At 37.9% G+C, this 144,179-nt stretch overlaps 1 protein-coding gene across 5 annotated transcripts; it reads left to right on the plus strand.

Annotated features, from left to right (window-relative positions):
- Nucleotides 1-17,249: 17,249 nt before the first annotated feature.
- On the plus strand, nt 17,250-112,600 carry ATF7IP2 (activating transcription factor 7 interacting protein 2). Of its 5 annotated transcripts, XM_037815425.1 has the most exons (13): nt 17,250-17,407; nt 18,579-18,733; nt 32,713-32,787; nt 33,686-34,533; nt 35,887-36,011; nt 39,850-39,984; nt 40,635-40,730; nt 48,983-49,143; nt 78,251-78,321; nt 79,253-79,314; nt 79,767-79,836; nt 110,337-110,422; nt 111,040-112,600. In XM_037815425.1, the coding sequence occupies exons 4-13, from the start codon at nt 33,696-33,698 to the stop codon at nt 111,448-111,450; spliced, it is 2,055 nt and encodes a 684-aa protein (XP_037671353.1). In that variant the 5' UTR covers nt 17,250-17,407; nt 18,579-18,733; nt 32,713-32,787; nt 33,686-33,695; the 3' UTR covers nt 111,451-112,600. The 5 variants fall into 5 exon arrangements, with proteins under 5 accessions (XP_037671353.1, XP_037671356.1, XP_037671354.1 ...); XM_037815428.1 differs by lacking the exon at nt 39,850-39,984; XM_037815426.1 differs by lacking the exon at nt 32,713-32,787.
- The last annotated feature ends 31,579 nt before the right edge of the window (nt 112,601-144,179 follow it).

A 144,179-nucleotide genomic window follows, 5' to 3' on the forward strand; every position in this document is an offset into this window, starting at 1 on the left:
GTTATTCATACCATCATTTTATAATCCTTTTTATTTATTTGGGGTTGTTAGTGAAGCCCCCCATTTTACTTCTCTCTTTTTTCTTTGCCAATCTAGCTAAAAGTTAGTCAATTTTATTGATCTTTTCAAAGAACCAACTTCTGGCATCATTCATTCTCTCTATTGCTTTTTATTTTTCTATTTTATTTATCTCTGCTCTAATATCTGTTATTTCTCTCCTTCTTCTTGCTTTGGGTTCAGTTTGCTCTTGTTTGTTTTCCTAGATTGTCTGCTTGTTGGATTAGTGCTCTGGTTTGAGATCTTTCTTCTTTTTTAATGTATATGCATTTAGAGCTCCAAATTTTCCCCCTCAGCACTGCCTTTGCTGTTTCCCATAAATTTTGGTATGCTGTTTTTTTGTTTTGATTTCCAAAAATATTTTTGTAATTTCCCTTGTGATTTATTCTTTAACACATTGATCGTTTAAGAGTGTGTTAATTTCCACATATTTTTACATTCCAGTTCTTCCTGTTATTGATTTCTAGCTTCATTTCTTTGTAGTCAGAAAAGATAAATTGTATGGTTTCAATATTTTTGAATATTTTTTAATTTATTGAGACTTGTTTTATGACCTAACATATGGTCTATCCCACGGAGTCTGAGTAGACATTAGCCAGGTGAAGAGTGTGAGAAAGGTTCTTCCAAGCAGTGGAGCAAATGTGCAAAATCCCCAAGTCTTGAAAGCATATGGTACCTTCTGGAGAGGCTGGAGATTAAGGGGTTAGAGTTGAAAATGGTGAGTTAGGCAGGGGTTACTATTCCAGAAGTTTATCACAAACATGTTTTTGCTCTCCACAATGGTATTCCCAGACTTCTCATATATGCTGTAAAAGAGATCCAATAAAGACTGGTATAAAATAAATGGTCTAAACCCAGGGTTAGTTTACAGTGCTGAGAACCATAATTGACAGTGCTGAGAATGAAATATAATCCTGACTTCTTTTGTTATCAAGTAGTTTGTGGCTGCTAAAGCTCCCCAGGAGTAAAGCAGTGACAATTTCTAGGTAGAAATGTTGATGATAGGTTAGGAAAAGGTGGAATAAACTGACTTTGGATAGTGACAATCAAGTAATCACATCAATAGCCCTTTAGACCAAAAAACAAACCAACAAACCAATAATATATATTAAGCACTTACTATGTTTAAATACTCTACTTACATGAATTATCTAATCCATTCAATAAAGGGTTACTTTTTATTATGTGCAATGCATTGTTAGTAATTTCACTTTAAAGACGAGGAAACTGAGGTATGGAAAATTCTATCAGTTAGGGTTCATTCAAGCAAACAGCAACCCCTCTGGATATTTCAAGCATAATGGTATTTAAAACAGAGAATTATATGCTTATAAACCTTTGGAAGGGTGGGAGGAGCTACTGTCACATTGGTTTTCATTGGTGCTTCTGCTGCCTTGAGGTCAGGGAACTTTGGGAAAACACTGTGGTCAATTTCACAGCTGCCTTACATCACTTAGGCAGGGATTCAGGGAAAAGAGCCAAAACCTTAGCAAGAATCCCAGAACATTCATTTCTGTCTTTCTTCTACCTTCTACATCTAAGGGAGTATATCCCACTTGGCAAAATGTGAACGAATCCAAAGCACTGGAGGCAAGGGTGGCTGAGATATGTAGCTCCCAGGATTCCAGCCCTGCCTTAGAGAGAACAGAGAAAGGCATGGAAATGAATGCTTTTATTAGTTTTCTATTGCTGCTGCAGTAAATTACCACAAATGTAGTGGCTTAAAACAACACCTATTTATTATCTCATAGTTCTGCAAGTTATAAATTCAGTGGCTCAGCTAGGAACTTTGCTTAGGGTCTTATAAGGCTGAACTCAATGTGTCAGCTGGCCCCAGTTGTTATCTGGAAGCCTAGGGAAGACTCTTCTTCCATGCTCATTCAGATTGCTGGCAGAATTCATTTCCTTCTCATGGTTTTCAAATGATTTCTTCCATCTTCAGGCAGCAACAGTAGGTTGAGGCCTATCGATGCTTTGAATGTCTTTGAATTCCTTTTTTGCAGCGTTTCTCTGACTTGCTCTTCTGCCTTTAAGGGCTTGGGCGATTCCAACAGGCACACCTGGAACATCTGGGTAATTCCTCATCTTAAAATCAACTGATTAGTAACCTTAATTACAGTTCCAATGTCAGTTTTGCCATGCAAGTTAACCAAAAGAACAACACTAGGGAATGAAGATCAATTATGCCTACCACATTGTTCACTGGAAGAAAACAATAAACAAAAATCTACCCAATATAAAAGGCTAAGATATTTGCTCAATATCATTCTGTTAGTTAGGGAATAACCATTATTCAGCTGTATTAATTTTAATAATAATAATAAGTGTCTATGATATATATTTATATATATAAAGATATATATATATATACACAAATCAAGTGTCTACCATGATAAACATAATAAAAAATATCTCCTGGCTGTAAGGCATTTTAGTCTGCTAGGCTGCTGAAATGCAATACAGCAGAAATGGGCTGGCTTTTAAGAATGGGGATTTGTTACAGTTCTGAGGCCATGAAAATGTCCAAGTCAAGGTATCTTCAGGTGATGTTCTCTCCCTGAAGTTGGTCTGCCAGTGATCCAGGATGACTCTCTCACGTGGCAAGGCGCATGGCAACATCTGCTGATCTCTCCCTTGTCTTCTCAGTTTTGTTGCTTTCCACTCTTCTAGGTTCCATGGCTTCCTCTCTCAGCTTCTATGTCTTTTTCTCTATTCATTGCCTTTTTAAAGGACTCCAATAAAAGGATTAAGACCAGACCCACCCTGAATGAGGTGGATCACATCTTAACCTAAGTTAAGATCCTACTCACCAAAAAATCCTTACAATGGATCGATCCCACAGGAATGGAATAACTTAAAAACATACTTTTCTGGTGTCCATAGAGCCTCCAAACCATCATACTCCACCTTCTGGAACCCAAAAAGACATGTTCTTTCCATATGCAAAATATATTCATTCTATCACAATATCCTAGAGCCTTAAGTTATTTCAGTAATAGCATTAATTACAAAGTCTCATCAAAATCAGTTCCAGGTGTGGTCTGTCCTGGCATAAAATTCCCCTCCAGCTGTGGACCTGTGAAACTTAGAATAAATCATCTGCTTCCAATATACAAAAGGAGGGATAGTCATAGGATAAACCTTCCAATTGCCATAGGGAGAAATCAGAAGGAAAGCAGGGATTGTGGGTCCCAAACAGTTCTGAAACCCTGCAGGACATACTTCATCAGATTTGAAGGTCTGAGAGTCATTGGGGCCTGAAGGAGTGCCAACCCCACCCTTTGCAAGTACTTGTGCATCTGTCAAACTCTAGGCTCCACCCTCCTCAAGCATCAGGGTGGTGGCCAGACTGCCACAGGCTTAAACCCTTCAGAACAATGGGATGGTGGCCAGACTCTCCCCAAGCCCTGGGGAATGTGCTCCACCCTCTCTGAAGCCTGGGGCAGCAGCACTCTTCCTGAACAATGGGGCAGAAAGCCCACCCTCTGCAAGCTCCGGGGCAGACTCACCCTTTCCAGATTCATGGGTGGATATGCTCTCTTCACCCCAGGTGTCCTCACTTCTGACCTCAGCTTCCATGGTTCAGTCTTCTAAGTCATTTTTTCCTTCAATCTGAACCTTTTCTGTCCCTTTTAGCCTAGACTGGCAGTTTCCGTTCATACAGACCTCATTAAAAAAACATATCAGTTTCTCATGCAGCACACAGGGGTCCCAACTGTCAGATAGTAGGACCTTCCACAGATCTTTCCTGGATAGCTGCATTTGTAATCCTGATTTGCACTGAAATGGCTTACTGGTGCCCTGTTCAGTTAAATCATCACATAGAGCACTATTCTCTGAATTTTCAAAGCCCTCAGTTTCTGGTTTCTTTGTACCAAGGAGTTCAGTTCTCAGCTTATCTCTTTCCTTTCACATTTTGTAAGAAAGGAATAAGTTTCGTTTTCACATAGAGACAGCATGGAATAAGGGAAATGGAGGCAAAACCAGTTTAAACAAGCCCCAGACAAAGAGAAGAGAGAATCTGCCTGATGTAAAGAGACATGAGGTAATATCAGAGGCGGGAACTCACAGCAAAAAATAAAATAAAATAAAATAAAAATTTGGGGGGGGATTGGCTAATCAGTTCAAAATCTCAATAATGAGCTAGTTGGCTCTCTGGGATTGGCTGTACAAATTAAAATCTCAAAAGATGAATTAGTTAGTGTTCTCAGATAGGCTGTAACCTCTGTAGTACCCAGCCAATGGGGAAACAGGGGAGGGACTTGCGAATTAGGAGTAGGAGATTTAAAGTTCGCCATTCTCTTCCTCTGGCGCGCCAGCCTTCCGCGTGTTTGGCTGGACGCCCCATCTTGCAAGATCGTAAATAAATTCTTTTCTCCTCCAGAACCGAGAGAGCGTTTATTCCCTTACAGGTACCGCTTTATTTCCAACACATTTCACCATACATTTCCAGGAGAAGCCAGGCTGTAATTTTCACTTTAGTTTGGAAATCTGCTCACTAAATATCCATGCTCATCACTTTCAGATACTGCCTTCCATCTGACACCAGGACTCAATTTTGCCAAATTCTCTGCTACTTTAAAACAAGGATTGCCTTTCTTCCAGTTGGCAACGACACAATTATCATCTGTGTGCAAGGCCTCAGGAAGTAGCTTTAGCGTCCATATTTCCAACAATGGTCTCTTCAAAGCAATTTAGGCCTTTTCTATCAAGCACCTCACAGTTCTTCCAGAGTCTTCCCTTTCTCATTTATAAAGCTGTTCCAACATTTTTGGTATTTGCAACCTCAGCCCCCCACTTCCCTGGTACCAAAATGTAAGGTAAATAGTTTCATTTGTGAAAACTGTGTCTCCTTGCTTGTCATAACATTTCCCCCTCCATTCTTGTGGAATGAAGGAATGCAAAACCGGCCATTAATCTTCCTTGAACAGGGAGGTCCCGGTACAAAGAGCATGACCACTACACTGGCCTGAGATGGAAAGAAACAGTTCTGAGGCAAAGACAACCACATGAATTAGATGTAAAAATACAGTCTTGCGACCACAAAGATAAGGGTCTTTGAGCAAAGACCATGGGAAAGAATGTAAAGAAAGGCTATGCACATTCCAAAGAATACATCCCAAGTCTTGTGATTTATTATGCCCCATAGCATTGTGCCTTCTTTGTTCTCTTCCTATATATACTGAGGCACATGCCCACTTGAATAGCAGAGCACTACTTGGGGTCTAGCTGCTGCCCTGGAACACATTTCCTGTATGTAAGCTTCCCTAAATACACTTTTGAATGATTCATCTATGTTTTTCCAAAACATTCTTTGGGCTCTTGAGCAAAGGCAGTGACACCCTGGGGCTTGGGGCTCTGTTTCTACAGCCGCACATGAGTTTTCTCAGAACCAAAATGAAATTTAAATTCCTAGACCTAGCATAAAAATTATATGACAAAGAACCTTTTTGGAAAGTCTGTACCCAGACACTGGACCCTGAAAAGCCTCTGGTTAAGCGTATCTGGCCCAATTAAAAATAAAACCCTGCTTATACTTAACCCACTCCTATAAGACTAATGGTTCACTGCTCCAACCAACTGAACCTAGCCGATTTCCTCCTTTCTGTTTATAAAAACTGCAAACTCCAGCCTTAGAGCTGCTTTCACTTTTGTAAATGATCAGCTTTAAAAGTGACCAACTTCCTTTTTGCAGCAACCCTCATTTCCTGGATAAAATGCTGTAAACCACAACTCGACTCCAATTTGTCTTTCAACAAGTGTAAGTCAGGACATGTACAAGGAGACATCTCCCTGTTATCCCCGTATTTCTTTCTTTAAAAATTGAACAGCAAATCAAGGGACTTCACAGTATCTTCCAGGCTGTTCTGTTTCAAGAATTCATGTAAATAACCCAGATAACCACTTAGTATAGAGTCTAACACAATTAAGAATTCAACAAATCATTTATTATTTTTGTCATAATTATTATTCCTAGGTTAGAGATAAGATAATTACAGCTCTGAGAGGAAATTAACTTCCCAAGATGACGTGGCTGGTAAGTCCAACTTCAAATGTGGAAGTAAATAGGAAGTAATGTATTCAACATGCGAGAAACAAGCACTGTTCCTAAAAAGGAGTAAATGCTCACCCGACTGTGGAGAAGAAAAGAATTTATTCACCATCTTGCAAGAATGAGCACACAACCAAAATGTGGGGGGTTGACCCACAGAACAACAGAACCAGCACTGTTTATTCCCTATGCCTAACTTGCAAGTCCCTCCCCTGTTTCTCCAGTGGCTGGATAGTTCAGAGGTTACAATCTATTCCACAAACCTAACTAGCCTATGCAAACTGGAAACATTTGAAAAATTCTCCAGGCAAACTTGAAACATTTGAAACAAGGAACATTTGAAACAAGTCTCCACACCCTCTTTCCTTTGTTCTTTAACTGCAGAGCCAGTCTGAGCTTGTTTGGTAACAACTTATGAAGCTATTTTTAGGAACCTCTACCCCAAAGTCTCCACTTTGCAAGGATAGTGGGTGGATAAACAGGGGGACCGGTTGCCAATTAAAGCTTGGCTTCTTAACCTTCTGCCATTCCCTCAGCTGCCCCCACCCTGTGTGAAAGCTAAACTTAATATCATTTTCACAAATGTACTTGATTATTATTATTGTTTTGTTGTTGTTATTAAAATGACACACAGGGTATTCTATTACCCTAAATAGACACAGCATTTCAAACTTACTGTCCCGACCAGCGGGACGATCAACGGAAGCTCCGAGTCCTGTGAGGGAGGAATGGTATGCGACAAGAGACACGAGGAATGACAGCAAGACAAAGATTCTGATCAAGCTGCAAAACTTTATTGAAGAGGCAGAGCATATATACTCTAGGAGAAGGGGAAGTGGCTAGCAAGGGCTCGTGGTGGTCTAGGATTGGTGGCTGCTGTTGCTAGGGCGGATGGCAGATGTAGGGTTAGCATTTTTGGCACGAACTAGCACTTTCGGCGCGAACTACTTCCTTAAAGAAGGCTGAGGGTAACTTAAGCTATTGTTGCATCAGCCCTGGCGGCCATGTTGCACATCTCCGGCATAGCTGAAGGTGGACTTCATGCATGCTACCTTAATCGCCCTCTACATCTCCTCCCTTTGTTTTTCAAAAGGATGGAGGAAGAATGCTGATCGAGCATTCTTTTGGCATTAACCTGCTGGGGGAGGTAGAGGCCTCATTCCCCAAGTTATTTGTGGCTTCTGTTTTTCTGGGGAGGGGAATTTGTGCAGAGCGAACCCCTATGCAAATGAGGCATACTTCTCAAGGAGCTTGAAAGTGGCCTTTAATTGTTTTGGCCCTCCTTTGCAGTGCTTTGCCTCGCACCCAGCGGTACCAATCATAGCATAAGCTAGAAGCATATTTTCGAGTTATATGCTGCTCCCATAGGAGGGGGCTTTCTTACCCGAAAGGGTGGGTAGCAGGTAGGTTTTCTGGATCCACACCTTGGTCAGTGAGGTGAAGCCGGTGATAATGCACTTGAATAGGCTTGTCTAGGGCAGAATCAACTTGGTCCTTAACTAGCTGTATTATTCTTCTTATGGCCCAAGGAGCAAAAGGTATTATTAGGATTAGGGTTATCAAGGGGCCTAATATAGGGAGGAGGTAAGGGAGGACTCCATTGAATCCCCAGGAGGGGCCTCCTTGGGCTTCCCGCTCACGTTTGTGGTTTGCAATTCCTTCTCTAAGTTTGGTCATGGAATCTTTAACTATGCCAGAACAGTCAGCGTAAAAGCAACATTCCTCACCTAGTGCAGCAGAAAGCCCTCCCTGCTTAAGGAAAAGCAGATCCAAACCTCTTCTGTTTTGGAGAACAACCTCCGATAGGGACGTAAGGGATTTTTCAAGATGGGTGATGGAGGTTTCAATGCAGGCTAAATCTTCATCTATAGAAGCTCTTAGGTGGGAGAAGCCTTGGTTGTGGAGGATAATAGAGGTGGTTCCAGGGCTTAGGCCAGCAATACCTAAAAGAGAAGCAATAGTGACAGCCGTGATAATTTCTCTTTTGTTTCTTAGCATGGTTGGAGGTTGCGCAGTTAAGTGGTGATAAAGGTCTTCCTCTGCATGGAAGAGGACATGGGGTAGCACAGCCACTAAGAGGCACATTTCCCCTGTTTCAGTGAGGGCTTTTGCTGATACGCAAGGAGTAAGCCCCGTGGAAGAGCACAGCCATTTTGCCTCTATTGGGGGAATATAGAATTTACCTTCTGGAAAGGACGACTGTGCACAGACCTTTTTTAAGGAGGAGGAAATGTTACCAATACAATGCCCAGAGTGAAGAACGGATTGCATAGTAAGGCCGATTTTTCTGTTTGCATTCCAAGGACATTGTGGAGGATTGTCTTCGTTAGAAATATTAAATGAGGTATTAAGGGCTATAGCATCATAAAAAGGGGGATTGACAGAGAAACATAGCCAACAACTGCGAGTAAGGTTAGGCTGGGAGGAGTTTAGGGAGAGAAAGGTGGCTTGGAGTATTGACCAAAGTGAGTTATAGATTGGCTCTATGAAAGAGCTTGAGGGTGACAATGTTGGGTTGGTAGTGGAGGAATAACTGGCAGTTTTGCAAGGAGGAGATGTTGGGGACGGGGGAGCTAGCACTACATTTGGCCCAATGGCGAATGGTTTTTGCTGTACGGCTTCTTTTTTTATTAGAATAAGGCTTCCTGGGTCGGTTCCTTTCATGTAAATTCTAAAGCCCCAAGTTCGACTGAGTAGCCAAGAGGGATCAGTAGGGAGCTGTACGGTGAGATTTAGATGTGAGCAGCTACCTGTAGGTGCAATATGGTGATGACTTCCATAGATACCCCAGGTAATGGGTTCTTCAGGTGGTTTGCAGTTCAAGGGGGCCCATTTTAGAGTTAGGTAATGATCAGTGGCGTAAGGCTTCCAATGAGTGGCTAATGTTTCACACCCCCAGTATGCACAGTAGTATTGGTTGGGAGCATTACAGTACGGTTTCCCATGGTTTAAGGATGGGCACATGTAATATTGGGCTTGATTCCAACCAGTGGGGCGTACGGAAGGAGTGGGAAATAGATCAGTTGCGTTGACGAGAAAAGAAGGTCGCCCTGCTGTAACATGGGTTTGCACAATTTTAGAATCTTCCCATCGTATTAGGATCCATCTCCATGGTTTATGTGGGTTTGAATCACGAAAAGTAGCACCCACACTTGATAGGATAAGGTATAAAGGGGCAATTGTAGATGGCAGTAGGGTTAACAAGACCATACTGATAGGGGCTATTTAAGGATAGCAAGCTAGCAGAGTGATGCACCCTACGACGCACAAATATGTTATAGCAAGCAGGATTTTTTCTAACGGGTTCCAATCTTTTGGGGCAATGGTTGCTAATCCGGCTGCAAACAGCAAGGCCAAAAAAAAAAAACAATTAGTAAAAGCCAATAGTAATTCAAGTGGTAATTCATGTGATTAGTGATGGAATAAACCTGTAAGCAGGACTTCTTTCCACTTCCGGTTGTGTGCGGGCTGGTCGTCTCCGGATGGGTTATAGCAGGAGTTATTGATGCACTAGAAGAGAGAAGAAAGATATTTTTCTCAGGGAGAGGCTTCTACCCTGGAAAGGTTATCATTAAGAGGAGGGGAGGGAAGTGTCTCAGGGGTTTGTTTTGGCAATGAGGAATTAATATGTTTTATTAGCCTTTCTGGAAGCCAGCGAGGACCTTCCCTCTTTTGGTTGTATATGCAAGCAGAGCCTCTCCCCCAAATAATCACGGGGTCAGACCCATTCCATTCTGACGTTAAGGGGTCACGCCACATAACAGTGGCTTGTTGCATCTGTGTTTTGGGATGCCAACGTCTGTCGGCTGCAGATTGCCCTTTATCATCCAGAGTTAGGAAGTTAAGAACAAAAAGAGCATGATGTAAAAGGTCTCTGGGATGTTGTTTTGTGAGGTTGAGAGTGCTTTCGGCTAGGCGACACAAAGCATTTTTTAGGGTGCGATGTGTTCGTTCTACTATTCCCTGGCCCTGGGGGTTATATGGTATTCCCGTAATATGCTTAATTTGTAATTGCTGACAAAAGGTTTGAAAATTTTTTCCAGTATATCCAGGCCCATTGTCTGTTTTAATGAGTTTAGGCTGGCCTAAAATGGTGAAACAATGCAGCAAGTGAGAAATAACATGTTTTGAAGCTTCTCCTGTTTGCAAACTAGCTTGAATAAATCCACTATATGTGTCAACGCAAACATGAATATATTTGAGTTGCCCAAAGCTGGCAAAGTGGGTGACATCCATTTGCCAGATTTCATTTGGGATAAGCCCTTTTGGGTTAACTCCCAAATGAGGGACTGGCAGTTGGGTTACACAGTTTTTGCAGGCTTTAACAATTTCCCTTGCTTGTTCCCTTGTAATATTGAATTTTAGGTGGAGGGTGTTTGCATTTAGGTGGTGTTGGGCATGGGCTTGGGAAGCTAAGGTTAGAGAATTAGAAAGATTGGGACATATTAATTGGGTGGCAGCATCTGCTAGCGCATTGCCTTCCGCAAGGGGACCTGGTAGATTTTGGTGGGCACAGAGGTGCCCCACAAAAAAGGGGTGCTGCCGTTTAAGAATTAATTTTTGTAACTTTGAAAATAAGGGGACTGCATTGGTGGACGGTTTGATAAATGGAGTTGTTTCTAATAGCGGTATGGACTGAGCTATATATGCACTATCAGTGTATAAATTAAAAGGTTGGTTTTGAAGGTGGGAAAAAACCTGCAGGACTGCATAGAGCTCGACAAGTTGAGCTGAGGTATAGGGAGAGCGCACGGAAAATGCTTGACCCTGGATGACATATGCTGCGGTCCCATTTGCTGAACCATCAGTAAAGACTAAGGTAGCAGAGTCTATGGGTTTTGCTTTAGTGACCTTTGGGAAAGTAAATTGATGGATTTTAGCGAACTGGATTAATGGGTCGTTTGGGTAATGATTATCAATATCGCCTAGGAATGAAGAGCATGCGATAGCCCATTCATCGTTGGTTTGGAAAAGCCAATGGATTTGATCTTGGGTGTATGGGACAATAAGGGAATCGGGATCTTTTCCAAACAATTGGCGGCTAGTTTGCTGGCCTTTAATTATGAGGGCAGCTATAAGAGCAACGTATGGCGAGAGCACTTTTGTTGGAGTAGCTGGGAGGTGAACCCAGAGTAGTGGGTGGCCTCGCCCGTTTGGTTGTTTTAAATTGGATTGCCAGAATACGCCTGTAGGCATGTGAATTGTATTAAGAATTATAAAAATTAAAGGCCGGTGGTAGTTTATTTGAAAGCAAGTTTGATTTTGGATAGCTTGATTTATGATGGTAAGTGCTTGCATTGCCTCTGGAGTTATGCTTCGGGGAGAGGAGGGACTTGCGTCTCCTTTCAAAATATTAAAGAGTGGTAGGAGAGTTTCAGTGGGTAGTTTTAGGTAGGGGCGAAGCCATTGAATGTCTCCCAAGAGTTTTTGGAAGTCATTCAACGTTAGCAAATGGGAGGTTCGCAATTGAATGCAGGGTGTTAAAACTTGTTGGTGCCAAAGTTCGAACCCTAGATAAGAAAAAGGGTCTGAGGTTTGTACCTTGTCGGGGGCTATTTGAAGACCTTTTGCTGTTAAATTTTTAAGAAGGTCTTGAAAGCAAAAATGTAATTTATCTACGTCCTCACCTGCTAATAGGACATCATCCATGTAATGAAGAATGTAGATTTGTGGCCATAGCTGTCTGATAGGGTTAATGGCCTCAGCAACAAATTTTTGGCACAAGGTTGGACTATTGGCCATGCCCTGTGGTAAGACTTTCCATTGAAACCGGGGCATAGGGCCCTGAAAATTGATTTGAGGGACGCTAAAGGCGAAATATTGCCTGTCTTCTGGGTGAAGAGGTATGGAGAAAAAACAATCCTTTAAATCTATAACTATTTTGTAAAAGTTGATAGGGATAGCAACTGGTGAAGGGAGACCGGGTTGCAGCGCCCCCATGGGTACCATGGCTTTGTTTACGGCGCGCAAGTCTTGTAGCAGTCTCCATTTACCTGATTTTTTTCTTATAACAAAAATAGGAGTGTTCCAAGGGGACTGAGTAGGTTCAATATGTCCGGCATTAAGTTGTTCCTGTACTAACTTTATAGCCGCTAAGGTTTTTTCCTGAGTCAGGGGCCATTGATCAACCCATACTGGTTCTATGGATTTCCACGAAATTTTTTCAGCATGGGGTACAGGGATGTCAATGGCCGTTAGGGTAAATTTTGGGAGAACCCAAGTCCTGTTCTAGCTGTATTAGGTGTTATAGAGATGGGCAGTTTTATTCCTTGATTAGCTTTGCCTAGGCCTTTGCCAGGGAGAAAATTCATTTTTAGCATTTGAGCAGTAACTGTATCACTAGGGCTGCACATAAAAACTTTCATTTGAGTTAAGATATCTCTGCCCCATAGATTAACGGGGAGATGGGGGATAACATATGGTATAACTGTACCAGCGTTCCCTTCCTCATCCTCCCATTTTAGGGCTTGTGAACTTTGTAGAGGATTTGTGGCTTCTCCTATTCCCTGTAGGTGGGTGGCAGCAGCCGTGAGAGGCCAGGATTTAGGCCAGTGATTTGAGGATATAATTGTGGCGTCAGCCCCTGTGTCTAAAATTCCTTCAAATGGTTTACCATTTAATTTCAATCGTAAGATGGGCCGATTATGTGATATTGGCTGCGCCCAAAAAATATCGGAAGATCCAGGGCCCTCTGTGGGGCGCTGGGTTTTTTTGAAGTTTGAGTTAATGTGTTGAAGGGTTGAAGGAGGAGGATTACAAGCTGTGCTATTCGGATGCCGGGAGGAATAGAGACAATGTTGCTTGAGGTGGCTGCGATTATCTTTATTTCACCCTTAAAATCACTATCCAGCACACCTGGGGTGATTTGAATCCCATGAAGGGCGGTACTGGCTCTTCCTAAGATGAGGCCAAAGGTATTTGGGGGCAGTGGTCCATAAACTCCCGTTGGTATGAGGAGAGGACTGTTTTCTGGGGTTAATATTGATTTGGAGGTGGTACAGAGGTCCATCCCTGCGCTTCCTGCTGTTGCTTTCCATAAGTCTGAGATATAGCAGCGTGGTTTATAGTTGGGAGCGCAGGTACTGCGACTGGGGATGGCTGAACAAACCGTATTGCCCCTGGGTTTGTTCTGGTTGGGGCTTGGGGCCGGCCCCATTGGAAGTTTCCCTGGGGCTTAGGCTTAAGGGGTTGGCCATTAATGTCTGCATTAGAGTGGCATTCAGATGCCCAATGGAATCCCGTTTTACAGCGGGGACAAATAGAGGGCGGCAATGGGGGTTTATTAATAATGGGTAAGGAGGAACTGGTTTGTGGCACGGGGCAATTTTTTGAAAAATGGCCAGGTTGTTTGCAGTTATAGCACGTTGGAGGCTTTGCTTGTGCCGTAAAATTTTTATGCTGCGCTGCAAAATTTTGAAGGGCGGCGCCAATGGCTATTTCAAGAGTTTGAGTGGGCCCGATGCCAGAACAGAGCTTTATGTAATTATTAAGATTGGTATTACGAAAGGGGTGGATTGCTGCTTGGCAGGCAGCGTTAGCATTTTCATAGGCCAGGTGTTTAATAAAATCACTTTCGTTTTCGCTGGCCCCAAATAGGCGCTCAGCCATGTTTTGCAGCGGCTAAGGAATTCGCTATACGGTTCATCGGGCCCCTGTCTTAATTTAGCGAGAGAGGCAGTGGCTGCACCCTTTTGTGTTAGTTTCTTCCATGCTCTAAGCGCGGCCGTTTGTATTTGTGCTAGGAGGCCTGGGGGGAATTGAGCTTGTTTGTTATTTTGATGGTAGGGGCTTTGACCTAAAAATTTGTTTAACGTCCAAGTTTTAGAGGTGGTCTTACGGGCATTACGGGTGGCATATTTTTTACAATGCTCTTCATAATCGGATTTCCATAACAGGAAATCGCCGCCGGACAGAGCAGCTCTGGCTAATTGGGACCAATCGTTAGGAGTGAGTTCTTTTTCGCTGAGGCTCTCCAATAGGGTGAGCGTGAAGGGGGCAGTAGCGCCATAATCACTCACTGCCTTTTTTAATTTTTCTAAATATTTTAAACTGAGTTTTTTATATTTAACTGTTGAGGTAGTACTAGCTTCTTCCTGCTCTTCTTCGTTAGAACTAGGGGGATTTGATTGTTCATTTTCCTCGCTTTCGCTACTAGAATCGCCATTTTGGGAGCCGGCGGCGCCATTTTGAGGGTCTTGGGTCTGACTACGCGTAACCGGAAAAGCCGAGACTTTGCAATGGGGACGTGATGAGTGGGCATTTTCTGGGAGCGCAAGGGCTGCAATGCTTTGAGTTGCCGACCGGAGGTTGGTGAGTAAATTGGCAGCTCGCAGCCACTCCTGATTAAAGGCTTCTTTAAAGTTATCGGCGTGTAGCTGGAGGTTTTCTGTGGCCTCTTCCAAAGCGCGAAACTGAGGTAAGGACGTGACTGGATAAAAATGAGAATATGGTTTGGGAAAATCGGGTGCGTAAGGGGGTGGCCGAAACGGAGGAAGGGAGTTGATCTCCAAAGAGGGAGAGATCTTAGCCTCCGGTTCCTCCAAAGAGGGAGAAATTTTAGCCTCTGGTTCGATACTGTGCTGATCGGGCGATAGACTAGCTTGACTGGTTGGGGTATTTGGCCTATCCCTGTTGGGGTTTTTGTTTAGGGGGTTTTCAGGTATGTTAATAATTACTGAGCTGCATGCTGAAGCGGGACGAGAGTGCTCTCTCAAAGCTTCCTCTCCTTTTTTGCAGAGGTTTTGAATGTCTGGAGCTAAAGAACGGACTCTTAGGATTTCATTAATTAGATTCCAATAAGAAAAGGCAGTAACCAGGACCTTTTCAGGACCAAAGGTCCGGGAATAATCTTTTAAACAGTCGCCGACTCTTAGCCAGCATTGGTGGTCTATAGTACCTTCTTGAGGGAACCAAGGGCAGGTTTTTAACAAAAAATCAAAAAAGCGCGTGAGATCTTTTTTCTTAACTCTAGTTCCTCGTGCCTTGAGCGATTGTTTGACCTGACTAATATATAATTCATGTTGGGAGATTGCTTGTCCCATGTTGGGGATGGGGGCTTACCTTTTGTTGCTTTCTTTTCTTCTTTCCGTTTCTTCCTTTCGCCGGCACTGATCGACTGGTGAACGGATCTGTCTCACGAGCGCGCTTCCTCGCGGCGATCCCGGGTGCAGTGAGTGTGAGAGGCCTCTCTCCTTGAGTGCGGCGTTCCGTCTCTCACAGAACTCCAGGCCCCACGTTGGGCGCCAGTTTGTCCCGGCCCGCGGGACGTTCAACGGAGGCTCCGAGTCCTGTGAGGGAGGAATGGTATGGGACAAGAGACACGAGGAATGACAGCAAGACAGGTTTCTGATCAAGCTGCAAATCTTTATTGAGGGGGCAGAGCATATATACTCTAGGAGAGAGGGGGAGTGGCTAGCAGGGGCGGGTGGTGGTCTAGGATTGGTGGCTGCTGTTGCTAGGGCGGATGGCAGATGTAAGGCTAGCACAGGATTGGTAGCTACTGTTGCTGGGGTAGAAGGCAGATTGTAAAGCTAGCACTCTAGGCGCGAATCTTAGGCGCGAACGGCTATCACTTCCGTAAAGAAGGCTGAGGGCAACTTAAGCTGTTATTGCATCAGCCCTAGCGGCCATGTTGCATATCTCCGGCATCGCTGAAGGTGGACTTCATGCATGCTACCTTAATCGCCCTCTACAACTTACCTTGACTGAATTAAGTCCAAATTCCTTGTCTGGTTTCAATTTACCTGTCTTACACTCCCCAGATCACTCTCAACTCCCCATATATATACACTTCACTTGTATTCAAAATGCTGTCTTCTTCAAGGCTCTACCCTCCCTATACCCACCCTAAACACACAAGTTCCACCCCAGTTCCCCACCCTCCAAAGAAGCCCTCTCTGTGCGCCTCAGGTTACACATCACTCCCTGATTGCTTAGAACATTTAGTGACAGCAGTGATTCTCAAACTCTTTGCCCTCAGTCTCCTTTATACTCTGTTGATGAAAACCACAAAGAGCTTTTTTTTTATGTGAGTTCATATATAAGTATTTACTATTATAAATTAAAACTGAGACATTTAAAAATATTTACTAATTCACTTAAGATAATAACAAATCCATTACAAGCTCACATACTTTTTGTGAAAATAACTCTATTTCCCAAAGCAAAAACTAATTTCTGCAAACATTGGCACTGTTTTACATTTTTTGCAAATTTCCTTAACATCTTAGTAGAAGACACCTGGATTCTCATATCTACTTCTGCATTAAATCTGTTGTAATTTCACATGTCAATTTTCCAGAAGTTTCTGGAAAATTCCAATCCAGACTCCTGAGAGTATGATAATGAAAAAAGGCAATACTATTTCATAATTATTATGAAAATAGTATTGACCCTGTGGACCCCAGGGCCCCCTTGTTCCACGTTTTGCAGACTCTTGCGGGGTTAGAGTATGGTTTTTCTAATAATGACCTTGCTTTTTAGATTATCTAACATTCTTTTGTAGACAGTAGCGAACAGTACAAGGCAGGTAGCTCAACCTTCTTTGGTGAGGAGTGCTTTTTCTGTGTGGTTAACCGTTATATTTCCTGCACCCGGCACACTCAGGACATGCCATAATTGTTTAATGAATGCATAATAACCAACAAGTGCGAAATCATCTAGCATCGACCTAGATCTCCGGAAATCGTATGCAGTTTGGGGTGACAGGTACCTGGGGTAAGTAAATGAAATCGAGGAAAAGTTAACAAGGCTGGAGACTAATCTCCTAGGTCGCTAAATTTAAGGGGTCATAAAAAAACTCAATAACAAGATAAATATTTTAATGCCATATTTTAAAAATTCAAATCGGTAAACTGCAGCCCATGCGGGCCAGTCGCCTGTTTTTGTAAATAAATTTTATAAGTAAAGAATGATTTTCGAATGATTTTCCAATGTTTTCACAGAAAACAAAGGCTTAGCTCGGGCGCTTAAAACCTACGAACTGACAGAACGACAGATCAGCGGCCCGCTGGGAAAAAGCGCTCGCTGAGGGACCAAACGGCGCCCCTCAGCCGACTTCCACTTCCCGCGCTCCCTTCTGCCCGCCCACCCTTACCGGTCGTCTCTGATTGGCCAGGCTGCCGCACGTTCGCGCTGCCATTGGGTGGGCGGCGAGAAATCCACGCTGAGGGCCCTCCTCGAGAGGCGTCTTTGTGCGCGGCGGTTGTGGACCGCAGAAAGTCTGGAGAGCTAGGCGGCTGCGTCCCTGGTGGCGCCGGCGGCGGCGGAGGAGGAGGCGACGCAGCGCCGCTGTAGTGGGTACGTGGGGGCCGGCGCGGGCGGCGGTTGGCCGGGCTGCAGCCTCGCGGTCGCGGCGCGTCTTCCTGAAGGCCGGCCGCGGAGGTCTGAGGAGCCCTGGGCGAGCCGGCCGGGTGCCCCGGGGCTGACTGAAAAGGCGGCCGCGGGGTCTCTCGGGCTGCGACCGAGCCGGGAAGACGCCGGCGAGGGGAGAAGGGACGCGCGGTTACGGCCGCTGTCCGAGCCGGGCGCCGGCGCAGTGGAAGCGCCGAGCGGCCCCCGGTTTAGGCGGTCGGGTCGGGGTCGGGGCTGGGGAGGGAATTTGCCTTAGTGTGGGGTTTTTTTGTTTTGTTTGTTTTTGTGTTTTTGTTTTTTTGTTTGTTTTTTCTTGAAGAGTAAGTAAAAGCGTTGGTCTTGTCCGGTATACTTTTTCAAGTTAACGGGTAAAAGTTAGACTCCAAACCCTGTCCTTTTTTTTTTTTTCAATGTGCCGAATTTCCTTGAGTTAGCTAATTATAGTTATCTAAAGAAACTAGTTGCCAGAACAGTTGCCGATTTTCACCAGGCGGTGGAGAGTCTTTCTCGATATAAATACTTGTAAAGTAGACACTAAAACATAGAAAATTCTAAGTAATAAAACACCTTTTAATGAAGGAACCTGGAGCACCTGCAAACATGTAATGTAGGAATGCTATAATTTAATGATGAAAGCTGTGCAGAGAAACACAGTTCTTTTGTTTCTGAGGTAGATCCTTTTTTTTCAAGAAGTTCATTTTTATGAATATGTAAAAACAAAAAACAAAAATCCACGTATCAAAGAAACCGTTTCCATATCGTCCCTCCACCACCTCTTTTCTCGAATTTTGGCATGCAAGTTCAAGAATGTGCCTAATGAGGAGGTGGTAATTATTTTGCTTTGTCTTTATGCTTAAGATCCTGCCCCACTTTCTTGGAAAATGGGCTGCCACCTTTCGCTGTTAGTGTGTTGAAGATGAAGTTTCTAAGATAATTGCTTTACGATGTGCTAGTTTTTTTCCTGCTCCTAAGACATCTATATGGTCAAGAAATAGGGAAAGGCTGATTGCACTGAATAAGTCACATTAGAAAAGTTATGTCGTATCCACTTAAACTGTATTTCTAGATTGGAACGAAATACTATTTTCATTATGACTTGTAATATATTTACTTGTAGCCAGTAAATGACCTGCGGCATAACAACTATTAGACTGCAAAACAAATGGGGAAGAACATTCAAGATAAAGATAATTTATGTCACAGGAAGGCTGTTGAAAAATGCAAAAATGAAGCATCTGAGTGGACTATTACACTGAAGTCAGCTTTTGTGAAGTATGTCTTTTTAGCTTGTTTATCACTCAATTCATTTTTAGAAGTGTTGAATCTGACCTTAATCGGATTAATATACTTAACTCTGAGTCTAATCTGCAGATTTGTACAGACCACACCCCCGAGATTGACTCCTGCCTCGACAGAAATGCGTAAGGAGTGTCCTATTGGAAATGATTTGCTCGTTTTAAGAACTGGTGTATCTAGGATCATCTTGAATTCTCTGCTCTACTTACTTTATTGTCTCTGTACTTAATTTCAGTCTTCAGTTCTGTATTTTCTTGCTACTTTAGTATCTGGAATTTTGGTAGGAAACTATCTCATGATCCCTGCATGTTTCCCCTGTACTTGTCATGTAGTTCTGTTTTGTTGGATGTGTACAGATGTATTTCATTCAATGTAACCAAATTTTAAGTATAATATTGGATATTTGTTAAAAATAAAAATAAAGTATAATTTTAAATGTACAATAGAGTATTAGTTCTCATTAAGTTGAGTGAGATTATACTAAATATAAAATACGAAGAATCTTATTTTATCTCGTATTCTGTCTCATGTCATTTAGATACTTATTCTGCCCTCTGAGGCTTAATTAAACCTAGACCCATATTTTGAAAATTCGTTACTAGAGACTCAGGTAACTTCTTATCCTTCTTCAGCTTTACCAGTCCGGTTAGGATAGAGAGAAAGAGTGTGGTTGGGCCATCTCTTGAGATAAATAACGACTGCTTTATGGAAAGAGGGGGGCTAATCAGGTATTTGAAATTTTGAACTCCTGATAAAACTTTTATAGATACAAGGATGTTTATGTAGATCCTACTAGATTTGACCATTATTATACATAGACACTATATATATCCACTTAATGTGATACTTTCCTTTAGTCTAGCTCTGTGCTTCTAGTGTGTGTGGTACAGTAGCTATGTAAAGGTAGCTAGGGTAAAAGTTACTGAGGTCTGTTCTGGTAATCTTTATTAAGGAGAGAATAACTCTGTGTGGCTTTCCAGAGTTTCATCTTTATAAGCGATTATTTATTTACCCAGAATTAATAAACACTTCTATATGAAAGGCATTTTACTGAGGATATAAAAATAAAATGCATCTCTGTCCTCAAAGCTTGGGATTGTAATTCTGTATTTGTAATGGGAAATTCAAATTAGGAAGTACATCTCTTGGGGAAGGCTTTCTTGAAGAGATGATCTTTAAGCAACCTTGGAGGGGTGGAAGATAGGGGAAAATATTAGTATCTGGTGGTTATGATAGATTGATTTGAAAAAAAATTGAAGGGTAGATTTATAGGAAATTTGGAGGAAAAATTTAAGGTGATTGGTAGCTCCAGGAAAAACAAAATATTGTGTAAGAAAAATAATGTAATCATGATACTCGTACCTGGCTACATAGGGAATGTTTGCTTATAACTTAGGTATTGATTTAACTAAAGATGTGATGAGCCATGCAAGACATATGGGTTATAGAAAAGTTAAATCCTCATCTGTAATTGTTGGAAACTGACAGGTGTTGACTAAAACAGGTAATTCTTACTATATTAATGTGAGTGGATTATTTTAAAATATGGATTTTTTTGAAATTATAAAGTAGTTAAAAGTGATTGTCATCAGGCATTAAGGAATGCTGGCAAGCACCTACTGTTTTTCACTCTTAAGTACTTTATACTACTTCATGTATACTATTACATTGATAAAACTTTTAAAGTTCAGGCAAAATTCAAATAGTATTCAGGTTATGCTGATGTTCCTGGTCCATGGACCACATTAAGAGTAATAAATAAGTTGGTCACTAAAAAGAGATTTTTATCATACTGCGGACTACCATAATACTAAAGCAGCCCTGTCTGTTCATAATATTTTATCCAGAGATTTTTGATTAGAGATTTCCTTATGACTCTTAAAGCCCTGGGTCCAAATACTGACTCTCAAGTATGTTACTTTGAATAAGTTATATAACCTAGCTTAGAGTAAGGTTGTTGGTTGGTTGGTTGTTTTTAAGTTGTTTAAAAATAGTAAAAAAAATTTAGGTCAGTGGGTTTTTTAAAAATATGACAAGAATTGCTCTTTATAGAGTGTTTATAATGTATTAAGATACTGTCTTAGCAAAAAAATATTACAAGAGAGACATTTCTTGATGGGGAAGACAACCAGGAATAGAAAGAGAAAAAAACTGAATTGGCATACACTTATAGTTTCAAAATATATAAAGAAAAAAACAACGGCTAAATTAAAAGAAATAGTCAAATCCACAATCAGAGTGGGCTACTCTAACACTTCTCTCTGAATTTGCCAGATCTTCACAGGCAGTTAAGAAATTTGACCTAGCTGACATGTGTATAACACTGCACCAACAGTATAATAATACATATTCTGTTCAAGCAGCTCTTACAAAAATTGACCATGTCTTGAGTTATAAAGCCACCCTCAACATATAATGGATGATTGAAAGCATTCAGAGGATTTTCTCTGATCACAATGGAATTAGACTATGTCTCATTAGCAAAAAGATAAATAGAAATATACAGTTGGCTGGAAATTAGTCAGCATATTTCTAAAGGAAATCACAGATCAAAGAAGAAATCACAATGAAAATCAGAAAATGTTTTGAACCAGATGATAATTAAGATAGGACATATCAAAATTTGTGGGACTTATCTAAATCAGGGCTTAGGGGAAATTTTAAGGCTTTAAATCCAAAGTTAGAAAAAAAAAGGTGCTAATGGGAGGAAATAACTATAATACCAGTAGAAAGTGATTGAAATAGAACACCATGTACAACAGAAAATGATCAAGGCCAAAAGTTCTCTGTAAGTATTGATAAAATTGGTAAGTCTCACAAGAATGATCAAGAAAAAAGAGAAAAGACACATCACTATTGTCACAAAATGAAACTGCACTAAAGGACCTACAGATATTACAAATGTAATTGGAGATCATAATGAACTTTATACAATTTTGAAGGTCTGGTTGAAAAGAAAAACACCGTAAACAAAAAAGATGTAGAAAATAAGAATGGCCTTTAAAAATTCAATTGTAATTGAAAACCTTTCTCACTAAGAAAACTCCAGGCCCAGATGGTTTCAGTGGTGAATTATTTCTTACGTTAAGGAAGAAATAACACCATTCATAAACAAACTCTTCAGTAAATAGAAAAACACTTTCAAGTTCATTTTATGAGGCCAGGATAACGTTTACCAAAGTCAGATTACAGGAAAAGAAAATTACAGACCTATCTCTCTTAGAACATTGATATAAAAGCCCGAATTTAATCCAGCACCATTAAAAAAAATACTATGACCAAAAAGGCTTATCCCAGGAATAAATCAGATTTAATATTGTAAAAGATTAATCAGTGGTGATGCACGTTAATAGGGAAAAAATGAGAAAGGTTTTGTGATAATAGATATGAAAAGGCATTTGGTAAAACTCAACGCACATTCACGATAAAATTCTTAGCCAGAAATAGAAGGGTAATTAATTCAATAGAGTAGCTACCAAAAAAAAAATATATATGACAAGTATGTATAATGGTGAAAGAGTGAAACTCCCTACCCTGCCCAAAATTGTCAATGAGAGAGAATGCCCTCTAAAACCACTTCTGTTCCCATAATCCTGGAGGTTCTATTCTAAGGCAATAGGCAAGATAAAGAAATGGGATCAAGAGTGAAAAGAAAAAAAAATCATGACATGACTGTCTACAAAGAAAGTCCAAAGTAATCTGCAATTCGTTAGATTTAATAAGTGAATTTAGTGAATTAGTTGGAGAGGTCTTCAATAAGAAAGCATCAGTTATATTTCTGTCTAATAGCAACAAACAGTAAAGTGAAATTTTAAAATGGCACTATAAATGTTTCAAACACCTAATACCTAGACTAGTAAAGGAATAGAGAAACTGAAGAAGATATGCGATGTTAAACAAAAAATAAAATGGCACACGTAAATAAAACTATATCCAAAAAATGTTAAATATGTATGGAGTAAACAATCCATCCAAAAGGGAGACATTCAGATTGAAGGAAAAAAACAGCAAACTATATGCTGTCTACAGAGAGACACTTGAGATTCAAAGATACTAATAGGTAGAAAAAGGATTTAGAAATAGATATTGCGTGCAAGCATCATAAAGCTGGATTGGCTATACTGATAAGAGACAAAATGGACTGAAATTAAAAAAAATATTAGAGATAAAGGGGGCATTTTAAAGTGATAAAAGGGCCAATCCATCAACAAGATAAAACAATAAAAAACATATGCAACTAATAGCATCAAAATATGTGAAGTTAAACCTGACAAATGGAGAGGCAGACAATTCAGCAGTAACAGTTGGAAACTTCAATATATCTTGTTCATAATGGATAGAACAACAAGGCAGAAGATCATCAAGAAAACAGAAGACTTGAGCAATACTATAAACCAACTAGTCCTAATAGACATCTAGAGAAGACTCCACCCAACGACAACTGGATACACATTCTCCTTAAGTGCACATGGAACATTCTCCAGGATACACTATGCCAGACCGTAAAACCTCAACAAATTTAAAAAAATTGAAGTCATACAAAGTATATTGCTTGATCGCAATGGAATGAAATTAGAAAGAAATGCCAGGAAGAAATTTAAGAATTTGACAAATTTAGAAAATTGTACACTCCTGAATAACCACTGGGTAAAAGAACATATCAAAAGGGAAATTAGAAAATATTTTGAGATGAATAAAAATGACACAACATGCTGAAACTTATGGTATGCAAATAATACGGTGCTTAGAAGGAAATTTATAGTGGCAAATGCATACATTTAAAAATAAGAAAGATTTCAAATCGATAACCTACCATTTTGCCTTGTATTAGAAAAAAGAAGAGCAAACTAAACCTAAGGCCAGCAGCAGAAAGGAAATAAAAAAGATTAGAGCAGAAATTAATTAAATAGAGAAAAGAAAAATACAGAAAATTGACAAAACCAGAAGTTGTTTCTTTGAAAAGATTGACATAATTAACATTTAGCAAGATTGACAGAAAAGAAAAAGGAAGAGTGAAATTACTACAATCAGGAATGAAAGAGGGGTCATTACTAGTGACTTTAATGAAATAAACACATTCCAAAAGACACAGACTACCAAGACTTAATAAAAAATCTGAACCAATTTATCACAAGTAAAATACTGAATTAGTGAAAAACTACACTCAAGTATAAAAGCTCAAGATCAGATTGCTTGAATAGTGAATTCTAACAAACACTTAAAGGAAAATTAATACCAGTTCTTCACAGACTCTTCTAAGAAATAGAAGAGGATGGAACACGGCCCAATTCAGAGGCCAGGATTAACCTGATACCAAAACCAGACAAAGATATCACAAGTGAAAAAAACACAAACCAGTATTTCTTATGAATATACCTGCAAAAATTCTCAACAATTCTAGCAAACCAAATCCAGCAATGTAGAGAATAGATGTGGGATTTATCCCAGGAATGCAAGAATGATTTCACATCCACAAATTTTTTAATGTAATACAATGTAGCAATAGAATAAAGGACAAAATCACATGACCACCTTAGTAAACACTGAAAAAAAAACATTTTCTGATAAAATCCAACACCCCTTCATGTTAAAAACATTGAACAAACTAGGAATAGAAGGGAAATTCCTGAATTTGAAAAAACTATAGCTATAATAAACCTAATGGTGACAAATCGGATGCTTTCCCCCTAAGAGCAGGAACAATACAAGGATGTCTACTCTCACCATTTCTATTCAATACTGTACTGGAGGTTCCTGCCAGGAAAATTAGTCAATAAAAAGGAATAAAAGGCATCAATACTGGAAAGGAAGATGAAAAACTATTTCTGTTTGAGATAACATTATTTGTATGTAGAAAATCTCAAGGAATCCACAAAGATCTATTAGACCTAAAAAAAATTCAAAGCTGCAGTGTGGAAGATCAGTATAAAATTAGTTCACTTGGAATGAACAGTACAATAAGGTAATTAAGAAAAGAACTTCATTTATAATAGCATCAAAAAAGAAGTGAGGAATTATACTCTGAAAACTGTAAAACACTGTTGAAAGAGATAAGAGATGTAAATAAGTAAAAAGGCATCCCATGTTCATGGATGAGAAGAATTGATAGTACTAAGAAAGCCTTATTCCCCGAATTCATCTACCTATCCAGTGCAATCCCTATCAAAACCCCAGCTGCCTTCTTTGTGGAAATTGACAATATGATCCTAAAATTCATAAAGAAATTCAGAGAACCCAGAATAGCGAAAACAATCTTAAAATGAATAAATATGGAACGCTCACACTTCCCAGTTTCAAAACTTAATGCACCAGTGCAGTAATCAAGAAGTGTGGTACTGGCATAAGGGTAGATCATAGATAAATGGAATAGGATAAAAAATCGAGAAATAAATCCTTATTTACGGCCATTTGATTTTTGACAAGAGTGTCAAAACAACTGAATGGGGGGTTGGGGGAGAATGGTGCTATCAGCAAATGGTGCTGGGACAATTGATGTCCACATCAAAGGAATGAAGTTGGACCCCTACCTGATACCATATACAAAATCTCAAAATGGGTCAAAGATCTAAATGTAAGAGCTGAAAATATAACTTTTAGAAGAAAACCTAAATTAGACTTCATCAAAAAGAAAAACTCTTGTTTTTAAAAGCGTTATCATAAAGAAAGTGAAATGACAGTCCACAGATTGGAAGTAAAAATCTCCAAAGCATACATCTGATAAGAGGCTTACGTGTTAAATATATAAAAAACTTGACAATTCAATAATAAAAAGGCAAGCAAGCCAGTTAAAAAGTGAGCAAAGGACCCAAATACTAATTTCTTCAAAGAAGATATATAAGTGGCCAAAGAGCACATGAAAAGCTATCAGAGATTTGCAAATCAGAACCATGGTATTGCACTTCACTTGTACTAGGATGGTTATAATCAAAAAGACATAAATGTTGGTGAGGATATGTTGAAACTGGAACCCTCCAGTGTGAATGTAAATTGGTCTAGCCACATGGAAAACAGTCTGAGAGTTCTGCAAAAGATCAAATACAAAATTACCTTATGAACAGCAATTCCACTCTTAGGCATATATATAAGAAAAATTAAAACAAAAGTCCACCCAAAAACTTGCACATAATTTTCTTAGAGCTTAAAGAGTAGAAATGATCCTGTTTTAGTTTTCTAGCTGCTGAAACAAATACCATACATATAATGGATTGGCTTAAACAATGGGAATTTTGGTTTTGAGGCTAGGAGAAGTCCAAAGTTGAGGCCTCATTAAGGCGATGCCTCCTCCCTACAGACTCGCATTCTGGAGCTGGCTGGTAATCTTTTGTCTTTGGCTTTTCTGTCACATGGCAATGCACATGATGTCTTCAGATTCGTTTGACTTTTGGCTTCTGGCAGTTCCTGTGGCTTCTGTTTGACTTTCACTCTGCTTATAAAGGACTCCAGTAATTAATATTAAAGCCCCACCTGATTCATTTGGGCCACATCTTAACTGAAGTAACATCTTGAAGAAGTCTTAATTACAGTGGGTCCACGCCCAGCAGAAAGCAGACTAGTACCTAGAACACATCCAAACTGGGGTATGCAATTCAGCCCACCCCTTGGGCCCCAAAAAGACATGTTCATCTGACATGCAAAATACATTTCATCACAATACACAAGCCTTCAGTCATTTCAGTAACAATGTTAAGTAAAAGCTTCATCAGAATTGATTATGGGTGTGTTCTGTCCTGGGACAAAATTTCCATCTGTCTCTGGACTTGTGATACCTAGAAAACAAGTAATCTGCTTCCCATATACATGGTGGGATAGGCATAGGATAGTCATTCCCAATCCAGAAAGGAAAAATCTGAAGGAAAGCAGAGGTCACAGGTCCCAAAGAAGTTGAAAACACAGCAGGGGAAACTCCATTAGATTTCAAGACCTGAAAGTTATCTGTGACTTGATTCTTTGTCCTCTGGATCTGAGGGGATGGCAGCCCCACCCTTTCCAAGCACATTTGCAGCATCCATGCTCTCCCTGAACATGGATGTGGAATCAGAATGGTAATTCTTTCCATCTGACTTTCACTCTGCCTATAAAGGAGTCCAGTAATCTGGATTAAAGCCCAGCCTGATTCAACTGGCTCACACCTCAACATCTTGAAGAGGTTTACACCCACCAGAATGCAGATCAAGACCAAGAACATGTCCTAACTGGGTTATACAATTCAAATCACCACAAATCCAACTGTCTATGAACTTATGGATGGTTAAATACAATGTGGTATATCCATACTGTGGAAAATCATTTTGGAATTAAGTAATGATACATGCTACATCATGGATGTTTGCTAAGTGAAAGAAGTCAGTCACAAAAAAATCATTTATAATAGAAGTATGTAGAGACCAAACAAAATAGTGGTTGCCTGGGTCTTGAAGGCATGAATGACTGATAAAGGGTATCACATTTGGGTGGTAGGGAGGTGATGAAAACATTCTAAAATTTATATGGTGATGGTTACGGAAGTTAAGAATATACTAGAAACCAGTGAATTGTACATGTTAAATTTGTGAGTTGTATGGTGTGCTAGTCTAAGTATATAGTTTTTTTAAAAATATGCCAGCAGGTTTAAGAAAATTATATTTATAAACTGATTCTAAAACTTATATGGAAATACAAAGGATCACAATAAGATGGTCTTGAAGAACAAGAATACAGGATACTATGAGACAGCAAGAATTTTAAATAAGTAATAGTAAATAAGGCAGTGTAATCAATGGAGCAGAAAGAAATTCCTTAAACAGACTCACATATATAGTCACCTGCTTTGTGACACAGTGATATTGTAGTACAGCGGGAGAAAGGGCAGTCTTAACAATACATGGTGCTGGATCAAATGAGCAGATGTATGGAAAAAAATAACCCCTACCTCACACCGTATCAAAGTCAACCCTAGAAAGATTGCATATTTAAATGTGAAAAGCAAAATGATAAAGTTTTTAGAGGAAAACCAGACAATATGTTCATGACTGCAGGAGGTCAAGCTATTTTAAGATGCAGAAAACACAGCCATAAAGGAATACAAATGATATTTAGGCTGTGTTAAGATTAGGAACTTCTTTTTATTAAATGGCACCTAATGTAAAGATGTTGAACTTCTTTGAATTTAAATGAGATACTTCAATACTGTACCCACCAGAATAACTAAAAACAAAAAAGATAAAAAGTACTGAGGCTTGGTGAAGATGTGGAGAAATTGGAATTTTCATATGCTACTGATGTGAGTGAAAATCTATAAACTCTTAACGTAAACACACACATATACACACACACCCACACACACACCTCCTAAACCTGGTGCTTCCACTCCTAGGTAATAGCACAAATGTGTACATATGTTTACCAAAAATTAAGTACAAGTGTAACAATATTAATAAAATAAAGTAGAAAGTATCCATGTGCTCATCAACAGTAAGATTTAATAAGTTACTGTGTACTCATGTAATAGAATATAATCAACAATGAGAATGATTGAATAATTACATACATCAGTATGAGTCTCAGAAACATAAACTTTAGCCAAAGAAATGGCAAAAGAGAAAATATGCTGTCCGATTCCTTTTTTATGAAGACCAGAGACAGTCATAACTTACCTATCAATTACAAAATCATCCCACCCATCTGAGGCCAGTTGACTTTTGACAAGGGTGCCAAATTCAGTTAATGGGGAAGAACTCTCAATTCTGTTCCATTGGTATATGTCTTTGTGCCAGCGTCACACTGTTTTGATTACTGTAGCTTTGTAATAAGTTTTAAAATTGGGACGTGTTAGTTCTCCAACTTCATTCTTTTGCATAATGGTTTTGGCTCTTCAGATCCACTTACCCCTCCATATGAATCTTTTGATTGGCTTTTCCATTTCTGCAAAGAGGACTGTTGGAGTTTTGATTGAGAGTGCATTGAATCTGTAAATCACTTTGGGTAGAATAGACATCAACAATTTATAGTCTCCCAATATCTGAGCATGGAATGTCCTTCCATTTATCTTCTCTAATTTCTTTCGGTAATGTTTTGTAGTTTTCCATGTACAAGTCCTTTACATCCTTGGTTACATTTATTCATAGATATCTGATTCTTTTAGTTGCTATTGTAACTGGAATATTTTTCTTGATTTCATTTTTCAGATTGTTCATTCATAGTGTATTCAGACACCACTGATTATTGCATGTTAAAAACACCACTGATTTTTGCATGATCTCATACCCTGTCTCTGGTTGAATTCATTTATTAGCTCTGGTAGCTTTGTAGTGGATATTTTGGAATTTCCTATATAGAGAGAGCTAGATCATGACATCAGTAAATTGAAAAAGTTTTATTTCTTTCTTTACAATTTCAATGTCTTTTATGTCTTTTTCTTCACTAATTGTCTTGTCCCTGGCTTGTGCTTGCAGGTAACTTTAGGAATTCCCCCATTTACAGGGACTTGAATGCCCCTCTACTCCCTATAAAATAGACTTTCTCCCCCTCCTGGGTGTTCTATTTTGTTAATTATTTTATGAATAACCTAATTACTTTATTATTATCTATTTAATTATTTTATTAAGGCAGGTAATACTTTGCCCCAGGCTGCTTTGATTTGTTTCTTACACTGCTGTAGCTGTCTGCAGGGCAAGTTCTGGGAGGGCAAGCCAGAGATGAGTTTCTGGTTCAGTCTTTCATCCTGCCACCCAGTATATTGGCACTGACATACAGGCACTGTGGTATGCTCATAGCAATCACTGTGCTCTCTCCTCTAGTTCACTTACTCTTTTTTCTGCCTCTACAAATCTGCTGTTGTGTGTCTGAAGTATATTTTTATTTTGATCAGCTTTATCTCTTATTTCCATAAGATCTACCGTTTTTTAATTTACACTTTCAAATTCTTCTTTATGCTCTTCTAGAGTCTTCTTGATGTCCTTTATGTCTTTAGGCAACCCACTGAAGTTGTTTTGGACATTTGTGTGTACTTTGATTAATTGTTCTGTGTCTCCTCTGGCTTTTTAATTTTGTCATTTGGCTCATCCATATCTTCTTGGGTCTCCGTGTGTTTTGTGATTTTCTGTTGACTTCGGGGCATTTGCTCATCTTGATAAAGTTATTTTGGGAAATAAACTTCTCCTCTGTGAAAGAAACTAGAGAAAAGACAGAAAAAACACCTCAGATAGTGATTCCAGGGTACAAGTGGCCAGAGAGGGACCTCTACAATAAGTGCTGGGGACTTGGATGAAAAAGCAGAGAAACTGTGCCTCAAAGGACAGCTTGTCCCTGGCTTGTGCTTGCAGGTGTCCCAAACCAGATGAAAATCCAGACAGCACACCAGTTCTCCGTGTGCACTGGGTACTGCTATTCCTGGAGGCATAGGTAGGGCCCTGTGCAATTCGCCAGGGAGTCCTCTCAAGGGCTCTGTCAGTTGTGATTCTCAGGTATCCGAGTGGATCACTCTTGGGATTTGGGGTCGTGTGTCTCACCCTCCAGCTCAGATGTGTCCTGCTCCCTGCCTGCTGTGCGCCCGTGTACCTCTGGGGTGCTGGAGGGGCTCCTGCTGTTTCCATGTGGTGCCCTTGCCTGTCCCAGCCTCTTGCCCATGCACACCATGGCGTTTGTGGAGGGAGAGTAAATGCAGTCAGTACAGTTCCCCCATTTCCTGAGTTCTCTCATGGGAGCTCTCAGCGGCTGGGCTGAGGAGGATTATCTCCCCAGCTAATTGTTGATATGGGTGCACAGGAGTTGAGAGCTGCTCCCTCCCCTGCTTGGCGGCTCTGTTGCCACTCGCAGCCCCTGGACACTGTCCAGGCTGAATAAACTTACCCTGTCCTTTGAGACACAGTTTCCCTGTTTTTTTTCATCCAAGTCCCCAGCATGTATTGTAGAGGTCCCTCTCTTGGCCACTTGCACCCTGGAATCACTATCCGAGATGTTTTTTCTGTCTTTTCTCTAGTTTCTTTCACGGAGGAGAAGTTTGCTGTACCTCACCTATTCTGCTATCTTCCTGGAACTCAAATATCACTATTTAATTCATTACCATGTGGTAGGGAAGGATTTCTCAAACAAGAGAAACAATGCTTTAACATAAGTGGGAATTGATAAATTTGACTATACTAAAATTAGCAAGAGGAAAGACAAGCTGCAAAGTGAGAGAAGATATGTGCAAGTCATATGACAAAGGATTATTATTATTCATAAAGTAAATGAGAAAAGACCACCTGCTAGAAAAAATGAACATCACAGAACCTGAAACTTTGCAGACAAGAAAACACTTATCACCAGTAAAATGAAAAGATGGCAGTAATCAGGAAAATGCAAATTAAGACTGTGAGATTATAATCTTTATCCAAGTGGATTGGTAATAATTAAGTCTAACAATTTTCAGTCCTTAGGATGTGGGTCAGTGGTAACTCACCCACATTCCCTGTGTAAGAGTATAAATTGGCACAACTACTTTGGAAAACAGTTTGGCTATCTTGGAAAGTTGAACATTTGTATTTGTGTACCTTATTGGTATCCAACAAATCCACTTGAAAAATACTTACATATTTGCACCTTGAGACAAGAACTTCACAGAATATAGGTAAGAACAGCAACAGAAAGAAATCGGAAATGCACCAAATATCATCATTCATCGGTGACTGGATAAACAAATTTTGGTTTATTTATCCAGTGGTTTGTTGTAAGGGAAATAATGATGAATGGAAAAAAAAGCAAGTATTGGTTTGCTCATAAACAAGCAAAACTAAACAATGGTTTGTTGTTTGTTTACAATTGCTATACTAAAACTATACTTTACATTAAGGAATAGAATTATAAATTTAAAAATCAGGGTACCGGTTACCTCAAGGTGTGGAAGAGGGACAGGGGCATGATATATGGAAACATATGTAGTTAAATGTAAATTATTTGTAGTATTCTACTCATTTGTTTGAGTGATGGATAGTTCAGTGAAATTCAGTATATCATTATACTATGTAATTAATACATATTAAATGTCTTGTGCATCAAATATAGAGGCAGATTGGCCCCAAAGCTTGTATTCCAAGGCTTTTCACCAGCTTGGGCCTTTTCTAAGGGCCATGAATGAATAGTAATGCATTCATGTGGTTGTATGTTTTTACTAAAATCATTTAAATCCACTGTCTGTCTTTATCTTGATTTATCCTACCTTTGTGTACCTGGTGGTACAATAGCTTCAGGCATTTTGTGATTAGGAATATGCTTAGTGTAGGTTGAAGGGATACATTTGTGGTTGACAGTCACTTCTGGGTATAGATAAGTATTGCCTTCTGGCCTTGTTGTGATGAAAATGGACTAAAATTCCTGGTACCTGAAATCTGTGAATAATGGAAAAGTCAGGATTTGAAATTTATGAAGCCAGAAAGTAGTCTGGAAAAAATGTTTCCATTTATCCAATAAAATTGTAAGTAGAAGATTTATTTCTCATGGATTTCCAGTCAAAATGGAACTTTTTTCTTGTAGGACAGACAGTAACATCACACGTTCAATTACAATTATATTCAACATACATTTGTTTTCTTTTTTGAAAGGAGTTCTACCTTCAAAATAGAATAAGAATTTCTGTGTAGGGTACAAACCTGTAGCAGTATCAACAAGTACTTCTTCAGATGCAGTTACTTGTTTTAGGTGTCCAGATTGTCAATTTAAAAAATAATCAAATATTGGCCAATCATGTTAGAGGGAGGAAGACTTTGACTTGGTTGTCCATTCTCTCTATAGAAAACGTAAGCTGTACTCATGAAAGGCAATCATCATGTGCAGTCATATATGGAAAATATAGTTATGAAGATGTGTCAGGACTCTAATCAACGTATTACGCTTTTTTTCCAGATTTTGTGATATTTAGGTAAACATGTCAGCTTTTTAAAAGTTGTAAGTTGTTGTGATTTCTTTTCTCGTTCTAAATAAGTGTTCACTTCAACCTTCAGGTCTCACAAAACCTGGAACTGTTCCTGATCAAATGATATTCTGAATAAAAAGAATATAGGAAAAGGAAACTTCAAGTAAGAAAAGCATAATGATAAATGAAAAAAATTTTCAGGTTGCTTTTGCTGGGCTTATTTGCGTCTTAAAGGGTCCTAGATTCTTGGACTTTTGAGTTTAGTGAGTGCTTTATAGTTTGTTAGATAATTGCCTACCATGTGTCAATATTATTTTTTTTCTATTTATATATGCCTGTGTCTTCTATTCTGTTAGTATTCCTTTCTTTTAAACCAATTGCCTACTTATGGTTCAAATCAAAAATGATATGGATACTGAGGAATATTAAAATATTTTATCTACTTTAATAGATATTCTTAAATTATGAAAAATAATTAAGAGTTATACATTGTGCAACTTAAATTTGCTTTTTAAATTGAACTGGTATCAAGTGGTGAATCTTATGTTTTATACTCATGACTACACAATGACTACTGGGAATTATTCTTGCAGTACTATTTTATTTTGGACACTTAAACATTAGGAAGATTTGAAAAGGTGCTATTCTGTGTAAAACACTGCAGTGCTCTATGTGGAGCATTGCCTTTTTTATAAAGAAGTGCAATTTAATCTTTAGATTATCTAAACTATGGTTTGCTTGGATGACTAAATCAAAAGCAAATGATCATAATGATAAGTTGATATAACTAAAAGTGGCCAAATAAATTCTGAAGCTTAGTATCAAGGAGAGGCTTACTGTCAGTTTGCATTTTGAATTTATATAGTTAGTTTTATAGAAAATATTTGTAATTATTTGTATGTTTTTGGTGACATAAATGAAAATGAATGTATTTTCTTTCTAATAATAACAATTATTTAAATTAGAAAAGATAGTCTCAATATTATTTTAATATTATAAATTATAAAGTTAAACTTTTTTTACTGGAGTTATGTATCCAAATGTGGTATCTTAAATTCTAGAATATGAAAGATGGCAAGTCCAGATAGAAGTATCCGGAAGATATTAAAAGCCAAAAAAACAATGCCTACGAGTTGCCGGAAGCAAGTCGAGATCCTGAATAAGACAAAGAATGTTGAAGCACTGAAAGGAACAACAATTGGGATTAATGTGCCAAGTAATAATCAGAATATAAGTACTGGTGTCATACAAAGCCAATGTATACATTCTGAAAATGATGCTCCCTCACTGGACTCTTACAAAAATTCAGTAAGCTCACAGAAAAGTAAAGTATTCCCTCAGAATTTAATAGAACCAGTAGAGGAAATTGTTGGTTCAAAAATCAGATTCGAATATGTTAATGAACAACTGATAGGCCCGTACCAAAAGCCAGGTAAATCAGTCAGTTCTCCCAGGAAACTGTTTACACAAGAAGCAAAAGTCTCTCAGAACACTTCTGAAAATCATTTGGAATGTCAGGCAAATGTAACAAGATCGTTTTTTGAGCAGCATAGAGGGGATTGTAGTCTAAAGTCCATTTACTCTCCACCCAGTGTATTGAGTGGTATAGTTCAAATGCCAAAGTATACAATAACTAGTACCTTGGATAAACAGAGAAATGACAAGATGGTTTCCTATTTAGAAACAAATTCCAATTCAGAGTCACGTGATAAAAGGCAAAATGACAGTATTTTAAGTTCAGACTCCTGTTTTGAAAAAGCACCTAATTTGGTAAATTCAGTTAGTTCCGGCAACCATGATGCTGACACTTTGAAAACTGAAGAATCTAGTAGAACTTGTCATTCCAGCATTTCAACTTGTGGAAGTACAGACTCAACGTGGCATTCATCATACAGCTCTGATAATTATAGTAAGTACATATATCTGCATCTTTTGGAGAAATTTAAGTAGTTACTTTCCTTTGTGGGATTTTATAATCTCAGATAATCCAGGGGACTTACAGACAATATTGTTATTTCAAAGGTATATGCAGAAATTGTTTTATACAGTTTGTGCAATTTGAGAGTAATTGCTGAGGTGGGGGCCAGAGAGCAACCAAGACCCATGGAACATCCTTGAGAGGAAAGAGACTGTACTTTGGGGGAGAAAGTTTAATGGGAGATGATTCTAGTAATGAAATGAGAGTATCTAGGAACTACTTTTGATGAGGAGGAGCTGGGGGACTCACTGTAAAGAATAAATAAAGCACCCAGCAGAGCCTTCTAAATTGGATAAGGAAAAAAGTAAATTGATGTTAATTATTTCAGATTTTCTTTTTATGAACCCTTTCTAGTAGGGAGAGGGGGAGGTTTTTACCATATCCAAAAGGAAGTGAATTCTGGCGATTATTTTCCCTTGAAAGTAGAAAAAATCAAAAGGTGTTTTATGGCAATTGTTTGGCTCATTTCAACTAGATCTCCTTATTTTGAAATTAGATTAACAAGGAGTCACTCTGCCTAGGGCTAACTGAAAGAGAGTGTTTTAAAAATTGTTGGTGGACCCATTTTTTCCATAGTTACTTATAAACCACATGCCAAGTATAGGCTGGTAGATAAGAATATATACATAGATGTATGTATATATGTACATGTAAATTTGTATATATGTTTATTTACGTGTGTGTGTAATATATGTATGTAGAGGAAGACATGGATGCCAAATAGTTGACAAATGAATTTTGAGGCTATAAAATCATTAAAGTAGCAAAGGCAAATTTCGTTAGAACTAGGGTATTTTTGTTGATTAATGAAATACAAGAAAAAACTGATTTCATGGGCTAAATATTATTTGTGTTCTTGGCTAGCTATAGAGTGATCATTCAACAAGATGAATTTTAAATTGCTTAAAAAAAATAATAGGACCACCTATTAAAAATAGGTAGAACTACCTAAGTAACTTCATAAAAATAAAGTAGGGCCACTTAAGTAACTGTTAATAGAGGATTAAATGCTTTAATTTATTAGGTTTTTTGTTGCTGTATATGTAATAAATAAGGTTGAAGGGAGAGAATATCTGAGACCAGAACCCTACTTAAGATATTCTTTGTTTTTTTTTAAAGAAAAAGTTCATGAGAAAGTGTGTGTACAATTACATTTTCTTAAAAATGCTGCCATTTTCAGGGTTTAGTTTTTCCATTTGCTTAGAAGTTCCCTAAATTAGAGAATTTCCCTGTTTGCTCCTTTAGAAGGGAAATTTTTATCTCTGAACTTTCTGTCTCCCCAAGGTCATAATCAAAAGAAGAGGATGTTTTTAGAAAACAAAGAAAATCTTAAGCGCATGAAAACTTCAGAGCAAATTAATGAAAATATTTGTGTAGCTCTGGAAAGGCAAAGAGCTTTGCTGGAACAGGTAAAATATTGGGGCTTAAATATTATTTCCTTCAGAAACTTTTACTTTTGATTAGTAAAAAATGGTAGAAGTTAATTTGTTAAGCGCCCAGTGACTTAAGTACAGATGACTTTCACTTCGCTTGATACAAAAGTGGTATATGAAAATCAAGCAAATGGATTAATCAGGGAAAGATTGTTATTTACATTATCAACCACATCTCGCCCATGCTGAGTCATCTAGGAAATCCTATGTAGGTAGAGTGCTGTGGTGGAAAGAAAATGGGCATTTTGGTCAGTACTGACCCCGGTTCTCCATGAGAGTCAGGCACTGCATGACCTTAAACAAGCTGCTTGACTATCCTGAGCAATCCAATCTATTTTATGCTGCTCATGAGATTCTTTGAGCTGTTACTGTAACTCTCTGAAAGCCTTATCACAATTGACTGCCATTTCATAGGCTCAGAAAACCAGGATTCCTTTGCGAAGTCCTCCTGCATTCTCGTTTATTTGCCCTAATTTTTGATCTGACACAGGCTGCATTATCTGACATGTTGCTTTATAGCATCATTAAATACACATTTTGCTTCCATTTTTGCCCCAGTTCATCTCATTGTACTACAGTCTCCACACATGTCTGATGTATAATGAGCTTTAATTCTAGTAGAATGGCTTTAATCAGGACCTGTTTGATGATCATGTTTTGCTACTTCACCACCATTAGATCTCCACCACTAAAAGTTATTATGTGGTAGTCTATCATCTGTAATGAACCAAAATTTCCCAATCCAAACTGTCCTACAAACTGTTTCAGAAACAGTTTATAGGATATAATTAATTATATAATTATATATCATATGAATGTATATTCATCTAGTGAAGGGAAACCTTTTTGAAAGTCTCGTGCAGAACCCACTTAAAAGGGGAGTCGACAGTTTTTCCTCTCCACTCCTGTTTTCCCCCAGGAAGACCAAAGGAGACAGCAAGAACTATGTAAAAGGTGTATTTTTTGTAGGAGGGAGTAGTAGAATTATGGTCATCATGGAACTAGTCCCAGGGTCATGTTATCTGAGAAAAAGGTTGGGGATTCCAGCTGTATCTTTTCCCCAGTGATCAGTAGCTGCCTTCAGAAATAAAGTTCTGATATGAACATATAAAGACAAAACTTATTTTAATCTTTAAGCATTATAATTTCACTGGCATGGAAGAATCAGGATTTTCAGTGCTATTATTACCTCACAAATGTTTGGCCTCACAGATTACTTCATAAATGTTTGATACATAGAAAATGGTCCTTCCAGTGACGTTTAGGGAATGCAGTTATCTTTGTTATCCTCTGGAAGATTCTCTTTCATTCTCCAGAGACAACTTGTGGTTTTACCTAATTCCTATCTTTTTCTCTATCTCTAAATAGCTGACTTTCCTTCACTTGTATTTCCTGTCCAAACAATTACCTCTCTTAAATCACCCCTGTGTGTTTTTCTTATTTGAATCCCAGTGGGACAGGATCTCCCATTCTGACCTTCTTTTTCTCTACTGAGGAAATCTCAAAGCTATTAACTCTTACCTTTGAGGTCTCAAAGGGATCTTGGCCTAGTTGGTACCCCAGTTAAATTACTAAAGTGGAGGAGTTCTTCCTCAAAGTCAAAGTTATTCACTTCATCCACCATCTTAGAAAGTTGAGGCAGATTGGTTAATGCAGTTGCCAGTTTTTCTCCAATCATCAGGCCATTTTGGCTGCAATGTATAAATTGAAGTTAGGACTTCTATCTAATTCCGTAATGCTGGGCATATTACGAGCGGCAGAAGACATGTATGAGATATTTGATGGAAGTGATTGTGCCTTGCCTTCTGAATGAGGAACACCACCACTGAATGAGGATTAGTGTCACCTCTCATTGGGCACTTAGTCCACAATGATAAAGTTTAAGGGTCTGTTTGAATCACCAGGAATATTTGTTTATATTGTGGATTCCTGAACTCAGGAAGAGTTGAAGCCTATTATTTTAGGCTGTTTTCTCAGACTTATCGGATAAAAATTATTGATAGTACTTACACAACTTTCCAGGCTCCTTCCCTGGAGATTCTGTTTGGTGGATCCAGGATGGGGCCTAGGAATTTGTGATTTTAACAAGGATCCCATATGATTCTTCCTCACTAGGGAAGTTTGGGAAACACTGTGTGTCCTTAGCTTGTTAGCAAAACAGCATCTTCATATTCCAATCATTTGAATATGTTTCTCCAAGATTCATCTGGGTATGAGCTTGACATGTTGACCCTGGCTAGTGAACCAGCAAGCCTGTAATGATCCATAAAAACCACACATAGGTGACAGGTAACTGCTATCAGTAAAAATTTTATGTGTATCTGAGCATTTATTTATGTAACATAAAAATGCATAGATTTTGAGCACTTATTTATTTTATCAAACATTTACAAGTTGTGAAAATATAAAAGTGACAATTAATAATTTTGAGAAACCGTTGAAATGTTAATGAAAGTAGACTACAAGACCAACATGAGACTCTGCATTAATGGACTTGCAGACAGTGTTGAAAAGAGAGAAATTGGAAACAAGAAGTTAAAACTTTGGGAATAACTGAAGAAAATTACTGAATTTGACTAATCAGCCAGGTGATATCAGTGGAAAAGAGAACGATATATTCTGACCTTGAGCACTATCAATCACGATATTGGGGGAAAGATATAAGTATTACTAATAAATAACCTAAATGAATAGTGACAGAAAGGTTTCATTGAGACTTGTCTACTCTATTATGAAAGTTGTTTACAGAAGGATACATATTAATTTGAAAACTATAGTGAATGGGTCAACAGAGCTGTTCATATCAGTGGGCATTGAGATTAATTTTCTTTACTTGAAATGGGCCAGTCTATTTTCAGGGGAAAAAAAAGCCAGATAATGAAATGCCTTAAAGTTTCTTGTGATAGTTACTACAGTCTGTTAAAATAGCATGCGTTATACCAGGTAGCATTAGTCATGACTTGCTTTTTTCCCTGTCTTCTTTTAATTTTAATAAGCTCCCCCCCCCAAAAATTATACAAGAAATGATTATCTTGCACATTTATTTCCTTTATATCAATTCATTTTTTCATTTTATGAACCTCTTTTACATATCTTTTTTTCCTTCATCCAATTTTGTTAAGATACATTCACACACCATACAATCCCTCCAAAGTTTACAATCAGTGGCTCACAGTATCATCACAGAGTTGTGTGTTTATCACCTATCTTTTTATGTTCCCATAAATATCCTGTGAGCATCACTCATTGAGCAAATATTTATCCTACCATCTACCTATTTGTGGACAAGAAAAATGAAGCTCAGAGAGGTCAGTGATTCCCCAAAGTCATATGGCTTGTTAATGGCAGGGTCAAGGCTCAAACTTGGATAATTTGCCCCACGTATACATGACTGCAGGCCATCCTACCACTTTCATTGGGCTCTAGTTTTCAGATAACTGGATATCCTTTATATGGAATACTAGGTTTCAGTTATCATTAAAAATATAAAAAAATTAAAAATATAAATGGTACTCTTGTTATTCCTATTATATGTATTATGGAGCTCAAATGGAATTGCAGGAAACTAAACTTTGCAGTATGGAAATAAATTTGGTTTCTAACATGTCCATATATTTAAATATTAGGTGTATTCTGCATTTGATATACAGGTTTTGATAAACTTAATGGTGTGGTAATATAAATATAAACATAAAAAGCATACTTTATAGATTATAGTAATCTAGAAAACAGCAAAGCTGTTTTTAAGAAGTAGAAGATAAAATTGGTTTTTAATTTGAAACATGGGTGTTTGGTTTTTATTTTAAAATTCTAGGTCAAACATTTTATTCGACAGGAGATCTGTAGTATAAATTACAAAGTATTTGATCACAAAGTAAGAGAATTGAATGAACGCATTGGGAAGACACAGTGCAGGAATAAACATGAAGCAATAGCTGATGAACTCTTTGTAAGTTTATAATTTTATTTGATTTCATTTGAATCCTTTTTAATAGTAAAATCTTGTGATGTCTTACATATTAGGAAAGGAAAACAAATAAGGGCAGACCAGAATGTGATTCCTAGCCAAAAGCTTCATGTAGGACTGTACTATAGAATTTGTTATATCTCAACAACATCGACCCTTGAGAAATAATTTTTTGGAACTATCAGCCATTCTTGTCCTTTTTTTAAAATTCAAAATATATTCTGTACTAGTATTGCTCTGGGCCCAAATGGATGAGTTTTACTTAAAAAAGTGAATGAACATTTAGAAGTTTGTGCAACATGTTTCAAGGTTGTTGTTTTTTGTAATGTTTTGTTTTTTTACTCCTCTAGGGTTACTTGCTGATTAGTGTTTCTACCAATGTGAATTTTACTGTGGACCGATTAGGAGTTGATGCTTTTATCTTTCATTCTTGAATATCATACTAGCATCAAACTTGACAAATCTTTTTGATGGGCATATATTGTGTATAAAATTTTCTCATTTATTTTGGTAGATGCCTAAATCTCACAAAACTGCTTTGGCCGATAGCTTCCCCCTCACCCTACCTCTGATGCATTTATTTACTTAGTACTCTAGTTTTGTATTTATTTGTTTTTCTCGTTTTCTTCTAGGCAAGAATATCAAAACTTCAAAGACGTATTAAAACAGTATTATCTCAGAGGAATTCTTTGGAACCAAATGTGGTATCCAGTAATATAGCCTGTAAGGTTGGTATAAACACACAGGAGTTTTAAAAACCTATTTTGATCCACATTTTAACTAGTTGGATTCTAAGAAATGAATGTATTTCTAAGCCAAGACAGAAGGCTTAGAAGATACTGATTCCTGTGACTCAGTCTCGGGTAAAAACACCCTTAGGTAGCCAAAAGTAAATGCCACTTGTATTTATTTAGTAAAGTGAGTAGACAGGGGATTAGTAGTTATTGCCTACTGCCTCGCTACCATTTTATCATGAAAAATTTGAAACACATATAGCGAAGTTGAAAGAATTTTGCAGTCAACACTCATATACTCAGCACCTAGATTATGCCATTGGTATTTTACTATACTTATTTTATCATATAGCTGTCAATTGATTCATCACTCTATTCATCCACTAATCCATCTTATTTTTGATGTTTTAAAGTACCATTATATATTTTTTTCATCTTTTTATTGTGAAATATAACATATATACAGAAAAGTGATAACTTTCGAAGTACGATTTAACAAGTAGTTAGAGAGCAAATTTCAAAGAATGTTACAAGTTACAGTTCCACAATTTCAGTTATTTCCTTATTGTGAAGTATAACATATACACAGAAATGTGATAACTTTCAAAGTATGATTTAATAAGTAGCTATAGAGCTAATTTTGAAGTATGTTATATGTTTTAGTTTTACCATGTCATTTATTTCCTTCTAGCTCTTCTAATACCCTGGAAACTAAAAAAATTAAGAAATTATGTAAAGATTCAGTATTAGTGATCCTTTGTAAATCCTATCTTGTCAAATGCAGCCCCTCTCTCTTATTTGATCACTTTCTCAATCTTGAGGGATATCTGGGCAGTGACCACCCTGACTTGTTCATATTGAACAGGGGTGTCGACATTATGGGGAAGGGGCCTGCATCTGGTTGATGTTCTCGGAGAGGCTGTCTTCCGCAGTGGCTATACCATTGCATATTCCCACCAGCATTGAATAAGAGTTCCAGTTTCTCCACATCCTCTCCAGCGTTTTTCCTTTTTGTTTAATGGCAGACATTGTTATTTGTGTGAGATGACATCTCATTGTGGTTTTGGTTTGCATTTCCATAATACCTACTGAAGATGAACATTTTTTCATGTGTTTTTTAGCCATTTGTATTTTCTCTTTGGAAAAACATCTTTTCATAACTTTTGCCCATTTTATAATTGGCTGTGTGTACTATTGTCGTTTAGTTGTAGGATTTCTTTATATATGCAGGGTATCAGTCTCATCGGATATCTGGTTTCCAGACATTTCTTCCATTGAGTTGTTTGCCTCTTCACTTTTTATATAGCCTTTTGAAGTACAGAAGTTTTTGATTTTGAGGCGTTCCCATCTGTCTATGTTTTCTGTTGTTGCTTGTGCTTTAGGTGTAAGGTCTAAGAAGCTACCTCTTATTACTAGGTCTTGAAGGTGTTTTCCTATATTATCATCTAAGAGTTTTATGGTACTCTATGTTGTATTGAGGTCTTTGATTCACTTTGAGTTAATTTTTGTATCGGGTGTAGAGGTAGGGGTCCTCTTTCTTTTTTTTGGATATGGATATCCAGTTCTCCCAGCCCCATTTGTTGGAGAGACTGTTCTGTCGCAGTTCACTGAATTTGGGGGCCTCATAAGAAATCAGTCTACCATAGATCTGCGGGTCTTTACAAACTTTCTATTTGATTCCATTGATCAGTATGTCTGTCTTTGTGCCGGTACAATGCTGTTTTGACCACTGTGGCTTTATGGTCAGGAAGTATAAGTCCTCCCACTTTGTTTGGCAATTCAAGGCCCTTTTCCCTTCCAAGAATATTTGATAACTAGCATTTCCAAGTCTCTACAAATTAGATTGTTGGAATTTTTATTGGAATTGCGTTGAATCTGTAGATCAGTTCGGGTAAGATTGACATCTTAACGAAGTTTAACCTTTCTATCCATGAACACGGAATATCTTTCCACCTATTTGGTCCTCTTTGATTTCTTTTGGTAAAGTTTTGTAATTTTCTTTGTAGAGGGCTTTTACCTCCTTGGTTAAGTTTATTCCTTGGTACTTGATTTTTTTTAGATGCTATTGTAAAGGGAATTTTTTTCTTGAGTGTCTCTTCAGTTAGGTCATTTCTAGTGTATAAAAACATTACTGACTTTCACGCATTAATCTTGTATCCTGCCACTTTGCTGAATTTATTAGCTCAAGTAGCTTTGTCATCAATTTTTCAGGAATTTCCAAATATAAGATCATATCATCTGCAAATAATGAAAGTTTTACTTCTTCCTTTCCAATTTGAATGGCTTTTATTTCTTTGTCTTGATGGATTGCTCTGGCTAGAACTTCTAGCAGAATATTGAATAATAGTGGTGACAGCGGGCATCTTTGTCTCATTCCTTATCTTAGGGGAAAGGCTTTCAGTCTCTCACCATTGCAGACTATGCTGGCTGTGTGTTTTTCATGTATGCCTTTTATCATATTGAGAAAGTTTCCTTCAGTTCCTACCTTTTGAAGTGATTTTATCAAAAAAGGATGCATGATTTTGTTGAACGCTTTTTCAGCATCTATTGAGATGATCATTTGATTTTTCCTTTCTGTTTGTTAATGTGTTGTATTACATTGATTGATTTTCTTATGTTTCATGCCTGGAATGAACCCCCCACTTGGTCATGGTGTAGAATTCTTTTAATTTGTCTTAAGTTTCTATTTGCAAGTATTTTGTTGAGAATTTCTGCATCTATGTTCATTAGGGAGATTGGCACTTAGTTTTCCTTTCTTATAGCATCTTTATCTGGTTTTGGTATTAGAGTGATGTTATTGTCATAAAATGGCTTACGTAGTGTTTCTTTTTCTTCAATTTCTTAGAAGAATTTGAGCAGGAATGGTGTCATGTCTTCTTGGAAAGTTAGTAAAATTCTCCCATGTAGCCAGCCTTATGACCCTGGTCTTTCATTTGTAAGAAGCTTTTTGATGACTGATTGGATCTCTTTTCTTGTGATCAGGTTGTTGAGATCTTCTGTTTTTTCTCAGGTCAGTCTAGGTTGTTCATGTATTTCCTGGAATTTATCCATTTCCTCTGAATTGTCTAGTTTGTTGGCGTACAGTTGTTCATAGCATCCTCTTACAATTTTTCTTAATTTCTTTGGGCTCCACAATGTCCCCCCCCCCCGCCATTTCTGATTTTATATGGTTCTTCTCTCTTTTTGACTTTGTCAGTCTAGCTAAGTGTTTGTCAATCTTGTTGGTTTCATTTATTATCTCATTTTTTTTCTTCTCCATATCATTTATTTCTGCTTTAATCCTTGTTACTTCTTTTGTCTACTTGCTTTAGGGTTAGTTTGCTGATCATTCTCTAGGCTCTTCATTTGTTCAATTAAGTCTTTGGTTTTAGGCCTTTCTTCCTTTTTAATGTATACATTTAGAACTATAAATTTCCCCCTAAGCACTGCCTTCGCCACATCCCATAGGTTTTGATATGTTGTGTTCTCATTTTCATTTGTCTCTAGATTTTACTGATTTCTCTTGCAATTTCTTCTTTGACCCACTGATTGTTTCAGAGTGTGTTGTTTAACCTCCCCAAATTTGTGAATGTTCTGGTTCTTTTGGTGGTTATTGATTTCTATTTGCGTTCCACTATGGTCAGAGAATGTGCTTCGAATAATTTCAGTCTTTCTAAATTTATTGAGGCTTGTTTTGTGCCCCAGTACCATTATATTTTGTATCAAAGTGCACTTTGAAATGTACACTTCCTAAATATTTTAGCATATATATCATTAAGTAGAGTTTAGTATCTGTTTACATTTTTATGTAATATTTAAATATAATGAAATACAAAAATCTTAAGTGTTTGTTCACTGAGTTTTTTTCTGGTACTTTGTTAGGCTTTGTGTCAGATTATGCTGGCCTTATGAAGTGAATTGGGAAGCACTCCCTTCCTCTGTTGTCTGAAAGTTTGTGTCAGCTTATTATTACTTCTTCAAATGTTTGATAGAATTCACCTCTGAAAGCTATCTGGGCAAGGAGCTTTCTCTCTGTGAAAGCTTTTACTTGCCAGTTCAATTCTTTAATGGGCATAGGGCAATTCACATTTTCTGCTTCACCTTTTATCGGTTTTGTAAGTTACTGTTAGTAAATAATTTGTCCATTTTATCTAAGATTTTGACATAAAGTTCATAAACCCTTTATTGTCCTTTTAATGTTTGTAGATCTATAGTGATATGCTCTATTTCAGTTCTGAAGTTTATAATCTGTGTTTTCTTTTATTCTTGATCAGGCTTGCCAGGGTTTTAAAATTTTTATTAATTTTCTGTCATTTGTCTCTTATTGATTTCTGCTCTTTATTATTTTCTTTCTTTTGTTTACTTGGGATAATTTGTTCTTTTTTCAGCTCCTTAAAAGATAATGATTATGTTTTAACCTTTTCTAATGCAGAACATTTAGAGCTATAAATTTTCTTTGCAGCACCACCTTAGTTATATCTCATAATCTTTGATATATTATATTTTTGTTTTCAGTCAGTTCAGAATAATTCCTGATTTTGCTTTCATTTTGTTTTTTGACCCATGGATCATATGTTTTTATCTGGTTTGGAGTTTAGTCTCCTGGGAAGGTTAAATTTTTGAAAGTTATGGGGGTCCCCTAAGGCTGAGACCCCAGGATTTTTTCTTTCTCAAGCTAGTCTATGCTTAGTCTCCAGCAATTGGTCAATTACTCTAAGTATTCCTACAGGACCCAGCAGCAGTTCTGTTGTTTAGTAGTAAGCTGCGATTGTCTATATTCACCTGTCTCTCCAGTTTTCAGGGTGACAGTTTGCCCTGTGGCCTGAATTCTCAGAGGGAGAATTCGAGAGAATTCCCACAGAGAAAGCTCCAGAAGTTGTTGATTTTTAGTTCTGCTTTTTTCTTGTTGTAAGGACAGAAGTGATGACTTCTAGGTGCTATACATGTCAGACTGGAAAACAAAACGCTTACCTATGGATCAATTATAAAGTGTGTGTTCAATTTCCAAATATTTGAGACTTTCTAATTTGATTTCATTTGGTCAAAGAACCTACTCTGTAAAATTCAGTCTTTAAAGTTATTGACACTTATTTTATGGTCTAGCATATGGTTTATCTTGGAGAATGTGCAGTGTATACTTTGAGAAGAATGTTGATTGTAGTAGTCTATAAATGTCACTTGTGGTAATTATGTCAAGGTGATTGATAATATTGTTCAAATCTTAGTCTATAGCTGTGGTTGTCTGAATAATGGTCTCCCAAATATGTTCACATCCTAGTCCCTGGAATCTGTGAATACGCTACCTGATATGGTGAAAGGGACTTTGTAGATGTGATTAAATTGAGGAATTTGAGATGGGGAAATAGTTCTGGATTATCTAGGGAGCTTATCATAATCACAAGAGTCCTGATAAGAGGGTGACAGGAGAGTTGAAGAAGGAGGAGATGGGACGATGGAAGCAGAGGTGGGAATGATGCACAGTGAAGATGAGGGAAGAGGCCATGAGCCAAGGAATGGAGGCAGCCTCTGGAAGCTGGAAAAGGAAAGGAAACATATTCTCCATGTTGGCCTTGCCGACATAATGATTTTGGCCCAGTGAAACTGATTTCAGTCTTCTGGCCTCTAGAACTGTGAGAGAATTTCATTTGTCTTAAGCCACACAGTTTGTGTGATTTATTACAGCATCATGAGGAAACTAATAACAGACTTTGATGCCAGAGTGAGTTGCTTCTGTAACTAATAACAAAAAACATGGAGGTGGCTTTAGAATGGGATAATGGGTAAAGGCTAGAAGAATTTTGAGGCACATAATTAAGAAAAAAAGCTGGATTGCCTCAAAGAGACTATTAGTAGAAATATGGATGTTGAAAACTGCCCTGAGCACTCAGAAGGTGAAGAGCACAGCAGAAGAAACTTAAATCGCTTTAGCGAATACCTAAATCTTCATAATGGACTGTTGGTAGAAATACACTGTTTCGGTTTGCTAAAGCTGTTGGAATGCGATATACCAGAAATGGATTGGCTTTTATAAGGGAGAAGTATGAGGTTACAGATTTACAATTATAAGGTCATGAAAGTGTCCAAGCTCGGGCATCAATATGAGGATACCTTCACTGAAGAGGGGCCAGTGGTGTCTGGAACACCTCTGTCAGCTGGAAAGGCACTTAGCTGGCATCTGCTTGTCCTTTGCTCTTGGGTTGCATTGCTTTTTAGCTTCTGATTCCAGTGGCTTTCTCTTTAAGCATCTGTGGGTTCTCACTTAGCTTCTCTGGGGCATACTCTGGGCTTCATCTCTTAGCTTAGCATCTCCAAACGTCTTTCTGTCTGCATCTCCAAGCATCTGGGGTTTGTTTTGGCTCTGGGCTCTCTTAAGGACTCCAGTAAACTAAATAAGACCCGCCTTGCATGGGCGGGGGTCACAGCTCCATGGAAATAATCTAATCAAAAAGTCTCACCCACAATTTGGTAGGTCACATATACATGGAAACAACCTAATCAAAAGATCCTACCCACAATAGGTCTGCCCCAAAAAGAGTGGGTTAACAGAACATAGTCTTTTGTGGGGTACATACCAGATTCCAACCAGCACATATGCCATAAAAGCAGCATTAGTGAGAGCTCAGAAGGAAATGAACATGTTATTGGAAACTCAAGGAGGATCCTTGCTGTATAGTGGGTAAAAACATAGTTCAATTATATCCTACAGTTATTTGGAAAGGATAACTAAGCAGTGAACTTGGATATTTATTTAGCTGAGATTTCCAAGCAAAGTGTTGAAGATGCAGCCTGATTTCTTCTTGCTGCTTATAAAAAAAATCAGAGACGAAAGATAAATTGAAGGAGTAACTAATAAGCAAAAAAGGAATCAGGACTTGTTATTTTGGGAAATTCTCAGCCTATCCAGATTGTAAGACACTCAAGTTAGGAGGTTAACCATCAGAAAAGCATTCAATAGAAAGCCAAGGGTGTATTTGGACAGCCTTTTGCTTGTGTCTTGAAAAGGTCAAAAGATCAACGTTCAGTCACACAGAGGGCTCTTTGAAGAAATAAGGACATGCAATTCTTTTTCAGCAGATAGCTACTGTTTTTAGGTTTAGCACATAGGCCTCCTTTTGTGAACTATAGTCCCAATGACAATTTACTTTTCAGAGCCTTGGCAATACTATTCTGGGTGGCTTCATTCTTCTGGCTCGGGCTGCCTTGCGCTGTTGGGTGGGAAGTTCAGGAAACACCAGTCTCTGGTTATTGCCACTGCAATGGATTTCACTTGCTGTTGTCCCAGATGTGGGGTACAGATGCTGGTGATGCTTCACTTGTTTAGTCCCACCACTACCCGAAGTTTGGGTGATGGTGCTGGAGATACTGTGATGGATTTGGCCCACCACTCTTCTGAGTGTGGAGTAGGGGATTGGTCTATGGCTAGGTTCTGCTGGCACTGCTGCGGCCACCAGTTAGGCTCCTGTGGCCCCAAGCATCAGGTGGGGACCCAGCTGACAGTGCTACAGCAGTGATTCAGGTTTTACCAATCCTCCAGGTGTGTAGAGTGGAGGATGAGTTTCTGGCCAGGCCCTGCTGCCCAGAATGTAGGGTGAGGGATAGCTACCTGGCTGGGCCCTGCTGCTGCTGCTGCTGCTGCTGCTGCTGCTATTGCTGCTGCCATTGCTGCAGTGGATTGGGCCACTCTAGGATTGGTCCCTGGCCTCTCCATCATTCAGACCAGAATATATGGGGAATAGAAAGAATACTTAGAGCACTCACTGTGGTGTCGTTCCTCAAGTTTTGAGGTCTTTCAGCTTTCAGAATTGTTCTATGATTATCCGTTGAACGATTTCTAGGGTATTTAGTTGCACTTTGAGGGATGGAGCATAGAAAAGAGAGTCTGTGCCACCTTGTTAAAGTCTAGTGTTAATTAGTTCCTAAAACTTAGTGTAATAGGAATGTTGTCTGAGGACTCACTTTTATCAAGGTAAGAAGTCATTAGTACCTATAAATGCACTTGTTAATAATACTGAGGTATTAAGAAGTTGATTTGTACCACCATTTATTTTCATTTCTTTGATTTTTAAAAATGTATTTTGGCAGGAAAACCATGACTTGGTTATCATTCATTGAAATTCAAATAGTTAAATAAATGTTTGGCCATATGTATGCAAAAATACTGTGAGAATAATTTTCAAAGTGAAATTTTACCTGTTATGAATTTTGTGTGGAAGAACACAATTGGTAGCCCCCCCCCCCAAACTGCTTTTTCTTTATCTATTTAATAGGCTGTAAATCCAGAGACTATGAATGTGGATGAGATTCAAGAGTCAGTTAATAGTCCAGATGAAAAAATGATTTCTGTGAACTATGAACTGTCTAAACTTCCAGAGAAAGCAAATGAAAAGATTAATTTGTCACTGGATCATGCTGAATCGGTTTCTGAAAGGTGGGTATTTGTTCAAAAATGCATAAGCTTATGTATGTAAATGTATGCTTGTAAACATATCCACTTTTCCTACTTAAGCATAAAATAAACTAAAGCTTCATATTCACATGAATACTGTTTTGGTCATTATGAAGGAATGGAACTGGTTCTCCAAAGTTCTTGTCATTATTGTTTTAAGAGTACTAAAATTTTGGATTGGTCAGGTGATCAGGTTTTTACTGAAATGCTTTCCATCTTTGGTGTGGTGATTGGAATGATTTAACTGGATCACTGGTGTTGGTTTCAAGTTATACATGTGGAAATATTAAAGGCCCTATAAGACTGTAATTAAAAAAAAATTACATGGGAGAGTAGATAAGGCTAGGGGATACAAGTACCTACAATTAATTCCTTGCATGTCTAAAGCAGTATCATGATAACTTCAAATTATAGTGAATAAGTTAATTTATTTGTCTAGTTGAATCAAAGCAGCTGAGATACCTAATGTCAGATCTAGTCTAGAAGTTTGGGTCTGGTAGAAAGAATAATTAAGTTTAACAAAGAAGCCTGATTGGTAAGCCTGGCCTGTATTAACTTTCTTGGAGTCTCATTTTAGTGGATTCTTTTCACTGATGATTCTCAATGGGTTTGAATCTTTATAATGTTGATTATTTATTCTTGACATTCAATCATTAAAATGCCTTATAGTTTTACTTTATATGTTAAATTATGCCTTGGTTTTTAAAAAGAGGAAAATAATATAACCAAAAACAAGTGAATTAAATGATGGTCATTGAAGAACACCTTCCTTCCTTCCAAATAAAGATGCTATAAAATGAAGGAGAAGCATCACGGATCTACACCACTTACAGTAGATTCTTGGTATTTGGGAATTTAACATACAGTCTTGACTCTTTGAGATAAACTCTAATATTGCATGATCCTGAGGCCCACTCTGGAGTCTTGAGCCCAGAAGCTGCTGTGTGAGGAATGCATATAGTTGGTGAAGGCAGCAGCCATATTTTAGTGAGTCTGTGTTGTTCCAGTTGTTGCTACACATGCTGAAACTCATGACATGACAAAAAAAAGTGCTGGTGATGGAAGTGAAAAAATGAAGATAGCATTAAAATAGAACTTCATGGGCTAGTATGTAAAATTTAGCTATGACTTGTATCTGTCACGTGAACAAATTCATCTTATGCTCTATACTGAAGGAAGAACCTAGAATTTTTTCAGGCAGCACTTTCAGCCTTTGATATATGAGAATAGGTGTAATAGGTGTGTAACTTGGCCCAGATTGCTTCAGTAGTGAGTTTTATAAAACATTAAAGGAAGAAATACCACCAGTTTTAAACAAACTCTTCCATTGAATAGGAAAAAAGAGATAATTCTTCAGTTCATCTTATGAGGCTAGCATAACCCTAATACTAAAAAATCAATTAAAAATTTTATAGAAATGGAAATCACAGCCCACTTTAATTCATGAAATGGGTGCAGATATCCTAAACAAGATACTAGTCAACCAGGTTCAACAATCTATAAAAGCTGAGTTTAGTTCATTTGCCAGTTTGGATATATTATGTCCCCCAGAAAAAGCCATGTTCTTTGATGCAATCTTGTGGGGGCAGATATTAGTGTTGATTAAGTTGGAATCCTTTGATCAAGTGTTTCCATGGAGATGTGACTCAATCACCTGGGTGAGACCTTTGATTAGATAATTTCCATGGAGCTATGGGCCCTGCCCATTCAGGGTGGGCCTGATTTAATTGCTGGAGCCCTTAAAAATCTCACAGACTGAAGGACCTCAGAGCAACTGAGTGGCATTTTGGAGAGCAGCTGCAGCCAAAAGATATTTTGAAGACACGAATTGAAAGTAGACTTTTGCTACTCCAGAGTTAACCTGGGAGAAACTAAGAGAATACCCCCAGATGCCTAGAGAGAAATGTCCTGGGAGAAAGCCATTTTGAAATGCAGCCTGGGAGCAAGCAGATGCCTGCTGCATGTTTTCTGAGCTAATAGATTTTCCAGACACCATTGGCTTTCCTTTGGTGAAGGTACCCTACTGTTGATAACTTTCTTTGGACACGGTTATGGCCTTAGGACTATAACTTTGTAACCAAATAAACCCCCTTTATAAAAGCCAATCCATTTCTGGTATTTTGCATAATGGCAGCATTAGCAAACTGGAACAGTTCAGGAGTCCAAAATTGGTTTAACAATGAAAAATCACTAGGATGCTTCCAAGATGGCAGATTAGGAGAGACAGAGCAGGATTCTGCTCCATGAAAAACACTAAATAAAGGATAGAACATGCTCCAGGACAGCAGTTCCAGGATCCCACTGCCTGAGCAAGGACTTCTGTACCCATGGTGAATGCTTACTTGGAGAAACCGAGAGGCTGCATTCAAGACGGGTGAGTGTGCAGCCTGGAACGCCACTGAGCTGGCTGATGGCATGGAGGGATGTAGCCTTCCATACCCCAGGCATCCTCCAAAGTACTAGACTCGGGATAACAATTCACATATCTGCAGCCAAGAGCTCCCGTGCCAGGGACTGGTGGTTCAAGCAGGTAGACGACCACGGAAGGGGATGGTTTTACACGCCCATTGCAGCCATCTTTGCAGTTGCTTGGGAGATGGTCTTTTGTGGCACTAGGGCTGGGACTTTGCAACTGCCTGTGAGACAGCCTTTCACAGCCCCAGGGTCAGGAGTTTGTAGTTGGCTGGGAGATAACCTTTTACAGCCCAGCAGCCAGGAGTTTCCTTGAGGGAGTTCAGGATCTGGTGGGCTTTTGTAGGTGTACACCCTTCCTCCACAGAGGCCTGCGGTGCACACAGCATAAAGATGGGGTGCCGTACGAAAGTGCCAGGAGCTGTCTCCCAATCCCAGGGACTCATGAGCACATGGCAGAGAGGGACAGTGGGCCATTTGAGCTGAAAGCTCTGCAGTCCCAGAGTACACCACCTGCAGACCCAGGAATGACCAGGACCACTGGGTCCTGGACTGGACTCCCTGCCAAACTGCACAGGGCACGCCAACCACCCATGGGACTGACCGTCCCCAGTGCACATGGAAAATTGGTACATTGATTGAACCCCCATATGGCTTGGACTCCCACTTAGTACATAAATGAAGTTGAGGAGAACTGGCTTAAGGGTAAAAGGTGGCTCAGGAGTGTCATCTGATGGTACGTCAGGAAAGTAACTCCTCCAGATTGTATCTCTGTCAAATTTTAGATGAATGTTCAAATAATCTTGCATACTCTAAAAGAACTCTATCAAGATAAGCAAATGTCAAGAGGTCAAAACCAACAGAAAATTACAAAGCATATGAAGAAACTAGAAGATATGGATAACCCAAATGTCCCAATCAAAAACCCAGAAGAGACACAGAATCTGGGCAATTAGTCAAAGAAATACTCACAAACACTAATATTATGGCTCAGGATATAAAGGACATGAAGAAGACCCTAGAAGAGCAGAAAGAAGAATTTGCAAGAGTAAATAAATTAAAAAAAATGCGGATCTTATGGAAATAAAAGAGACTGTTGACCAAATTAAAAATATTCTTGAGACATATAACACTAGATTTGAAGAGGTAGAGGACCAAATTAGGGAACTCAAAGATTGGGTGATGGAAAGTGAAAGCACAAAAGAAGGAATGGTGAAAAAAACTGAAAACTTTGCAGTGGATCTCAGGGAAATAATGGACAATATGGAGCGCATAAATATAAGAATTATTGTCCCAGAGAAGAAGAGAAAAGTGAAGGGCTAGGAAGAGTATTCAAAGATATTGTTGGGGGAAACTTCCCAACCCTTCTAAATGACATAAATATGCGAATCAAAGATTCTCAACTCCAAATAGAATAAATCCAAATAAACCCATTCCAAGACATATCCTGATCAGATTGTTGAATGCTGAAGAGAAGGAGAAAGTTCTGAAAGCAGCAAGAGAGAAGCAATTGACCACATACAAGGGAGACAATAGAAGATTGAGGACTGACTATTCAGTGGGCACCAAGGAGGTCAGAAGGCAGTGGTATGATATATTTAAAATTCTGAAAGAGAAAAATTGCCAGCCAATAATTCTTCACCCAGCAAAGCTCTCCTTCTAAATTGAAGGAGAGTTTAAAATTTTCACAAACAAATGCTGAGAGAATTTGTTAACAAGAGACCTGCCCTACAGGAACTACTAAAGGGAGCTCTACCAGCTGAGGGAAAAAAACAGAAGGAGAGAGAGGTCCGGAGAAGGGCACAGAACTAAAGAGTCTTAGTAAGGGTATCTTAAAGGAAATAAAGAAAGAGAAAGTAAAAATAGATCCAACAAATAGAGACCAAAGGATAAGATGGCTGATTCAAAAACAGCCTTCACAGTAATAACATTGAATGTGAATGGATTAAACTCCCCACTTAAAAAACATAGATTGACAGAATGAGCTATAAAATATGAACCATCAATATGTTGTTTATAAGGACTCATCTTAGACCTAGTGACACAGAGAAATTGAAAGTGAAAGGATGGGGAAAAAATTCCATGCAAGCTACAGCCAAAAGAAAGCAGAGGTAGTGATACTAATTTCAGATAAAATAGACTTCAAATCCAAGGATGTTATAAGAGACAAAGTAGAACACCATATACTAATTAAAGGGACTATTCACCAAGAATAACAATCATAAACATTTATGCACCTAATCATGGTGTTCCAATGTATATGAGACAAATATTGGCAAAACTGAAGGAAGCAATAGATGTTTCCACAGTAATTATGGGAGACTTTTAATATGACACTCTCTCCTATAGATAGATCATCTAGACAGAAGATCAGTAAGGAAATTGAGAACTTAATATTAACTTAATGTTAAACTAATTAAACTTAGCAGATGTGTATAGAACATTACATCCCAAATTACCAGGATATACATTCTTCTCTAGTGCTCATTGAACTTTCTCCAGGATAGCTCATAAGCTTGAGCATAAAACAAGCCTCAATAAATTAAAAAAGACTTAAGTTATTCAAAATACATTCTCTGACCACAATGGAATACAACTAGAAGTTAATAATTATCAAAGAACCATACTTCTAAACAAACAGTGGATCAAAGAAGAAATTGCAAGAAAAATTGCTAAATGTCTAAAGACGAATGAAAATGAGAACACAACATATCAAAATTTATGGGATGCAGCAAAGGTGCCATTGAGAGGGAAATTTATAGCTCTAAATGTATACATTAAAAAGTAAGAAAGAACTAAAGTCAAAGAACAAATGGAACAACTGAAAAAGCTAGAAAATGATCAGCAAACTAAATCTAAAGCAGGTAGAACAAAAGAAATAACAAGGATTGAGACAGAAATAAATGATATGGGAAACAAACAAAAAAACAGTAGAATAAATAAAACAGAAAGTTGGTTCTTTGAGAAGATCAGCAAGATTGACAAACCCTTAGCTAGACTGACAAAGTCAAAAAAGAGAGAAGACCAAAATAAAATATAAACAAGAGAGGAGATATTACTACAGATCCTGAAGAAACCAAAAATACCGTAAGAGGATACTATGAATAACTCTATGCCAACAAACTAGATAATTTAGAGGAAATGGATAATTTCCTGAAAACACACAAACAACCTGGACTGAATAAAGAAGAAATAGAAGAACTCAACAAACCAATCACAAGTAAAGAGATCCAAGCAATTATCAAAAACCTTCCTACAAATAAAAGCCCAGGGCCAGATGGCTTCACAGGGGAGTTCTACCAAACTTTCCAAAAAGAGCTGACACCATTCCTACTTAAATTCTTTCAAAAAAATTGAAGAAAATGGAACACTACCTAACTAATTTTATGATGCCAACATCACTCTAATACCAAAACCTGATGAAGATGCTACAAGAAAGGAAAACTATAGGCTGATTTCCCTAATGAAAATAGATGCAAAAATTCTCAACAAAATACTTGCAAATCAAATTCAAAGACACACTGAAAAATTATACACCCTGACCAAGTGGGGTTCATCCCATGCATCAGGGGTGGTTCAACATAAGAAAATCAGTCAACGTAATACAACATATTAACAAATCAAAAGGGAAAAATCAAATGATTGGCTCAGTAGATGCTGAAAAAGCATTCGACAAAATGCAGCATCTTTTTATGATAAAAACACTTCAAAAGTTAGGAATTAAAGGAAACTTCCTCAGTATGATAAAGGGCATATATATGAAAAGCCATAGCCAGTAGAGTACTCAATGGTGAGAGACAGAAAGCTTTTCCCTCTAAGATCAGAAATGAGACAAGGATGTCTGTTGTCACCACTATTATACAACATTGTATTAGAAGCTCTAGCCAGAGCAGTTCAGCAAGAAAGAGAAATAAACAGCATCCAAATTGGAAAGGAAGAAGCAAAACTTCATTATTTGCAGATGATATGATCTTATACTTGGAAAACCCTGAGAAATCAACGATACACCTGCTTAAGCTAATAAATTCAGCATCGTGGCGGGATATAAGATTAATTAATGCACATAAGTCAATAATGTTTCTGTACAGTAGAAATGACATAACTGAAGAGACACTTAAGAAAAAGATTCCATTTTCAATAGCAACTAAAAAAAATTAAGTACATAGTCATAAACTTAAACCAAGGATGTAAAAGACCTTGTTCCAGTTTGCTAATGCTGCCATCATGCAAAATAACAGAAATGGATTGGCTTTTATAAAGGGGGTTTATTTGGTTACAAAGTTACAGTCTTAAGGCCGTAAAGTGTCCAGCTAAGGCATCAACTATAGGGTACCTTCACTGAAGGATGGCCGATGGCATTCAGAAAACCTCTGTTAGTGGGGAGGCACGTGACTGGCATCTGCTTGTTCCCAGGTTGTGTTTCAAAATGGCGTTTTCCAAAATGTCAGTGTCAGCTTTTAACAGCCATCTTTAAAATGTCTCTCTAAGCTGCAGCACTGAGCTCCTCCTTTCTGAGCACTTATAGGACTCCAGTGATTTAATTAAGACCCACACTGAATGGGCAAAACCACACCTCCATGGAAATAATCTAATCAAAGGTATTATCCACAGTTGGGTGTATCACATCTCCATGGAAACAACCTAATCCAAAGATTCCCACCTAATCAACACTAATATGTCTGCCCCCACAATATTTCATTAAAGAACATTGCATTTTGGGGGACATGATACATCCAAACTGTCACAGACCTCTACACAGAAAACTGCATAACTCTACTAATAAAGAATAGAAGGCACGCTAAAGAAATGGAGAGATATTCTGTGTTCATAGATAGGAAGGCTCAACATGGTTAAGACGTCAATTTTACCAAAACTGATCTACAGATTTAATGCAGTTCCCCTCAAAATTCCAACAATTTACCTTGCACACCTGGAAAAGCTAGACATCAAATTTATTTGGAAGCGGAAAATGCCTCAAACTGCTAAAAATACTCTAAAAAAGAAAAAGTGGGAGGACACACTGCCTGACTTTGAAGTCTACTTTAAAGCCACAGTGGTCAAAACAGCATGGTATTGGCACAAAGAAATACATGCTGATCAATGGAATCGAATTGAGAATTCGGAAATAGACCCCCAGATGCATGGTTGTGCCGGTTTGAATGTATTATGTCCCCCAGAAAAAGCCATATTCTTTGATGCAATCTTATGGGGCAGACATAATAGTGGGGATTAAGTTGGAATGTTTGGATTAGGTTGTTTGCATGGAGATGCACCCCACCCAACTGTAGATGATAACTGATGGGTTATTTCCATGGAGGCATGGCCCCACCCATTCAGGGTGGGCCTTGATCAGTGGAGCCATATAAATGAGCTGACTTAAGAGAAGAAACTCAGTGCAGCTGTGAGTGACGTTTTGAAGAGGAGCAAGCTTGCTAGAGAGGAACGTCCTGGGAGAAAGCCATTTTGAAACCAGAACTTTGGAGCAGATGCCAGCCATGTGCCTTCCCAGCTAACAAAGGTTTACTGGACACCATTAGCCATCCTCCAGTGAAGGTACCCGATTACTGATGTGTTACCTTGGGACACTTTATGTGGCCTTAAGACTTAACTGTGTAGCCAAATAAACCCCCTTTTTATAAAAGCCAATCCATCTCTGGTGTTTTGCATCCCAGTAGCATCAGCAAAATAGAACAATGGTCAACTGATTTTTGGTAAGGCCCCCAAATCCACTGAATTGGGACATAATAGCCTCTTCAACAAATGGGGCTGTGAGAATTGGATATCTGTATCTAATAGAATGAAAGAGGACCCCTACCTTACATCTTATACAAAAATTAATTCAGCATGGATCAGAGCTCTCAATATGAGACTGCACTATAAAACTCCTAGAAGATAATATAGGGAAACATCTTCAAAACATATAGTATTAGGAGGTTGCTTCTTAGACCTTACACCTAAAGCACAAACAATAAAAGAAAACATAAATGGGAACTCCTCAGACTTAAAACCTTCTGTACCTCAAAGGAATTTGTCAAAAAAGTAAAGAGACAGCCAACTCAATGGGAGAAAATATTTGGAAACCATCTATCTGATAAGAAACTGATATTTTATATAGATACAGAAATCTTACAACTCAACAACATTAGTACAAGTAGCCCAGTTATAAAATGGGCAAAAGATATGAAAAAACATTTCTCTGAAAAGGAAATATAAATGGCTAAAAAACACATGAAAAAATGTTCATCTTTGCTAATTATTAGGACATGCAAATTAAGACCACGATGAGGTATCACCTCACACCAGTAAGAATGGCTGCCATTAAACAGACAGGAAACTACAAATGCTGGAGAGGATGTAGAGAAATTGGAACTCTTATTGCTGGTGGGACTGTATAATGGTTCAGGCACTCTGGAAGACAGTTTGGTGGTTCCTAAGAAAACTAGATATTGGGTTACCCTACGATCCAGCAGTTTCACTTCTCAAATATTTACCTAGAGGACATGAAAGCAGTGACATGAACAGATATTTACACACTGATGTTCGTAGCGGTATTATTCACAATTGCCAAGAGATGGAAACAATCTACATATTGTACACCAGATGAGTGTACAAACATAATGAAGTACAAATGTACGATGCAGTGAGAAGGAATGAGGTCAGGAAGCATATGACAACATGGATGAACCTTGAGGACATAATGTTGAATGAAATAAGTCAATTACACAAGGAGAGATACTGTATGCTAACACTAATGTGAACTTTGTGAAAAATGTTAACAAATCTGTTATATTGTATAATGAAGGGGGAACAATAATAAGAACAGATAAGATATTGAGGGTAATCTTAATGATATGGGAATGCTCAGGAATGACTGGTTTGTTACTTTTTTTGTGGTATGGTAGGAGCATATTGGAAGAAATGAAGTTATTTCAGAATATTTGTTTTTGTTTTATTCCTTTGCTATGTTTTATTTGGAAATGCTTTTTTTGTTAATTTTTTGATAAATAAAGTTAATTTAAAAACAATGAAAAATCAGTGCAGTCTTTCAGGAGATAGGAATCTGATAATGAATTTCTACAAAAATCCCAAAGCAAATCTGATGGTGAAATGTTGGAAGTATTCCCTTTCAGATACACAATGGAAGGATACCTGCTGTCACCATTTTTTAAAACCTTGTACTGTATGTCTTAGCTAATGCAAGAATGCAAAAAATTCAAGAAAAAAATAAAAATGTAAAGGGCTAGAAAAGAAGGAACAGTATTATCACTGTTCTTGGATGAATAGGTTGTGTGCATGTAGGAAATCCAAAGGAGCTTACAGATAAGTGATTAGAATTAAGAGTTTAGCAAGAGAACTGAACTCAAATATATAAAAATAAATTGTATTCCTATATATCAGAAATAAACAATTAAGAAATTAAATTTTTAAAAAGATGCAACAGCATGAAATAGCACCAAAACATAACAAGTACCTAGGAATACATTTAATAATATATGTATTAACTCTGAAGAAAGTTACAAAACTTTATTGAGAGATACTAAAGAAGAATTAATTGGATAGATGAATTATGTTTATGGTTTGGGCAATGCAGTATTATAAAATGTTTTCACTCCTCTCCCAATTGATGTATATATTGAGTACAGTTCCAGTCAGTATCCCACTGTGTAATTTTATGGATGTTCACAAGCTGATTGGATTTTAAAATGTATATGTAAATGCAATGAGTGAAGAAGCCAAGATGCCCCTGAGGTAGAGAAACAAAATGGAAGGAATTTGCCATCAGATGTCAAGATACTGCAAAACTACAGTAATTGGGACAATGTGATATTGACAAATATTAAACAAATAGATCAGTGTAACAGAGTAAACCAACCTGTGTTCATGTGTTCTTGTGGTATGTGACAGAGATTTTATGGAGATCATTTGGGAAATGATTGAATGTTAATAAGTGGTTCTGTCTTAATTCAGACCCCATTGTCAGACAGTACACAAAAATCAATCTCATGTGGATTAAGGACTGATGTCTAAAAGAAAATAACAAAGCTTTTAGAAGGTAAGATAGGAGAATGCCTCTGTGAACTTGGAAAGAGAAGAATTTCATAGGACACAAAAATCCCCTTACCATAAAAGAAAACTTGATAAATTATACTGCATTAAAATTAGAAACTTCTTTTCCCAAAAGGCATAATAAAGATAGTGAGAAGACAGGCCATCAAGTGGGAGAAAATACTCACAGCACATATAACTTATAAAACACTAGTACCCAGAATATATATAAAGAACTTCAGCAAATCAATGAATAAAAGCCAGATAATATAAAAGAAAAATGGGCAAAAACCTGTACTTCCACTTCACAGAAGAGGACTTCCAAGTGGCCAATAAACACAGGAAAAGGTGTTCGTCTTCATTAGTAATCGGGAAATGCAAATTAAAACCACAGTGAGATACCATTACATATCAGGTAAGGAAAAATAAATCATGTAAAAATCTGACAATATCAGGTATTGGTGAGTTTTTAAAATAATGGATGTTTGTTTTTATTTAATATTTTGCTATGGATGAGTAAAGTGGGAAACTACTATAGAAAGCAATTTGGTATTTTTTAGAAATGTTGAAGATCTGACTATCTTGTGACCCAGCAGTTCCATTCCTTGATATATATCCCAGCTAGAGATGTATATACATAAAGTTGTATAGTATATACTACTACTATTTATTAGCAGCATTTTCCTTAATGGCCAAACTCTGGAAGAAAAAAAGCTTCAGTCTGTGGTTGAAAAGGAAAATAAATTGTGGTAAGCTCAGACAGTGGAATATTATGGTACATTAATGAAAGCAAAGGGACCTCAGTCACATGTACCAGTATGAGTTACCCTCATAGAAGCAGAATTGAAAAGGAGACACAAAAGTATAGTATGATTCCGTTCAAAATTCAAAAATAGCCAAAAGTGACAGTATGCTATTTATGGAATCAAAGCTAGGTAATAAATCTAAACAGAAAAACCAAGAAAATTAGTACCAAAAATGCTACTTATGGGAGAGGTTTATGATATAGGATAGAGGCACATGGGTTTCTGAAATGCTGATAATTTAAGATTTACCCGAGCAGTGGCTACATGGTTGTTAGGTTTATAATTATTTATTAAACTGAACATATATTTTATTTTATTTTATTTTATTTTTTTTTTTTTTGCCATAGAATAACACATTTTTATTTATGTAGATATCTTTTTTTTTTTTTAATCATCATTTTATTGAGATATATTCACATACCACGCAGTCATACAAAACAAATTGTACTTTCGATTGTTTACAGTACCATTACATAGTTGTACATTCATCACCTAAATCAATCCCTGACACCTTCATTAGCACACACACAAAAATAACAAGAATAATAATTAGAGTGAAAAAGAGCAATTGAAGTAAAAAAGAACACTGGGTACCTTTGTCTGTTTGTTTCCTTCCCCTACTTTTCTACACATCCATCCATAAACTAGACAAAGTGGTGTTTGGTCCTTATGGCTTTCCCAATCCCATTGTCACCCCTCATAAGCTACATTTTTATACAACTGTCTTCGAGATTCATGGGTTCTGGGTTGTAGTTTGATAGTTTCAGGTATCCACCACCAGCTACCCCAATTCTTTAGAACCTAAAAAGGGTTGTCTAAAGTGTGCATAAGAGTGCCCACCAGAGTGACCTCTCGGCTCCTTTTAGAATCTCTCTGCCACTGAAGCTTATTTCATTTCCTTTCACATCCCCCTTTTGGTCAAGAAGATGTTCTCCGTCCCACGGTGCCAGGTCTACATTCCTCCCTGGGAGTCATATTCCACGTTGCCAGGGAGATTCACTTCCCTGGGTGTCTGATCCCACGTAGGGGGGAGGGCAGTGATTTCACCTTTCAAGTTGGCTTAGCCAGAGAGAGAGGGCCACATCTGAGCAACAAAGAGGCATTCAGGAGGAGACTCTTAGGCACAAATATAGGGAGGCCTAGCCTCTCCTTTGCAGCAACCGTCTTCCCAAGGGTAAAACTTATGGTAGAGGGCTCAACCCATCAAACCACCAGTCCCCTATGTCTGTGGTCATGTTAGCAACCATGGAGGTGGGGTAGGCGAATACCCCTGCATTCTCCACAGGCTCCTCAAGGGGGCACTACATCTTTTTTTTTTTTTTTTTTTTAACTTTCCCTTCTTTTTTCAAATCACCTGTATGAAAAAAAAAGTTAAAAAGAAAACAAACATACAATAAAAGAGCATTTCAAAGAGACCATAGCAAGGGAGTAAGAAAAAGACAACTAACCTAAGATAACTGCTTAACTTCCAACATGTTCCTACTTTACCCCAAGAAAGTTACATAATATAGCAACATTTCAGTGAACTTGTTCCTACTACAACCATCAGAAATTAACAGACCATAGTCATTTCTGGGCATCCCCAGAACGTTAAATAGCTTATCTGTTCTTCCTGGATTATTGTTCCCCCTTCCTTAATTGCTCTCTACTGCTAGTTCCCCTACATTCTACAATATAAACCATTTGTTTTACATTTTTCAAAGTTCACATTAGTGGTAGCATATAATATTTCTCTTTTTGTGCCTGGCTTATTTCGCTCAGCATTATGTCTTCAAGGTTCATCCATGTTGTCATATGTTTCACCAGATCGTTCCTTCTTACTGCCGCGTAGTATTCCATCGTGTGTATATACCACATTTTATTTATCCACTCATCTGTTGAAGGACATTTGGGTTGTTTCCATCTCTTGGCAATTGTGAATAATGCTGCTATGAACATTGGCGTGCAGATATCTGTTCGTGTCACTGCTTTCCGATCTTCCGGGTATATACCGAGGAGTGCAATCGCTGGATCGAATGGTAGCTCTATATCTAGTTTTCTAAGGAACTGCCAGACTGACTTCCAGAGTGGCTGAACCATTATACAGTCCCACCAACAATGAATAAGAGTTCCAATTTCTCCACATCCCCTCCAGCATTTGTAGTTTCCTGTTTGTTTAATGGCAGCCATTCTAACCGGTGTTAGATGGTATCTCATTGTGGTCTTAATTTGCATCTCTCTAATAGCTAGTGAAGCTGAACATTTTTTCATGTGTTTCTTGGTCATTTGTATTTCCTCTTCAGAGAACTGTCTTTTCATATCTTTTGCCCATTTTATAATTGGGCTGTCTGTACTATTGTCATTGAGTTGTAGGATTTCTTTGTATATGCAAGATATCAGTCTTTTGTCAGATACATGGTTTCCAAAAATTTTTTCCCATTGAGTTGGCTGCCTCTTTACCTTTTTGAGAAATTCCTTTGAGGTGCAGAAACTTCTAAGCTTGAGGAGTTCCCATTTATCTATTTTCTCTTTTGTTGCTTGTGCTTTGGGGTGTAAAGTCTAGGAAGTGGCCTCCTAATACAAGGTCTTGAAGATGTTTTCCTACATTATGTTCTAGGAGTTTTATGGTACTTTCTTTTATATTGAGATCTTTGGTCCATTTTGAGTTAATTTTTGTGTAGGGGGTGAGGTAGGGGTCCTCTTTCATTCTTTTGGATATGGATATCCAACTCTCCCAGCCCCATTTGTTGAAAAGACCATTATGGCTCAGTTCGGTGACTTTGGGGGCCTTATCAAAGATCAGTCGGCCATAGATCTGAGGGTCTATCTCTGAATTCTCAATTCGATTCCATTGATCTATATGTCTATCTTTGTGCCAGTACCATGCTGTCTTGGCAACTGTGGCTTTATAATAAGCTTCAAAGTCAGGGAGTGTAAGTCCTCCCACGTCGTTTTTCTTTTTTAGAGTGTCTTTAGCAATTCGAGGCATCTTCCCTTTCCAAATAAATTTGATAACTAGCTTTTCCAAGTCTGCAAAGTAGGTTGTTGGAATTTTGATTGGGATTGCATTGAATCTGTAGATGAGTTTGGGTAGAATTGACATCTTAATGACATTTAGCCTTCCTATCCATGAACATGGAATATTTTTCCATCTTTTAAGGTCCCCTTCTATTTCTTTTAGTAGAGTTATGTAGTTTTCTTTGTATAGGTCTTTTACATCTTTGGTTAAGTTGATTCCTAGGTACTTGATTTTTTTAGTTGCTATTGAAAATGGTATCTTTTCTTGAGTGTCTCTTCAGTTTGTTCATTTCTAGCATATAGAAACATTACTGACTTATGTGCATTAATCTTGTATCCCGCTACTTTGCTAAATTTGTTTATTAGCTCTAGTAGGTGTATCGTTGATTTCTCAGGGTTTTCTAGATATAAGATCATATCATCTGCAAACAATGACAGTTTTACTTCTTCTTTTCCAATTTGGATGCCTTTTATTTCTTTGTCTTGCCGGATTGCCCTGGCTAGCACTTCCAGCACAATGTTGAATAACAGTGGTGACAGCGGGCATCCTTGTCTTGTTCCTGATCTTAGAGGGAAGGCTTTCAGTCTCTCACCATTGAGTACTATGCTGGCTGTGGGTTTTTCATATATGCTCTTTATCATGTTGAGGAAGTTTCCTTCAATTCCTACCTTTTGAAGTGTTTTTATCAAAAAGGGATGTTGGATTTTGTCAAATGCTTTTTCAGCATCTATTGAGATGATCAATTGATTTTTCCCTTTCGAGTTTTTAATGTGTTGTAATACATTGATTGTTTTTCTGATGTTGAACCATCCTTGCATGCCTGGAATGAACCCCACTTGGTCATGGTGTATGATTTTTTTAATGTGTCTTTGGATTCGATTTGCAAGTATTTTGTTGAGGATTTTTGCATCTATATTCATTAGGGAGATTGGCCGGTAGTTTTCCTTTTTTGTAGCATCTTTGCCTGGTTTTGGTATTAGATTGATGTTAGCTTCATAAAATGAGTTAGGTAGTGTTCCATTTTTTTCAATGTTTTGAAAGAGTTTGAGTAAGATTGGTGTCAGTTCTTTCTGGAAAGTTTGGTAGAATTCCCCTGTGAAGCCATCTGGCCCTGGGCATTTATTTGTGGGAAGATTTTTGATGACTGATTGGATCTCTTTGCTTGTGATGGGTTGGTTGAGGTCTTCTATTTCTTCTCTGGTCAGTCTAGGTTGTTCATATGTTTCCAGGAAATTGTCCATTTCTTCTACATTATCCAGTTTGTTGCCATACAGTTGTTCATAATATCCTCTTATAATTTTTTTAATTTCTTCAGGATCTGCAGTTATGTCACCTTTTTCATTCATTATTTTGTTTATATGGGTCTTCTCTCTTTTTGATTTTGTCAGTCTAGCTAGGGGCTTGTCGATCTTGTTGATCTTCTCAAAGAACCAACTTTTGGTGATATTTATCCTTTCTATTGTTTTTTTGTTCTCTATGTCATTTATTTCTGCTTTAATCCTTGTTATTTCTTTTCTTCTACTTGGTTTAGGATTGGTTTGCTGTTCATTTTCTAGCTTCTTCAGTTGATCCATTAGTTCTTTGATTTTGGCTCTTTCTTCCTTTTTAATATATGCGTTTAGTGCTATAAATTTCCCCCTTAGCACTGCTTTTGCTGCATCCCATAGGTTTTGGTATGTTGTGTTCTCATTTTCATTCGTCTCTATATATTTAGCAATTTCTCTTGCTATTTCTTCTTTAACCCACTGATTGTTTAGGAGTGTGTTGTTTAACCTCCAGGTATTTGTGAATTTTCTAAGTCTCTGATGGTTATTGACTTCTAATTGTATTCCATTGTGGTCAGAGAATGTGCTTTGAATAATTTCAATCTTTTTAAATTTATTGAGGCTTGTTTTATGTCCCAGCATATGATCTATTCTGGAGAAAGTTCCGTGAGCACTAGAAAAGTATGTGTATCCTGGTGATTTGGGATGTAATGTCCTGTAGATGTCTGTTAAATCTAATTCATTTATCAGATTGTTTAGGTTTTCAATTTCCTTATTGGTCTTCTGTCTGGTTGATCTATCTATAGGAGAGAGTGATGTGTTGAAGTCTCCCACAATTATTGTGGAAACATCAATTGCTTCCTTTAGTTTTGCCAATGTTTCTCTCATGTATTTTGTGGCACCTTGATTGGGTGCATAGACATTTACGATTGTTATTTCTTCTTGCTGAATTGCCCCTTTTATTAGTATGTAGTGGCCTTCTTTGTCTCTCAAAACATCCCTGCATTTGAAGTCTATTTTATCTGAGATTAATATTGCTACACCTGCTTTCTTTTGGCTGTAGCTTGCATGAAATATTTTTTTCCATCCTTTCACTTTCAATTTCTTTGTGTCCCTGTGTCTAAGATGAGTCTCTTGTATGCAACATATTGATGGTTCATTTTTTTTGATCCATTCTGCGTATCTATATCTTTTAATTGGGGAGTTTAATCCATTTACATTCAACGTTAAAACCGTGAAGGCATTTCTTGAATCGGCCATCTTATCCTTTGGATTATGTTTGCCATATTTTTCCCTCTCTCTATTAATATCCTTTATTGTACCCATACCGAATCTCTTTAGTACTGAACCTTTCTCCAAGTCTCTCTGTCCTGTCTTTGTTTCTCTGTCTGTAGGGCTCCCTTTAGTATCTCCAGTAGGGCAGGTCTCTTATTAGCAAATTCTCTCAGCATTTCTTTGTCTGTGAAAAATTTAAGCTCTCCCTCAAATTTGAAGGAGAGCTTTGCTGGATAAAGTATTCTTGGCTGGAAATTCCTCTCTCTCAGAATTTTAAATATATCGTGCCATTGCCTTCTCGCCTCCATGGTGGCTGCTGAGTAGTCACTACTTAGTCTTATGCTGTTTCCTTTGTATGTGGTGAATTGCTTTTCTCTTGCTGCTTTCAGAACTTGCTCCTTCTCTTCTATGTTTGACAGTGTGATCAGTATATGTCTCGGAGTGGGTTTTTTTGGATTTATTCTATTTGGAGTTCGCTGAGCATTTATGATTTGTGTATTTATGTTGTTTAGAAGATTTGGGAAGTTTTCCCCAACAATTTCTTTGAATACTCTTCCTAGACCTTTACCCTTTTCTTCCCCTTCTGGGACACCAATGAGTCTTATATTCGGACGTTTCATATTATCTATCATATCCCTGAGGTCCATTTCGAGTTTTTCAATTTTTTTCCCCATTCTTTCTTTTATGCTTTCATTTTCCATTCTGTCATCTTCCAGGTCACTGATTCGTTGTTCAACTTCCTCTAGTCTTGTACTATGAGTGTCCAGAATCTTTTTAATTTGGTCAACAGTTTCTTTAATTTCCATAAGATCATCCATTTTTTTATTTAGTCTTGCAATGTCTTCTTTATGCTCTTCTAGGGTCTTCTTGATTTCCTTCATATCCCGTACTAGGGTCTCATTGTTCATCTTTAGTTCTTTGAGTAGCTGCTCTAGGTGTGTCTCTTCTGGTCTTTTGATTTGGGTGCTTGGGCTTGGGTTATCCATATCGTCTGGTTTTTTCATATGCTTTATAATTTTCTGTTGTTTTTGGCCTCGTGGCATTTGCTGTCCTTGATAGGGGTCTTTTAGGGTTTGTAGACCAGTTGAAGTCCTTATCTCTAATTTATCAGATCTACAGCTTTGTGGAGTACACTTTCTCTAACTAACCAGCAGGTGGCGTCCACGAGCCACCTGTTCTCCACAAGCCAGATCTCCCCTGCTTAGCCTTTTTGGTGAGTGGGGGAGTGAGTCTTGTGGGGCCCAATTGGTGTCCCAAGCTTGCGTGTGTAGTTGGTGTTGCCTGCCCTGTATGTGGGGCGTGTTTCTGGGCAGTCGGGGAGGGGGGGTGGCCCTAACAATCAAATCTCCCTGATGATCCTAGAGTTTTAAAGCTACTGCAATAGTCTAATCCTTCAGTTCAGTCCTGCCACAGTTTGTCTCTGCCACTGACCCACAAGTCTTTGGTATTGGCGTATGGCTCCTGAGACTTGCAAGTGGGCCCCTCTTCCAGGCTGTGCACCCCGGGTCCTCTGTTGAGGGATGACTGTGCTATGTCACAGGTGAGTGCCGTCCCCCCAGGGCAGTTCTGGGCTGCTGGGCTGTGTTGGGAGGCTCCCAGTCTGCTCAAATGATGGCTGAATGGGGCTCTGTTAATTCACACTGCTCCCCCTTCCCAGCTCTGGGACATTCAGCTGAGGTTGCAGGGAAGGCTAATGTCCACGCCCAGTTTTGTGGTGTGTGCCTGTTATTTGAAGCACTTCCGTCACACTGGGTTGTCTGGGGCAGCTCTGGGCTATGGGGCTGGCGATGGGCAGGAGTGTTTCCTGTCCACCAGGATGGTGGCTGTGAGCGGACACCCCCCTTTTCTTGGGAAGTTGTGTTGTTTAGTGAATTTTCTCAGCCACTGGATTATTGCCTTTTGTCTCAGAGCTCTCTTATTTCTGCTCTTGACTTGACGTGCCCAAATTTCAATTCTTTGAAGCTTTCTGTATTGAGCTTCTTAGAGTAATTGTTTTAGAAAAAGCAAAAAGGATTTAAAAAAAAAAAAAAAAAAAAAAAAAAAAAAAAACGGCCCACCACAGAGATCTAATGGGTTATTGAAATGCTAATAGACAAAGCAACCAGGGCCATTAAGGAAAGGTGCCCTGGGCAGAGAGATCAGCCTTGCTTCGGGATTTGCATATGCGCCTCAAGGCCTGATCTCCGCCCTTCCCCTTTCTGTGTTCACCAGAACTCCAAAAATCCTCTGCTTTTACTTTGGAGCTTCTCGTGTTGTTTTCCTTCTATGCCCGTCTCCTCTCTGCTGGGCTGGCTGCTCTCAGAGTCTCTGGTGTCTGGCCTCAGTCTATCTATGGTTGGAGTTTGAATCAGTAGAATGAGTTTCCGATGAGAGCAGCCACTGCAATTCTCCCTTCTCCTTCCTGGAGCTGACAGCCCCTCCTCCCCCGGGACTGAGCCTGGCAGGGAGGGGCGCGGGTCCCCTGGCCGCAAAAACTTACAGATTTCGCTGATCTCAGCAGTTCCACATTTTCATGAGTGTTGTATGAAGTATGCCCAAAGACAGATTGCTCTGTGGTGTCCAGTCCACGCAGTTCCTGGCTTTTTACCTACTTTCCTGGAGGAGTAACTAAAACATACAGCTCACCAGTCTGCCATCTTGCCCCGCCTCTGAACATATATTTTAATCCAGTGTGAAAATAATTGTCTTTTAATCAGAAAATTTGGTCTATTTGTATTTAATGTAATCTTATTGATATATGTAGCTTAATAACTACAGTGTTACTATTTGTTTTCTGTTTGTTCTACCTATCTTATGGCCTTTTTCCTCTGTCTGTCTTTCTCTCCCTTCTTTTGCATTAATCTTTTTTTTTTTTTCCATCTCTCATTACCTTCCTAGTTATGCATCACTTGGTCTTTTAGAAGTTATCCTAAAGATCATGATAAGGGTTCTTGCTTATTAGATTCTAACATAAACTACTACTTTTGCCATTTTTCAGATAGTGCTTAACCTTAGAATGCTGTAACTCCATTTACTGACCCCCATATTTTGTGTTAGGCATTTTAATTTTAGATTTTTCTAAATCCCACAAGAAAATATTATCACTATTTTATACAGTCATTATTCATATAAAGTTATCCTCATATTTACCCTTTCTCCATTTCTTCCTGTATTTCCATCTCTATCTCAGATCATTATCCTTCAGCCTAGAGAATTCCATTTATTATTTCCATTTTTAGGTCTGCTCAGAACATTGTCTATCCATTTTTATTTGTTTGAAAATGACTTAATTTTGTCTTTATTTTTGAAAGATATTTTTCCTAGTTATAGAATTTTAGATAGGCAGTTATTTTTTCCAGCAGTTTCAAGATGTCATTAAATTCTCTTCTGTAACATCAGTCTTAACTGTTGCTTATTTGAAGATAATGTCTATTTCTTTAGTTGATTTTAAGATATACTTATCTCTGGTTTTCATCAGTATATCATAAGATGCAGGGTATACAGGTTTGGCACTCTTGCTTTTTTTTTTTTTTTTTTAAATTCAGTTTTATTGAAATATATTCACATACCATACAATCATCCATGGTATACAATTCTTGCTTGTTTTTGTTTCTTAATTGATCCTGATAGCTCTCTGTGTATCTGTGGCTTGATGTCTTTCATCAGCTTTTGAAATTTTTTAGCCAATATCTCTTCAGATACTGCCTCCACACCATTTTGTGTCTTCTCTTCTGGAATCCAATTAAATATTTTTCTGTACATCCCATGTTTTTTATTCTCTATTCTTCGGTCTGGCTATTTTGTACTCACCTATTTTGTAGTTATTGGTTCTCTCTTCATCAGGTCCTAATGGCTGTTAAACCCATCCATTGAATTCTTAATTTCAATTTACGTATTTTTCAGTTCTCCCATTTCTCTATGATTTTTTTATAGTTTTAAACTGGTGAAATTTTTCATCTTGTCATCCAAGTGTTGAACATTTTAATCACTGTTATTTTAGAGTCCATTTCTGATAACTCTGTTTTCATTGTTTTTCTTTGTTCTGTATTTTAATACACATGTTAAGTTTTGTTTTGAGTGCTGGACATTTTGTTTGAAATTACAGAGGCCCTGCATGGTATTATCTTCCTTCAGAGTGGATTCACTCTATCCTCTGGCAAGCAAAAGAGGGGTACAGTATCTGTGGTGTTTTGAAAACATATCCACAGATTCCTTAATACTCCTCCCTTTAAAAAAGGAAGACTAATTCCCTTCTAGGGCTATACTTAGTGACTCACTTCTAAATAATAGAATATGGTAAAAGTGACAGTTTGTGATCAGGACGTAAAAAAAACAGGTCTCTATTGGATCTCTTGTTCTGGGGCAAAAAAAAAAATATTTTTTCTTTTTTTTTGGCATTCATCTTGGTTTCTTAGGCTGGGTGGATTTTTTTTTTTTAATTTTTTTTAAATTTCAATTTTATTGAGATATATTCACATATCATGCAGTCATATACTATTATATAGTTGTGCATTCATCACCAAAATTAATTTTTGAACATTTTCGTTACCACACACACAAAAATAAGAATAGAAATTGAAGTGAAAAAGAACAATTAAAATAAAAACACTGGGTGCTTTTTGTTTTTTGTTTTTTTTTTTTTTTTTGCCCCCGTTTTTCTACTTATCCATCCATACACTGGACAAAGGGGAGTGTGGTCCATGTGGCTTTCCCAATCATATTGTCACCCCTCATAAGCTACAGTTTTATACAATCATCTTCAAGATTCAAGGGTTCTGGTTTGTAGTTTGATAGTTTCAGGTATTTACTGCTAGCTATTCCAATTCATTAGAACCTAAAAAGAGTTGTCTATATTGTGCGTAAGAGTGCCCACCAGAGTGACCTCTTGGCTCCTTTTGTAATCTCTCTGCCACTGAAGCTTTATTTCATTTCCTTTCACATCTCTGGGGCAAATTAACTGCCATGTTACAAGGATGCTTAAGCAGTCTATGCGTAGTCTGACCTTGTGAGGCATCCTGCTAACAACTATGTGAATAAGCTTTGGAAGCAGATCCTCCAGCCCCAGTCAAACCTTCAAATGACTGCAGCCTCTGCCGACATCCTGACTGCAACCATAGGAAAGACCCTGAGCCAGAATCCCCCAACTGTACTTCTGATCTCCAAATCTGAGAAAATAAATGTTTGGGTTTTTCATGTCATTAAGTTTTAGGGTAAATTGTTACATAGCAGTCCAGTAGTAAGCAATTGAGCAGACTTGAGACCAATTTTCAGGATTTGTAAGACTCAGTCTATTCTGATTTACCCCTAAACCTGTGGTATAGCCCTCCAAGAGTCTCACCTGAAAGCTGGTGTGTTTCCTATGGCTCCTCCTGTTTTCCCGATTTGCCTCCGCAATACCACTCCACTACGATTTTATCCATCTTCTGCTTGGCTTCTTAGCATTCCTCCATGGCTTAGTTGGCAAATTATCTTTGAAGAAACATTATTGACAAATGTCTAGCTCATTTCTTCTCTCTGGGATGTTGGTTCCTCAGTCCTGGCTGCCACTACAGCTTTCTACTGTATTTAAACATATCTTTTTATTTTTATTATCTTCACTTTTTAAATTTCCATGTAGGTTTCAGATTGTTCAGGGCATGGGTGGGTGGGGCATCCATCATAGCTGTCCTACATATCTGTGTACCTTTCTGTATGTGTAATTTATTTGAAAGTTTAAAAAATAATTGAAGAAATAAAGAAACCCTTAAAACAGAAAGACAAAGAAGTAGCTAGTTTCCCTATTGTAATTCTAGAGAAGGTCAGGATGTTTTCTAATTTGTTTTTTCTGATGCCTTAGATATTGAGATTATTAGGGACACTATTAACTTTCTATGTCTGTAGTAATAGTTGGATTTCGAAGTTGAAGCATTTTTCTTTTTAGCATATGAAGAAAATGGGGAAGGCAGGAACAGATGAGCTGTAGAAGTTCATAGAATAGAAGGCTCATGGACCAGAACCTATTTGATGAAGAAGAAACTTGCTAAACTAGGATCAAAATGCCTTTATGTGCAATCATTTCTAAAGATGAAAAGTAAGTATCAAAGTCTAAGGTACCCAAGAAGAGACCACTTCACTAATGTGATTGAATGAAGTATTAATATTGCTTAAAAAATAGTCTTGCATTGTATTTCATTTGAAGAAATGTTTACAGAGATACAAAAGGGGAAAAAAGTAATTACCAGCCAGAGGATTTTAAGAAATTTCCTGTTTTGCAAATGTGCTCCTTCCTACCCTTTCTTTATTAATATTTATCCCCCTTTTACAGATGAGGAAACTGAAGCAGGGTCTCTTGTTCCTAAACACTCATCTAGTAAACAGAACCAGGATTTAGATGCAGATATTCTGTCTCCAGAACTCAGTGGTTCTTAACTGCTACATAATAATATTACCTGGAGGAATTTTAATTACTAATTTTAGTAATTTCTCCAAGGTAAAATGTAAGTAGGAAACATGTGTTAGGCACATCAAGATTACCAGGAAAATCATCAGTGTCCTTACTTTTTTCACCAGATACGGTTCATAATAAAAGAGCTGTCATTGGCAGCAGACAATAGAACAGTTTAATGAAAGTTATGTTATTAGATGCTAGTAGATTCCAGTTAGACCATCCTTTAATTTGCAGGTTTTTAGATAGATTTCTCAGGAAAAGCATGAACATCACATCAACGCACGCACAATTTTTTAAGTAAGGTTAACTTTCATAACCTGAAAACTGCCCAAATAAAGGTGTAGTTTGATGGATTTTCATGATGTTAACAGCATGTAAATATCACCCAGACATTTAAATATCAACACCAATGGCATCCACCAAAGCCTTCCTCATGCTAGTCACTGCTAGTCACCAACACCATCTCTGCCACACCTACCCAAGTAACCACCATCCTAACTTTTAACACTTTTAACACCATAAATTGGTTTTGCTTGCTTTTCACCTTTATATAAATGGCATCATACCCTGTGAACTCTTTTGTGTCTTGCTTCTTTTACTCATTGTGTTGTGGGAGTCATCCATGCTGTTGTTAGCACCAATAGTTTGTTCATTCTTGTTGCTGTGTAGTATTCCATTGGATGAATAGGTCACAGTTTATCCATGCACAAGTGTTGATAGTCATTTGGGTTGTTTGCAGATTGGGGAAATTATGAATAGTGCTGCTATGAACATTCTTTACATGTCTTTTGGTGAATGTATATATACATTTCCTTTGGGCGTATGCCTGGAAGTGGAGTTGCTTAGTCATAGGGTATGTGTATTTTCAGCTTTGATACTACCAGTTTACCAAAGGAGTTAGTTGTACCAACATGCACTTCCACTGGAAGTACATGAGAGTTTTCATTTAGTCCACAACTTTGCCGACACTTGAAGGTATTATCTTTTTCAATCTGTCCATGATGGTATGTTTATAGTAGTATCACATTGTGGTTTTAATTTGTAGTTCCTTCTGATGAAATTAAGCACATTTTCATGTTTGTTAGCTATTTGAATAACTTCTTTATGAAGTCTATTTAAGACTTTTTCTTATTTCCTTTTGCGTTTTCTATCTTCTCATTAATAAGTGGGAATTCTCTAAATATTTTGGATGCAAGTTCTTTATCAGATATATTTACTATAAACATCTTTTTGCACTCTCTTTTCCCTTCCCTATTGATGTGTTTATATGAACTGACTTAATTTCATTGTTTTTTTTCCATACATTCTAAAGTTCTGATGAATGCTCCATCTGTTTTAGCTATTTTTTTCCATCTGTCTCATTATTTCCTTAAAACTATTAATCATAGTTATTTTAATGCCTTTCTTTTATGACTCATATCTGTATCACCTATGCATATTTTGCTATAGTTGTTTTTCTCTTATTTTCCAGTTATTTGATTCTGTCTGTTGGCATGCTTGATCATTTTTGAAAATTGTTGAGGCTCTGAATGATGTCATCTTCCTCCATAAGAGGTTCACCTTTTCCTCTGCTTGGCTTTTCATCAAATCTGCTCAAGAAATGGTATAATCTTAGGCTTACTGTAATTTTGGTAAGGCCCTGTCTACCTCTTATTGACTCTGGATCGTAAGACCTAACTCTCCATGGATTCCAGCTGAAATCTTGGGATGTTCATCAAGGCCCCTCCACCATGGTGGGTCCCAAATCTTGATCCTTATCTTCAGTCCAAAGACACTCCGCGGAATCCCTCTCTGCTTTTCAGAGTTTTTATTTTATTTCTTAGATTCCTGAGTAGCATTATATTTGAAGTACTGTTATAGCAACAAGTAAAATATAAAAAAAAACTAAATGAAAATTTTTGAGATTGAGAAGTGATTTTTGACTGTTATGTAATGAACATATGAAGAGAATTGTTTACAGTTTTCTTATAATTTAGCAACAAAATAAATATAGCTCTCAGTCTTTCATCCAATTTATGATGACTATTACTAGTAGAAAAAAATACGTCCAAAATAAACTTGGTAAATTTTGTTAGAGGCTAAAAATGTTTATGGAAGAATCAAATATTCTTGATAAAATTTAGATATGATCATTTATTTTTGTTTAATTGGGCTTGGCTGATGTCTGAATCTATCATTGACAGATTTGATACGGAAAAAATTATTGAACTAAATGTGTTTTTAAAATGTACATGGAAAACATTTGATTTCACAAAAAGAAAGTGAATATATAGGAAATTTCTGCTTCTGCCCTTGAATCATTAACTGCAAACAAGAATTGTTCCTTTCCTGTAAACAACTAGGAAACTGGACTAAAAAAGACCAAAAAAAAAAAAAAAAAAAAAGGAAAAGAGATGGGCTCAGACATTGCAACAGGCTGAATTCTCAAGCCTCTGATCCCTTAGAGAAGGGAAACAAATGGGGGTGTACCCTACAGTTGTCCCAGCTTACTGCCTGGAGGCATTTTCCAGGCTGCAGAACAGGGAGGGGATACCCGACAGCCTAGTGGTCTTGCTGAGTTGAAATCAGAGACTGGGGAGACTGAGTTGGATAGAATTTGGGGGTCAGAAAAGTGAAGAAAGGAAATTGCACAGAGATAGAACTTTGGAGATCTGTAGAGGGGGACCCTTTGAATCATTGGCTGTATACAGCCCTGTGCATGTGTGGGACGAAATTACACAAGACTAGAAAAGAACCACTGGAAAGAAGAAATGATTCCTGGAAATTATACAGGGCCAGGAACATTTTGTATTCCTACTGAAAAGACTGAGGAGATCTTTTATTGTGGAGCAACTGGTAGAGCTCTCAGAAGGGTATACCTTAGGGGGCTGAATTAGTCCTAGACTAAAGGCTGCAGTGGACCTACCTAAAAATTACTAAAAGCAAGCCTAAAAGGAATCCAATTCTGAGTAATTTAACTACATGCCAGAACAAAATCTACCCCTCTTTGAAGGAATGAAATAACATCCATCATACAACAGCATAAAATCTACAATGTTTGACAGTCAATGAAAAATTACCAGGCATGTAAAGATTCAAAAAGTACTACCCATCAGAAATTAGAATACACCTTACCAGGGTTGGGGGTGGAGTATGGACAGTTAATGCTTAATTGATATGGAATTTCTGTTTGGGGTGATGGAAAAGCTTTGGTAGTGGATGGTGGAGATAGCATAACATTGTGAATGTAATTAACACCACTGATTGTATACTTGAAAGTAGTTAAAATAGGAAATTTTAGGTTGTACATGTTACCAGAAAAAATTTTTAAAAAATAGAACTGTACAACATAAAGAATGAACCCTAATGTAAACTATGGACCATAGTTAGTAGTATAATTATAGTAAGATTTCATCATTTGTAACAAAGGTGCCACAGTAATGCAAAATGTTAATAGGGAAAACTAAGTGTTTTAGAGGGATATGGGAACTCTATACTCTCCATAATTTTTATGTAAACCCACTACTGCTCTGATAAAAAATGTTTTAAAAAATACTTCCCAGCAGCAGAAAAATGAAGTGATAGAAATGGGCCTTGAAGTAGTATATTTGATGGACTTAGTAGACAGCAATGTAAAAGATCTATTATCAAATTATTCATGTCCAACAAAAATATAGAGGAAAACATGAATATGATGAGAAATGGAAGATATATAAAAAACAATTTGGATGGGACATCCAGAGATGAAAAAGACAAAGTGAAAATTACAATGGGCTGGGATTAAGAACAGTATACAATTAGTGAGTTTTCTAAAAATCAGTGAAATAGCAATGGAAACTGTCCAAAATGAAGCATGGAGAGTAAAACCTGAAATAAAAAATGAACAGCATCAGATAACTATGGAAAAGTATCAAGCAGTCTAATATACTTATAATTGGAACATCACAAGGGGGGAATAGAAAAAGTATTTGAGGATATAATGTCCGAAATTTTTCCGAATATGACAAGCACTGTAAGTCCATAAATGTAAACCAAAAAAATAAAAAATGAATGGTTAACAAACCTCAAAAGAAAAGAAAGCCACATCATAATCAAATTGCCAAAATTTAGTAATGAAGAGAAACCTTAGAAGTAATCAGAGAGAAATTATGCATTATGCAGAAAGGGACAAAAATATGAGTGGCAGCAGACTTTTTGCTGTAAGAGGAATCTAAAGTATTGAAAGGAAAAGAAAAACTGCCCATTTAAAATTCTGCACCTGTCAAAAATATCTTTCATAGTTGGGGGGGGGAGTGGGGGGGAGACTCTTTCATAGTTAAAAAAAAAAAAAAAAGTGAAAGAATCCATAAAACCTGCACTACAGGAAATGTTAAAGGAAATTCTCCAGGTAGGCGGAAATAATACCAGGTAGAAATTTGAATCTTAGCAAACTAATGAAGAGGACGAGAAATTGTAAATATGTGGGGTAAATATGAAATATTTTTCTGTATTTCTTTATAATGTATACATATACCATCTGCTTCTCTACATTATTTCTTTGTATTGGCATCAAACAATTGGAATTTGAAGTTTAAAATCAATACCAATTACAATACCATCAAAGAACATGGTATACTTAGGGATAAATTTACCAAAGTATTTACAAGACCTAACTTAGAACTACAAAATATTGCTGAAAGAAATCAAAGGAGACCTAAATAAATGGTGAGATACATACCATGTTCATGGATAAGAAAATTCAGTATTGTTAAAAAATGTCACTTCTCTCCATATTATTATTTACATTAATGCAATCTTAGTCACAATTTTAGCAGCCTTTTTTTTTTGTAGAAAATAACAAGCTGATTAAAAACTTGTATGAAAATGCTAAAATCCTAGAATATTAAAGACAGTTTTATAAAAGAACAAAGTTGGAAGAGTTATACTACCTGAGTTCAAGACTTATTTTAAAGCTACAGTATGATGACAATGGTTCTGATAGAAGGATAGGTAAACAGATGAAAGGGTAGATAAATAGATGAATATATTTTCTGTGTTAGGTTTTCATCAGAGGTGACAAGGTAGTTTAATGATGAAAAGAGAGTCTTTTGAATAAATGTTGATGGAAAAAGCGACCTCTACTCTTCCCACATACCATATATAAAAATTAACTTGAAATGGATCATGAACCTAAATGTGAAAGCTTAAAATAGAAAATATCTACAAGAAAATAGTATAACTATGCTGTATAGAAAATAGAAAACTCATCTAGTAAGTTTAATGGGCTTAATGAAATTTGTTGCAAGATTTTCTTTTTTAAAAATCTGGTTAAAATGTGTCAAAATCCTAAAAGTGGAGTTAGGGTCAAAATGGCAGCAGAAGGCAATCTTCTGGCTTGGGATATTCTTTAACCAGAATCAACATCATTTATCATCATCACCTCAGTTTAGCAAATTTTTGGTAAATATTGCTATTGTAGTGATATAATGTACTGTAGTGAAAGAATTTGTGACATTTGTCCTGTATCTATAAGAGTCAGTGTCTTAATGGGTTTCTTATCAATCATATGTTGTCTCATTTTTATGAGGGCAAGTATATGTGCTAAAGAGATATATTTTTTTTATTTTGTATCTTCTATAGTGCATGTTTGTAAATTTATACATTATATATTTGGACTCATTGTGAATGGATCTCTACTGAGTTTTAAGGGTCTATTATTGAATTATGAAAAATTGGTCATATTATTAATTGAATTGGTAATGCATGGGATTTTGGAGTATTCCCCATTTTCTCCCTCAGTAATTCAATTTAAAATGCCAGTTATGATAAGTTAGAAGATTTCTAACCATTGATTGTATGTTGAAACCTGATATTCATGTTTAGTTTATTTTTGTTTTCGATTTTTTTTCTTTTACCATTTTAGTAACGATGATGTTATGTTGATTTCTGTGGCAAATCCTAATTTGAAAACTTCAGTTGCATCAAATCCAACAGGTATCTTATGTTGATTATAATAAGGTCTTCTATCAAATTAGAAAGCCTCATGTCAGTATTGTTTAAAACAGAGAATTATATGAAATTTTTAATAAAATAAAAAATGTTTAAGTCTACCCTCAATAATGTCCTAACTTATATCTGTGGTTACTATTACATGAATAAATGAGTTCTTAATATAATTGAGATTTCTTTTTAATTTTGTGTTTTATCAGTTTATGGCCTTTTGTTTATTTGCCGTTTGTTTCAGTGTCTTTGCAAGTTATCAAACTAGTTAATTTTCACGTATCTTATATATTTGTTCCTTTTTAGAGTCTGACTACACTTACGTAAAAAACTTTAATCTTGGATTACCCGTAATAAATTTAAGCTCTCTTAGAATAGCTATCTCCTTGGCCCATAATTTCTCAACCAAAATGGCTTAATTCCATTTCATTTTTCAGACTATTGGAATATTTGCATCTCAATTCCTGAAAACTGTGCCTCTGCTTATGTAGCTACTTAAGTTTCCCCAAAGATTTGGGCTGTTAAGACTGAATTCAAAGACTTACCAGGGTTAGTAAGCATTTATTTGAGGCTTCCTACTGGTTCCAGGAATAGTGCTCTTTAGCCAACTCAGGAATAAAAAAATCCGTGTATTTCCAAGGTTTTTTCCTCAAATGATAAATTCATTTTCAGATAGATTTTCAAAAAAGAGCTAATATAAATCAAAAAGTTGCAATAGGAAAAAAATCTTTCAAACCAAAATTAGATTTTCTTTTTTTTGAACTGCATATATAATCCTTGGAGTTGAGTTATTTTTTATGATTATGTAATTAACAATTAATTATACCCCCATATTGTATTTCAGTGTTCATACAGTACAAACCATAAATATTTAATAATTCAGCAAACTTGTTAAATGTGTTCAGATTTTAATATTTTCTTTTAGGTATTGGAAATACTACATCAAGAAATTCCAATGATTTACCTGATGTTGAACCAGAAGTTATGGTACGAAATAAATATTATCTCTCAGTATTATTCATCTGAATATGTTAGTTCTAAGAACTTTAGTGTTGCTATCTGTTGTTTGATTTAGCTTTATTATTCATTCTTTGGGAGATTCATTCTCTGAGAAATTGATGTCTGACTAGTTAGCAATATAATGAGGTTCCATTCCATCTGACACATTAAAAAGCAAACAGCTAATATTAAACATATTTCAGTACCATACTTATTTACCATCTTAATTCATTAAACTGTGCTCTGTCATATTCCCAGAAACCAAACAGTATTTTATAAGAGCTTCTCTCTAACGGTAGAATTAAATTAAACCATAAGAAACTTGAGCAGTGTTCAATTTCTAGTCTTTAAATGGTAATTAAAAATTATATATGTTTTGCTGCTTAAAAATATTTTCTGCTGGTGAGACGAAACATTATTCTTTCTGTAAACTTTTTCAGACTATAGAGGAAAAGAAACTTGATTTGGTGATTGATCTAACAAAAGAAGGCCTATCCAACTACAACACAGGTGAAGGATTTCTTTTTTAATTATTTTTTTTAAGAGGGAGTGAAGGGTAACATTTAAAAATGCATTGGACCCATTTATGAAGTTTATTTTCGTATGGTTGTATGTGTGTATGTTTATAGCTCTATGCAAGTTTATCACATGTAACTACCACTACAGGCAAGTAACAGAACAATTATGTCAGCACAGAGCCCCCTTGTACTACCCCTTGTACCTACTTCCTGCCCCCAGTTCCTAACTCCTAGCAACCACTAGTCTTTTCCTCATTACTGTAATTGTATTTCATGAAAGTTTTATAAACAGGATCATTTATTATGTATCCTTCTGAGATTGGCTTTTTGTCACTCAGCATTTTAATTGCCTTGAGGTTCGTTCAAATTGTTTTGTGTATCAGCAGTTTATTCCTTTTTATTGCTGGGTAGTATTCCATAGTATAGATACACCATAGTTTGTTTAACCATTTACCCATTGAAGGACTTCTGTATTCTTTCCACTTTGGGATTATTATAAGTATCTCTTCTTACCTTCCTGTGGCACAATATCGTTTTTTCCTAACTGCAACAGTAGCAGCTGTGAGGATGCATATTAGGAACAGGGTCTGGAGTATAACATGAAAATGTAGAGGGAGAGTGACAGCAGTGCTTTCTTCCTCAGATTTATGAAAAAAAAAGTGAAATGTAGTCCTTGCTCTGGGAATCCGTTTTAAGGTCTCATTATTTCTTAACAGCTACAGTTAAAAGTTTATGGTATTCTTTTTAATAAAACATTTGAAATGATTTTATTAGCTTTAGAAAATTTATGTAACAGTAAAGAATGGAGATTAGGATATGACCTGTATAGACCAGTTCTTTCAACTCTTTCTATTATTGGTCCAAGCAAAGCTTAGAACTATTGGAATCTAGGTACTTCATTTTAGAAAAAAACAACCTAAATTTCCAGTAACGAAAGGTAGAAATATAAATTTCAATAATGGATTGGTATACATAATGAAGTAATCAGTTACTTTTTAATGATTTCGTCTGCTACAGTCTTCCTAAACTACATACATAATAAAGGATTTGAGATGCAGTAAAATAAAAAGTAAGAATATAGATTCATTTAATGCTTAACAAAGTAAGTCCTACCTCTTAGCTTTGGGAGCCTTCAGTTTCACGACTAACACTAGGACAGATACATCATGCTAATTCATGATGTGTTGCCTAATAGTGTGAGTCTATCCTATAGAATGTCCAGATCTGAAAAAGCATGTGGCTAGTCAAAACAAACCTGGACTATTTCCCATATTCCCATGCTTGATGAATGGTATCATCATCTTAACCAATTTCCCAAGCCAGAAATGTAGGAGTCACTTTTTGACTTTTAGATCTGCCTCATTCTACTTTCTAGTCAATTTTTAAGCACATCATTTCTATCTCCTAAAAAGCTAAAAGATCTGGCCCATATATTTCCTAATGTCACAATTACCTCATGTTTAGCCTGGTTTATTGGCATAACCCAGTAACTGTTTTTCTGCCCTGTCTTACCTTCTTTTGGTCAGTCTTCCAAGTTGCCACTGAACTATTCTTTCCTAGGCACAGATCTGGTTACATCATCCAAATTCCTTAGCAACACATACAAAATCCCTAATGACTTAGACCCTGAAAACTTTTCCAGTTTTATCTTTTACAGATTCCTGACCTGCGCCTTAACAGTTTCCCAGTAGGCAGGAGTTCTTCACTCCTTGTTATAAAGTGGTTCTCTTTGACAGGACTGCTTTCCCCTCAGAATTTACTTCCTTAGGCTTTTCTAATGATCCCACTTCTCATCCTTTAATTTGATTATTAGATAGTTGTGGTGAGGTGTTCATTTCAGGCAGAAATTGACATTCCTTCCTCTCCTTACCTTTGGTGTATTGTGCATATTTGTATATAGCTTTATCACATTGCTCTGTAATTATTTCTTTACGTATCTGTCTTCCTGAAAGGACTTGAAATTCTTTTCAGCAGCATTGCTTTCTTTGTTAATCTGCATATTTCTGTCCTTTTATCATGGTACTAGGCACATTGTAGTCTTTCAAAAAACCTTAAATTAATTTAGCAGAAATTCCACAAGAGAATTTTAAAGGAAAATGAAGTATAAATTGACAATCTTTCTGAAAAACATTTTGTCAAAATCAAAAACTATACGAATATGGAAGCATTTTGACCCAAAAATCCTTTGAGGAGATATCTTATGAAACTAAATTCTAGTGTATAGGAAAGTATGAAAATGTTCATTGCAGCAGTGTTTGTGAAAATAAAAATTTGGAAGTTTTAAATGTCTAGCAGTAAGGAATTAATTCAATAAATTAGAGCTTTACAGTGCTGCAGTACTCAGCCTTTAAAAATAATTTTGAATGTGTATAGCTGTAAACATATTAGTGAAATAAGAGAAAAAATAAGTCTACAACTATATGTTGTAGATGGAGTAACTAGGACCAAACAACCTTTCTGCAGTAAACAACTAAAATTAAATTAAATATAGGGAAAATAATTGTTTTCAGACATTGTAGTAAGGTGATTGTCCCAGCTTTCTGCCTGGACTGTGGTACAGTGAGGAAGATATCAAGCAGAGAATGATGGTCTTGCTAAGTTGAGGAGACAGTGATTGGGGTTCTGAGAGGCTGAGCCAGCTAGAATTTGAAGGGAAGAGTAATTTCAGAGATGAAGGAGCTACTCAGAGAAAGAACTTAGCATAGGGATTCTCTTGAGTCTCTGATTAACTATTAAGCCTTGCATACTAGAGTGAAAATACAGCATAGTGCTTAAATCTGGACAGCAAATGACCAAAGGAGCTTTAAGCTGAAAAATTTCCAGAGCTACAGGCAAATGGGAGATGTTTCTATTCTGACCAGCCAGAATGTTGGGTTCTCACTGTGTATCTCACTGTAAACTAATTTTAGAGTAAAGGAACTCTAGCCTTGCCTTAAAAAAACTTAAAAACAGGCCTTGAAAAGATCAAGCTGAACTACAGGTAATTCATTGGCTGATCACACAAATACCAAAACTCTTTAAAGGAAGATAACAAAATTCAGCACACAACCATGTAAAATTCATAATATTAGCATCCAATTAAAAACTCACTAGAAATGCAAAGAAGCAGAAAAATGGAATTCATAACAAGGGGGAAAAAAAAGCAGCCATTGGAAACAGACTTAGAAATGACAGAGATGAAAGAATTACCTGATGAGAACATTAAAACAGATATTGTAAGTATTCTCAAGGATTTAAAAGGAAAAAGAAACATAATAATGAGAGAAATGAGAGATACAAAATAGAACCAAGTAGAAGAACAAACACAACAAACACAATACCAAACTTTCAATGAATGGAATATACTGAAGAAAAAGAAAAAATCAGTACACTTGAGGGAATAGTACCTAGCCAAATACTTTGGAAAGAAACTTCCTAAAGACAGAGATTTAAAAAAAATAAAGACTGGGGGATAGATAGGACTATGTGAACTGTGAGAGAATATCAAAAAGTCTAAGATACATGTACAGTCAAAAGGTTTCCAAATTTAATAAAAAATTAAAAACCACATATCCAAGAAATTCATCAAACTCCAAGCAGGAGAAACATAATGAAAGCCATACCAGTGCACACGTAAGTACCTAAAAACCCATGACAAGGAGAAAAATCTTAAAAGCAGCCAGAGCAAAAAGATACAATATATGCAGAAGAACAAAGAATTCACAGACTTCTGGATTATGCAAGTGAGGAGACAATGGAATGGCATACTCGGACTTATATAAGCAGCAAATATGTTTCATAGATTAGAGCAGAATTTCAAACATCTTGAAAAAGTAGAACGAAGTTGGAGGACTCACACTGCCTGACTTGAAAGCATATTAAAAAGTTACAGTGGTCAAAACAGCATGGTATTGGCATAAAGCTAGACATCTTGATCAATGGAACCAAATGAAGAGTTCAGGTGATTTTCAACAATGCAGCCAAGTCTACTCAACTGGGACAGAATAGTCTCTTCAACAAATGATTCTGGGAGAACTGGATATCCATATCCAAAAGAATGAAAGAGGACCCCTATCTCACAACTTATTCAAAAATTAACTCAAAATTGATCAAAGACCTAACTAAAAGAGGCAGGACCATAAAACTCCTAGAAGAAAATGTAGGGAAGCATCTTCAAGATCTTGTGTTGTGCACAGGTTTCTTAGACTTGTCATCCAAAGGACAAGCAGTGAAAGAAAAAATAGATAAATGGGACCTCCTCAAAATTTAATACTTTTGTGCATCAAAGGACTTTGTCAAAATCATGAAAAAGTAGCCTACTCAATGGAAGAAAATGTTTGGAAACCACATATCTGATAAGAGTTAATATCCAGAATATATAAAGAAATCCTACAACTCTATGATAAACAACCCATTTAAAAAATGGGGAAAAGACTTGAAAAGACATTTTTCCAAAGATTAAATACAAACAGGTAAAAAGCACATGAAAAGTTGCTCAACATCACTAGCTATCAGGGAAATGCAAATCAAAACCACAATGAGATACCATTCCACACATGCTAGAATGGCCACTATTAAAAAAACAGAAAACTACAAGTGATGGAGAAGATGTGGAGAATAGAAACTAATTCATTGCTGATTGGCATGTAAAATGGTGCATATGCTGTAGAAGACAGTGTGATAGTCTGGAAGCTAAATATAGAACTGCCATATAATCTGGCAATCCCACTAATAAGTATATACTCAGAATAACTGAAAGCAGGGACACATACAGACATTAGCACACCGATGTTCATAGCGGCATTATTCACAACTGCCAAAGAATGGAAACAACCCAGAAGTGTCCATCAACCAATGAATGGATAAAGAAAATGTGGTATATACGTATGATAGAGTATTATTCAGCTGTAAGAAGAAATGAAATTCTGAAGTACGCAACAACTTGGATAATAAACCTTGAGGATATTATGTTGAGTGAAATAAGTCAGGTACAAAAGGAAATATTGTATGATCTCACTGAGCTATTTATAATTAAACTCAGAGTTAAAATCCAGAATAGAAGTTACCAGGAAATAGAATGTGTGTAGAGAATGGGGAGCAGATACTTTATGTGTGCAGAATTTTTAACTTGGTTGAATTTAAATGTTTGGTAACAGAGATGATAGTAGTACAATATGGTGAATGTAATTAACAGCCCTAAATTATGTGTGTGATTGTTGTTGAAAGGGAGGTCAGTAGAGTATGACAGTAGAAGGAAAGCTAGAAGATAAAGCATGGGACTGGATAACACAATGAATCTTGTGGTAGACAATGACTGTGATTAATAATACAAATATAAAAATGTTTTGTCAGGAACTAGAACAAATGTATGTCAATAGTACAAGGAGTTAATAACAGTGGGAAATGGGGAAAAAATACATCTCCTTCAAACTATGCATTGTTGTTAGCAGTAATATTTTAATATTCTTTCATCAACAGTAACAAATGTACCACATCAATGCTAAGGAATGAATGGGGGGAATAAGGGGTCTGGGATATGTTAGGGATTTTTATTTCTTTGTTTGAGTAATGAAAACGCTCTAAAATTTATTGTTTTGAGGAATGCACAACTATTTGATCATACTGTGAACCATTGATTGTACAGTTTTTGTGGACTGTACGATACATGAATATATCGCAACAAAACTGCTGAAAGTAAAAGGCAGAAATTGGCAGAATGGTTGGTGTTTTAGTTTCACTTGGCTACTCAAGCAAATACCATGCAATGGGGTGGCTTAAACAATAGGAATTTATTAGCTCATGGTTTTGAGGCTAAGAGAAAGTACAAATCAAGGTATCATCTAGGTAATATTTTCTTCCCAAAGACAGGCATTCTGGAGCTAGCTACTGGTGACATTTGTTCTTTGGCTCTTCTGTCACATGGCAGCCTCTCCTTGTCTCTCAGTTCTCTTCTGGGTTCCATTGAATTTCAGCTTCTTGCCTCCTGTGGCTTTCTCTCTGTCTGAGTTTCATTCTGCTTTTAAAAGAATCTGGTAATAAGATTAAGACCCCTCCTGGACCACACCATAACTGCAGTTACCTCATCAAAGTGTTCTACTTACAATGGGGTTCATACCTAAAGGAATGGATTAAGTTTAAAAGCACATTTTTGTACCTATAGCCCAAACCACCACAGATGGCCTGACCCAAATATATAATGTTTACAAGAGGCTAACCTTAAATTCAAAGACACACATAGGTTGAAAGTGAAAGATGGAAAAATATATACCATGCAAATTGAAAACAAAGGAGAGCTAGGTAGCTGTACTAATATCAGATAAAACAGACTTTAAGTCAAAACTGTGTTGAAGGTCAAAGAGACACTATATACCAATAAAGGGGTCAATTCAATAAGAGGCATAACATTATAAATATATATGCACCTAAGGTCAGACCCCAAAAGCAAATATTGACAGATTTGAAGAGAGAATTAGGCAATTCTATATTAATAATAGGGAATGTTAGTACATGACTTTCAATAATGGATAAAACATCTACACTGAAGATCAGTGAAGAAATAGAGGACTTGAATTGTACTCTAAACCAGCTAGACCTAACAGCCATGTATAAAATTCTTAACCCCAAAGTAGCAGAACACACAATCTTCTCTAGTGTAGATGGATCATTCTCCAGGTTGGAGCATAAGTTAGGTCACAAAACAAGTATCAGTAGATGTAAAAATAGTGAAATCGTACAATGCATCTTCTCTTACCACAATGGAATGAAGATAGAAATCAATAACCAAGGGAGAAACAGAAAATTTACAAATATGTGCAAATTAAACAATGTACTCTGTGCCAGTTTAGATATATTATGTCTCCCAAGAAAAAAGCCATGATCCAATCTCATGGGATATTGGGATTAGGTTGTTTTCATAGAGATGTGACCCACCCAACTGTGAGTGACACCTTTGGTTAGGGTGTGACCTCTGATTGAATGTTTCCATGGAGATGTGGTGCCGCCCATTTAGTGTGGGCCTTGATTAGTTTACCTGAGCTCTGTAAGAGCTCGGACAGAAGGAGCTTGCTGCAGCTGAGACAGACACCTTGAAGACGGCAGTTGGAAGCTGACACAGACATTTTGGAGCATGCCATTTTGAACCACAACCTGGGAGCAAGCAGATGCCAGCCATGTGCCTTTCCAGCTAACAGAGGTTTTCTGGATGTTGATGACCTTTCTCCAGTGAAGGTACCCAGTTGTTGATGCCTTACCTTGGACACTTTATGGACTTAAGACTGTAACTTTGTAACTGAATAAACCCCCTTTATAAAAGCCAATCCATTTCTGGTGTTTTGCATAACAGGAGCATTAGCAAACCAGAATATACTCTTAACTAATGGGTCAAAGAAAAAATCACAAGGAGACATTGGGAGGTGACTGAAAATGAAAACACAACATACCAAAACTATGGGATGCAGATGCAGCAATGGATGCTGAGATTTGAAATGTATAGCTATAAATGCTTGCATTAAAAATGAGGAAAGATCTCAAATCAGACACCCAGCCTGACAGCTGGAAGATCTAGATAGAAGAGCTAACTAAACCCAAAGTGAGCAGAAGGAAGGAAAAAATAAAGATTAGAGAGGAGATAAATGAAGGAGAGAATTAAAAAAAAAAAAAAAATGAAGCCTAAAAGTTGGTTCTTGAAAATATCAGTAAAATTGACAAAATTTTACTTAGACTGATAAAGAATAAAAGAGAAAGGGCACAAATAACTAAAATCCTAAATGGAAGGGGGGACATTATCTCTGAACCCACGGAAATTGAAAGGACTACCTTAGACAAGGTAGATGAAATAGACAAATTCCTAGAAGCACACAAATTACCTACACTGATTCAAGAAGAAATAGAACATTGGGGGCTACCAAATTAGAAGGCCAAGCCCTCGACCTTGGGGCTTGCCCTTATGAAGTTTGTTACTACAAGGAAGATGCTAGCCTGCTTAAAATGGTGCCTAAGAGTCACCCCAAGAGAACCTTTTTCGTTGCTCAGATTGTGGCTTCTCTCTCCACACCAACTCTGCAGGTAAACTCAGCCCTCCCCACCTACGTGGGATGTGACTCCCAGGGGTATGGAACTCCCTGGCAATGTGGGATATGACTCGTGGTGATGAGCTTGGCCCTGACATTAAGGGATTGAGGAAACATCCTTAGACCAAAAGGAGGACATGAAATGAAACAAAAAAAAAACTTTCAGTGGCTGAGAGATCTCAAATAGAGTCAGTAGGTCATTCTGGAGGTTACTCCTATGCATTATATAGATATCCCTTTTTAGTTTTTAGTGTATTGGAATAGCTAGAGGGAAATATCTGAAACTGTTGAACTGCAACCCAGTAGCCTAGATTCTTGAAGACGATTGTATAACTATATAGCTTACAGTGGGTGACTGTGTGAGTATGAAAACTTTGTGGTTCCTACTACCTTTACAGTGTATGGACAGATGAATAGAAAAATGAGGACAAAAAGTAAATGAATTATTGGGGGAGTGGGATGTTTTAGGTGTTCTTTTCCACTTTAACTTTTATTCTTATTCTTGTTTTGTGTATGTGTTTTAGTTTGGTAATGCTACCAGAATGCAAAACACCAGAGATGGATTGGCTTTTATGAAAGGGGGTTTATTTGGTTACACAGTTACGGTCTTAAGGCCATAAAATGTCCAAGGTAACACATCAGCAATCGGGTACCTTCACTGGAGGATGGCAATGGTGTCTGGGAAACCTCTGTTAGCTGGGAAGGCACATGGCTGGTGTCTGCTCCAAAGTTCTGGTTTCAAAATGGCTTTCTCCCAGGACGTTCCTCTCTAGGCTGCAGTTCCTCAAAAATGTCACTCTTAGTTGCACTTGGGGTATTTGTCCTCTCTTAGCTTCTCCAGAGCAAGAGTCTGATTTCAATAGCCATTTTCAAACTGTCTCTCATCTGCAGCTCCTGTGCTTTCTTCAAAGTGTCCCTCTTGGCTGTAGCTCTTCAAAATGCCACTCTCAGCTGCACTGAGTTCCGTCTGCCCGTCAGCTCATTTATATAGCTCTGCTGATCAAGGCCCACCCTGAATGGGTGGGGCCATGCCTCCATGGAAATATCTCATCAGAGTTATCACCTACAGTTGGGTGGGGCACATTTCCATGCAAACAACTTAATCCAAGCTTTCCAACTTAATCCCCACTAATATGTCTGCCTCACAAGATTGCATCAAAGAATATGGCTTTTTCTGGGGGACGTAATACATTCAAATCAGCACAGTATGTTAATGAAAATGTTCCAAAATTGAATGTGGTGATGAATGCACAACTATATAATGGTGCTATGAACAATTGTGCACCAGGGATGATTGTATGGTATGTAAATATATCCCAATAAAATTGAATTTAAAAAAAAAGAAATAGAAGATCTCAGCAAACCAATTACTAGTGAAGAGTTTGAATCAGTAATCAAAAACCTCCCAGTAAAGAAAATTCCTGGACCCATATTTTTAGCAAACAATTATAAGAATTGACACCAATCCTGCTTGGAAGACTGTCAAAATTTGAACATGAGGGAAAACTCCTTACTTTATTCTGCGAGCCCAATATCACCTTCATACCAAAGCCAGATAAGGATAAGGAAAAGAAAATTACAGACTAGTTTCTTTTATGAGTATAGCTGTAAAAATTCTCCACAAAATACTAGCAGAACAAATCCAGAGGCACAAAAAGAATTATACACCATGATCTAGTGGGATTTATCCCAAGTATGCAAATGTGGTTCAACTTAAGAAAACCAGTTAATGTAATACCCCACAATAACACAACAAAGGGAGAAAACCACAGGATCGTCTCAGTGCAGAAAAGGTGTTTGAAATCCATCACCCCTTCTTGGTAACCGGGAACAGAAGGTAACTTTCTCAGCATGATAAGTGCTGTATATAAAATACCACTGCTAACATCATACTCAATGGTGAAAGACTGAAAGGTTTCCTTCTAAGATCATGAACAAGTCAGTTATGCCCATTGTCATCACTGTTATTCAACATGGTCTGAAAGTTTTATCCAGAGCATATAGGCAAGAAAAAGAAATAAAAGACATCCAAATTGGAAAGAAAGAAGTAAAACTTCCTCTATTTGCAAATGTCATGAATCGTATATATGGAAAATCCTGAAAAATCAACAAAAAAGCTCCTAGAGGTAATAAATGAATTCAGCAAAGTATCAGGGTATAAGATCAACATGTAAAAATCAGTAGTATTTCCATAGGTGCATGGAGCTTTAAATGAGATGTGGGTTTGGTGAGTTTGTACAGGCTGGGGTGAAATCCTGATACATCCCAGAGCGATATGGGCAGAGAATAAGTGTATTTGAAGGGCCCCCTGAGGAACTGGGGAGAAATGCGGAAATTTTGGACTTTCCCTCCTGGGTTATTGCTGATTTCCCTGCAAACATTGAGAACTGACAAGTTAGAGCCCTCAATCTGCAGCTAGTTGCTGCAAGGGAGAGGGTAAGCCCACTTATAATTGTGCCTGAGAGTACCCCTCACCCCGAGAGCCTCTTTGTTGCTCAGATGTCGCCCCCCCCCCTCTAAGCCCACTCTGCAGGTGAACTCACTACCCTTCCCCCTACATGGGGCATGACACCATGGGGTGTAAATCCCCTTGGCAACTTGGGAAATGACTCCTGGAGATGAGCCTGGACCCATCACTGTGGGATTGAGAGGATCTTCTTGACCAAAAAGGGGAAGAGAGATGAAACAAAATGAGGTTCCAGTGGCTGAGAGATTTCAAATGGAGTCAAGAGGTCACTCTGGAGGATATTCTAATGTGCTGTATAGATAGCACTTTTTAGTTTTTAATGTATTGGAATGGCTAGAGGGAAATACCTGAAATGCAACCCAGTGACCTTGATTCTTGAAGACAATTGTATAACTATCTAGCTTGCATAGTGTGACTGTGTGATTGTGAAAATCTTGTGGCTTGCACTTCCTATATCCAGGATGTGGACAGATGAGTGGAAAAATGGGGACAGCAATTAGATGAAGAATAGGGTGGGATGGAGGGGGTGGAAAGTTTTGGGTGTTCTTTGCTTTTATTTTTATTTTGAAGTAAGAAAAAAGTTCAAAAATAGATTCTGGTGATGAATGCACAACTGTATGATGGTGCTGTGATTGATTATACACCATGGATGACTAGGGTTTGTGAGTATGTCTCAATTAAACTACTTAAAAAAGGTAAATGAACAATGAGGGGAGGAGGGAAATGGAATGTTTTGGATGTTCTTTTTTATTTTAATCTTTATTTTTTGGATAATGAAAATGTTCAAAGTTTGTGGTGGTGAATGCACAACTATATGACGATACTGTGAACAACTGATTGTACGCTTTGAATGATTGTACGTTATGTGATTACATCAGTAAAATTGCATAAAAAATAAGGAGGGAGAAGTCTAGGCAAAGACAAAAGGGAAAATGACTGGTGAAGATTGGGACAAGAAAGAAGGCCATGTGGAGATGCAGGTAGAGATGCATCTGCAGGTCAAGGAACAACAAGAATTGCCAGCAAACACTGGAAGCTAGAACCAACAAGGAAGTATTCTCCCCTACAGGATTAAGATTGCACATGGCCCTGCCAACACCTTGACTTTGGAGTTTTAGCTTCTGGAACTGTGAGATGATAAATTTCTGTTGTTTTAAGCCAAAAAAAAAAAAAAAAAAAAAAAAAAATCAGTAGTGTTTCTATATACCAGTAATGAACAATCAGAAGAAGAAATCAAGAAAAAAACTCCTTTTAAAATAGCAAGAAAAAGAATCAAATATCTAAGAATAAAGCTAGCCAAGGATTCGAAGGACTTATATGCAGAAAAGGAAAAAAACATTTCTAAAAGAAAGCAAAGAAGACCTAAATATATAGACAGATATTCTGTGTTCTTATTGTTAAGGTGTTAATTCTACCCAAAGTAACTTAGAGATTCAACACAATCCTAATCAAAATTCCAACAGCTTTCTCTGCAGAAATTGTAAAGCCAAGCATCAAATTTATTGGACGGGTAATGGGCCCCGGATAGCCAAAGCCTTCTTGAAAAAGAAGAATCAAGTTGCAGGACTCACACTTCCCAATCTTAAAACCTGTTACAAAGCCACAGTAGTTAAAACAGCATGTTACTGGCACAAGGACAGGCATATAAAACAATGGAGTAGAAATGAGAGCTCAAAAATCAGCCCTCACTTTTAGAGCCAAAGTGACAAAATATTTGACAAGGGGGCAAAGACCACTCAATTTGGAAGGAATAGTCTCTTCAATGAATGGTGCTGGGAAAACTGGATCACCATTTGGGGGGAGTGGGGAGGATCCCTACCTCACACCATATACAAAAACTAACTCAAAATGGATCAAATACCTTAATATAAGAGCCCACACTATAAAACTCCTAGAAGGAAATGTAGGGAAGCATCTTCAGGACCTTTTGTTAGGCAATGGTTTTTTATACTTTACACCTAAAACACTAGGAACAAAAGAAAAAATAGATAAATGGTACCTCAACAAAGTTAAGAACTTTTGTGCCTCAAAGAAAATGTGCCTTTATCATGAAGTTAAGATGACAGCTTATATAATGGGGGAAAATATTTGGAAACCTTATATCCAATAAAGGGTTAATATGCAGAATATATAAATAACTCCTACAGCTCAAAAACAAAAAGACAAGTAACGCAGTTAAAATTGAGGAAAACACTTGAATAGGTATTTCTTCAAAGAAAATATACAAATGCCCAAAAGCACATGGAATGATGCTCAACAGCATTAGTCATTTTGGAAATGCAAATCAAACCACAATGACATACCATTTCACACCCACTAGAATGGCAGTTTTTTTTTTTTAATGATAAATTGCAAATGTTGGAGAGGATATGAAGTAATAGGAATACTTAATTCACTGTTGGTGGGAATGTAAAGTAGTAGAGCCACTATGCAAGACTGGCCGTTCCTCAGAAAGTTAACTATAGAATTACCACATGATCCAGAAATCTGATTTCTAGGTACTCAAAAGTATTGAAAGCAGGGACTCAAACAAATATTTACAACCGATGTTCATAGCAGCATTGTTGCCAGTTGCCAAAAGTGTCCATTAAGAGATGAATGAACAAAGTAAATGTGGTACATAATATACTGTGGAATATTATTTAGCTGTAGAAAGGAATGAAATTCTGATACATATGACAGAATGGATAATCCTTGAAGACATCATGTTGAGTGAATAAGGTAGACATGACAAATACAAGATTTCACTTTTATGAAATAATTAGCATAAGCAAGCTCACAGAGTCAGATTCTAGAATATAGGTTACTAGGAGATGCAGTGGGTTTAGGAAATAGGGAATTAAGGCATAAAATGTATACATTTTGGGATGATGGAGAAGTTTTGGGAATGGATGGTGATGTTAACACAACATTGTGAACATAATTAACAGCACTGGATTATATATATGAATATGGTTAAAAGGGGAAATTTGAAGTTGTATATATTTTAGTAGAAGAAAAATGTGTTAAAGGAATTTATGGAACTGCCCAACACAGTCAATCCTATGTTAAACCATGGACTATGGTTAATAGTATCCTTATAACAATGTGCTTTTGTCAATTATAACAAATTTACCACACCAATGCAAGGTGTTAATAATAAGGTGGTGTATGGGAAATTCTATAGTTTACACATGATTGTTCCATAAACTCACAACTTCTCAAATAAATACATAAATAAAGTGGAACCACCACCACACCAAAAACTTACATGGAAGGCCAAGGGGCAGCAAATAGCCAAAGCTATCTTGAAAAAGAAGTATGAAGTTGGAGGACTCACACTTCTCAGACTAAAACATTATGGCAAGCCACAGTAATCAAAACAGCATTGTTTTGCCCAAGGCAAGACATATGGACCAATGGAATTGAGTTGAGAGTTGAAAAATAAACCCTCATATGAATGGCCAACTGATTTTTTTACTAGAGTGCCAAGTGTACCCAGCTGGGAAAGAATGGTCTCTTCAATAAATGGTGCTCGGAAAGCTGGATGTCTACGTGGAAAAGAATGAAGCATGGGCCCCTACCTCACACCATATGGAAAAATCAGCTCAAAATGGATCAAAGACCTAACTGTAAGATCAGAACTATACAACTTCTAGAAGAAAAAAAAGGGATGCATCTTCAGGACCTTGTGTTAGACAAAGGTTTTTTAGTCTTTATTCCCATAACATAACAACAAAAAAAAAATTAGATAAATGGCACCTTACCAAGATTAAAATTTTTTGTGCATCAGAGTATTTCATAATGAAAGTAAAAAGACAGCCTACACATGGAAACCACCTATCTGATACAGATTTATTTTCCATAATATATAAGGAATCCTACAACTCAACAACAAAAAGTCAAACAGTTCAATTAAAAAGTGGGCCAATGGCTTGAATAGACATGTCTCCATACAGCCCAAAAAGCACAAGAAAAATGCTCAACATCATTAATCATTATGGAAATGCAACACAAAAGCATAATGAAATACCATTTTACACCCACCAAAATGGCTAACATTAAATAAAAGAGAAATGAATTTTGGGGAGGATACAGAAAAATAGAAATCTTCATTCACTGTTGGTGGGCCTGTAAAATGATGAAGCTGCTGTGGAATACAGTTGTGCAGTTCCTCAGAAAGTTAAGTATAGAGTTAACATATGATCAAGCAATCCCACTTTTAGGTATATACCCAGAAGACCTGGAAGCAAGGACTCGAACAGATATTTGAACACCTCTATTCATTATGGCATTATTCACAATTGTCATAAGATAGAAGCAAATCAAGTGTCTATCTACCAATAAATAGAAAAAAATATGGCATTTACATAAGATGGCATGTTATTTACTCATTAAACAATATGAAGGTGTTAAACACATGACAACATGGGTGATCCTTGAGGGGATCCTGTTGTGTGAAGCCAGACACGTAAGGAAAAATATTGTATTATCTCAGTCATATGAAATAATTAGAATAAGCTAATTCATAGAGTTAGAAACCAGAATACAAGTTTCCAGGTGCTGGTGTGGGGGTACGATTTAGTGCTTAAATTGTACAGTTTCCAGAGAAATAAAAAGGATAAGAAGGTACTGTTAACAACTGTATACCAACAAATTAGATTGGAGATTTAGTGCTTAAATTGTACAGTTTCTTTTGGGGGTGATGGAAATGTAATGGATGATGGTTACGGTAGCACAACATTGTGAATGTCATTAACCACACTGAAATATGTATTTGAATGTGGCTAATAGGGGAGTTTTAGGTAGTATATATGTTACCACAATAAAAATTATTTTTAAAAATCCATAGGACTGCCCAGCCAACCAATGAACCCTAATGTAAACCTTGCACTACAGTTAATGTTACAACTGTAATAATATTCTTCCGTCAGTTGTAACAACCATATTGTATTAATGCATGGTGCTAATAATGTGGGGGTGGTATATGAGAATTCTGTATTTTCTGCATGGTTTTCCTGTAAACCTATAACTTCTCTAATAAAAAAAGACAAATCTCAAATCAGAGACCAAACCTCACAAGTGGAAGAACTAGACAAGGAAGAGCAAACTGAATCTGTAGCAACCATAAGGAAGGAAATAACAAAGATTAGAACAGAGTGAAATGAGAGATTCAAAAGACAACAGAGAATCAACAAAACAACAAAACCAAAAGTTGTTTCTTTGAAAAGATCAATAAAATTGATAAACCCTTTAACTATATTGACAAAAAAAGACAACACAGATAATTAAAATCAGTAGGGAAATGTGGGATGTTACTATGGACTCCAGAGAAATAAAAAGGGATAATAGGATACTATTAACAATTGTATACCAACAAATTAGATAATGTAGATGAAATGGATAAATTCCTAGAAATACACAAACTACCTACTCTGACTCAAGAAGAAATAGAAACTCTCAAGAGACCAATACTGCTCAGACTCAAAAAAATTGCAGAGAATGGAAAACTTCCCAGCTCTTTCTATGAGGCCAGCGTCACCCTATTACACAGATAAAGATACCACAAGAAAAGAAATTACAGAATCATATCTGTTATGAATACAGATTTAAGAATCCTCAGCAAAATGCTAGCAAACTGAATCCAACAGCACATTTAAAAAAATTAGACATGATGGTTGTTCCAGTTTGCTAGAGCTGCCATTATGCAAAATACCAGAAATGGATTGGCTTTTATAAAGGGGATTTATTAGGTTACAAATTTACAGTTCTAAGGCTATAAAGGTGCCCATACTAAGGCATCAAAAAGAGGATAACCTTCACTGAAGAATGGCCAGTGGCATCCAGAACACCTCTGTCAGCTGGGAAGGCCCGTGGCTGGAGTCTGCTGGTCTTTTGCTCCTGGGTTGTGGAATGTTTTAAAATGGTGTTTTAGTTTGCTAATGCTGCTGGAATGCGAAACACTAGAAATGGATCAGCTTTTATAAAAGGGGGTTTATTTGGTTACACAGTTAGTCTTAAGGCCATAAAGTGTCCAAGGTAATGTGTCAACAATCGGGTACCTTCACTTGAGGATGGACAATGGCATCCAGAAAACCTCTGTTAGCTGGGAAAGCATGTGGCTGGCATCTGCTCCGGAGTTCTGGTTTCAAAATGGCTTTCCCCCAGGATGTTCCTCTCTAGGCTTCAGCTTCTCTCCAAAATGTCACTCTCAGTTGCTCTTGGGGTGTTTGTCCTCTCTTAGCTTCTCTGGAGCAGAAGTCTGCTTTCAAAGGCTGTCTCCAGAATGTCACTGTAAGCTGAATCTCCTCTCTCAGTTCCAGTGCATTCTTCAGTGTCCCTCTTGGCTGTAGCTCTTCTTCAAAATGTCACTCACAGCTGCACTGAGTTTCCTCTGCCTGTCAGCTCATTTATGTGGCTCCACTGATCAAGGCCCACCCTGAATGGGTGGGGCCACGCCTCCATGGAAATATCTCATCAGTTATCACCTACAGTTGGGTGGGGTGCATTTCCATGCAAACAACCTAATCCAAGCGTCCCAACTTAATCCCCACTAATATGTCTACCTCACAAGATTGTGTCAAAGGATATGGCTTTTTCTGGGGGACATAATACATTCAAACCATCACAAATGGCTTTCTCCACATGTCTCTTGACTTTTATCTTCACTCAGCTCCTGTGGTCCTTGCTTCTTTCTCTCAGGGCCTTTCTCTCTAAGCATTTGGGGGTCCTCTCTTAGCTTCCCTGGGGCAAACTCTGGGCTTCACCTCTTAGCCTAGCATCTCCAAACATTCTCCTGTCTGCATCTCCAGGTGTCTCCAAGCATCAGCATCTGTGTCAGCTCTTAAGCTCTCTTAAGTACTGCAGTGAACTAATCAAGACCTACCCTGAATGGGCGGGTTCCACACCTCCTTGGAAATAATTTAATCAAAGTTCTCATTCACAGTTGGGTGAGATGTCTCCACAGAAACAAGCAAAAGGTTCCACCCAACAAGATTGGATTAAAAGATCATGGCTCTTCTGGGGCCCCTAAGAGTTTCAAACCAGCACAATGATCAAGTGGTATTTATCCTAAGTGTGAAAGGGTGGTTCAGTATAAGAAAATTAATGTCCTGTATCATACAAATAAAATGAAGTAATAAAAGCCACACATGGTTTTCTCAACTGGCATAGAGAATACCTTTGACGAAATCTTGCACCCCTTCTTGATAAAAACCATTAGACAAACAGGGACAGAAGGTAAATTCCTCATCACAATAAAGGACATATGAAATACAGCTAACATTGAACTCAGTTGGAAAATACTGAAAGTTTTACCCCCTAAGAATTAGGAAAAATGCTGATGCCCAGTCATCACTGTTATTCAACATTGTTCTGGAAGTTCTAACCAGAGCAGTTAGACAATAGAAAGAAGTAAAAGGCATCCAAATTGGAAAAGAATTTGTAGATGACATGATCCTGTATATAGAAAATCCTGAAAAATCCACACAAATTTACTAGAACTAATAAACAAATTCAGGGAACTGTTGGGGTACTAGAACAATATGCAAAATCCAGTAGTGCTTCTATAACCTAGTAAGAACAGTCTGAAGAAGAAATTTTTTAAAATTTCATTTACAGTAGCAACTAAAAGAATCAGATATCTAGGAATAAATACAATCAGGGTTGCAAAGGACTGATAAGTGGAAAACTGTAAAACATTGCTGAAAGAAATCAAAGAAGACCTAAGTAAATGGAAGGACATTTACATTGGAAGACTGAGTATTCTTTAGATGTCAGTTCTACCCAAAGCGATTTGTGGGCTTAATGCAATCCCTATGAAAATCCTGACTCTTCTTTGTAGAAATGGAAAAGCCATCACATTTATAGGAAGAGTAAGGGGTCCTAACTAGCCAAAACAATACTGAAATGAAGAACAAAATTGGAGGAGTCATACTTCCAAATTTTAGCACTTATTACAAAATGACAGTAGTCAAGACATCATGGTACTGGCGCAAAGACAGACATATATGTAGACCAATGGAATCAAAGTGAGCATTCAGAAATAAACCCTTACAACTATGGGCAAGGGTGCCATGTCCACACAATGGGGAAAGAATGATGTTTTCAACATACGGTCCTTGGAAAACTTAATATCCATGTGCAAAATCACACCATATACAAAAATCAACTTCAAATGAATCACAGTACTAAATACAATAACCAAAATTATAAAACTCCTGGAAGAAGACATAGAGAAACATCTTCAGGACCTGTGTTAAGCAGTGATTCTTCAAGTTTACAACAAAAGCAAAAGCAACCAAAGAAAAAATAGATAAATGGACATCACCAAAATTTAAGAGTTTTGCCATGAAAGGACTACATTATGAAAGTAAAAGGACAACCTACAGAATGGGGAAAAAATATTTGGAATCCACATGTATGACAAGGGCTTTATATCTAGAATATATAGTGAATTCTACAACTGCACAACAAAGACAATCAATGCTATTGAAAAATGGATAAAAGACTTGAATGGACATTTCTCCAAAGAATTTATACAAATGGCCAAAAAGCAAATGAAAATATGCTCAAAGTCATTAGCCATCAGAAAAATGCCAGTCAAAACTACAATGAAATACCATCTCACATCCACTAGAATGGCTGCTGTTAACAAAAGGGGAATAAAAAGTGTTAGCGAGAATGCGGAAAAATATGAACCCTCACCTCACTTTTTGTTGGTTGGAATGTAAATGGTGCAGCTGCTGTGGAAAACAATTTGGCAGTTCCTCAGACAATTACGCAGAGAATAATTATATGACCCAGCAATTCCACTGGGTATATACCCAAAAGAATTGAAAGCAGGGATTCAAACAGATACCCATACACTGATATTCATAAAATTAGCTAAAATAGGGAAACAAACCCAGTATCCATCAACTGATGAATGGATAAAGAAAACGTGGTATATGCGTATAATGGAATATTTACTTGTTCATAAAAAGTAATGATGTTCTGATGAATGCAAAAATATGGATGAATCTTGAAGATGTTATGTTGAGTGAATTAAGGCAGATGCAAAAGGACGTATATATTGTATGATCTCCCTGATATGAAATAATTAGAATATAGAAATTCATGAAGACAGAAGATTATAGGTTATCAGGGGCTGGGGTGGGGTAGGTAATTGAATTAATGCTTAATTGGTCCAGACTTTCTATATTGGGTGATGGAAGAGTTTTGGTAATAAACGATGGCAATAGTAGCATGATATTGTGAATGTAATTAACACCACTGGATTGTATATTTGAATGTGAGTAAAAGGGGAAATTTTAGGTTATATATATATTGCCAGTGTAAAAATGTAACAAAGAAAAACAGTACTGAAGAGCCCAAAGAGTGAACTCTAATGTAAGCTTTGTAGTTAATTGTGTAATTAAATTAATATTTTTCACCAACTGTAACAAAGTTACCACAAGCCAGTGTTAATAATAGGGAAATCTGTGTGTGTATGGGGCATGAATAGGAACTACTTGACTTACTGCTTGAGTTTTCTGTAAATCTGTGACTTCTCCAAGTAAAACATGAATAAATAATAAAATTTAGGTAAATAATCTGAGATTCAAAGAAGTTATCACAGAGGAAAATTAGAAAATACTTTGAACTGAATGAAAATGAAAACACAGCATTTCAGAATTTGTGGAATGTATCTAATGCAGTGCCTAGAGGGTAATTACTATCATTGAATGTTTTTATTAGAACAAATGTAAAGTCTAAAATTAAGCTTCTACCTGAAGAAGAAAAGCAAATCAAATCTAAAGCAAGTAGATGAAACAATAAAGATAATTTCAGAAAAAAATAGAAAAGAAAACGGAGAACTGTAGAGAAAATCAGTGAAACCAAGGTTTGGTTCTTTGAAAGGAATAATTAATTTGACATCTAACTAGACTAATCAAGAAAAACAGGGAGGAAACACAAATTCTCAGTATCAGGAATGAACGGAGAGGTACATCATTACAGATCTTAAAGACATTATTAGCAAAATAAGCCAATGTCATGAACAATTTATGTTAATTTGATAACTTATTTACATAAGCAAATTACTTGCAAAGCAAAAATTATCGAAACTAACTGAAGAAAAAATTGAGTATCAGGCAGTCCTATGTCTACTAAAAAAATTAATTCCTGGTGAAAAACCTTTCCACAAAGAAGACTGGGGATGTCCCTACACAGCCCTGCAGCCCAGAACCTCCCTTGAGGGGGACAGTGCTCACCTGTGATGTAGCACATTCGTCCCTCAGAAGAGGACCTAGGAGTGCACAGCTTGGAAGAGGAACCCACTTGCAAGTACCAGGAACCATATGCCAATACCAAGGACTTGTGGGTCAGCAGCAGAGACATACTGTGGCAAGACTGAACTGAAGGATTAGACTATTGCAACAGCTTTAAACTCCAGGAACACCTGGGAGATTTGATTATTAAAGCTGCCCCCCCCCTCCCTAACCACTCAGGCACATGCCCCATATGCAGGGCAGGCAACACCAACTACACACACAAGCTTGGTGCACCAATTGGACCCCACAAGACTCACACCCCCGCTCACCACAAAGACAAAGTGGGGGAGAACTGGCTTGAGGGGAATAGGTGGCTCATGGACATCACCTGCTGGTTAGTTAGAGAAGGTCTACTCCACAAAGCTGTAGCTCTTACAAATTAGAGATAAGGGTTTGAATCAGTCTACATATCCTAAAGGAACCTTATCAAGTTAAGCAAATGTCAAGAGGCCAAAAACAACAGAAAATTTTAAAGCATATGAAAAAAACAGATGATATGGATAACCCAAGCCCAAACACCCAAATCAAAAGATCAGAGGAGACAGTACTTGGAGCAATCAATCAAAGAACTAAAAACATACAATGAGAGCATGGCATGGGATATAAAGGACATGAAGAAGAGCATGGCACGGGATACAAAGGACATGAAGAAGACCCTTGAAGAGCATAAAGAAGAAATTGCAAGAGTAAATTAAAAAATAGACAATCTTATGGAAATAAAAGAAACTGTTGACCAAATTAAAAAGATTCTGGATATTCATAGTACCAGAATAGAGGAAGCTGAACAATGGAATCAGTGACCTAGACGACGACAGAATGGAAAATGAAAGAACAAAAGAAAGAATGGGGAAAAAATCAAAATGGACCTCAGGGATATGATAGATAATATAAAATGTCCAAATATAAGACTCACTGGTGTTCCAGAAGGGGAAGAGAAGTGTAAAGGTCTGGGAAGAGTATTCAAAGAAATTGTTGGGGAAAACTTCCCAAATCTTCTAAACACCATAAATACACAAATCATAAATGCCCAGCGAACTCTAAATAGAATAAATCCAAATAAACCCACTCCGAGACATAATCTGATGAGACTATCAAATACTGAAGAGAAGGAGCAAGTTCTGAAAGCAGTGAGAGAAAAGCAATTCACCACATACAAAAGAAACAGCATAAGGCTAAGTAGTGATGAGTGAGCAGCCACCATGGAGGTGAGAAGGCAGTGACATGGCATATTTAAAATTCTGAGAGAGAAAAATTGTCAACCAAGAAATCTTTATACAGCAAAGCTCTCCTTCAAATTTGAGGGAGAGCTTAAATTTTTTCACAGACAAATGCTGAGAGAGTATGCTAACAAGAGACCTGTCCTACTTGAGATACTAAAGGAAGCCCTACCAACAGAGAAACAAAGAAAGGAGAGAGAGATAAGGAGAAAGGTTCAGTACTAAAGAGATTCAGTTTGAATACATTAAAGGACATTAAGAGAGAGGGGGGAAAATATATCTGACAAACATAAACCAAAGGATAAGACGGCTGATTCCAGAAATGCCTTCACAGTTATCATGTTGAATGTAAATAGCTTAAAATCCCCAATCAAAAGATATAGATTGGCAGAATTGATTAAAAAAAAAATGAACCATCAATATGTTGCATACAAGAGACTCAGACACAGAGACACAGAGAAATTGAAAGTGAAAGGATGGAAAAAAATATTTCATGCAAGCTACAACCAAAAGAAAGCAAGAGTAGCAATATTAATCTCAGATAAAATAGATTTTAAATGCAAGGACATTACATCCCAAATCACCAGGATACACATGCTTCTCTAGTGCTCACAGAACTTTCTCCAGAATAGATCATTTGCTGGGACATAAAACAAGCCTCAATAAATTTAAAAAAATTGAAATTATTCAAAGCACATTCTCTGACCACAATGGAATACAATTAGAAGTCAATAACCATCGGAGACTTAGAAAATTCACAAATACCTGGAGGTTAAACAACACGCTCCTAAACAATCAGTGGGTTAAAGAAGAAATAGCAAGAGAAATTGCTAAATATATAGAGATGAATGAAAATGAGAGCACAACATACCAAAACCTATGGGATGCAGCAAAAGCAGTACTGAGGGAGAAATTTATAGCACTAAACGCATACATTAAAAAGGAAGAAAGAGCTAAAATCAAATCACTAATGGATCAGCTGAAGAAGCTAGAAAATGAACAGCAAACCAATCCTAAAACCAGGTAGAAGAAAAGAAATAACAAGGATTAAAGCAGAAATAAATGACATAGAGAACAACAACAAAAAAAAAAAACAGTAGAGAGAATAAATAACATCAAAAGTTGGTTCTTTGAGAAGATCAACAAGATTGACAAACCTCTAGCTAGACTGACAAAATCAAAAAGAGAGAAGACCCATGTAAACAAAGTAATGAATGAGAAAGGTGACATTACTGCAAATCCCAAAGAAACTTAAAAAATTATAAGAGGATGCTATGAACAACTGTATGCCAACAAACTGGATAATGTAGAGGAAATGGACAATTTCCTGGAAACATATGAACAACCTAGACTGACCAGAGAAGAACTGGAAGACCTCAACCAATGAATCACAAACAAAGAGATCCAATCAGTCATCAAAAATCTTCCCACAAATAAATGGCCAGGGCCAGATGGCTTCACAGGAGAATTCTACCAAAGTTTCCAAAAAGAACTGACACCAATCTTACTCAAACTCTTTCAAAACATAGAAGAAAATGGAACACTACCTAAGTCATTTTATGAAGCTAACATCAATCTAATACCAAAACCAGTCAAAGATGCCACAGAAAAGGAAAACTACAAGCCTATCTCCCTAATGAATATAGATGCAAAAATTCTCAACAAAATACTTCCAAATCGAATCCAAAGACACATTTAAAAAATCATACACCATGACCAGTTGGGGTTCATTCCAGGCATGCAAGGATGGTTCAGCATAAGAAAATCAATCAATATAATACAACACATTAACAAATCAAAAGAGAAAAATCAAATGATCATCTCAATAGATGCTGAAAAAGCATTCAACAAAATCCAACATCCCTTTTTGATAAAAACACTTCAAAAGGTAGGAATTGAAAGAAACTTCTTCAATATGATAAAGAGCGTATATGAAAAACCCACAGCCAGCATAGTACTCAATGGTGAGAGACTGAAAGCCTTCCCTCTAAGATCAGGAACAAGACAAGGATGCCTGCTGTCATCACTGTTATTCAACATTGTGCTGGAAGTGCTAGCCAGGGCAATCCGGCAAGACAAAGAAATAAAAGACATCCAAATTGGAAAGGAAGAAGTAAAAGTGTCATTGTTTGCAGATGATATAATCTTATATCTGGAAAACCCTGAGAAATCGACAATACAGCTACTAGAGCTAATAAACAAATTTAGCAGAGTAATGAGATACAAGATTAATGCACATAAGTCAGTAATGTTTCTATATGCTAGAAATGAACAAATTGAAGAGACTCAAGAAAAGATACCATTTTCAGTAGCAACTAAAAAAATCAGGTACCTAGGAATAAACTTAACCAAAGACGTAAAAGACCTATACAAAGAAAACTACATGACTCTACTAAAAGAAATAGAAGGGGACCTTAAAAAGATGGAAAAATATTCCATATTCATGGATAGGAAGGCTAAATGTCATTAAGATGTCAATTCTACCCAAACTCATCTACAGATTCAATGCAATCCCAATCAAAATTCCAACAACTTTGCAGACTTGGAAAAGCTAGTTATCAAATTTATTTGGAAAGGGAAGATCCCTCGAATTGCTAAAAACACTCTAAAAAAGAAAAATGAAGTGGGAGGAGTCACACTCCCTGACTTTGAAGCTTATAAAGCCACAGTTGTCAAAACAGCATCATACTGGCACAAAGACATATTGATCAATAGAATTGAATTGAGAGTTCAGAGATAGACCCCAGATCTATGGCCGACTGATCTTTAATAAGGCCCCGAAACCACTGAACTGGGACGTAACAGTCTTTTCAACAAATGGGGCTGGGGGAGTTGGATATCCATATCCAAAAGAATGAAAGAGGACCCCTACTTCACACTCTACACAAAAATTAACCCAAAGTGGATCAAGGATCTCAGTATAAAAGACAGTACCATGAAACTCCTAGAAGATAATGTAGGAAAACATCTTCAAGATCTTGTATTAGGCGGCCACTTCCTAGACTTTACACCCAAAGCACGAGGAACAAAAGAAAAAATAGATAAATGGGAACTCCTCAAGCTTAGAAGTTTCTGTACCTCAAAAGAATTTCTCAAAAAGGTGAAGAGGCAGCCAACTCAATGGGAAAAAATTTCTGGAAACCATGTATCTGACAAAAGACTGATACCTTGCATATATAAAGACATCCTACAACTCAATGACGATAGTACAGGCAGCCCAATTATAAAATGGGCAAAAGATATGAAAAGACAGTTCTCTGAAGAGGAAATACAAATAGCCAAGAAACACATGAAAAAATGTTCAGTTTCACTTGCTATTAGAGAGATGCAAATTAAGACCACAATGAGATACCATCTCACACCATTTAGAATGGCTGTCATTAAACAAACAGGAAAGTACAAATGCTGGAGAGGATGTGGAGAAATTGGAACTCATTCATTGTTGGTGGGACTGTATAATGGTTCAGCCACTCTGGAAGTCAGTCTGGCACTTCCTTAGAGACTAGAGAGTTATCCTTCGATCCAGCGATTGCACTTCTCGGTATATACCCGAAAGATCTGAAAGCTGTGACACAAACAGATATGTGCATGCCAGTGTTCATAGCAGCATTATTCACAGTTGCCAAGAGATGGAAACAATCCAAATGTCCTTCAACAGATGAGTGGATAAATAAAATGTGGTAGATACACACAACGAAATACTACGCAGCTGTAAGAAGGAACAGTGTCGTAAAACATATGACAACATGGATGAACCTTGAAGACGTAATGCTGAGCAAAATAAGCCAGGCAGGAAAAGAGAAATATTATATGCTATCACTAATGTGAACATTGAAAAATGTAAAACAAATGGTTTATAATGTATGTCAGGGAACTAGCGATAGAGAGCAATTAAGGAAGGGGGAATGATAACCCAATAAGAACAGAAAGCTATTGTGGGTAAATTTAAGGTTCTGGGAATGCCCAAGAATGACTATGGTCTGTTAATTTCTGATGGGTATGGTAGGAACAAGTTCACAGAAATGTTGCTGTATTAGGTTATTTTCTTGGGATAGAGTAGGAACATGTTGGAAGTAAAGTAGTTAGGTTAGTTTTCTTTTTCTTACTCCCTTGTTATGGTTTGAAGTTTTTTTTATTGTATTTTTTTAAAATTTTTTTTATATAGTTGATTTTTAAAAAAAGAATTAAAAAAAAAAATGAAAAAAATATGCAGAGCCCCCTTGAGTTGCTGGTGGAGAATACAGGGGTATCGGGCTTCCACACCTCGATGGTTGCTTATGTGCTCACAGACATAGGGGACTGGTGGTGTGATGGTCTGAGCCCTTGGGAAGACTGTTGCTGGACTTTCCCTTGGGAAGACTGTTGCTGCAAAGGAGAGGTTAGGCCTCCCTATAATTGTGCCTAAGAGTCTCCTCCTGAATGCCTCTTTGTTGCTCAGATGTGGCCCTCTCTCTCTAGCTAAGCCAACTTGGCAGGTGAAATCACTGCCCTCCCCGCTACATGGGATCAGACACCCAGGGGAGTGAATCTCCCTGGCAACGTGGAATATGACTCCCAGGGAGGAATCTAGACCCGGCATCATGGGATGGAGAACATCTTGACCAAAAGGGAGATGTGAAAGGAAATGAAATAAGCTTCAGTGTCAGAGAGATTCCAAAAGGAGCCAAGAGATCACTGTGGTGGGCACTCTTACTCACAATATAGAAAACACCTTTTATAGTCTAATGAATTGGAATAGCTAGCATTAAATACCTGAAACTATCAAACTACAACCCAGAACCCATGAATCCTGAAGATGGTTGTATAAAAATGTAGCTTATGAGGGGTGACAATGTGATTGGGAAAGCCATATGGACCACACTCCCCTTTGTCTAGTTTATGGATGGATGAGTAGAAAAATGGGGGAAGAAAAAGAAAAAAAGTCACCCAGTGTTCTTTTTTACTTTAATTGTTCTTTTTCACTTGAATTTTTATTCTTATTATTTTTGTGTGTTTGGTAATGAAAATGTCAAAAATTAATTTTGGTGATGAATGCACACCTATATAATGGTAGTGTAAACAATTGAATGTATACTTTGTTTTGTATGACTGCATGGTATCTGAATAATCTCAATAAAAATGAATTAAAAAAGATATGGGATTGCAAAATTTATAAGGTACTTCATTAAAGAAGATATGGACACACATTTAGTGTGTCCCCCAAAAAAGATATGTGGAAGTCATAACCCCCAGTACCTGTGGATGTGACATTACTTGGATAACAGAGTCTTGGAGATGTAATCAAGTGAAGACGAAGTCTTACTAAGTTAGAGTGGGCCCTAATTCAGTTCTTATAAGGAGGAAGAAATTTGGACACAAACACACACAGAGAAGAAGATGGCCATGTGAAGATAGAGGCAGAGATTGTAGTTTTTCTGCCTCAATCCAGTGAACACCAAGACTTGCCAGCAACCACCCAAATCTAAAAGAGGCAATGAAGGATTCTTCCTCAGAGGCTTTGGAGGCAGCGTGGTCCTGCTGATGTCTTCATTTTGGACTTCTACCATCTGGAACTGTGAAGAAATAAATTTCTGATGTTTTATGCCACCCAATTTGTGGGGCTTCATTACAGCAACTTCAGAGTACTAATACAGAAAATAAGCACAAGAAGACATGCTCAACATCATTATTCATTAGGCAATTTAAGACCATGATAAGCTACTACTACACATCCACTAGGATGGCTGAAATTACAACAGTTGAAAATACGAAAAGTGGACAAGGATGTGGAGCAGCCTGGAATTCTTACGCTTTGTGGTAGGAATGTAAAATGGTAGAGGTTTGACAGTTTCTTAAAACAGCTGTACCCTTACCAAACAGTGTTATTCTGCTGTTAAGAATTTACCCAAGAGAAATGAAAACCTATGTCCACACAAAGACTTGGACACAAATGTTCATCGCAACTTTATACATAATAGCCCCAAACTAGAAACAACACAAATGTCCATCACCTGATGAATGGATAAATTCTAGCAAATCCATGCAACTGAATACTATTCAGTAATAAAATGAACAGATAATACATCAATCATGATGTATGCAACATGGGCAAATCTCAGAAACATAATGCTGGGCAAAAGAATCCTACATACTGTGTGATTTGATTTATGTGAAATTCTAGAAAAGGCAGATCTAATCTTGAGTGATAGCATACCAGTGGTTTCATAGGACCAGAGAGGAACTGACTGAGAAGGGATACTGAAGAACTTTTAGAGTGATAGAAAGATTCTATGTCTTGACTTTGTTGCTGATTTCATAAGTGTATGCCTTTGTCAAAACTTGAAGAACAATTAAAATGTGTGTGTTATATTGTATATAAATGTTTTCTCTGAAAGTTCATTTAAAAATGCAAACTTAAAAATTGTTTTTTAATGTAAATATTTACATGAGTGAATATCTATGTCTACATGTTCATATACACACCACGAAGGACCTAGAAGTCAAACACCTAGAAATCAGAGGATTAATAGCCTCTGAATAGGTGGGAATTTGGTTTTTATAAATACTCTTCATTTTGAATTTTCCTTATTTTTCTATAATAAGCATTTTGCTCTGATATTGAGCAAATTGAATATTATAAACTTCATATTTCTTTAATTCTGCTTTAATTAAATGCACGTTGAAGCCAGCGGCCACAATTTTCATCTAGCAGTTCAATGAAGAACCTTAAAATAATGGGGTATTGGCTACTGTTGCTTTGCAAATACAGAGACTGAAGTAACACTACACATTTTTATATAGATAAGGATAGAAGATGGAGAATATTTGCAAGACATTGGCAGTGATGACACTAAGGATATAAACAATTAACCAGGTTAGGATGAAAGTCCTCTTTTGTCACTTCTTAACATTATAAAGTTGAGTTTCTGTCTTAACCTGTTTTAATTTGCCAAGAGTCTGATGACTTATTACCTTGAAAGATAGAATGTTAGTTATGGGAAATTTTATTTCTTAGAATTTTTTGTAGAAAACTGTTCACTTGAAAATTTTAAGGAGGTTGTTTGTTTCACCTCTCATGTGATGAGTAACCTGCAGATTATTATTTCACTAACCTAGTTTTGATTAATACAACCAGTATAAAAAGGCTGTACAGACTCACAGAGTTAAAAACATAATGTCATTAACCCTTCTCAAAAGGTTTTTTAATACTGGTGCTGGCCATGAACTTATTTATAGAATAAGTTCGATGAGCACTTTAAGACTGAAAAACGAAGCAAGACACTCCATTTAGTAAAATAATAGCTTACTAGGGAACTTACAGACCAGGAAGCTGGTCCTGGGTGGCTTGCAGGATGCTGAGGGTAGCTCTCCACACTGCCCAGTGGGTGACAGAAGGTTAGTTATATAGAGCAAGAGCAAGAGCAAGAAAAGCACAGAGCCAAGGCAGGGTTTGCAGGATCCTAAGTATGTCTCTTTGAAGTTACTGATATGCAGCAGGAATAGTTTAAGTACAGATAACGTCATGCTTAGGAATGTGCATGTGCACTTTATGATGCACTTATAGAGGGTTTTTTGTGTCTTATATAGGAATTTATGACGACATCTAGCAAAGAAAATGACTGATTAACTTTGAAACAAAATACAGAATCTTAATTATCCTTGTCAGTCAAAAGTAAAAAAAAAAAAAGCAATAAAGGGAATTTCATTTGGGGAGATCTACAAAATATATTAAAGAGTTCTAACACTGGTCGTACAATAGACTTCAAATGGTTTTTTACTACTTATTAGAGATCTCCAAACTTCTGGAATTTTTATCTCCCTAGCATTACTACTTTTCATCATGAATCCTTTTCTTACCACCCTCCAGATCTGTGCTCCCCAGTTGTTTTCAAACCATTCTAGCACCTACTTTACCCTCTTTTCTCCCTCCCACCCAAACTTCCCCTATCTTCCCACCATCTCTCTAATATCCCTTCTCCATTCTGTCCCTCCTCCCTCCTCTTTCCCTTCCCCCAGTCTACAGTTATACCTGATTCCCTCCAGGCAAACACAGACTTCATTGGTAGAGATTTCTTTAATCCCAGCCTGCATGATTTTTGCCTTGAATTCCCAGACCTTGTGCATCACATTGTCAACACACGATTATAACCAGCTCTGTGCTTGCAGACGCACTTGGCAGTCTAACAGAACCAAATTCACCTCCAAGACCCCACCAAGCAGGGGTCTCTCGTCCATGTGTGACGTATCTAGTTTCCAATTCCATTATGCTAAGTATTTACCTTAAGAGGGGAATTTTTTGTCACATGAAAGGAAAATTATACAAGACCTTTGGGATCTTACACGGCTGTTAAAAAGTGTATCTTCATATTTTATGGTTTTGTAATATTAGGTCGCATTTAATTACCATCTAACTTGTAAACTATTCTTTGCTTTAAAGGCTGTGGGATTGTTTGCAGGTAAATTTTACCTCTTATACCTTGTGTTCACAGAAAGTCCAGTGTCCACCCTGGAGTCACCTACGAAAGCTGTTTTAAACTCAAAAGAGACAACCCCAGTGGCACAAAATGCAGCCCAGGTACTTCCATGAAATGCTCTGTAAGAGACATTCATTCCAAATCAAATGTGAAATAATCTGGAAGAAACATTGGGTCACATTGTTTCTTTGAAAGCACTTTAATATACTTTTTAAAATGTGTTTTTGTGAGTCTACTTATTTATGCAATTAAAATAATCCAGATGAATTTTCCAGAAGCTATAGAAACTAAAGCAAAATATCCATTTTTTATCCAACAAATTGGAAGAACTTTTGGGTTTAAGGGTAATAGCTGTTGTTGATGAGAGTAGAGGGAAATGGATAGTGTCATACACTGACACTTTTCATGTAAATTATGGCAATAGCTAAAAAGACAATTTGGAAATGAGGATAGAATACTTACCCAGAATGTCTGATGCCTAACCTAATCTGGATTAGTGATATTCCAGAGTATAGGAATCTTACAAAAGAAGCTTCTGCTTGAAAAGACTGGATTCAGCCTCACATATTCTTGAAGCATCCTTTTGTTCTTCTAATGTTGATAATTGGATTGAAGAATGGGAAATATATGTTTATACAACTGCAGTTGACCACATTAAAATAAATCGTCAGTACCCACCAAACCAAGTCATTAAACTTTTTTACAAATGTGCTTTTAGATTGAGTCCTTTGAGCACCTGCCACCTCTCCCAGAACCACCACCACTCCAACCTGAACTAGTAGACAAAATCCGAGATACACTTCCTCCCCAGAAGCCTGAACTCAAAGTTAAACGGGTGCTGAGACCCAGGGGCATCGCCCTGACTTGGAACATCACCAAAATCAATCCCAAGTGTGCACCTGTGGAAAGCTACCACCTCTTCCTGTGCCATGAGAACCCTAACAATAAACTGATTTGGAAGAAAATTGGAGAAATCAAAGCTTTACCTCTTCCGATGGCTTGTACTTTATCTCAATTTTTATTTTCCAACAAATACTACTTTACTGTCCAATCAAAAGACATCTTTGGGCGATATGGACCATTTTGTGATATAAAATCTATCCCTGGATTTTCTGAAAATCTTACCTAAAAGAAAAGTTGTCAATAATTATATATTGTAATATGTTTTGTTTTTGTTTTTTCATATTTGAGTTGTTTATAATGTTACTCTGATACTGTTTTCCATTTTAAAGGGCCAGTTCAGATTGTGAACCCTTTGTATAGGGACAGTCTTCTTCCATATATTATAAGTGGCCAATCCAGTAGTTTCATGAATTTCTGATTTACGTTCAAAATGTACTTCAATGGATATGTTCTCAAACATACATTATCATGGACCCATGTCAATAAACTGTATCTTTGGTGACTATGGAGCAGCTACTTCTATCAAAAGTCCTAGGATACAAGCAGCCACCATTTCATCTTTTGACAATCAGCTTTGTTGATCTGCTTGTAGCCAGTAGATAACAGGAAAAATCAGCTCTTCACTGAGACGAGATCATCTCGGGTGCATCACCACCAAAGTTCTAAGTGATTCTATGATTTATGCCCCCTGTGTCCCTATCTCTTACTTTTTTTTTTTTCGTTCTATCAATCATTTGGGAAAATACTCTGAAGGTTTTCTCTAAATCCATTTGTATGTAATAAAATTTGTTAAACATTATGTATTGTGTACACAAAACGTACAGTATCTCTTTAAAAAGCAGTATCCAACCTGCTGTTTCAGTTAAGGAAAATGGCAAATAAATGTTATATTTAAGGTTTTAATTTGCTGATTACCAAATGCAACCATTTGCTCATTTCCTGGCTGTAAATCAGTACTCAGAGAAGCATAATAGTAAGGACTCTAATGGCTGTGTCTCGTACATATCTCTGATGTACGCTCCCCAGATGTACACTTCACCAAAGTGAAGCTGTGACTAGGACAAGCAGCCCAAAGAATTCTAAACATGTAAACAAGTCAGAGATTAATAAGTATGAGTCAGAGTCCAACAGAGACAAACTTCTGCTAAATACAAAGTCCCAATGAAGACAAACTTTGCAGACGACTTGTACTAGGACGTTGAGAAAACTGAAAAATTATTGTTAACTGTGAAAGTCTCTGAGAGCCTTTTTTTCCTATTATATAGTGAAAGTTCAAGTCTAAGAGACTCTGAAATTAAAAAATGTAACCAAGGAATGGTTTTTCTGGGCATTTTGTGAATGCCTTAACATCTTCAGTAATAAAACTGTTACACTTCCAGTCTCCTGTGTCTTTTTAAACATGACTGCAAGAGCCAGATTCTGAACTTAATCTGATGAGAACCAGCCACCCACTGTGAGGTCCCATTACAGGCTCAGAGCAGTGCAGGGTATCCTGCAGTACAGAACAAGGAATTCACTCTGGGCCAGGATTTCATATTTGGGTTGACATAGACTACATCTTCACTTGTTCAGCAAAGCCCAAAGATGTGGCACTAGAGGACTTTGGGGCCCATCACCAAAGAGAAACTACAGGCCCGGCTAGCAGATCATCTGGAATGTTGATCAGTGCATAAGTCTTAAGCAAAAGAGTTTTCAGGGTAACAGGACAAGGGAGGAAGGCTGATAGCAGGCATCTTAGAGGTGGTGGCTTACAGAGTGTTAGTGTTTCTTGCCTTTTGAAGGAGCAGGGGCAAGATTCTCAACTGTTACATATTGACATCAAAAGAGAGCCAGCTGACTAACAAGAAAGGTCCAGTCCTGCCAAACATAGTAGAATTACATAATATGGAAAATTAACGCCTCCATCCCTGAAGCACTTTATGTGCTTTTAGTGGGAAACTTCTACGCCTCATAAGCAACAACGAATCTACTAAGCTAAAATTGAAAGTATCGAGAGAAAGCTTTGAGGTGGCTCATGGATTCACCAAGAAGCCTAGAGACTCAGGCTTGGAAAATAGGGGGGAAAGGATACTTCGTAACAACTCCCTGAGATTTCAAACCTGAAACTCTTGATGTACTCCGTTGTATCAGGCAGGGTTCTCCAGAGAAACAGAAGCAGCAGGGTATGTGTATATTTAAGTTTGCTCACCCACTAAGAGTTGATTTTGCAGTCTTGAATTATCTGTGGCAGAGGCCAGTCTACTGATTGCAGATGCTAATCCCATCTACAAAATACCTCCACAGCAACCTCTAGGCCAGTGTTTAAAAAAAGCAACTGGACACTATAACCTAGTCAAGTTGACACATAAAAGTAACCATCACATCCTCAAAAATTCCAGAACACAAGTTTCATCAGATTTGGGAAGATCTGAAGCTCTTTGGGAGATTAGTATGAGGTCCTCATGGTCTGCACAATTTTCAGTTCAATCTGATAGATTCTGCCTCTTAACAGATGAATGTCTATACTGGTTATTGCAACATACATTTAGTCTTATTTATTCTGTAGGAAGGCAAATTGGAGTCCAGTTGCAGTTTACAGCATTTTATTCAGGACACTAAGTTTGCTGCAGAAAGGAAACCTTTTACTTGCAAAAGTGAAAGCAACTTTAGAGCTGGAAGTCTGGGGGCAGAAAAAAGGAAATTGATTAAATTCTGTTGACCATAGCGGTTTTACGTGTAATTATAGGTGTTATTTTAGCTTATTTCCTTTACTTGTAACTAGTTTTTATTTTAGCTTATTTATTTTCATTGTAGTTAGTTATTTTAGCTTACTTTCTTTACATTTTATTGCAGTGTTATGATAACTGAGCAATTTACAGCTCTGTTGTAACCGGATGCTTGCTTGTCCTTATTTACAGCCCTCTTTATACACCCACTTTATGTTTCCCCCAGCTGGCTTTTGTCAGTGCTCAAGGGCTTGTCAGACCCACACATGTGACCAAAATATAGCCAATCAATATCTGCCAGCATCACTATCTCCTCCCCCCCTTTGTGTAATCTTCTAAAAACCTTAAGCTCTTTATAGACCTGGGGAGACTGATCTGAGCTTTTTCCTCCTGTCTCCTTACTTAGCTGCCCTGTAATAAAACTCTTGTCTCGAAATCCTGGTGTCACTGCGTCGAATTCTTTGGTATCGAGCAGTAAGCTCTTGCTGGATAACAGTAGCAGGGGCCTGTTAGTCTTAAAGGGGTGAGTTAAGTCTAAGCGGGGCTTTTAAAAAAATGGGGCCAGAAGTGCTTTACCAGGGGCTTCAGTTGACTTTTTGGGTCAAGCATCTCAGTAAGGACTTGCCAAAGAGGATGTTTGTCACTTAATTCTATGCTAGTTCAGAGAGTTGAACTTCTGTGTTGGTTCTTAGAAAACCCAGGAGATAGTTTTGGTTATATTTACCAACACCATGTTATTTTATATCTTCCATTTATTCTTCTTTCCTTATTTTTCTCCTTCCCTGCCTTCTGTTGAAATTTTCTTTTTTTCCTTCTGCTCATTTGACATAAAATTTGTTTTCTGTTCTTTTAGTGGCTTCCCTTAACAACATACATTGTTTTTAAAACTTTTTGTTATGGAAATTTAGACACATACAAAAGTAGAAAGATTGATATAATATCACATGTCTGTCAAATAAAAAATAAATCTGGACTCAGATAAGGAAAGACTTAATTTGAGAAGTCCAGCAATAGGGTGAATGCTCAGATCACAAGATCTGCAGTTGTCTCAGAGTAAAGACAAAGGACTTTGTTTTTTAGGGAGAAGTAAAACAAGGCTAGAAGGAACTGGATGTGGGGGAGTGGAGTGTGAGCAACTGAACAGGAAATGTTTTTCTTCGTGGTCAGTTGATTCTCAGTAGGGGTATTAAGTTGTGGGGTTGGAGGTCTGAATTCCATTTCTTTCTTAAGTTCCCAATGCTTGCTTAAGATCAAAGGTGGGCCAAAGTCTAGGGACCTGGAGGAAGGAGAGAAGCCTGACTAAAATTTAGTCAAGTTATTGGGCATTTTGTCAAGTGGAGACAAATGGTTCACCTAATCATTTATGAGACAAAGAATGGAAATTTGGAGGGTCCATGTCTGGCATTGTCATAGGTAAACAACATGGTCCATGAATCTTATCTAAATCATATGGAGAAGGGTGGATTTTTGCAGTAAGCTCTTTTGTGGAACACAGAAGGTGGGGAGTGAGGGAGTGGATCTTAATCATCACTGTTTTCCCAGAGCACAGGGCTCAGCTTTGTTTCATCTAAAACCTATTTACCCCTCACCCCTCTCTCCACCAGCCACTGAAATATTTTGAAACAGATCTGTTATATATTATTTTATGCATAAATATTTTAAAATCAACGTACACACATAACAACCTTATTACAGAGTCCAAAATTATTGAGTATTTCTGTCATCCTTCCAAACACAAAAAGGATCTTAGCATGTCTTAACTACGCACTGAACAGCTCCCCCATCCCCAGATACGAACCTATTTGTTATTCTTGTCAAGAGTTTTAGAGCCACTTTCTAAAAACCAAAAGAGCTAATTAAGACTTTTTCCAGTCAATATTGTTCAATTTGCTTCTATTTTATCAATTTCTGTGCTCACCATTTTTCTTGCATCACATGCTTTTCTTTGTCCTTTGATCAGGGGCTGTGGTGTTATATTTTGCCATTTCAAGGCTCTCCAGAGTGTCTTTCTTTCATCCTCACTCAGGAATTAGTTTAGTTGAGTAGAAAATCTTAGTATCACAGATATTCCCATTAGAACCTTAGAGATCTCATTCCTTTGTCTTCTGGCATCTGTTATTGCTGTTCAGAAGTTTGTTGTAAATCTATTATCTTTCATTTGTTAATAATCTACCTTTTCATTTTGGTAATTTTTAAGACTCTCTCTCTAGACATTCAGACATTATGTGCTTCGTGGGGTGATGTAAATACAGCACAGTATGAAACAGTCTTGCATAAAAATTAATCTGAATCTCATCAAGCCTCTAGATCTAACTACCAGTATACAGGAAACACAGGATATAGAGGGACACGTTAAACAACACCTCAAAAATGTAGTCAGCCAAATCCACAATGTGTGGGATTCTATAGGCTAAATAAATAACTCCATGTCTTCAACAAATAAAAGGCAAAAAAAAAAATGGAGGGGGGAAGGGATGGTTATAAATTAAAAGAAGCATGAGACTTTGTAATACTAAAAGTGACATGTAGATTTTGTTTGCCTCCTGATTCAAACAAACCAACTATTGAAGAGAGTTCTGAGACAATTGGGGAATTTTGGATCCTAACTATTATTTTTAAAATGAGTCTCTATCTTTTAGAGATACATTTAATAAACAATTAACAGATGAAATTATGTCATATCTGAAAATCACTTTAAAATAATTCAGAGTGGGAGGAGAAGGAGGGATGATGGCGGATGGTGGATGGTCGGTGAAACAAGACTGGCCATATGCTGATAATTGTTGAAGCTGGGTGATAGATGCATGGGGGCACATTTCACTATTCTTTCTACTTTTGTGTCTATTGGAACATTTATATGATGAAAGATTTTTTAATTCCTTTATGTTTTCTAGATTCACCATAATGTTTTAGACATGAATATATCTTTATCTTGTTCAAAATTTGGAGTTATTTTCAGTCATTCATGGCTTTCTTCAACTCTGGAAAATTGTCAGCTATCATCTCTTCAAATTTTGCTTCTCTGTTATTTATTTTATTCTTCTGGAACTCTAATTGTACTTCTTTTTTTTTTTTTTTTTTCCTCAGGGTTTTCTAGATATAAGATCATATCATCTGCAAACAATGACAGTTTTACTTCTTCTTTTCCAATTTGCATGCCTTTTATTTCTTTGTCTTGCCGGATTGCCCTGGCTAGCACTTCCAGCACAATGTTGAATAACAGTGGTGACAGCGGGCATCCTTGTCTTGTTCCTGATCTTAGAGGGAAGGCTTTCAGTCTCTCACCATTGAGTACTATGCTGGCTGTGGGTTTTTCATATATGCTCTTTATCATGTTGAGGAAGTTTCCTTCAAGTCCTACCTTTTGAAGTGTTTTTATCAAAAACGGATGTTGGATTTTGTCAAATGCTTTTTCAGCATCTATTGAGATGATCAATTGATTTTTCCCTTTTGACTTGTTAATGTGTTGTAATACATTGATTGATTTTCTTACGTTGAACCATCCTTGCATGCCTGGAATAAACCCCACTTGGTCATGGTGTATGATTTTTTTAATGTGTCTTTGGATTCGATTTGCAAGTATTTTGTTGAGGATTTTTGCATCTATATTCATTAGGGAGATTGGCCGGTAGTTTTCCTTTTTTGTAGCATCTTTGCCTGGTTTTGGTATTAGATTGATGTTAGCTTCATAAAATGAGTTAGGTAGTGTTCCATTTTCTTCAGTGTTTTGAAAGAGTTTGAGAAAGATTGGTGTCAGTTCTTTCTGGAAAGTTTGGTAGAATTCCCCTGTGAAGCCATCTGGCCCTGGCCATTTATTTGTGGGAAGATTTTTGATGACTGATTGGATCTCTTTGCTTGTGATGGGTTGGTTGAGGTCTTCTATTTCTTCTCTGGTCAGTCTAGGTTGTTCATATGTTTCCAGGAAATTGTCCATTTCTTCTACATTATCCAGTTTGTTGCCATACAGTTGTTCATAATATCCTCTTATATTTTTTTTAATTTCTTCAGGATCTGCAGTTATGTCACCTTTTTCATTCATTATTTTGTTTATATGGGTCTTCTCTCTTTTTGATTTTGTCAGTCTAGCTAGGGGCTTGTCAATCTTGTTGATCTTCTCAAAGAACCAACTTTTGGTGATATTTATCCTCTCTATTGTTTTTTTGTTCTCTATGTCATTTATTTCTGCTTTAATCCTTGTTATTTCTTTTCTTGTACCTGGTTTAGGATTGGTTTGCTGTTCATTTTCTAGCTTCTTCAGTTGATCCCTTAGTTCTTTGATTTTGGCTCTTTCTTCCTTTTTAATATATGCGTTTAGTGCTATAAATTTCCCCCTTAGCACTGCTTTTGCTGCATCCCATAGGTTTTGGTATGTTGTGTTCTCATTTTCATTCGTCTCTATATATTTAGCAATTTCTCTTGCTATTTCTTCTTTAACCCACTGATTGTTTAGGAGTGTGTTGTTTAACCTCCAGGTATTTGTGAATTTTCTAAGTCTCTGATGGTTATTGACTTCTAATTGTATTCCATTGTGGTCAGAGAATGTGCTTTGAATAATTTCAATCTTTTTAAATTTATTGAGGCTTGTTTTATGTCCCAGCATATGATCTATTCTGGAGAAAGTTCCGTGAGCACTAGAAAAGTATGTGTATCCTGGTGATTTGGGATGTAATGTCCTGTATATGTCTGTTAAATCTAATTCATTTATCAGATTGTTTAGGTTTTCAATTTCCTTATTGGTCTTCTGTCTGGTTGATCTATCTATAGGAGAGAGTGATGTGTTGAAGTCTCCCACAATTATTGTGGAAACATCAATTGCTTCCTTTAGTTTTGCCAGTGTTTCTCTCATGTATTTTGTGGCACCTTGATTGGGTGCATAGACATTTACAATTGTTATTTCTTCTTGTTGAATTGCCCCTTTTATTAGTATGTAGTGGCCTTCTTTGTCTCTCAAAACATCCCTGCATTTGAAGTCTATTTTATCTGAGATTAATATTGCTACACCTGCTTTCTTTTGGCTGTAGCTTGCATGAAATGTTTTTTTCCATCCTTTCACTTTCAGTTTCTTTGTGTCCCTATGTCTAAGATGAGTCTCTTGTATGCAACATATTGATGGTTCATTTTTTTTTATCCATTCTGTGAATCTATATCTTTTAATTGGGGAGTTTAATCCATTTACATTCAACGTTATAACCGTGAAGGCATTTCTTGAATCAGCCATCTTATCCTTTGGTTTATGTTTGTCATATTTTTCCCCTCTGTCTATTAATATCCTTTATTGAACCCATACCGAATCTCTTTAGTACTGAACCTTTCTCCAAGTCTCTCTGTCCTTTCTTTGTTTCTCTGTCTGTAGGGCTCCCTTTAGTATCTCCAGTAGGGCAGGTCTCTTGTTAGCAAATTCTCTCAGCATTTGTTTGTCTGTGAAAAATTTAAGCTCTCCCTCAAATTTGAAGGAGAGCTTTGCTGGATAAAGTATTCTTGGCTGGAAATTTTTCTCACTCAGAATTTTAAATATATCGTGCCACTGCCTTCTCGCCTCCATGGTGGTCGCTGAGTAGTCACTACTTAGTCTTATGCTGTTTCCTTTGTATGTGGTGAATTGCTTTTCTCTTGCTGCTTTCAGAACTTGCTCCTTCTCTTCTGTGTTTGACAGTGTGATCAGTATATGTCTCGGAGTGGGTTTATTTGGATTTATTCTATTTGGAGTTCGCTGAGCATTTATGATTTGTGTATTTATGTTGTTTAGAAGATTTGGGAAGTTTTCCCCAACAATTTCTTTGAATATTCTTCCTAGACCTTTACCCTTTTCTTCCCCTTCTGGGACACCAATGAGTCTCATATTCGGACGTTTCATATTATCTATCATATCCCTGAGGTCCATTTCAATTTTTTCAATTTTTTTCCCCATTCTTTCTTTTATGCTTTCATTTTCCATTCTGTCATCTTCCAGGTCACTGATTTGTTGTTCAGCTTCCTCTAGTCTTGTACTATGAGTGTCCAGAATCTTTTTAATTTGATCAGCAGTTTTTTTTAATTTCCATAAGATCATCCATTTTTTTATTTAGTCTTGCAATGTCTTCTTTATGCTCTTCTAGGGTCTTCTTGATTTCCTTTGTATCCCGTACTATGGTCTCGTTGTTCATCTTTAGTTCTTTGAGTAGCTGCTCTAGGTGCTGTGTCTCTTCTGATATTTTGATTTGGGTGCTTGGGCTTGGGTTAGCCATATCGTCTGGTTTTTTCATATGCTTTATAATTTTCTGTTGTTTTTGGCCTTGTGGCATTTGCTGAACTTGATAGGGTTCTTTTAGGATTTGTAGACCAATTGAAGTCCTTATCTCTAATTTATCAGATCTACAGCTTCGTGGAGTACAGTTTCTCTAACTAACCAGCAGGTGGCATCCACGAGCCACCTGTTCTCCACAAGCCAGTTCTCCCCTGCTTAGCCTTTTTGGTGAGTGGGGGAGTGAGTCTTGTGGGGTCCAATTGGTGTACCAAGCTTGCGTGTGTAGTTGGTGTTGCCTGCCCTGTATATGGGGCGTGTTTCTGGGCAGTCAGGGAGGGGGGGTGGCCCTAACAATCAAATCTCCCTGGTAATCCTAGAGTTTTAAAGCTGCTGCAATAGTCTAATCCTTCAGTTCAGTCCTGCCACAGTTTGTCTCTGCCACTGACCCACAAGTCCTTGGTATTGGCGTATGGCTCCTGAGACTTTTAAGTGGGCCCCTCTTCCAGGCTGTGCACCCCGGGTCCTTTATTGAGGGATGACTGTGCTATGTCACAGGTGAGTGCCGTCCCCCCAGGGCGGTTCTGGGCTGCTGGGCTGTGTAGGGAGGCTCCCAGTCTGCTGAAATGATGGAGATTTTGCTGATCTCAGCAGTTCCACGTTTTCATGAGTGTTGTATGAAGTATGCCTGAAGTCAGATTGCTCTGTGGTGTCCAGTCCACGCAGTTCCTGGCTTTCTACCTACTTTCCTGGAGGAGTAACTAAAACATACAGCTCACCAGTCTGCCATCTTGCCCCGCCTCCTCAAGGTTTCTTTTTGGGATGTTGAAAATGTTCTAAACTTAACTGGTGGTTGAGGTTGTACGTGTCTGTGAATATACTTCACTGAAGGAAGCTCAACGGCATCCAGAACACCTCTGTCAGTTGGGAAGGCATGAGGCTGGCATCTGCTGGTCCTTTGTTCCCAGCTTGTATTTCAAAATGGCTTTCCCCAAAATGTTTCTGGGCTTTTCTCTTTTAGCTTCTTCAGCTCCTGTGCATCTGGGTTCCTCTCTTAGCTTCACCAGGACAAACTCTGGGCTCCATCTCTTAGCTTAGCATCTCCAAGTGTCCTTCTGTCCATATCTCCACGCATCTCTAAGCATCAGCATGCATCAGGGTCAGCTTCTAGCCTAATTGTACTTCTTTTGCAGCCTCTTCAATCTATCTTCCATCCCTATCATCAACAAATCCTCAATCTCTCTCTCTCTCTCTCTTTCTCTCTGCTTCAGTCTGCCTCAATGGATGTATGTTTTTGGCAAAGTCCTTGATACTCTTTTTTAATTAACTAGTTGAATCTTCAACTATGTGTTAAATCTAGAATTAACTCTATTGATTTTTTTTTTATTTCAATGGCTAGATTTATCATTCCCAATATTTATAAATGGTTCTTTTTTGTATCCACATATTCTTATCTTTCTGTCTTTATTTCATAAGTCTATAATTTGGTCGGGAAATAAAGGGGACCCTGCAGATTTTGGGTCCTTGCTCAGTGTTCAGTTTGCTAAAGCTGCCAGAATGCAAAATACCAGAAATGGATTGGCTTTTACAATGGGGGTTAATTAGTTCACAAATTTACAGTTATAAGGCCATGAAAATGTCCCAGTTAAGGCATCAATAGGATGAATAGGACAATACCTTCTCCACAGAAAGGCCGATGGCATCTGGGGTTCCTCTGTCAATGGGAAGACACATGGCCAGAGTCTGCTGGACCTCTCTCAGGGTTAGCTTCTGGTTTCCGTTGCTTTCTCCAAAATGTCTCTGGGCTTCTGTATTAGAGTCTCTCTCTCAGCTCCTGTGTGTCCCTGCTTGTTTCTTTCAGGGCATTTTTCTCTAAGCATCTGGGGGTCCTCTCTTAGTTTCTCCAAGGCAAACTCTGGCTTTCATCTCTTAGCTTCTCTCCTGGTTCTGGTTTCAACGGCTGTCTCCAAAATGTCTCTCTGTCTGCACCTGCAAGCATCTGGGTCTGTGTCGGCTCTGAGCTCTCTTAAGGACTCTTGTAAACTAATCAAGACCCACCTTGATTGGGCAGGGTCACATCTCCATGGAAATAATCTAATCAAAAGTTCCCACCCATAATAGGTCCACCTCCAAGAAACATAGTTTTTTATAGAGTACATAACAGATTCAAACCAGCACACCTTACACGGCAAGAATGACTCGTTTCACCAGTTTGGTCACAATGGAAAGTGATTTAATAGCTGATGGAGATGAGGAATTCAGTCTCAAACCTGCCTCACTGAAGGACTACAAGAGCTAGGTTTATATTCATTATCTAGATCAAAGAGAATTGGGGAGGACAAAGGAAACGCAGGATGATGACATTTACGGATTCTTCGAGAAATGAGAAAAGTTAGGGAGTGCAATCTAGTTTCCTATTCGGCTTTGCTAAAATGTAACTAAGATGCAAGGGATAAACATTTGGTCAGGGAACCTTTGATCGGGGCCAGGAGTCTGTTTACTGTTCAAGTTGACTGACCCTCCCATTGTCAGAAAGGTCAGTGCATCTGGGAGAGGTTAGAAATAACCCCTAGTATTACTACCTCCACTAGGAGCTAAGAAACTTAATTACAGGAGGCTTTTTCAGAAAGTTAATAAAAACAACACTGTTCTCAACCCAGGGAACCTGTCCACCAAGACAGAAGAGAAAGAAAACCATTTTATTATTAAATAAACATTAAACCACAATGTGATGCACATCACAGGCAATCCACCACAGAGATCGCAAAGAAAGAAATCTCACCATTTTATATAACCAAGCAGATTCAGTCTGCTTGTTTTCAAGATAAATATATGTTTCAAGATAAACAAAAACTAGCCCTCAAGTAAGAGGATTTGACAGCACTGTCTGTCACACATAGTTCATCCTGAATTCCCAGGGAAGTGGGGTAGCCGCCTGTGTTTGTTAATTGCCTTTATCCAAAGGAAGAATAAACATCTCATATCTTTAAAACAGGAGATGAGTTTGCCACTTGGAGGCAGGATCCCTGCCTAATAGACTCCCACCCTCCCAGGGAAGCTGCGAGATAAGGGGGCTATTGTCCTTGATGACCAATTCCCAAGAGATGGCTCCCAGGTTCTTGCAAAACTCCTGGGTTATCAAGCTGGCCAGAGGCTTACTTAGCATTTAATAATATTTACATACATCTCAAAGAGACTGAGAATGGATTTACAAGTGTTCTAAAGAAAATGCACTAGGAAAAGTGAGGGTAGGAGAGAGTCTTTCCCTCTTTGTACCAGAGCAAATTAATTTTTGCAGATTTATATTTGCCATTACATATTTGAATTTTAATTCAGATAAATTCATCTTTCATTTGTTGGTTTTATTGGGTGTCTTATTAGCATTAACTCTCTTGGAATTTTGCCTTGGAGGCTCATTCTAAATGAAAGTTTCTCTTTTTTTCTTTTTTGCACCTTGCTTTTTTAACTCAGTAGTAGATTTTAGAAAATATTCCATATCTCTAAGAAATCTGCTTCATTCTTTTGTTTAAAGAAATATAGTTACTATGGCTAAGAGATTTTAAATGGGGTCAGAAGGTCATTCTGGAGGTTACTCTCATGCAAGTCTCAGCCAGATATTACAAATTGCCGAAGTATGCAAAGCCTCAAGCAACAATGTTCCTCAAATCCCTAAGGGTATCCGGACACCATAAACAACCCACAAGATAAAAAGCTAAGTAAACTATTAACCTGCTGAAGGACATTTGGAGTACCCCAAATGTCCACCAACCACAAACAACTTATCTAATAAACTTCTCTTCCTTTAAAAATCCTTGCCTGGAAATGCCAAGACAGGAACACGATTTGGGTTGCTACCAGAATCTGTGCTCCCCATATTGCAATTCTAAGACCACAAATAAATGCCTTTATTGTCTTGCAGCTTAATTTGTTATTTCTAGGTTGACACTTGTAATAGCTGAAAAACTTATAATTGTGTGGATGTAGCATAGTTTATTTAAACAGCATCTAATGATGGCGATAGAGGTTATTGTCAATCTTAGGCTGCACAAACCACAAAACAATGACTATCCTCTGTGAAAGACAAACTGGAGTCAAGTTTGCAGACTACAGCACTTTTGTTTGGGGCGTCAGAGTTTTGCTGCAGCAAAGGAAGCCAGCACGGAAGTAGCTTCAGGGTTCTGGGGATGGCAATGGATTTTTATAGACATAGAAAGGAAATTAGTTTGACTCCTACCGACTGGACCAGTGTTTATCCACCCTATAGAGGCAGGTTTAGGGCAAGTGGGCTTTATTTTGTATTGGGTGAAAGGTAATGAACTAGGGGTTTAATTGGCAATCTGGGTCAGCTGCCTTGTTGGGGATTTCAGATTTCAAAAGATAAAGAGGAAACTCCAGAGGACATGGCTGTTTTTGTTTTGTTTTGTTTTGTTTTGTTTTTCTCTGAAGGGGTGCAGGGCTTTCACTATACAATTTTATCAATTCCCTCTTTTCGGTCATTCCCTTGGTTACATGGCCTTGACCAAAGATGTTATTAGTCTCTCACTCACCACTAAGTCTCTTGTGTCTCGTTGCCAATTTCACAGGTTTGCTGACATCCAAGATTTTCATAGTCCCATTCCCACTGGTTTTGTATCATCATTTGCATGATTTGTTGAGTTAGTGACTGCATACCAGCATTTAGGAGGAGAGAGTTCCGACAGTGACTGAGGGATTTTATGAATGTTAAGAGGATAACAAGTCCTCCTGTTAGGACATTTCTGAGCCAAGGTCCCCATGACTGTAGTATTGCCTGAATCAAGTTCCCAGGTCCTTGGCCACATCGCGAGAAAGAATTCAAGGGCACAGCACAGATGGAGCAAGCAGGTAGAAAGTTTATTAAGTACACACACAAGAGGGCCATGTGGGTGCTCTCACAAGGGGAAAGGTGCTCCCCAGTGCTGGGGGCTGCCCTTTATATGGGCAGTTGCTGGTTTCCGTACTTTTCCATTCCCTTGCGGGTCTCTCACCCCGTGGCTAGTTTCTGATAATTCGGGCAGGGATTCTCTGTAGCTGCAGGAAGCGCTTGATCTTGCAGTTACTCCTGAGCCCTCAGCCAGCCTGTTGCCTACCCTATGTTATCCTGCCATGACTAGAAGCAGATCATCAGATTCAGGAGTTGTGTGAGCTGATTTGGCTGCTTCTCTGCCATGGGCTTCTGCTGCCGCTGCCTCTTGGTAAACATCCTCTTGACATTCACTTTAAAATACACAGCACTGGGTGCCACTAGTGCCACACACCTCCTTGGAAAGCCAGAATATAACTAATGCTAATCAACTTTGTAGACTCATTTTGCAAAGTTCCAAAGCTTTATCATCTAGTGATCTGATAAAGCTGCCCTAGTTGGAAGATTGATTTCTCTAGCTCTAAATCTAGCTTTTCTAATACCATCTCTAGTCTTACAGTGTGCCCTTCAACACAGGAGACACCTTTTCCAATGATGAGGGGAACAATACCAAGAACAGAACACCCCATGAATTTAGCCTGGGTTGTGGGTTTTCCCATGATCCATTTAGAGCTGCCTCTAGTCTGGCAATAATCTCTTCATGGGTTTCTGTAGGATGGGACGAGGTCATGAGAGCCCTCATTGTTTCTGGTTTTCCCTTTTGGAAGCTTATCATAAATAGCCAGTTGGGGAACAGCACAGCTATTTAACAGGGACTAACCAAATTTATGGGTAGTACTTTGTCTTGTGTTCACATAGAAAATATTGTCCTTGAAGAGCTTAATAAAGGTACTGTGCCGGTTTGGATATATTATGTCCCCCCAAAAGCCATGTTTTAATCCAATATTGTGGGATATTTGGATTAGGTTATTTCCATGGAGATATGACTCACCCAACTGTAGGTGAAACATTTTGAATAGATATTTCCATGGAGGTGTGGCCCCACTCATTCAGGGTAGGTCTTAATTAGATCACTGGAGTCCTTTAAGAGACACTTGGGAGCCAACCCAGATGCTAGGAACCGACCCAGATGCTTGCTAATGCTTGGAGACACTTGGAGATGCAGAAGAAGGATATTGAGAGATGCTAAGCTAAGAGATGAAGCCCAGAGACACTTTGGAGAAAGCCATTTTGAAACACAGCCTGGGAACAAAGGACCAGCAGACTCCAGCCACGTGCCTTCCCAGCTGATGGAGGTGTTCCGGACACCATCGACCATTCTTCATTGAAGATATCCTCTTGTTGATGCCTTAGTTTGGACACTTTAATGGCCTTAGGACTATAAATTTGTAACTTAATAAATCCCATTTATAAAAGCCAATCCATTTCTGGTATTTTGCATAACAGCAGCTCTAGCAAACCAGAACAGGTACCTATTGCCTTTAAGGAAACAGGATATTGACATTAGACCTAACTGGGTATAAACTCCAAAAGGCACGTAAGAAGAGATTAAGAACACATGAGAGGCACCCGATAGTGGATTTGAACAGGCAGAAGAATCAGTGAGCTAGAAGACAGAACAATTGATATCTTTCAGGCAGAAGAACAGATAGAGAAAAGAATGGGAAAAAAATGGGAAGGGTCTCAGAGATTTCAATGACAGCACAAAGCACACAAGCATATGTATCATGGGTGTCCCAGAAGGAGAAGAGAAGGGAAAAGGGGCAGAAAGAATATTTGAGGAAATAATGGCTGAAAATTATGACTTTTAGGAAAGACATAAATATACATGTCCAGGAAGTACAACATACTCCAAACAGAATAAATCCTAATAGAACTTCCCTGAGACACATACTAATCAGAATGTCAAATGACAAAAGATAAGGAAAGAATCCTGAAAGCAGCAAAAGGAAAGTGATTTGTCACATACAAGGGAACTGCAATAAGACTAAGTGCCAATTTCCCATCAAAAATCATGGAGGCAAGAAGGCAATAGTATGATATATAGAAGGTACTGAAAGAGCAAAACTGCCAGCCAAGAATTCTTTATCTGGCAAAACTGTCCTTCAAAAATGAGGGGGAGTTTAAAATACTCACAGATACACAGAAACTGAGAGAGTTCATCAAGAGACCAGCCCTACAAGAAACACTAAAGGGAGTTCTGCAGGCTGAAAGGAAAAGACAGGAGAAAGAAGCTTTGAATGTAGAAATGAAAATTATCAGTAAGGGTAAATGCAAGTGTAAAAAGAGAGACAAAATAATAATAAAATAAATGCCATATTAAAAAATAAAAAATAAATTAAAAAAATAAAAAGCATGGAGGTGATGTCATCAACATAGAGACATACACAGCTACCAAAAACCTCTCCCCAGAGATTCAGTGATAAAAAGGACAACTTTCAAATATTCAGAACTCTGGAAGAAGGTACAGACTGGAGAAGGATCCACGAATGCCAAAACAAAGAAAGGGGAAAATATCAGATAGAAAACTTCCATCCCTGACTGGCCAGTCCTCTACCCCTTCACTCAGTCTCACACAGCTTGGGAAGTGCCCAGGGCAGCAGCTGGTATCCCTCTCACCTCCCACCAGGGACACAGACTATAAAATCTCTCATGACAGCGAGACAGATCCCCACCTATAAATAGACATAGAGATGCAACCTCACAGGGACCCATGGCAGGACTTAAGTTGCCAGGGAGAGTGCAATACAAAAGAGCAGCAAGGAAGAGCTTCCAAAATGGAGGGTCAGAGAGGGAACCACAGAATCTTCCCTGAAAGCAGCAAGTAGGAGAAACTACCCAAAGAAACTCTTTGGGGACCCAGAGGACAGGGGAGGACATCTCAAGGTCCAGGTCAGTGAGGGATGAAGAGTCTGAGAAAATGTGGACAGAGACTGTGTTTCCAGCCCTGGGTCCTAGTATCCATCCCTTACCCTTGAGGAAAACAGCAGCAGGTGGCTTGATCCTTGCCTGGGGGACAGCTGCAGACTGGGGCAACTCTGGGAATCCTCTGCTGCAAGTACAGTGGGGAACACAGCCCCACATTGATCCAGACTTTGGCAAGCAAAGTGAGGGCACTAGAATCCTGAAGTTTCAGCCCTGTCTGGTCAGATGCTGCCTGAGCTCCAGGAGGCAAACAGCTTCTGAGGACAATTAAGTCATTGAAAACTGCCATCTGCTGGGCAGGCCAGAAAGTGCAGGGGAATTGCAGGGCTTTTCTGAGCCTTTCCAGACCCTATCCCAGGCCCATTGGATCTGGTCTACACTACCTGCAAAACAGGGTATCTAGCCCTGTTTTGACTGAGAAGTATGGATGACCCAGCTGTCAAAGCAGTGCCCTAATACAAACCCAGGCAACAACTAAATCCTAGACAAGAGGGAAAAAAACTGACCTTCAGAACAGACCCACAAGATAATCAGATGACCAGATATCAGCAAAAAGCAAAAGGCCTACCAAAACTCAAGAATAAATGGCCCACAATGCTAAATGTATATGAGAGGGGGATATAGGGGAGTAATATGGGATTCTTGGTAGTGGTGTTATTTGCTGTCCTTAGTAGTATATTGTATTGTATGACATGTTATTTTTCTTTTTATCATTTTTTCTTATTGCTAAAAAAAAAAAACAATTTTTCTTGTAGTAATCAGTATGTTAAAGTGCTGATTGTGGTGATAAATGTACAACTTTATGATGATACCATGAACAACTGATTGTACACTGTGGATAAATGTATGGTATGTGAATATAATTCTATAAAATTGTAGGAAAATATACATATAGGAGTAAAAGTGTTGGAGAAAACATGGTGAGAGGGATGATGCCTCACCAATATGGACTAACTACAATGTATAAACTCAGAATTGAATCTTAGAACATAGCCTAACGTGGACACAATAATTGTAATAGTCCCTAGATTGTAAGCTCTTACAGCAGTTAACTCTATCCCTGAATTGTAAGGCCTATCTCTAAACTTTGAGATGCTGATCCCCTAGCGTATAACCTGATTGGTCTCTGGAATAATGCGTATGTCTGAGACACCTGAAACTCAGAGCTAGAGCTTGGCAGATATGAATGTCAGTATTAGTGCATACAGCCACTGTCAAAAAAAAAAAGCTGAAAAAGAGCCCAGACTTCAATTAATGATATGAATGAAGCAGGTCTGGTTAAGACCAGGGCAAGCCAGGCCAAAGGATAAAGGTTGAAACTGATTGTGTTTTAAAACTTCAGCTTTCATATGAGACCAAGGGAATAGATATCTATTTGGTACAGGATCTAAATTTTCTAAACGGTACAACTCTACAGTCGATTTGTTCAAACACCACAATTGCATGGAACTTTCAATAGGAAATGAGATACGGTAGGTTAGAATAGGCTAGAGTGAAATAGTGACACATCCTAGAGTAATTTGGGCAGATAATAAAAAATATATTTACAGCCTCCCCCTCCCCAGTCCCGAGGATCTGGGGGAAGGTGCGGATGTGTTGGACATCCTCACCTGGACTGGTGTTGATGTTGTCACAAACATTGGGACTGGCGGTTTGATGTGCTGAGCCCTCGAGCATGGGACTTGCCCTTATGAAGTTCATTACCACAAAGGAGAGTCTAAAGTTGTATGTAACGGTGCCTAAGAGTCTCCCCCTGAGTACCTCTTTGTTGCTCAGATGTGGCCCTCTCTCTCTCTAACTGAGCCATCTTGACAGGTGAACTCGCTGCCCTCCCCCCTATGTGGGACCCGACTCCCAGGCGTGTAAATCTCCCTGGCAACGCAGAGTATGACTCCCGGGGATGAATGTGGACCTGGCATCGTGGGACTGAGAGTATCTTCTTGACCAAAAGGGGGATGCAAAATGAGACGAAATAGTTTCAGTGGCTGAGAGATTCCAAATGGATTCGAGAGGTCACTCTGGTGGACATTCTTATGCACTATATAGATAACACGTCTTAGGCTTTAATGTATTGGAATAGCTAGAAGTAAATACCTGAAACTACCAAACTCCAACCCAGCAGTCTGGACTCCTGAAGACAATTATATAATAATGTAGATTACAAGGGGTGACAGTGTGATTGTGAAAACCTTGTGGATCACACCCCCTTTATCTAGTGTATGGATGAGTGGAGGAATGGGGATAAAAACTAAAGGACAAATGGGGTGGGATGGGGGGATGATTTGGGTGTTCTTTTTTCACTTTTATTTTTTATTCTTGTTCTGGTTCTTTCTGATGTCAGGAAAATGTTCAGAGATAGATTGTGGTGATGAACGCATAAGTATGTTATCATACTGTGGACAGTGGATTGTATATCATGGATGATTGTATGGTGTGTGAATGTATTTCAATAAAACTGAATTTAATAAAAAAAAAAAAAGAATAAATGGCCCAGTTAAAGGATCAGATAAAAAACTTGGAGGAGATACAGAATCTGGAAGAACTAATCAAAGATGTACAAACAAATCTCCTGAATCAATTCAAAGAAATGAAGGAAAATGTTTTTAAAGAGTTGTGCCAGTTCAATGTATTATGTCCCACAGAACACCATTATCTTTGATGCAATCTTGTGTGGGCAGGCATATTAGTGTTGGTTAGATTTTGGAATCCTTTGGGTGTTTCCATGGAGATGTGATTCAGTCAGCTGTGGACAAGACCTTTGGTTGGATAATTTCCATGGAGGTGTTGCCCCACCCATTCAGGGTGGATCTGAATTAAATCACTGGAGCACTATATAAGCTCAGACAGAAGGAGCAGGCTTGCTACAGCCAAGAGGGACACTTTGAAGAATGCACAGAAGCTGAGAGAGTAGCTGCAGATGAAAGACAGTTTGATGATGGCCGTTGAAAGCAGACTCTTGCTCCAGAGAAGCTAAGAGAGGACAAACACCCCAAGAGCAACTAAGAGTGGCATTTTTGAGGAACTGAAGCCTAGAGAGGAACATCCTGGGAGAAAGCCATTTTGAAAACAGAACTTTGGAGCAGATGCCAGCCATGTGCCTCCCCAGGTAACGGAGGTTTTCTGGACACCATTGGCCATCCTCCAGTGAAGGTACCTGATTGCTGATGTGTTACCTCAGATACTTTAGGGCCTTAAGACTGTAACTGTGTAACCAAATAAACCCCCTTTTATAAAAGCCAATCCATCTCTGGTGTTTTGAATTCCGGCAGCATTAGCAAACTAGAAAAGATTTTGGTACCAGTGAAGTGGGGTCCTGGTGCTGCTGTGTTTGCAAATACCGAACATGTTAGAATGGCTTTTTAAATGGATAAGGGGAAGATTCTGAAAGAATCATGAGGAACTTGATAGCAAAGGCCTAGACTGCTTTGAAGAGACTGTTTGTGGAAATATGGACTCTAAAGATACGTCTGATGAGGCCTTGAGCAGAAATGATGAATGTGTCATTGCCAACTGGAGGAAAGGTGACCCTTGTTTTAAAGTGGCAGAGAATTTGGCAAAATTGAGTCCTGGTGTCAGATGGAAGGCAGAAGTTGAAAACGATGAGCTGGGATACTTGGCTGATGAAATTTCAAAACTAAAAGTTGTGGATATAGCATAGCTTCTCCTTGCAGCTTATAGTAAAATGTGAGCAGAGAGAGATAAACTTAGAACTGAACACTTGGGCTCAAAGAAACCAGAAACTGATGCATTGACTTGAGAAGAAATAGAAGACCTCAACAAACTAATCGCAAATAAAGAGATCAAATCAGTCATCAAAAACCTACCAACAAAGAAAAGCCCAGCACCAGACAGCTTCACAGGCGAGTTTCACCAAGCATTCCAAGAAGAATTAATACCGTTCCTGCTCAAACTCTTCCAAAAAATTGAAGAAGAGGGAACACTATCTAACTCATTCATTACCCTAATACCAAAGCCAGATAAAAATACAAGAGAACTTCAGATCAATCTCTCTAATGAATATAGATGCAAAAATCTTCAACAAAATACTTGCAAATAGAATCCAACAGCATATTAAAAGAATTATACACTATGACCAAGTGGGTTTTATTCCAGGTAAACAAGGGTGGTTCAACACAAGAAAACCAATTAATGTAATATACCACACTAACAAATTAAAAGTGAAAATCCACATGATCATCTCGATTGATGCAGAAAAAGCATTTGACATAATTCAGCATCCTTTCATGATAAAAACACTTAGAAAGATAGGATATAAGGAAACTTCCTCTACATGATAAAGGGCATATATGAAAAACCCACAGCTAACATCATACTCAATGGTGAGAGACTGAAAGCTTTCCCCTTAAGATTGAGAACAAGACAGGGATGCCCACTGTCACCACTGATATTCAACATTGTTCTAGAAGTTCTAGCTAGAGCAATTAGGCAAGGAAAAGAAATAAAGACATCCAAATTGGAAAGGAAGAAGTAAAACTGTCACTATTTGTAGATGACATGATCCTTTATTTAGAAAAATCCAGAAACAACAAGAGCAAAGCTACTTGCACTAATAAGCAAGTTCAGCAAAATGGCAGGATACAAGGTCAACATGCAAAAATCAATGGTGGGTGGAGTCATCAACAAAACAGCTACGGAAAACTTCTCTCCAGAGATTCAATGAAAGAAAGGACAATTCTGAATTGTTTGAAACTGGAGGAGGATATAGACTGGAGAAAGACCCTGCAGATGCCGAACTGAAGAAAGAGAAGAAATATCAGGTAGGAATTTTCCGTCCCAGACCAGTCAGTCTTCTCCTCTTCCCCACACTCAGTCTCCATGTAGGAAAGGCATAAAAACAAGCAGATCAGAACCCTCCCAGCAGGGACATAGATTTTAAAATCTCTCACAGCAGTGAAAAATACACTCACTGTTTGAAGACCCAGTGGACAGGGGAGGACATTTCAAGGCCCAGATCAGTGAGGGACAAAGGGACTGAGAAAATATGGACAGAGACTATTTCCAGCCCTGGGTCTGAAAGCCTTTCCCCCACCCTTGAGGGAAGCAGCAGCTGGCAGCCATTTTCTTGCCTTGGAGACAGCTGGAGTGCTGAGTCAGCTGAGGGAGTACTTTGCCACAGGTACCCCACATTGGAGCCCCACATTGAGCCAAATTTTGGCCAGCAAATTGAGGGCATAGCAGCCTCTGGGGACAATTAAGTTATGAACAGCGCCATCTGCTGGACAGTCCAGAAAGTGCAAGGGAAGTCAAATACTTTTTAAAAGATGCTTCAGACCCTTTCTTAGGAGCATAGAAGCTGGTCTACAAGCCCTGTACAGAAACCTGTTCTTGTTTTGGCTGAGAAATAGGGAAGACCCAACTGCTAAAACAGGGCCTGAAAAAAAAAAAACCCAGCTCTTGCTAGCCAGTGGAAAATACAGTATCACTAGAAGCCAGCAGATTTGTATTACCACACAACAGTGAACTTGCTGGGGTTCCCAGAGCCTACCTCCTAACACTGTGGCAGGCCACAGTGGATGCCTGATTTGGGGGGACAGACTGGGGGGCAGAGCCAATCTGACAACTGGCCAGGGAGAGAAACAAAGAAAAGATAGAGATCAAGGTCAACCAACCAGAAAATCTTAAGCAAAAGAGAGAAAACAACCTCCAGAATAAGCCAATCAAGAAAATCAGATGCCTAGACAGCAAAAAATCACAAGCCACATCAGGAAATGGGAAGACATGGCCCAGTCAAGGGAAGAAACTAACACCTCAGCTGAGATTCAGGAGTTGAAACAACTAATTATAGATGTTCAAGCAAATCTTTTAAATCAAGTTAATGAGTTGAGAGAGAGTGTGACAAAAGAGATGAAGGCTATAAAGAAAATACTGGGTGTCTTTGTAAGCTTGAAACAACAAATGGCAGAACTTATGGGAATGAAAGGCACAATAGAAGAGATGAAAAACACAATGGAGACATGCAACAGCAGACTTGGAGAGGCAGAAGAAAGGATCAGTGAGCTGGAGGACAGGACATCTGAAATCCTGCACACAAAGGAACAGACAGGGAAAAGAATGAAAAAATATGAGCAGAGTCTCAGGGAACTGAATGACAACATGAAGCAAATGAATATATATGTTTATGTGTCCCAGAAGGAGAAGAGAAGGGAAAAGCAGCAGAAGGAATAATAGAGGAAATAATCAATGAAAATTTCCCAACTCTTATGAAAGACATAAAATTACAGGTCCAAGAAGTACAGTGTACCCCAAACAGAATTGATCAAAAAAGACCTACTACAAGACTCTAACTAATCAGATTTTCAAATGTCAAAGACAAAGAGAATTCTGAAAGCAGCAAAAGAAAAGCATTCCATCACATACATGGGAAACTAAATTAGACTAAGTGTGATCTCTCAGCAGAAACCATGGAGGTGTGAAGGCAGTAGTATGATATATTCAAGATACTGAAAGAGAAAAATGCCAACCAAGAATCCTATATCTGGCAAAACTGTCCTTCAGAAATGAGGGAGAGTTTAAAATATTTACAGATAAACAGACACTGAGAGGATTCGTGAATGGGAGACCTTCTCTACAGGAAGAACTAAAGGGAGTGCTACAGACAGATAGGAAAAGACAGGAGAGAGGGGTTTGGAGAAGAGTGTAGAAATGAAGATATCAGGAGATAGAAAGAGGGTAGAGATAGGGAATTTGATGTTGAAGGTGTATAGAATGTTCTAGGGGGTTGATTTATAGATCCAGAAATGGATAGCACAACACTGTGTGATGGTAGCACTATATTGTAAGTACACTGAAAAAAGATGACCGTGAATTCGGTTCAAAGAGGAAGGTTAGGGGTAAGTATGACACCAGAAGGAAAGATAGAAGATAAAGACTGGGACTGTATAACTTAGTGAAAACTAGAGTGGTCAGTGAGTGTGATTAAATGTATAAATGTAAGAATGTTTTTGCAAGAGGGAGCAGCAAGAAGGAATGAAGTTGTGAGGTATGTAACTTGGTGAATGGACCATGAGGACAGTAGGTTGAGTGAATAAGCCTGAAATGATGATAGACATTATAATGTCTCACTAATATGGACTAATAATAATGTGCAAATTCTGAGAATTGAATCTGGGAGCATGGGTTATCAGGGGAAGGCTTATGTAAAGGTTCCTAGATTGTTAGCTTTTACAGCAGTCACATCTATTCATGAGTTTAACAGTTATTTCTAAATTTTGAGATTCTGAGCTGTTTGTATGTGATGTGATCGGTTCCTGGAGCTTCAGGTGCCTGTGTGGTGCCTGGAACTCAAAGCCAGAGTTCAGCAGCTGTGAGTGTGGGCATTGCCCCATGAATCAACTGTTAAAGAGGCTGAAAAGGAGATCAGACTTCAGTTGAAGATATGAATGAAATGGACTTGGTTGAGATTGGGGTAGGTCAGACTAAAGGGTAGAGGATGATATTAACTGTGTTTTAAAACTTTGGCTTCTGTGTGGGACCAAAGGAAGAGATGTTTATTTGGTGCAAAATCTATATTTTCTGTAGCATACTATATATTTTAACTTGTTTGGTCTGTTTACTCAAATACCATAATTACAGGGAAACTTGACTAGGGAGTGAGATGTTGTTGGTTTGTACAGGTTAGCATGAAGCCCCGATAAAACGCAGAGTAATTTGGGCAGAGAATAAAAAGTATCTGCAAAACCCCCTTGAAGGACTAGGGGAAAGTGGAAATATTAAACTTCCCCAGCTGGGGAAAGATATTCTAACAAGCATTGGAGACTACCATTGTAGTAGGCCAAGTCCTCAATCTTGGGGCTTGCCCTTATGGAGCTTGTTACTGCAAAGGAGAGGTTAAGCCTACTCATAATTGTACCTACCACCCCCAGAGAACCTCTTTTTTTGCTCAGATGTGGCCTCTCTCTCTAAGCCAACTTGGCAGTTAAACTTGTTGCCCTCCCCCCTACATGGGACATGACTCCCCGGAGTGTAAATCTCCCTGGCAACGTGGGACATGACTCCTGGGGAAGAGCCTGCACCTGCTCATCCCTGAGAAAGCCTTCTGGACCAAAATGGGGAAGAGAAATGAAACAAAATAAAGTTTCAGTGGCTGAGAGATTTCAAATAGAGTTAAGAGGTCATTCTGGAGGTAACTCTTATGCATTATATGGATATCCCTTTTTAGATTTTGGTTTATTAGAATGGTTAGGTGGAAATATCTGAAACTGTTGAACTGCAATCCAGTATCCTTGATTCTTGAAGGCAAGCGTATAACTATATAGCTTATATGGTGTGACCGTATGATTGTGAAAACCTTGTGGCTCACAATCCCATTACCCAGTGTATGGATAAATTAGTAGAAAAATGGGGACAAAAAGTAAATGAATGGGACACTTTGGGTGTTCTTTTTACTTTTATTTTCACTCTTATTTTTGTTTTTTGGAGTAATGAAAATGTTCAAAAATTGATTGTGGTGATGAATGCACAGCTATATGATGACAGTGTGAACAACTGTTTTATACTTTGGATGACTGTATGGTATGTGAATATATTTCAATTAAAAATCGTAAAAAAATAAAATGTAAAAAGAAATCAGTGGTGATTCTACACACTATTAATGAGCTATCCGAGGAGGTAATCAAAAAGAAAATTCCATTTACGATAGCACCTAAAAGAACCAAATATCTAGAAATAAACTTAACCAAGGATGTTAAGGACTTGTACACAAAAAACTACAAAACACTGCTTAAAGAAATCAAAGAAGACCTGAATAAATGGAAAGTCTTTCTGTGTTCATGGATTGGAAGGCTAAATGTTGTTAAATGTCAATTGTACCCAAATTATTCTACAGATTCAATGCAATACCAATCAAAATTCTGACAGACTACTTTGCAAAAATGGAGAAGCTAATTATTAGTTTTATTTGAAATTGTAAGGGGCCTAGAATAGCCAAAAACATCTTGCAAAAGAAGAATGAAGTGGGAGGTATCACACTTCATGACTTTAAAGCATATTATAAAGCCACAGTGGTCAAAACAGCATGGTACTGGCATAGAGATAGACATATTGATCAATGGAATTGAATTGAGAGCTCAGAAATAGATCTCAGATCTATGGTCAACTGATTTTTGATAAGGCTCCCAAGCCTACTCAACTGGGACAGAACAGTCTCTTCAATAAATGGTTTTGGGAGAACTGGATATCCATAACTAAAAGAATGAAAGAGGACCCCTATCTCATACCCTATGCAAAAATTACCTCATAATGGATCAAAGACCTAAATATAAGAACCAGTACCATAAAACTCCTAGAAGAAAATGTACGGAAACATCTTTAAGATCTCATGATAGGTAGTAGTTTCTTAGACTTTACACCCAAAAGCACAAGCAACAAAAGAAGAAATAAATAAATAGGATCTCCTCAAAACTGAATACTTAAGTGCTTCAAAGGACTTTGTCAAAAGGGTGAAAAGGCAGCTGACTCAATGGGAGAAAATATTTGGAAACCACATATCTGATATGTGGGTTTGATATCCAGTATATGCAAAAAAAAAAAAAAAAGTTACAACTCAACAATAAAAAGACAAACAACCAAATTTAAAAATGGGCAAAGGGCAGGAATAGACATTTCTCCAAAGAAGAAATACAGAAGGCTAAGAGGCACATGAAGAGATGCTCAGATTCACTAGCTATTAGGGAAATGCAAATCAAAACCACAATGAGATATTATCTCACACCTACTAGAAATGGCCGCTATTAAATAGGCAACTACAGGTGTTGGAGAGGATGTGGAGAAACAGGAACACATATACTCACTGCTGGAGTGTACAGTGGAGCAGCCGCTTTGGAAGGCAGTGGGCGGGCCCTTGGGAAACTAAGTATAGAATGCTGCGTGATCCGACAATCCTGTTGCTAGGTATATAATGAGAAGAGCTGAAAGCAGTGACAAAACCAGACATTTGCACACCAGTGTTCACAACAGCATTACTCACAATTGCCAAAAGATGGAAACAACTCAAGTATCCACCAATCGATGAATGGATAAACAAAATGTGGTGTATACATATGATGGAACATTATTCAGCAGTAAGAAAGAATGAAGTTCTGAAGCATGAGACAACATGGATGAACCTTGAGGGCAATAAATGAGATGCAAAACAGCAAATCTGTTCACTCACTAAATGAGTTAATTATATGTAATAAGTAAATGCATAGAGTTAAAATCTAGAATATAGGTTTCCCAGAAATAGAATGAGGGTCGAGAATGGGGAGCAGATACTTAATGTTGCAGAATTTTTAAGTAGGTTGAATTTAAATGTTTGGAACAGAGGTGATAGTAGCACATTATGGTGAGTGTAATTAACAGCACTGAATTATGTGTGTGATTGTGGCTGAAAAGGGAGGTTCAGAGTAGAGTATATCAGTGGAAAGAAAGCTAGAGGATAAAACCGGGGACTGTATAACAGGGAACCCTGTGGTGGACGATGACTTTGTTTAATGGTACAAATATTAAAATGATCTTTCATGAACTAGAGTAAATGTACATCACTACTACAAGGAATTACTAATAGAGTGGTTTATGGGGAAAATGTACCTATTGCAACCTATGGACTACAGTTAGCAGTAATATTTTAATTTTCTTTCATCAACAGTAACAAATGTACCACAACAATGCTAAGGGTTAATAATAGTGGGGGATAAGGGGTATGGGATTTTTGTGTTGTTTTTTGTTTTTTTGTGTGTTTTTTTTGAGTAATGAAAATGTTCTAAAATTGATTGTGGTGAGGAATGCACAACTATGTGATGATACTGTGAAACATTTTTTGTACACTTTGGATGGATTGTATGATACATGAATATATCTCAATAAAACTGCTCACAAGATTTAAAAAGAAGGGAATGGTGAGAATTTAGAAACCAGGACTTGAAGGGTCAAAAAATGCAACTGTTTCTCCTTTCCTACTGATAAAATATATAATTGGGAAATTATTTGAATGGAGAAAAGCCCATTGTATTTCAGCCATCTGTCAAAGACCAAAGCAGGCTAAGGCCAGCATACTTGTGTTAAAACCTGAGATTCAAGTACAGTGGGTAACCAGTAAATCCTTTTGCTTGGATGAAATGGCTCAGGAAAAAAAAAAAAAAAGACTCTCCACAGAAGCCTGCTCACCTCAAGGCACTTGTGATTATAAGTCTAGAGCGAAAGGCATATCTCAGAAGGACTGTGGGTATGGCTATTGGCATAACTGCCATCAAATGATTAAAAACCCAACTAATCTTTGAATAAAAAAAGAAGCAGGAGTTTTAGCAGAAGGAGGGGAGGGAGAGTTAGAGCAGAAGACCCCATGACGCTGTGGCCAGATGAAATGTCTCTTGGGCCCCAGGCCTTTCGGCTCAGCCACTGGATCCCACTGTTACCTTAGCGGAATCCCCACATGAGTGGAAGCCCCAGGTGGGTGTCTGGAACCAAATAAGGCAGTATAATCAGCAGAAAAGGAAGCGCATACACAGGAGCCAGAGGAACTGGCAAACTGCTCGCCATGTCTCCCAGACTCATGGATTCCCAAACCCTCCCTCCAAGAGAAACAGGAAATTCAAAAGCTGGAGGGAGAGATTGTAACCACCGATTACAGTGGTTTTACTTGTAATTGTAGTTGTTACTTTAACTTATTTCTTTTACTTGTTGTTGTAGTTTATGTTAACTGAAGGGTTTGTAACTTTGTTTCTGTAACCAGAAGCCTTCCTTGCCCCTCACAGCCAATTTGTTTAGCTTATTTCCATTCCTTTACTTACTGTCATAGTGGGTGTTTTATGTTAACTAAGCAATTTATAACACTGCTGTAACCAGATGCTTGCCCCTCTTTACAGCCCTCACTTACAGCCCGTTTGTTTAGCTAATTTCCATCTTACGTTATTGTAGTTGTTATCTTACGTTAACTGAGCGATTTATAACACTGCTGTACCCAGATGCTTGCCCCTCATTTACGCCCTCGTTTACAGACAGTTTGTGGTTATCCCAGCTGGCTTTTCGTTTCCATTTTCAAAGGCTTCTGGGGCTCACATCTGCACACTGCCTGTTAACTATAATAAATGTAACCAATCAATATATGCCAACTTAAATGTCGTCACTGTCTCACCTCCCTTTGTTTAAATCCCATAAAAACTGTAAGCTCTTTAAACTCAGGGAGACAGATGCGAGCCTGGGCTTCTGTCTCCATGCCGGTCGACCTTGCAATAAAGTCAGGATTTTCTTTTCTCAAAATCCCCAATGTCATGGCATTGACTTCTGTGCGCATCGGGCAGTAAGCCCCTGCTCAGTAACAAAATGAAATGAAACCAAATGGAAGGCATGACAATAGAACAGAAACCAAACCCAAACCAAATGTATCTAAACCAAAATCCCAAATAAAAAGCAATTGAACTCAATGCAAATTGGGGAGTTCAGATATAGGAAGGGGTTAACTGGGGGATGTGGGGTCTTGGCAATCAGACAGCAGACACAAAAGGGTCTTTCGTAGATACTTTACCTGGCCAGTTGCCAGAGCCCGCAGCCCCAGAAAGCACCTTCTATGTCTGGAGAGGCCTCCAAATGTGTGAAAGACAAATTGGAGTTGAGTTTTCAGACTACAGCATTTTATTCGGGACACCAAAGTTTTGCTACAGCAAAGGAAGCCAGAATAGAAGTAGCTTCAGGGTTCTGCAGATGGCAAAGGATTTTTATAGACCTAGAAAGGAAATTAGCTTGACTCCTATTGATTGGACCAGGGTTGTCAGTCTTATAGGGGGCAGGTTTAGGGTAGGTGGGCTTTATTTTGTATTGGGTAAAAGGTAATGAACTAGGCATTTGATTGGCAATCTGGTCAGCTGCCTTGTTGGGGATTTCAAATTCAAAAGATAAAGAGAAAACTCCAGAGAGCATGGTTGGTTGGTTGGTTTTTGGCTCTGAGGGGGCCCAGGGCTTTCTCTATACAGTTTTATCACCTTGCACATATATTTAACTATAGGATGAATTCCTAAAAGGGAAATTGATGGGTCAAAGAGAATGCACAGAGACTTGGGCAAGATGGCGGCATAGAGAGGAGTGGAAGCTAAGTAGTCCCCCTGGAACAACTACAAAAAACCAGAAACAACTAGTAAATAATCCAGAATAACTGCGGGGGGACAAACGAGACCATCCATTCATCATACACCAACCTGAATTGGGAGGAATGCCCGAGAACACAGCATAAAATCTGTAAGTAAAACCTGCGGAACCAGGTCGGGAGACCCCCTCCCCCATAGCCCGAGCTGCAGAGCCACGTGGTGCCACAGAGAAGCTCTCTCCCAGCAAGCGAATACAGCTCAGCTGAGCTCCAACTGGGGTTTTAAGTAGCGAGTGTGAACTGCTCACTACAGGTACGCATCCCCAAAAAACAGACAGAGGCTTTGGGTGACGACTGACCTGGGAGAGCCGGAGGGTTGCCTTGGACTGGGTCTGAAGGGGACTATCTGTTTCTTTTTTGGCTCAGTGGAGAAAGCCCCAGCCATTTTCAGTTTCCAGGGCTATGACTCTGGGAAGGGTGGAGACAGCACAAGCAGAGAGCAAGACCATTGAAATGCTAATGACCTCCACCTGACGGGTCTGTCTTCTCTAGGAGGAAAGGGGTGGGGCCCTTTCCATTCAGAACCAGACCCCAGAGCCTGGGGGAACAGGGCCATACCTCCTCACACCAGTCAAGAATTATAGGCTAACAGGCATCACCTGCTGGGCAGAAAAGCACAGTGACCCGAGGCATCAAAGGGTGGAGCAATTTTCTAAGACACACCCACAGGGAAACCAGATACTGAATATTTCTTCCTTCTGGGACCTGAGCCTGTTCTGGTCTGGGAAAACCTGATTTGGATAACCAAGGAAACCATGCCTAGACAACAGAAAATTACAACCTACACTAAGAAAAACAAAGTTATGGCCCAGTCAAAGGAACAAACCTACACTTCAACTGAGATACAGGAGTTTAAACAACTAATGCTAAATCAATTCAAAAAGTTTAGAGAAGATATTGCAAAAGAGATAGAGGCTGTAAAGGAAGCACTGGACATGTATACGGCAGAAATCAAAAGTTCAAAAAACCTACTAGTAGAATCTATGGAAATGAAAGGCACAACACAAGAGATGAAAGACACAATGGAAACATACAACAACAGATCTCAAGAGGCAGAAGAAAACACTCAGGAACTGGAGAACAAAACACCTGAAAGCCTACACGCAAAGGAGCAGATGGAGAAAAGAATGAAAAAATATGAGCAATGTCTCCGGAAAATCAAGGATGAAACAAAGTACAATAATGTACGTATCATTGGTGTCCCAGAAGGAGAAGAGAAGAGAAAGGGGGCAGAAGCAATAATAGAGGAAATAATTAATGAAAATTTCCCATCTCTTATGAAAGACATAAAATTACAGATCCAAGAAGCGCAGCGTACTCCAAACAGAAGAGATCTGAATAGGCCTACGCCAAGACACTTAATAATCAGATTATCAAATGTCAAAGACAAAGAGAGAATCCTGAAAGCAGCAAGAGAAAAGCGATCCATTACATACAAACGAAGCTTAATAAGACTTTGTGCGGATCTCTCAGCAGAAACCATGGAGGCAAGAAGGAAGTGGTGTGATATATTTAAGATACTGAAAGAGAAAAACCACCAACCAAGAATCCTGTATCCAGCAAAGCTGTCCTTCAAATATGAGGGAGAGCTCAAAATATTTTCTGACAAACAGACAATGAGAGACTTTGTGAACAAGACACCTGCCCTACAGGAAATACTAAAGGGAGCACTACAGGGTGATAGAAGACAGGAGTGTGTGGTTTGGAACACAATTTTGGGAGATGGTAGCACAACAATGTAAGTACACTGAACAAAGGTAACTATGAATACGGTTGAGAGAGGAAGATGGGGAGCATGTGAGACACCACAAGAAAGGAGGAAAGATAACAACTGGGACTGTGTAACTTGGTGAAATCTAGAGTATTCAACAATTGTGATAAAATGTACAAGTATGTTCTTTTACGAGGGAGAACAAGCAAATGTCAACCTTGCAAGGTGTTAAAAATGGGGAGGCATTGGGGGAGGGATCCAATCAGCATAAACTAGAGACTGTAACTAATAGAATCATTGTATTATGCTTCCTTTAACGTAACAAAGGTGATATACCAAGGTGAATGCAGATAAGAGGGGGGGATAGGGGAGGCATGTTAGACACTTGACATTGGTGGTGGTGTCTGATTCTTTATTCTACTTTGATTTAAGGTTATTTTTCCTTTTGCTGCTTCCTAGCTGTCATTTTTTTGTTTCCTCTTTCTTTTGCCTCTCTACCTTCTTTGACTCTCCCTCCTGCCTTGTGGAAGAAATGTAGATGCTCTTGCTTAGTATGAGCAGAATGTTCAGTTAGGATGAACTTAAATGTTTGGAAATGAACAGGGGTGTTGGTAGCAAGATGTGAGAATAACTAACAGCGCCGAATGGTGTGTGAATGAGGTGGAAAGGGGAAGCTCAGAGTCATATATGTCACCAGAAGGAAAGTTGGAGGTCAAAAGATGGAAATGTATAAAACTGAATCCTATGGTGGGCAATGTCCATGATCAACTGTACAAATACTAGAAATCACTTCATGAACCAGAACAAATGTATGACAATACAATTAGAAGTTAATAATAGAGGGGCATATAGGGAAGAACTATATACCTATTACAAACTATATACTACAGTTAGTAGTATTTCAACATTTTTTCATAAACAGTAACAAACGTACTGTATCAATACTAGGAGTCAACAATTGAGGGGGGTTGGTTAGGGATAGGGGAGGTTTAGAGTTTCCTTTTTTTCTTTTTCATCTTTCACTTTATTTCTTGTCTGGAGTAATGAAAAGTTTCTAAAAATTGAACAAAAATTAAGTGTGATGGATGCACAGCTGTATGAGGGTACCCAGGGGCAAGTGATTGTACACTTTGGATCTTTGGATAATTGTATGGTATCTGAACAATCTCAATAAAAATGAAAAAAAAAATTAAACACACACACACACACACACACACACAAAATTTAATTAAAAAAAAAAAAAAAGAATGAAAAAAATATGCAGAGCCCCCTTGAGGAGCTGGTGGAGAATGCAGGGGTGTTGGGCTTCCCCACCTCGGTGGTTGCTAATGTGCTCACAGACATAGGGGACTGGTGGTTTGATGGGTCGAGCCCTCT

The sequence above is a fragment of the Choloepus didactylus genome, chromosome 21 (genome assembly GCF_015220235.1).
Source record: "Choloepus didactylus isolate mChoDid1 chromosome 21, mChoDid1.pri, whole genome shotgun sequence".
Taxonomy (NCBI): domain Eukaryota; kingdom Metazoa; phylum Chordata; class Mammalia; order Pilosa; family Megalonychidae; genus Choloepus; species Choloepus didactylus.

Excerpts from the sequence above, each read along its gene's own strand:
- ATF7IP2 (XM_037815425.1), top strand. The coding sequence starts at position 33,696 with ATGGCAAGTCCAGATAGAAGTATCCGGAAGATATTAAAAGCCAAAAAA. Across the intron at positions 36,012-39,849 it reads AAAGAGCTTTGCTGGAACAG|GTCAAACATTTTATTCGACA; the intron begins GTAAAATATTGG and ends TTAAAATTCTAG. Across the intron at positions 40,731-48,982 it reads CCAGTAATATAGCCTGTAAG|GCTGTAAATCCAGAGACTAT; the intron begins GTTGGTATAAAC and ends TCTATTTAATAG.